The 137,255-nt window shown below is 44.8% G+C and overlaps 2 protein-coding genes across 5 annotated transcripts; one reads left to right on the top strand and one right to left on the bottom strand.

The window, feature by feature from the left end:
* Positions 1–17,428: 17,428 nt before the first annotated feature.
* On the bottom strand, positions 17,429–89,440 carry BRCA1 (BRCA1 DNA repair associated). The gene is made up of 22 exons (XM_054993690.1): positions 89,415–89,440; positions 87,488–87,580; positions 85,377–85,430; positions 84,689–84,772; positions 83,838–83,926; positions 80,156–80,247; positions 77,497–77,596; positions 75,203–75,251; positions 72,469–72,596; positions 68,138–71,272; positions 57,424–57,509; positions 56,633–56,759; positions 43,865–43,996; positions 38,436–38,773; positions 32,471–32,558; positions 31,091–31,168; positions 26,974–27,014; positions 25,876–25,959; positions 22,722–22,776; positions 21,946–22,019; positions 20,584–20,647; positions 17,429–18,706 (listed from the first exon to the last, which is right to left on the bottom strand). Exons 2-22 carry the CDS (start codon positions 87,577–87,579, stop codon positions 18,597–18,599), a joined length of 5,100 nt encoding a protein of 1,699 aa, XP_054849665.1. The 5' UTR covers position 87,580; positions 89,415–89,440; the 3' UTR covers positions 17,429–18,596.
* A 563-nt stretch (positions 89,441–90,003) lies between these two features.
* NBR1 (NBR1 autophagy cargo receptor) lies at positions 90,004–114,810 on the top strand. 4 transcript variants are annotated; one of them, XM_054992600.1, is made up of 21 exons: positions 90,004–90,093; positions 92,178–92,288; positions 93,311–93,373; positions 95,357–95,375; positions 96,404–96,426; positions 97,816–98,019; positions 100,407–100,463; positions 101,690–101,898; positions 102,917–103,078; positions 103,623–103,829; positions 104,210–104,366; positions 105,522–105,806; positions 106,644–106,808; positions 106,970–107,045; positions 109,287–109,448; positions 109,774–109,917; positions 110,134–110,464; positions 110,778–110,878; positions 111,129–111,204; positions 112,077–112,182; positions 113,115–114,810. In XM_054992600.1, the coding sequence occupies exons 2-21, from the start codon at positions 92,187–92,189 to the stop codon at positions 113,292–113,294; spliced, it is 2,829 nt and encodes a 942-aa protein (XP_054848575.1). In that variant the 5' UTR covers positions 90,004–90,093; positions 92,178–92,186; the 3' UTR covers positions 113,295–114,810. The 4 variants fall into 4 exon arrangements, with proteins under 4 accessions (XP_054848575.1, XP_054848576.1, XP_054848574.1 ...); XM_054992601.1 differs by having other exon boundaries at positions 92,175–92,288; positions 106,644–106,796; XM_054992599.1 differs by having other exon boundaries at positions 92,175–92,288.
* Positions 114,811–137,255: the final 22,445 nt, after the last annotated feature.

Here is a 137,255-nt window from a genome sequence, read left to right as displayed (position 1 = left end):
TCTTAAAGGTGCTACTGGACTCTTTTTGATTTTGCTAGTGTGAAGGAACTGACTCGCAAGCCCTCTTCCCTCTGGTTCTGAGAGCTTGGAAAAGCCCACAGTTGGCCCTGATCTCCAGCCAGCAACACCACTCCTGTCCCTTACTCCCAGGGGTCGCTAACTTCTCCTTGGGTAGTAACCACTGCCACCAACAAATCTGAAATCTCCTCTTTGGAAGTCCCTCCCCCCCCACACTCACCTTTAACTCAAAACTCTCCAACATGCAGAACAGCACAGAGGTTTATGTATCTAAACACACAGGTGCTACTAAGAACTGATTCCTCCTTGCTACAACTTTGTGGTGACTCAAGTCCAGCTTTTCCTGATCCTCCCAATGCACCGATTTTGCCAAAAGGAACAAACTGGACATCGCAAAAACAGTTGTCCAGCCTGAGAAATATAACCCTGCAATTACACCAGGATTCCAATAATACCACCAGTATTATTAAATTTAACACATGCACCATTAGCAATTAACTTTTTACATACATAATTTTCCACTCCATTATACAAAGGGATGAGAGCCCTGAAAATCTTACCAAGCTCCAAAGCAAACAGGCTGTCCCTCTGCTACTAACCTCTGTCTAATGAGTCTGCCCTTAGTGGGCTAAACCAGGTAGTTCCTGGGGGTTGTGCTAGCAGGGCTGGGAATGATCTGTCATTGAGACCCTGAACTCCACTGCCAATTTGTGTAGACAACAGTGCTGGATTAGGTGAACTAATGGTCTGACTAAAGCATCTTAATATGTCATCTTCCTGGGTTCTAGGCTGCCATCTTAGCATCCACTATGTGCAACAGCCTAATCTATAACAATCCCTTCCGCAGAAAATCACACCTGAAAGAGTTATGTGGGGTTCCACACCAAGCCTTTCTTTGCCCCAACCCCTTCCCACCCCCTGTAATTCTCTTTGTAAATCTATGCCAAATGATTTCCCTCCAAGACACATCTGAATAAGTGAGGAGGACCCACAAAAGCTCATGGTGGAATAAATTGTGTTGGTCTTTAAGGTGCTGACGAATCTTTGCTTTAATTTGCAATCCTATGCATGGTTATATGGGAGTAAGCTTGTCAAATGAAATAGGGACTGACTTCTGGGAAAATATGTTTAGATTGAGGAAATGTCACTGGAGGTCATGAGTCACTGGGTTTGAAAAGTGTAGCAAATCCACAATTTTCAGTTTTAAGTATAGCTCCCCCCCCATATCTGCCCAGATAGCACAAAACCAAGGGCAGAATGGAGAGCTGTGTCTTCTCTCTTTCATGCCGAGCAGATACCAAGAAGGAAAGAGAAGCAGGAAAAGCAGCCGAAGACAGCCAGGGCAGTTAGAAAGGCTGTTTTTGAGGCACAGAAAAGCTACAGTGGAAAAAGAAAGAATCAGCTACAGGCCTAGTGCTGCACATTTCTTAATGCTGCAGCAAAGCAAACTTCTCTCCTGCTTTGTAGAAGCTCTGTCCCGAGTAGCCCATAGCAAACCACCTCTGTTAGTCTCTTGTCTTGAAAACCCCGGTAGGGGTTGCCATAAGTCAGCTTTGACTTGAAGGCGCTTTCCACAACCATTATGTAAAATAAAACCACATCTAGCAACTGACCAGAAGGTGAAGTAACCAGCCGCGCTAGCAGAATACTGGCCAGTTGGCAGCTGACATAGATCTTGTTTATGGCTCTTTGCTGGCTGAGGGAAATGTACATGAGCAGAGTGCTAATGGTGGCAAGGCTGATGTATTGTACAAGTTCATCAGCCCAGTGTTGCCATACATCACCCCTATGTTGTAGAAAGAGTTGGCTGCAGAATGGGTGCCAGAATGTGACACCGCTCTAAAACCCCAGAAAAATGCTTGCAGAATTAGCTGGGACTGAAAGGCCATTGAGTCCAGTCTCGTACCATGGCTAGCCCACTTGCCTACTATTCATACAATAATCCACCCAGAGAACTTGGACCACTGGGCAGCAGGAACCAAGACCAGGGAATCTGTACATAAACGTGCAAACACCAGCAAGATTGAATCTCAGGGGGGTCTGTGGCTTGGCTAAAATTCCCAGGCAGAATAGAAGTTAATCAGTTTAGCATCTATAATGAATGGCCTGGATTTTTCCTGGTAAGATTTTAATTTTACATAATTGCATTTCACCTGGACTTTCTGTCTTCTGTGGCCCCTTGACCCTGCCATTTGTTTCCACCCCAAACTTCTTACATAAAATGACCGCAAGGCACAGACCCACTCATAGTATTTTCTCTGAATCTCAGCGAGGTAAGTGGAATATAAATAAATAAATGAGATCTAGTCCTCAAAAAAATAGATATAATGTTGCTAATCTTTACGGTGCCAGCAAACTCTTGTTTTGTTTAGCTGCAGCAGACCAACCCAGATGCCCGTCTGGAATTATGTCTCTCCCTCAGCAGGCATGTTTTGCTTTGAGCTACAGATCAGTCCCTGGACCAACTGTGGATGCTTGACTTCGGCTCCTACAGCATCTAAAGAAGAAATGTGTAGAATGCATGGATCTTATGGAGTAACCACAACACAAGCAAAGTGTGGTGTTTTCAGGGGGTGGGGGGAGTCGTCCAGGTCAAAGGCCTCATCATCCGTCTTTTTTAGAATCTTAACTGGAGCCCCTGCTGGTGTACTTGGAAAGAGGAGAGGGCTAAAAGCGGCAAGTGACAGCTGTGGGAGCCATCTGAATGTTTTATAAGCTGCTTCTGGAGCCTGCCCAGACAGTTAATTCTTGGGAAGTGTTTACTATTGGCAAGGAGCAGCAACATTTTTGCTTAGGGGGGAAAGCCTGTACAAGGCTGGCTGGCATAGTTTTGCATGGCCCCTTGCTTTAGTGAGTGAATCCTCAAAACTACCTTCTGCAGATCTTAGGACCTTGGCCTTCAGACTGTGCCCTATTAATCCTGGATCAGCTGAGCAGATAACTGGACCCCCACCCCACCCCACCCCAAGCACACACAATTCTGCCCTTGCTGTTACAAATTCAGATTAAGCAACATGAGAGTGATCTGAGAGGCTACTTTTGTGTAACAAGTAGTGTTCAAAATGCAAAATGTTTGTTTGTGGTTTACTGCAGTGTTGGGTGACTTGGAACAGGGCCAAGAGATGTCTCCGATAGCAAAAAAAATGGAGTGAAGTTGACAGAGGGTGCCATGGAGCCCATGACTGGAAGGCCTATGAGGTAGTGGGGAAGGTGGCAAAGAAACTGTCCTTCTCTGCTATCGTTGTGTCTGATAGTTCATGGCTGGCTCTGTTGTTAAGAGTATTTTGACACCCGCTGACACCTAGTTCTGAATCTTTAAATTATCAGGAATTGTTGATTAGTTATCACACCTTTCTAAAAACTGTTGCTGATTCTCGAATACGTTCCACTTTGGATGCTGATTGTACTATGAGTGCCACCTGTACAGGAGTCTGGTCTGATTTCACGGATCATATCAACATGGTTACCATGATGGATGGATGTGGTCAGGCTCCACTTGCATTCTTGACCTTGTCCATCCTAGTTGGTGAAAGGAGCCCCTAACATTCATTACAAATCCATCACTGGCACAGGGCATCTTTCTTCAGCCACTAAAGGAGGCAGTTATTCACCCAGTACTGAAAAAACATTGCTATAGAAAAATGTGACCAATTATTGTCCAGTCTCTAATCTGCCCTTTCTGGGCTAGGTAATTGAGAGTGTAGCGGTAAAGCAATCCCAGGTCTTCCAGGAGGTCACATCTGCACTCAACCCCTTTCAGCGATGTGCCAGGCCAGATTATAGGCCAGAGAGGGCATGGGTGTCTTTAGATGATGAGTTCACAGGGTAGGCTTTTACCTGGAGCCCTGTGGTCCCCAGCCGTTTTGGTATGGTGAACCAGAAGTTAAAATTTAGTCGGTATGTGGATTCGCTTGAAAAAACAGCATTCACAAATCATTAGAGCTGCAAGAACCACTTTTACACGTTTTTGACCCACTTTTGGGACAGGACTCAGAAACGGGGGCCCGCACTTTACGGTCTGTCTGGTTTTAGGAGGGAAATGCAGAAGCCCCCCCCCCCCCGCATCTGGGTGCGGCTCAACCTCTTGGCCCTAAATGCTCCCCCTGCCTTTAATTGCTGCAGGGCTGAAGAGCGATTCAACAGGTGCTCGGCGTTTCGCGCACTGCAAGGCGTGGCGGAGGCGCAGAGCGAGAAGCTCCGCGCCTCGCCAGCCGAACACGTGTCCAGCTGCGCGCAGAGTTACTGCGCCGTCACACGCGTGTTCGAGGGCCTTCGGGTTCGGCTCAAGGGAGGGAAGCCAGCCCCTCCCAACCGGGCCAGGGTGACGTCATGGCAAGCGGGCGGCCGCGAGCGCTTCTGAGCCTCCCGCATTGCGCAGCTCCCCGCGCGCGCTCGTGCAGTCTGCAGCGCGCGCTCCATCCCCGGGCAGGGGCCTTGTGCGCCCGCCGGAGTTGCGGGCCCGCGAGCTGAGCGCAGCAAGAAGCCTCTTCCGAGCCCCCCGGCCGCGGAGGCAGCGACCGGGCAAGAGGCAGGGCTCCCAGGGCTCGGCAGGGCCGGCGAGAATGCCAAAGGACAGAGTGGACCGGAGTGGTGGCCTTCGAACCGCTCCGGAGCATGCGGCTCCTGCGGTGCTGGCAGCGCCCACTCCACTTGGAGCCGGGCATGGCGACCCCAACCTTGGGTACTGTCCACTTGCTCCTGAGCACCAGCGGCCCTCCGGGTCTGCCCTCGGTAAGCGCCCTGTCAAGAGTGCAGCCGGCCCTTACCTAATGTTTGGGCCGTGTTCCCTCGCTGTGGCATAGAGGATCTGAGGGGCCTAGGTTCGAGCCACCCCTCTACCATGGAAGCTAGCTGGGAGACCTTGGACCAGCCATACTCTCAGCCTAATCTACACAGGATGTGTGTAGGTGTGGGTGTAACATCAGCCCTGCAGGGAGGGGAACGGAAGGACAGACCGCATTGCCTTTAGCCATCATGTTGGGCACAGCCATGCAACTTGGGCATGGAAGATTTCAGGGCATGACTCTGATCAGTGCCATCATCGGCTTCCTCCACCACCCTCTGCTGTTCAGAGGTCTCCATTTGTTCTTGGTCCATTTTAAAAACCAGGATAGCTGCTTTGTCAGATGCTGGGGTCACATCCAATAGTTGGGGTAAATTCCAAGCAAAAGTGGATGGCTCTGCCTATTTTGAAGAAGAGACCCTCCCCTAATGCCTGTGGCTTGAATAAATTATGTAAATCAAAAAGAGGCTGCACAATATTTGGTTTGCACACCAGAGGGAGGAGCTGTCCAGCATGCTGAAAACACACCCTGATTCCTGAAGTCCCGCTTGGTCTCTGCCCCTTAGTTCGCTTTTTGAAAATCATATATATATATATATATGATTTTCAAAAATATATATGATTTATATATATATTAAAAACCCTATTTTCCAAATGTACAAAAAATACTCAAGACTACATCAAAAAAGATTACACCTACAAGAAGAACAAACAAGACCATCACCATACTCCATTAAAAAGTGGGGCCAAAAATACAATTAGTTAATTCCTATCATACCTACAAACCATCTTATGCATAAAGTAGAATCTCTTGCTGGACAGGATAAGATCTGTGTGTTTGGTTCCAATAAATAATGACAGGATACCATTGCTCTGCAAAAAAATTCTTGCCTAAAATATCTCCTCTCTCTTTAATCCTTAGCGGTTATTTATTTTATTAACAGATACCATGATTGCTGAAGCCATTCATTTGTAGGGGAATGTGTTCTTTTCCCAAGACGGAGCATTTAAAATGCTCGCTGCTGCAAGCCTCAGATTTTCAAGCTTGCTTTCACAACCAGATGGGGAAGAAATTTGCTTTGTGTGTTTATTAAAATGAATGCTGAGCTAAGGCTACAGAATTCTCTACAGTTGTTTGGAATACACACGGCTCTGGATGAAGCCCATCCTTCCACTATTGGTGCATTTTCTCTGTGGGCACACATTTGATATGTATGAGATGCACAGTAATGACTCCACCACACTCACACTTGAGGAGGGTGTCTTCAGGTGTTTCTTGCACCCCCGCCTCACCGATTATCTTTCAGTGCATGCTTGTGGCTTGTCTACCACACTAACAGTGAGTACGGAATCAGGAGAGGCTTGTTATTCTAGATTACTTGATGCAGCGTGCTTGTGTTATCTTTTGCATGCAGCATGAGAGAAATGGGCCACTATTGGGAACAGCCTCTCACTGGGCAATTGTCGTTTTTTTTCAACTGTACTGCTATGCATATGAAAAGCACCTTCTCTTTTAGCAATTTCAGAGCTATGCTCCTTGGCCTTATCTCCCCCCTCCACACCTCATTTCCGCATTCAAGAGGGTCTCAGCTGGGATGAGCTGGGCAAGGTTTCCTCAGTCTGCAGGCACAACTTCCAGGATACTTAAAGGTAAAGGTAGTCCCCTGTGCAAGCACCGAGTCATTACTGACCCATGGGGGGACATTGCATCACGACATTTTCTTGGCAGACTTTTTACAGGGTGGTTTGCCATTGCCTTCCCCAGTCATCTACACTTTACCCCCAGGATATTTAGCTGGACTGATAATGTGGCCTTGGGTCTGTAAGTGTAATTTAAGATGCAAACTACCTCACAGGATTGTTGCGAGGCCAAACCCAAAAGAGATTGCAACACCCTTTCCAATTCAAAAGTGAGGAAGACCAAAAGGCCAGCTCAGTGCTGTATCGCAGTGTAGGGGCTCACAGTGTTCAGAACAGCCCTTGCTTGGGGGTGGAGGGGGCAGAACTTGCATTTGAACTCATATTCGTTCCCAATTTTATGTCTCTGCACCGATTTCCAACTATGCTGTAATGGAATCTGCTTGAAGAAATACCAAACAAATCTGCTTGAAGAATTACCAATGAAGCCACTTTACTTTGGGCGCTAAATTTCATCTTAAACTGAATATGGTCATGTCTTCTCATAACTTTAGCATGGAAACATGGTCATCTTGGTGCCTTTTTCTAAGGAGCGGAATTCTCTGCTAGTTCACATTTTCATTATAATCTTTTAAATACTGTAGTTTCTACCAGTTCGCATTGTTGTTTGTTACTTGCTGTTACTTATCTTTTGTTCTCTGCCCAACATGGGGGGACGGGCCAAAATAATATTAGATTTATATACTGCTCTTCAGGATGACTTACAAACTCAGAACAGTTTATAAAGTATGTTTTTATTATGCCCCCAACAACAATTACCCTGTGAGGTGGGTAAGGCTGAGAGAGCTCCTAGAAACTGTGACTGACCCAAGGTCACCCAGCTGGCTTCAAGTGGAGGAGTGGGGAATCACACCTGGTTCTCCAGAGTCCCATGCTCTTAACCACTACACCAAACTGGCTCTCCAGATCCCCAGATTCTTAGAAACAATTTGGATGTTACCAATGCATTTCTAGATAGCCACCATGTCATGCCCAAGGAATGGGGGAAGTTATTTTGGTGGGCATAGAAATACAAGAGTTTGTGAGATGGAAGATGCACTTCAGTAGGTTCAAGAAAATATGTTTGTGCATAAAATTTTCCTTTGGGGGATGGTAGCTTAACTGCCCCCCGCCCCCCTGAAACACTCAGCTAGGGCATATAACTAAATTGAAGCAGCTGCTGATCTACCAAAGTAAGACTTGCTGAAGGGCAATTGTACCCGCCCAAACTGTTAGGACTTCCTACCCTACCTCTGCTGGCTGGAAGCCTGGTACAGCTGCAACCCCCCAGGCACTTACACACTCGCTCCATTTATGGATGCTGGCAGTGGCTGCCCCAATGCCTGTTCACTGCCTCTTTAACTGTTGCCATTTGGCATGCCAGCCCTCAAGGGAGAGCTCGCCTAGCCTCGACATGACAGAATGCACCCAGTTTTCCTGAGTGCTGGAAAACAGGAAGCCTTGGAGAGAAATTACATACTATGCTGCCATCATATACATTAATAGCCAAGTGGCCCTGAGCTGAGGATACTTAAATCTGGAGACTGGCACCATGAATGAACAAAGACAGATCTTCCTGCACACCTGAAAAATATCTTGGGTTTGCAGCAAAATCTGAAATCTAAAAAAACAATGGGGGAGGGGATTTAAATGCCTAAAATGATGAAAGGAACACCTGTAACTAACCAGATGCCTGTGGTGGCTGTTGCCAGGCAACCATTAGCTGCTAATGGTTGCCCTCCTTGGTGGCCCTCATTTGGGACCCCAATAAGCCTGCTGTGAAGTGCGTGCTCCAGGGCCTGCGTGATGTCACTTCCAGGAAGTGATGTCATTGCACAGGTTTGGGAGTGCACAGGCACAAGGATCAAAGAAAAAAAAAGGAGTGCTGGGTCCACTTCCTCTTGCTGAGAGGGTAAGGGGACTTGGCAATCCTACGTTAGCCAATATTCCAGGCTTGGTTTCTATCTGGAAAAGGCAGGGGCAGGGGCATTTCCAGGGTTGTCTGGACCTTTTGAGAGAGGACTCATTGGGACCAGGCCCAGCAGCACCCATTCATCAACTTGACACTACAAGATTTGCACAACTCAAATCAAGTCTGGCTGCTTGCTATTGTTCACCAGCACCCTGCTCCCCCGCCAAAGCCATTGTAGAGGTTAGAGTTTCAGAGTAGGGTCTGGGAGTCCCAGGTTCAAATCACCACTGTGCTGTGGCAGCTTACTGGGTGACTTTGATGCAGTCACACACTCTTAGCCTAACCTCCCTCTTAGGGTTGCTGTGATGATAACATGGACGCACGGAGAATGATGTAAGCTGCAATGAGTCCCCATTGTGGAGAAAGGCAGTATATTAATGAAGTAAATTAATAAATATAGATGACGAGGGGGGACAGATAAAAGGCAAATTTGTTTAGTGGATTTAAAGGAGAAAAGGATGCAAGGAAAGGTGAGGTTATGGAGGCTGCCAGGAAAAGGGAAAGAGGAAACAGTGTGAGGAAGGGGTATAGGGAAAATGATGTAGCCTTGCAAGTTTCCCACAATTCAACTGGACCCAGCACAGCCAGCACCACAACTGGGCCAGAGAGGAGAGGCTGCCTGGGGGAAGGGGGAAAAGTGAATTTGGGGGGGGGCAGACAAAGGTGGGTGAAAAGAAAAGGGGGAGAGGCTATGGGGGTAGGGAAAGAAAAGACATGGTCGGGGGAGGGAAAATGTGAAGCCCTCCGCAAGTCATTGAGGATCCCCCACTTCTCCCCTCTATTTCCTGTGAGGGAGCTTCAGGCGGCACCCATCCTTTGCTGGATGAAAGAGCAGTGGGTACAAGTTTTACCTCACAATATCGGATCTGTTTGCCTAGCTCTTGTCCAAGAGTCTGTCTCCACCAGGAGCTTCTGGAAGATCCTGCACAGGGCATGAAGGTAGTCTGCCCCCTCCCTCATCCCAAGGTGTAGACCTCTGAGCTGACCCATTACTCCAAAGTAGTGGCCAGGTGGTGAGATCTTGGCATACAACTATAACAATGACTTGAATGGATTTCATTTGCACCCTCCAGATATGGAGCTATCAACCATACAATAATGTGGTACGGTGTAGTGGATAGTGTCAGACTAGGATCCAGGGAGACCTGAGTTCAAATACTTCTGCCATGGAAGCTCACTGGGTGACCTTGGGCTCATCCCAAACTCTCAGCCTGGCCCGCCTCACAGGATCATTGTTGTGGGGAAAAGGTGGGGAGAAGCTGCTTTGAATTTCCAACTCTGGAGAAAAATGGTATACAAATGAATGCATTGAAAATGCACCAAACTGGGCCCCCTTTATCTTAGGGTAAATCAAATCTATTTTTGCATAACGAAGGGAAGCTAACTCCCCTTAAAAACTCACGAGTTCTTTTAAACAATCAGGGAACTGTAGCCGCACTACGTGATTAGTGGCAGGAAAAGTGGACACTGCAATGAACAAAAGGGCAACTTTGCTCTAGGAGCTTGATGGCGCACTACACTGTTTGCAGGTCCACCCTTTATCGACAAAATACCTGAGGAAGCCTTGGCTGGTGGAGGATCAGAATTAAAGGGTGGGCCCGATAATGGTAGCTAGGCATGGATGCCCTGATCCATCACCAAAGGTACCCTCAAACCCCTGGCAAGGAATTCCTGACAGCTCCCAGCATTTGATTTTCCGCCCTCTTTTTTTTATATTTATATTGGTTCTTTGAAACCAATTGCTGCCTCACAGTTTCAGCCCAGGATGCTTCCACCACCAGGCTTCGTGTGCCCAAGGAATAATCCAGGCCCAGCATTTGGACAGAGACTGGAATAGATTGTGGGTCTGTTACCCAAATGGGGGTCTCCTCCCAAGTTTGAGGGAATTAGTGTGCAAGGAGGCAGCAAGAGGGGATAACGAGCGAGATCTTTCACCTGTGTATACAGGAATCGTTCGTCTAGAGAACTTTTTAATAAACACGTGGATGTTCAACCAAGAGTTTTTATTTATAAAATAATAAAGACCGATTGCCCACAAAGCATATGGCACGTACACAGAGCTAACTAGAAGGGAGAAAAAGTGGAGAGGATTGCAGGGCTGGGTAATAATTACCAGTCCAGAAGAGAAGGGGCGTCCATGAGAGAGCTTTGAGCGACCAGTGCTTTGCAACAAGGAAAAGGGAGGCTCAGACATGCGTCCGAGTGTGGGTGACAGATCAGAAGAGTGCACACACAACTATGGCAGAGGGTAACCCAGTTATACTGTGGAAAGTACCCTGGGGCAGGATGGTGTCTTCTGTCCAAAAACAGTAACTTGATAGCTTTCTCCAGGGTCAGACAATAAAACGGCAAGAGGGTTAATTAAACCTTCCAGGGTGTTACTAAAAGTAGAAAAGGTGCTTGATGACCCACGATGGCTGGGATAGGTGGGGCGTATCAGGTCCCTGAACAGCCCAGATTAGGAGAGTGGATAAGGGAAGGCTGGCAAGGCATGGAAGTGATTAATTCAGGAACTCCTGGAAGACCCTATTGTCTTAGCTCATCTCTGGGGGTGTGGGGCTGAAAGCTAGTCTCGCCTCATGACTCGCATTACAGTAATTTTCCAACTCCCAGCAAGAGGTTGGCAGTTATTTCCTACCTGGTGATTCAATGGAAGACTTTGCCCGGATACATGCTTGAGGTTCAGAATCCCTGATTTTAGAACTGAATCCTTACAAGCTGGGAGCTTGCAAGGAATTGCAGGGTTGGAATCATTCAGAACTCCCACTCCTCAATCTCTTGCCATGCTCCAGCATTCAATAAACTTGCAGGGGCTTGAGCAAGCTTATATGCTCTTGGAACATAGCTAGTCCTCATTAGGACCCTCTTCAGTTCCACTTTCTTCTGGATAATTTACAATGATGTTTCCTCCACACCTGCAAACAGGCAGAGCCCCCTAACCTGTCTGCAAGTGGCCTGGTTTTGCTACTTTCATCTCTACTATTAGATAGAAGACATTGGGGAAAGGAGTGTATGACACAAGAAGTCTTAAATAGCGTGATGTCTCCCTCATTCTCAGATTGGATTCTCTCACATCTGCTCCTTCCACCCCATAGTCTTTCTATTGCAACTGTGGTGGTGTCCCATTGACAACATCTATCCCTCCAGCCAGAAAATACATCATTTCTTCGTACCCAAAAATTGTGGCCAGAACTGAAGAACCACCTTTGACAGACTTGGCCCTGCCCAGATGAAATGAGAAAAAGGAACATATTGTGCAGTCTCCCTCTGTTCCGATGACAGTGTTGCGGATTAATATAGCCATTATTAATCAAAGAGAAGAATTAAAAATGGGAGCCAGTCAGGGCACCCTGGAATTAAGAGCAGGCAATGCTGAGAGTCGTAGCTATTTGCTAGAGCACAACAGCAGGCATGCATGGGCAGCACTAGTAGAGTCCCTTGCGATAGCGGTATCCCTCATCAGGCATGCTGCTCATCCCTCACCAGACACTGAGACTTTGGTCCTGATTTGTAGTTCTGTTGGTAATCCTTCCCCCACCCTACTTCCTAAAAGTCGTCTTGTTTGAGATGCTGGTGATGTTGGGGCATCTTGGGAAAACGCTAACAGCTGTACTGGTGTGCTGCCTGAAGTTGTTTTAAGATTTCACAGCTGCCACGAGTACCACAGGTCTGCTTCAGTTAACACTGAGACCTATGAGGGTAACAAGATATTCAATTAGGTGTTCAAAACAGCATGTGAGATTGGTGATCTAGAAGTGGAGTTGTTTAACACAACTCTTTCCTTGGACCTGCTGGGATTCAGGCACTGATGGCAGCAAACAAATACTTTCCCAGCATTGCTGTGCCCACAAAGCATTGCCTGGGAATGAAGGGGCCTGTTGGCTCCTGGGAGGACAAAGTGATTGCCTTAGAGGTATGCTCTCACCGATTTGTTAAATACCTTCATTGTATCTGGATCTGACTGAGATGCCTCATTAATTAGACACCTTGAATGTTCCTGCAGCTCCCATGACTCCATTTCCTCTTGGGAATATGAACAGAATTGCTTGCAGATCTGAGGCCTGCTGCTTGGTTATTGGATCTGTAAAGAGCCAGACTAATAAAATGTGCCAGAACTGGGTTATCCCAAAGGATGATGAGGATTAATACAGCCTTAATCAGAGGGCTATGTCTTTGGCATTAAAAGATGAAGTGGTAAAACATTCTTTAAAAAGCTCTCTCTGGTTATAATAGCCACACTATCAAAGTTACTGAGCAGGATTCTGTGAAAGGGTAGAAGCTTCTTGTTTGACAGTGTTAGTCTTCCTCTTCTTTCTCAGGTTTCTCAGGAAGACAAACCAGAAAATCAGAAAGGTAAAAGAGATCAGGGATCTGTTTATCCTTTGCTCATGACTACCCTGGCACTATCCTTTGATGTGTATATTGCTATTAGGATTTCCTCCTTGTGACACCTCATCTTCCTCTCTTTGTCACATTCTTCATCTTTCCTCACAGTCTTACACCATGGATGCACAACTCATCCTGCCATCCACTCACAGACTAGATAGCTAGGCGATCTCTCTCTCCTCTTTCCTACCAAGTATGGAGTTCCTACAATAAAGAACTCTCATTTCTTTTCTAAACCTTCATTAAGGCTCTGAGTGTAAGTTTGTTTTCTGTCTCTCATGCACACCCAGCTACACAGGCACCTACAACCCCACATTTCTCTGCAAATTATATTGCCCTGTTAATACTTCTTAGCTCCATGAATTTCTACACGAGACTGAGAAGCCTTTTCAATCTAGCTTCCATCCTTTCAGATGGTCTATGCTGCTCTTCCAAAGGATTTTGTGTGTACATCCCCAGTTGGTCCTCCTGAACCTTCCAATGGCCTTTGCTCGGTATCCTTCTGGATTCCTTGGAAGGGATAGGCCTTAAAAGTACTGATGGCCATAATCTTTCCTGGGGAGTTTTGCTGTATCCCTGAGCTGAGGTAATGATGGACGCCTCATTATCACTGAATAAAGCTGGGGGCAGAGGTAGCTAGGAGCACTTTTAGCGGCTTAGGCTGGTCTACCAGGTACAGGCATTCCTGAAGAAAGCTAACCTGACCCCTAACTTGGTAACATTCAAATTGGACTACTGCAGCACTCCAGAGATGAGGTCCACAAACTTTCACTACTTCAGAATGCAGCACCCAAAATACTTAACTGTAGTTTTTCGTTATGTGTTCAGGTTCAGTTTCCAGGACAAGATGGTGAAGTGTTGGACAAGGGTAGGGTAACCTCTGGCTGAGTGAAGATTTGGGCCATGAAGACCACTGGGGGACCTTAGGCCAGTCACTTTCTCAGCCTTACCTATCCCCCCCTCCCCTGCCAGGTTACCATTAAGATAAAATGAAAGAGGAAAGCAACATACACCACTCATCTCTGTGGAAAAAGGGCGGGGTAAAAATGTACTAAACGTGTTCATTAAAATACTTACATTCCACCTGTCATGGTATCAACGGCAGTTCACAAACTCTGCCCAGCAATTCACCAGCACTAACAATTAAAGCACACTTAGCAGCTACCAAATATAACTACTTTCTGCTTATGACAAAGTTTACCTGTTCTCCAACACCCTTTTGAATAGGGTAGCCTCATACAATCTCTGGAAAGGGGCCTATGTGAGTGCCCCCCTAACGTCCTGCAGAACAGAAGGCTGAAGCCCACAAGAATGGGCTGTGCGAGGCTTAATAAAAACAAGCAAGATAGGCTGGATTCAAAGCCCCTTTTGTCATTTAAAGCCCTTCTCAGATTGGGTCCAAAGAACTGTGAGAATGCTAGGAGAGTAGCTGAAGAAGCTGTGCTGAAGGAACACACCTTGACAGAAATGTGTCAGGCCAAGACCTGCACAAAGCACGCCAAGCTCAGGCATTCTTCCTCAAGGACTTGGCTTAGTCTCCTCAACTCAGGCCTTGCAGAAACAATTGACATTTATTCCAAAAACTCTCTGAGGAGAATTAAGATTAGCTGTATTTGTTTTACAATCAAGTCTATATTTTCAGTCTTCCTCATGTCAGAATTTCCAGACCTCCAGTTACTGCTGCTCCTTCAGGTTTCTTCATTTGTTGTTGAAGTAAGAAGCCTGTGTGAATGTAGTCGAATTCCTGGGATATTGTGTAGTGACACAATTGCTGCCAAACCTGGGTTTTCCCTGCTCAACGAGATTTTGAAAAACCTGAGCTCTAGGCTTGGGTGTCTCCCCTTGTGAGCAGTGGGAAAGCCCCATCATAATAGAGTTGAAGGTTCTGCCTCAGAGTTGCCTCAAGTGGCGGGCAATCATTTCAAACCTGTGGGGTAAGTAGAATGAGCAGTCCCAAAGCAACAGCCAACACAGTTGTTGCTGAATGACTAACAGATGCCCTCCCGCCCTCATCTGTTTTGGCTGTCATTATTTCTGTCAGGAACTGGGAATCTTGTTGTATGAGGGCACTGGACATTATTTAAATTGATTTAAAACACACACTGTGTGCAAGAAAATCCAAGACAACTCTTTGTTGAAGGTCCCTTGCCCTATCAGAAGGTAGCTCCTAAGTTTTCCTTGGTTAGGAGTCAACAGTTCAAGTGCCTTGAAAGGGGGTTAAATATATAGTATAAATATGTCATAACAATTTTGAACTGACAGCAAATGATATTCAAAAGCCTCCTGCATAAAGCCTTCCTGAATCAAGCTGAAACTGTTACTGACTTGCTTTTTCTTTCACCAGGAAGCAATGTTAAAGCAGAGATCAAACTCTGTTCCCCCAACCTTTTCCCCAAGGTAGCCCAACATCTTTAGACTCCCAAGTGTCTCTTTCTCTTTCATCCTTTTTGAGTTGCTCATGCTTTTTACAAAATGGTGTCAAGCACCAAGGGAGGGAAGGCAGCAAGGTGACTAGCAGGAGGAGAAAATTGTCAAGAGCAAAATACTAAGACTGATAAGAAATTGGCAAGAGAAAAATGCTAAGATCAATGAAATGGCGTGACTGCCCAAGAGATGAAGCAGGAAACCAGAACGGCCAAAGCTTTAGGCAAAGGGGAGAGAGGAGGAGGCACAAAGGAAGACCTACAGTGAAGATCAGCAGGGAAAGTTATGGCGGAAAGGGCCAAACGCACCCAGAATGCTGGAGGAATTTAGCAAAGACAACAGCCACGTCAAGTGCTGCCACCTTTGCCTACTGTGGGCACCCCAATTCTTAATGGCTTGCATAGCTACTAGGAGCTTTTTTAGAGGCATTGACTAGCCTGTAGGATGAGCAGGCAAAACTTTGGCATTCTCAAAAGCATCTCCCAAAGGAATTTTTTTTGTGGGGGCGGGAGGGGGGGAGGACAGGGAAGAGAGACAACAAAAGGCCTGAGAATCATCCTTTCCTCTAAAACGGGAGAAAGTGACTGCGTCCTGCTCAAACACATCATCAACTTGACCATCACAGCCTGAAGTCCAAGTATCTCTCCCTCACTCTACTCTTCACTTCTATTCCCCTTTGCCATCTCTGCTGCAGCCAAGACTGACATCTACGCTCTCCTCCAAGAGGGGAGGACAATTTCCTAGCCATAGCAATGAGGGAGAATTGGCAGTTTCCTCCTATCATCTGGGCAATGTTTTGTCCAATAGCTGTAATACCCGGGAAGGAAAATGACAGAAGCCAAGGTGGGCTCCAAAGATAAGCCAGCTGCCCATCAGAGAACTGCTGAGAGGGGCTGTAGTGGGAGCAACCCCAAAGGGGGCCAAGCCCTGCTGCCGTGAGATCAAAGCTGCCAAAACTTCCAAAGGCAGCCTCTCCCTCTATCAGGCAGGCCTCTCTCACACAATATTCAGGAGTGAGGGAGAGAGAATGAGGCCCTTTGCCTTGGCTGAAAACACCTACTCACACACACACTCCCATGGCCAGGGGGAAAGAAAGCAAGGCTCTTCCCAGTGGCTTGCTTTCCCCCATTTCTATTTCATATGCCTCTGTTACCGAGCCTCAAGCGTAACTACAAAAGCACCATTTTGTATTGATAAAACCTCCATTTTGCTCAGCTCTTTCCATTTCCCTAGGAGGCTTTGGGGAACAATCCCACTCTTCCCTGGGGGTGACGGGGATTACGTGGCCCTGCAGTCCCTTTAAGTTCAACGATTCAAATCAAAGGAGTCTGTTGTGGAAAGGTAAACCCAGAGGGTACGTGCAAGAAGTTTAAATGAGCTGCTGCGCTGCACTTGCTTCCTGGCATTTGGTTTTCAGTCAGGTTTTCACCTGCCCAGAGGCGCTCTAGAGACAGCAGGTCTAGAACTTCCGCTGGTGCTTCAAGCTTGGATTTGGGGGAGGGGGCACTGGGGCCTGCACAATTCAAGTTTCTTTTGCTAGTATATTTCTTAACATAAAGCTGCTGTCTTTAGAGAGCCCCTGGGGAGGTAACAACCTTATAAAAACCAAGAGTGCCAGTAAAAAGCGACTGTAAAACATTTTAAAGTGTTTAAAGAAATAGGCACAGTAAAATATACTACTAAGAAAGCCCCTTCATATCCTTGGAACCAGGAAATTAAAAACAGAGACCAGGATCCTGTGAGGCCCCCTGCTGCTTCCCCTCTGCCTGCTTTTTCATTTTCTGAGAAGGGGGCCGAGCTCCCATCCTGCTGGAAACCCCATCAAATATGACTCTTATTCTGCAGTGGAACTCCAGGCCACTGGAAAGTTATTTTACAGCAGTCTGATTTTTATTGGTTTCAGTATTTATGGGTCCAGGGATCCTTGTATGGTACTCTGTGCAAATAGCAATTTTAGAGTAGTTTTGGTTCTTGAACACTGCACCGATTTAAATGTGAGAAAATAAAGGGAGGGTGAAGCAGCACAGTATCAAATTGGGAAATTCTAGCTGTAGGACAGAATGACTGAGTCGCTTTAACTTTCTCTCTCTCTCTCTCTCTCTCTCTCTCACACACACACACACACACACACACACACACACACAGAGCAATGCAATTCAGAAAAAAAATCTTTGCTAGTCTGGTTTATTGGCTTTTAAAATTACAACCTATTCCAAGACCCTTCCCTTCTTATTATACAAATGCTTCAGATTTGTGATTCAGCCCTCCTAGGAAAGCCTTTGTGTATGCAATATAGAACTCTTTCAGAACTGACTATTGACAAGTTTCCTTTACAATAAGAAAATAAATCTCCAGGAACAGCATGAATTTTTTTTTTGTTTTGGCTTTGAGCGTGCAAAATTATTTATGAAGCTTAGTTGCTTGGCAACACGAAAAAGCAATAAATATTGTGCTGTCTCAAAGGCACTCCCCTGACTTATACAGTAGCAGGGCCAGCAAGGATTTTCAGTGTTTATCCAGTGATACATACTAAGTATGGAGACATCACAAATGTTCATTAAGGTCATTCAAGTAATGATTAAAAGCGGTTCACTAAATTCATTTAAAGAATGCACTTCTGGATGGTTCCTTTGCAGTCTGAAAATTGTGACTTGGTCAACACCTCATTATCATGCAAAGGGCTGGCTGGATCACACGGTTCTGTTCCACTAATATGGAGCCTTCAACTAGGCAAGGAGCTTTCCACAGCTGCCATTGGAACCGTATCCTTGTCCCGGAGGAAGGTGCCACCATGAGTGGAGTAGAACCTATGGATCCAACCTTAGGATTCTTTTCCACGTCATCTAGGGGTCCTTCTTCCACCCTCACCAGTGTGGCACCACTTCTGATGGGAAAAGACTGCACGCCCACGACACAGCACAAGAGCATCTTTCTGTGTGTCAGAATGTGAACATCCCTCCTATGAGACAGTCAGATAATCTGCTGTTATCTTCTAGAGTTAATGGGATCCCCGAATACTCTTGCCAATGGTTATGCCTCTAAGACGCTGTGAAGACAGACGAGAGCCCCTCCTGCTCAACAAGGCTGCAACTGGCTGGTAAATAAAACGTCTGCATCCTACAGAGGAATACGCGAGATTCTTGGCTCATTTTCATGGGATATGCTGGAAAAGGTGCGGGCTTATTTTACCGTGTCAGTTCTTCTGCCTTTGGCAAGAGAGAATCCATTTTGACGCCAACAGGAATGTTTATCCTGCAAGTAAAACCACACTTTCTGTGAAGAAGCCTTTCAAAATTCCACCCTGACGATTCTGCGTCCGCAAGCGTCTCCAGCGCATCACACCTGCTGCACAAGGTATTCGTTAAATGCCAGGCACTGGTAGCATGAAACGCTGTCCAGCACCCACTCACGGGCCACTACAGTAGCACGGCAGGGGGGTGGGATTCCTGCAACACAAGACCCAACATGAGACTCAGAACAGACATGCTCTCCTAACTCTCCACAATGGATAGCTTTAAAATGAGGTGATGAGAGATGATGGAAGGCAGGCTTGAGCGGTTGCCCGGAAATGCCTCTTGATCTCTCATGGTGGCAAGCAGTCTTGCAGGGTGTCAACTCTGGAGTTTTCCCACACAGGGACAGGCTTGTGGGTTTTCCTGTTGCTGATGGAAGGCAGGGCTAGTGGTGTTTCCACATGGCTGGTTTCCCTGCCCTCCATCAGCAACAGACACTCCACCCCAACCCAGCACCACCAGGGGTTTTTTCCAGTTTCTTTTAAAAACCAACAATTGACATATCATGATAAACATATTGTTATAACATTATAACGCTGTCAAGTTCTTTGATTTCTCAACTATCATTTAAAAAAAATAAGGCTCTGTCTCAGGAGTTCCAAATCTTTTGGAGCCTGCAGGTCCCACAGGGTGGTGGGCACAACCACATAATGGCTGCCGCAGGAGGTGGGGCCAAGTGCAAAATGTCAGGAGCGAGGTCATGCATAACTCTCAAAGAAACTATTCAATGTCTCAGGTAGAAGCTCGGTTTAATAGGATGCCTTTTAAAAAGGAACAGATGATTAAAATGTTTTCTTGCATACACAGTTAGGATCTGTGTGCTGTGGTGGCAACTGCTACTGAAGGAATTAGTTAAAAAATCTGCACAGCCAATCATATCTCCAATGGCCAATCACAAACCATGCTAAGAAAAAGCCCTTCCCTGGTCTTGTTTACTTTCTAAAAGCCCTTGGCAATACCCAGAAAAATGTCAGCAGGCACCATCATGCCCATGGGCCCCATACTGGATACCCCTTGAGAAGAGATGTCTTTCCTCTTTTTATCTCCCCAAGGAAACGCGCTAGAGACGTATTTTTTAAAATGAATGCTGAGACTTTACCGAACCATATATACAGATTGTTATAATGCTCTGACACTTTAACAATATGTTCATTGCCAATTAAAAACAAATTTCCTCTGATAACAGGCAGGGGGTGACCACTGTGGGGGACTGGGGCAGGGGAAATGGCGCTTAAGTGGACAGGGGTGGGAACAGCTGCACTTTCCCCTCTACAGGGAGCCACCCCAGGTTTACTGTGATAATTCCCAAAACAGCAGAGCCAAGCAGGATTGGGAAAAATTATAGGAGAGATGAGGAAAACCCAGGAGGCACAGAGAAGTAACTCAAACCTGCGGGGAAGCAGGGAAAAAACCGCAACAGCATCTAAGCCAGGACAAACAAGCTGCATACAAGCGAATTTTGTGCTGAATTCAGGTGGGTAGCCATGTTGTTCTGTAGTAGAAAAAGAAGATTCGGGTCCTGTAGCACCCTAGAGATCAACTAGATTTCCAGGGTATGAGCTTTTGAGAGGGAGCTTTGACTCTTGGAAGCTCATACCCTGGGCCTGGAAATCTAATTGGTCTTTAAGGTACTACAGGACCTGAATCTTGCTCTTATGCTAAATGGTGTGTGCTTGTGCATGACAGCACATTTACATCTTCATGCCAATAAGAGTACCTGATCCCAATTCCCTTTCCATTGGAAGAAGGGTGAGAAAGGAAGAAGCGTGTGTGGACTACACAACAAGAGACAACTGTCCTCCTGCCCCACTTTGCCCAAGTCACTTCAGGAAGTACAAAGCAGAAAGGTAGCAATGTGGGGTAGGGGTGGGGTGCCAAGAGAAGAAGGCTTTTCAACACCCCCCCCCCCAACGCTCAATAGGGCTAATTCTGCTCCCTCTACAGACGATGCCTGGCATTTTTATCCCAAACAAGCAGACAGTTGGGTCTCTGCATTACGAGAGAAAGAACAGGCAGCAGCGCAAGCTCACCTGGGCAGCCAGTGTCTTCCAACCAAGCATCAGGCTGAATGACCACAACAGCATCCACAGAGTTCTAAGGGGTTGGAAGACAAGAGACAAGATAAACTGAGCTGCATAGGATCCATTTCTCTTACCTGCATGAGGACAGAGATAACAGTGGACTTTTCTTCAGTTTGCTGCAGAATCCCAGCCAACAGGGACTTGAGGAGGGATAGAAAACCCGAAGAGAGAGGGACAGCATTGTTACAAAGTGTGGTCTTGACCTCTTCTGCATGATGATGATTTTGAGAGGTTTTTTCCATTGCCACTATGGCTGCTGATTCAGTGCAGAAGCAATGGTGCTTCCGGATGAGATTTCCCACAATTTTTGTTTCCCAATCACCTGCAGTGCCTCACCCCACAGGGACCTCTTCATTTTTAAATCCCTAATTGTCATATCAATATCGTCATATCAATATGACAATTACTGATTAATCCCCCCCAGTCCCTAGTGACATGAGAGGGCAGAATGTCTTCTCTAGGGGACATGGAAAATGGGGCTGTTGTGGATAGGGAAGATCCACTTTCCCATCCATATGGCTGTTACCCCAGCTCTGCTGCAATCTTTTCATAAAGACTGTTGCAAAGCAGATTTCAGAAAGAATGCAACAAACCAAGGAAATCTGGAAGTACATGAAAGCTCCGCGATGCTGTAGGGAAAAGGGGGAAAGTCTACTTCCCAGTAGAATCCAATTTGGGGCAGACAACCTGTTTGAAAATCCACTAGATGACAAAGCAAGAGCAAAGGAAGTAGAGTTCAGAAGCACAGAGACGGGGCGTGTAGCAAACAGGTAGCAAGGGAAGGACTGAAGGGGCCACCCTGGAAGTTGCACCCTCTGCAACGCATGCCACCTTCCACACATTGGCGCCATAACGCATTTTCTGAGGTTCCATAATTCCATGTAGCTTCAGAAGTGGGTGTGACTTTTAAGAAAGCAAATATCACATAAAGGGTATCTGGTAGCAGCAGGGCTTTTTTTCAGGGGGAATGCGGGGGAACGGAGTTCCGGCACCTCTTGAAAATACTCAGCAATAGTGCTTGAAAATAATATGATTTCAAAGAATCCCATGTGTTTCTTCCTCATTTTCCTCTTGAGAGTTTTGCCACCTCTTTTCCCAGAAAAAACCCCCTGGGTAGCAGGGCATGAAAAGACCCTGAAAAGCTGCTGCCAGCCTGGGTAGATGGTACTTAACTCAATGATCCATTGGTCTGACGCAGTACTAAGCAGCTCCTGATAACGTGACAAACACTCAACACCTTTGCCTGGCACAGTCCACAGGACTGCAACTGGCCCCACCCACCAATGCTGCAATATTCAAACACACACTTACTGTTGAGCGTGAGAATAAGTGAGGTTGCTTCACAAGGGAGGCGCCACACAATTCGACCATCCATTCTAGTTGTTCTGCACAGTTCACAGGCAACAGAAAGAGACAGGAGAGAGGCAAGAGGATTAAAATATCAAGGGAAAGAAGTTTGCTTCCACAGCTAAAACTGGGCTCCGTAATCTCCTAGGATACACAGGGATTTGTAAAAAATGGAGCCTTACTTTACATATTCTCTTTCTGGAAGTTCTCCCAAGACAGAACTGCATATTTACACACTGAACCATGCATGCAAGGGATGTGGTTTAAATCAGCATTATGAAGCAAATTTCTAGCCTAAATATTTGCAAGCATATGTGCTTGGAAGGTGCAGAGATAGCAACTTCTGGGAAGTCAAAGCAGGCAAAGCCCAGCATGATCCAGTGTTCAGGAATGGGGCTTCAGTGCACTGCAAAACTCATCTAGCTATTCCCTATGGCTATTAGAAACAGAATAAATTATGCTAAATAAGCAAACAGATGCACATTAATTTGCGCAATATATTCAAACTACAGAATTCAGGTTTCCCTGGGGCAGACTCCGAACTAGAGATAAATATCACCGACTGCTCAAAGAATGTCAGGGTGTTGACAATACTAGTTTACTTCACACCACTGTTGATGTGATTCTCTGTCTTTGAATAATGAAAGAGAAGCCAAGAGCCCCCCCCCCCTCAACAAAGAGATTACTTTCATCTCAAGCCAACTACTTCCAACTCACTTCAAATGCCCCAAATGCCTCACCTTTTTGCATGTCTGTGAAGGGCCCATAGCAGCAAATTTCCAAGCCTTGGAAAAGCTGGAAAGATAATGCAAATGTGTTAAAAGGGGCGCACATTGAGCTGCTGAAAAGAGGAGCCACGGCATTGCTGTGACTGTGGACCAAGGTCGTGATCTGTTCACATCTGAATTTGGGTAGATGATTTGCTACAAGTTAGATTTTTTAAAAGGAAGGACACACCGCTGAAATAGATGTGAAGAGCTAACCAAAGCCTGGCTCTCTGCCTCTTGTACCTCAGTTTCAAGCTTCTAATTGGTCACTTAAAGCTCCTCCCACCTCTGCTCCTTTCCCCTTTCACTTCAGGCAATTCTTTGCTCGGCCTGTTCTGCACAGAATCATTTCTTGTCAGCTGTTTTGTCTGCTCTTCTCCCACTTGATTTCTTACCCACCTGAAAAGGCTCGAAGGGCCCCCTGAAATGTCATTCAGCGCCCTAACAGCACTTCACCCTTTTCCTGGGCCTCTTCCCAGGTTGAGCTGAACAATCTGTGTTACTCAGGGCAAATAGTAACTCCCCAGGACAAGAAAAACAGAACATGGGTGAAAGCTGAAGCACTCCACTCCCCATAGTACTGACTGAATTGGGAAACACTGAACCCAACCTAGGAACAAACTGGGAAAGGCTCATAACAACCACCACCTATGGTTGGTGGTTGTTATGGTTCAGGAGAATGTCCATTCTAAGCGGCAATGAAGGAATATTCTAGAAACTGGTCGCATTGGGGGGGGGTGTCCCCCAAGGCAGCACAGTAGATAAGGGTAGCTAGGTAGCATTTATTGCAAATGGCCAAAGGCCATTACAATGAATCACATAAAGCATGAATAAAGAATAACATTGTTAAAATAACCAGACCTGAAAATGCTTATCAAGAAAAAAAACTTTACACCCTTCAGATGCAACTTTAACCCGTTATTTTCTTGGCTGCCAAGGCAAACAGTGACACTATGCATGAAACAAGCCAGTATCTGAGAAAAGAAAAATCAGCTTCTCTGCTTCTGGGGAAAAGCCTTTCAGGAAAATTGAGACACAGGCTCTCTATAAAGAGGGCAAGACAGAATACAATGAAACAGATCCTCTGGAACCAGAGCTTCATAGATACATAAGTGAGAAGCAATTGGTTTCAGGGAATAGCAACCAGTGGGCAACGCTATTGACATAGTCTGGAATCTGACAGATGAAAAGCCTATTCTCACATTGCAAAGCAGAATGCTAAACAGACAGGAGGCTCTAATATGATCCCTTTAAATCAATTTAAACCAGCAAGAAAATTTGGAACTGGAGTCTGTCTATCTGTAGCAACATCACACTTGAACACCCAGTCCCAGCAAAATGAACATCCTGGATATTGTCAGATATAGAACAGCAGTGGAGAATACTGTTGCAGTAAGCTACCCAGGCAGCATTTTTCTGCATCATCGTGAGACACTGCATGCAGAGTAGACTGGTAGTATCATTCCTTTGCTTTCTCCAAAATCTAAGCATGACAACATGTACATAGGCCATGCTTGAAGACCTACCAAGATCTGCCTGCATCAGAGTTGCAGGAGCATCTTTGGGCAGGGCCAATTTTCTTTTTTAAAGTTTTTGAATGAATTCCACTTTTGTAATGAGGTGATAATTCCAGCCCCAAACTTCTGCTCCGCAAAGAGGCTGTGGGACAGTATAGTTTCAGAGTAGGGTCACTCAAGAAACCTCTCTTTGTGCTGTAAAATTTCAGAACACCTACAGTTTGCTTAGTAGTAAGTTTATTGCAATTAGCCATTGGCTGTAGCAAATTTACAATTAACAAATAAAATATACAGTTGATATCGACTCCATAAACTCCAAGAACTACAAAATATCAATATTTAACCTACAGTTCTTAAAGCTGCTGATCTGGTGATTGCCAAATGAGCCCTCCAGGACAGGGTGCCACAAAAGGTTAGCGCCCCAAGATATTTAAAGGTGCTGTTCCCAGTAGATAAGAGAACAGGAAAGGAATACTTTAATGGTTAAACCGCAGGACTTTGGGAAACGAGAGGCTTCAGTAGGATGGCCATCAAGTTCAGGGCTGCCTATTGATGGGCATCTTCACTAAAGGAATGTAAACAGCACAGCTTTCCCTGCAGGACTGCTGCATGTCAGCGGAAAACACTGAGCACAATGGACTGGGGGGCGACTCAGCCTAAGGTGGCTTCATGTGTTCATGGGGGGAAATCCTCATGCAAGGACTAAGGACAAGAGGAGAGAAGCAGTTGGGGGGGGGGAATAGAAGAGTGCCAGCACAACTTCTACCACCCTATTGCAGAGGAAACTCCCTAAGCCTGTCCAGTCTATGACAGACAGACAGACAGGCAACTAATAGGAAGCATTCAAGATGAGGCAGTTAGCAGAAGGGGGGAAATAACAAGCTGGTCTGCTTCAAACTCCCATTTAGCCGAATGGGAACAACCTGGGAGACAGTTCCGTAGAAATTTGCACTTGTTCGTTTTTCCACCAGACTGACTTAACCCCTCCTCCCTTTATGTGCATAGTCAGTCTTCAAATCGGGTGGGGGACGAATAAGCAAAATAAATAAAATCAGATGAACAGCGCAGGGTCAAAGCTTTTCAGCATCCAGAAACTGTTTATACTGATGCCCATTATAACCCGCCCCCAAGACAAGCAGCCTTGTGTCGTGCGTGACATTTTGAGTTCTGGCAGCCACTTGTGCATCCCAGTGCTCAGAATCTCTCTCTAAAATGGATCAGCATACACCTGTGCACTCAATGAAAAACAGAAACTGGAGGAGATTCAGTCACATATACACACTACACTTGGTACTCCTGTTGGCGTTTCCAGGAGGGTGCGCCTTCCTTGTGGACAGTGCTATTTACGCACACTTTACACACAGTGGCACATTTCCCACACCTCTCTTATGAGCATCATTTTGTTCAGTAAAGTAATTTGAGCATATTCCAGAATTTTTCTCTGCGCTGTTTGAGAAAGTGGAAGAGGGGAGCTGTTTCCTGTGATGGACAGAAGTATGTTGGGAAAAGGAGGGGCCAACTTTGGAGATATTCCTGTGACAAATATTCCAGAAGTGGAGGTATATACTCCTTCATTTTATCTCAATGAGCACCAAAAAAAGCATTCTTACCTTTCCAGCAGAAGATTCCCTTGCTTTTTTGGGCCCTTGATGATTTCTCCCACTGATTATGTCTCCTCTTACTTCAAAGTCCCCCTGAAAGATAATGCAAATGAAATGAAATCAGATGCCAATAAAAATGGGCCATGCAGCTGAAGCAGATTTCGCAAGCTGGATTGGAATCCTCTAAATAAAAATGCAGAGTGATGGAGACAGGCTGCAGGCACAAGAGTCCACACTCCAAAGCTTCTATCAAGAAAGGAATATATAGGGTTATATTTTACTAGAAACAAACATTCCTTGTGTAAAGTACTCTCTCTTCTGCAGTTGGAATGTTTATGGCAATTCAGTCATGAAAGAGAAGCTCGTCCAACGACATGCTGGAAAGGAAGACTGGACACAAGCAAAAAGCTTTTTACTGAAAACTGTTCATTTATTATTTGTCAAATTTATTTCCCACCTTTCCAAAGACCTGCTCAAAAGAAAAACAAAACGATAAAAACGATATAAATTATCAACATAGAAACAATCCATTAAAGAGTAGCTTGCAGCATGAAAACAGCAGAAGAGCAAACATTGAGCAGCCTATCATGATATTCATAAAACAATCCTCAGGCTAGCAGCATCCAGAAAAACGTGTTTTGAAAAGTAGGACCTATTAGTAAAAGCCTAGGAAAAAATAAATACTAAGGTAGGTGCTGGGTGAGCCTCAAGGGGAAAGGCATTGCAAAGGTGAGGTGCCACCACTGAAAAAGCCCCATCTCTAGATGCTTATACAAGATATGTTGATAGATCAAGATGGGTAGCCGCGCTAGTCTGTCTGTAGCAGTAGAAAAAAACAAGAGTCCAGATAGTTGAGCAACTAAATTAAAGATGAAATCAGTCTGTGGAAGTTAAATCAACAGAAGTCAACTCTCCAAGTGTCTAAATCTCTAGAACACCATTAATTTAGCATTTTCAACATCTGTTCTCAACTTCAAGTTAGCATTTAAAGTGAATAGCAAATAAGCAGCCATAGCAGACACGTAGTGTTTCTTCTAAATTACTCCCCTCCCACCTCCACTGGCCCTGTAAACAGAAGAAAAACCTAAATGTAGGCATCAGACTTACTTCATTAAGGACCCTTCCTTCTTTCAGTGACTGTAGAATCCCTAGGAGAGGACCAAAGAAGGACCAGTTATTTTAACAAGAACATAAGATGATTGTAGTTTCTGTCTTAAGATACAAAAGAACCCCATATTTAACCCATACTCACAGGATAGCTTCTTCCCCTATGGATCTACATTGGAGCTTAGGTCAGCACAAATAACAGCACCCTTCATCTGTCAGTTGTGGTCAGCAGTGGCAAACCCCCATACCTCTGTTGTGTTAATAGTGGTCTATGGAGTTTTCTCGCCGGAAGAAATTCCCAGGGGAACGTCATCATTGATATTTTGGAAAACTTGCAAAACTTTTTTTTAAAATTGTGCAGGGCCTTTTTAGACCGATGCAGATATTTCTTGAGGTTTTGTAATTCTACACTTATTAGATGGTTCTGCAAATGGGGCTCTTTCTCTTTTACTTCTTAATTTATACTACAACCTTTATTCCAAAAGGACTCAAAGTGGCTTACAACATTCTTCTCTTTTCGATTTTATCCTCACAAGAACCCTATGAGGTAGGTTAGGCTGAGAGTGACTGGCCCAGGGTCACCAAGCAAGCACCCACGGCGGAGTGTGGATTTGAAGCAAGGTCTCCCAGGTCCCAGTATAACCACTACACCACACTAGCTCCAAAATCTAACCATACTGCACCAAACCGGCTTTAGAAATCAACACTGTTGTATACTATATTCTTTAGATGATGCGCAACTCCACGTTTATACCTGGCAATAAAGGACAGTACAATTCAGTGTCTGGACTTTATTTTGGATAAACAGAGAGACTTTATGGCAGGTCGTGTTAGTCAAGATTAGCAAAAACAGAATCCTGATACATTGTATACTCCTAACAGCTAAACTGCATCCAGAGCTTTCATTGTAAAGCCCACACTTCCTGTGCCTGACTATTCTGATTGAGATGCTAAAAATGGAATGTCAGCCTCACCTAAGATAGTCAGTCCCTTCTGTCTGATGAATGCCTGAATTACTCCTCCTACTCGCTCAGAGGGACAAGGCCAGGACTTTCTAGAATTGCCAGCCTGTCCTCTCCAGTAAGAGGAGCCCCTTTCCCAAGCTTTGGGACACAATGATGATTGGACAGCTAAAAAAAGAAAAAAAGATCTCTTCACCAAGAGAGATTGTAACAGGAAAGATGAACTTTTAGACAGGTAGGAAATAACCAGTAACGGATGAGGCAGGCAGACAGGAGATGATTTGCCCTGAAATTGTTGAACATACAAAGATCCAGACCCTAAGGTTGCATCTGAAGAGAGACAGATACCCAGTTTGTAGGGCCTCATAGATGAGGTTGTGGTGCACTGTGTCACAGCCCTACAGACTACTACGACTACTACTTTTTAAAGTTATTATTTCTTCTAGATGGGAATTAGTACTGAAAGTTGTAGCTCCCCTGGTGGGATGTTCACTGCCTCTAAAAGGGACTGGAAGGTGCCAAGTCTCTTCAGGTAAGATCTCCACTCATCCGTCCTGAGTTGCTTTGCAGACTTTTCTTCCCACAGTTGGAAGGCAGAAGGAGACGAAGAACCCACCAGGTTTCCCCCAAGTGCTGCTGTTTGCTCGATACAGATTCTCAAAGCTCTGCACAGGTCTCATTTTTTGCCACTTTCGCTTTTGAGGCTTGGAGCAAACGGTCGGCAGAAAAATCTTCTACACTCTGTGGAACCTTCATGACAAAGGAGTAATCAGGTCTGAGAGACAGCTCTGTCCATTGGGTCATGAACGCAACAAAGAAAGGTGCAAGAAATAAAAGGAGCCCTACCTGTATGGATCGGAGAGACTTCAGTGTGGGGCCACTTGAACTTGGTGAGAACCATCTGCAAACTCCACGGTAGGAATCAATGGACAGTAGGTGGTCTGAACAATAACCTCTTCACAAAAACAGTGTTAGAAATGAGGGTGAGAAGACGACAGAGGGCTCCCTCTTCTGGCTAGGACCATGAATAAGGCTTCTGCTCAAGGCTTCAGGATATTGAGAGAAAGCCCTCATCCCAAGAAGGCTGGAAAAATCTTCTGGATTCTTGTAGCTGAGGATCTCATCTGCTCTAGTGCCAGAAGGCTTTCCATGTGGTTCTCTCTCTGTGTACGTATCATTTGTCGAGCCTCTTCTAGAAAGCAAGATGTTATTCACAACATGTGTGGTGCCTAAGATTGACCACTCAGCTTCAAAGCAGAGCTAAACTGGGTGACTTAGGACAGGAAGTTGTGATTGACTGGCAAGATCCATGGTGGCTCAGTTGCTAGAGAGGTTAGGTCTAAGAACCACAGCCTCCTTAGCCAACGAAGAGCCACCATGGTCAGCTCAGCTCCTACAGAACTTACTTTCCATAGGTGTCTGGCTAGGAGTTGTCATAGGTAAAAACATGAAGGAAGCCAGGAGACCATTCAGTTGTCAATACATCCATAGCCTCTCCCTTTCTGCAGGAAGTTTTTACGGGACTCTTGCCCATTTGCTGTTTATGGGGGATGTGAAGAAATCAATCACAACTCCAACAAATCCTTGTGGGAGTGCATTAAACATTTCTTGATTGAGACGCCTTTCTGCTGAATCAAGGTCCTGGTGACTTAGCCAATTGGCTCAGGCACTGATGTGATGTACTGTCAAAAAATGAAGATGAGACTCTGCCAAAGGAACAGAAGAATTAACTGCTGGAGCTCCGACTGGGGTCTTGTTTCTCTTTCTACTGACACACACTTTTTCAGTGATAGTATCTGTTCTTTTGAGAACTGGAATCAGAGTACTGAATTCCAGGCTAGGGAAGATGGCCCATAACTACCTTTTGGGAGTTAGAAATAGTACTGGAGCCGGGAGGGGCTGGATGCTTAGATGTCATCTCTCTCTTCCACCTTGGTGGTAGAAAGTGCTGTCAAGTCATAGATGACCTATGGCAGCCCCTTCTGGGGTTTTCCAGGCAAGAGACTAGCAGAAGTGGTTTATTATTGCCTTCCTCTGGAATCCTTGTCTTCTTTGGAGGTCTCCCATCCAATTATTAACCAAGGCCGACCCTGCTTAGCTTTGGAGATCTGATAAGATTGGGCTATCCAGATCAGAGCCTCTTCCCCCTTACAATCTATCAAAAAAAATCTCTTAGGACCTTAAATCCATTTTGAGAAGCTGGGGATGTAGGGATTCCCAATCAATGACTAAAAGGGAAGATAGTCTGCCAGAAGAGGTCTGGGGCTGGCAACAACTAAAAGAGCTGCTGAGCTAGATCTGGTGTGCAGGTTGTATACAGCAACTGCCCTTGATACTAGCACCAAAATTAAGAATGGCTCCCTAAAGAAACCTCAGCTCGTCTCCTTTATGTGTAGTTTCTACATCTCCTTAGCATGATTCAGAGAGTGCCAGTGGCATTTTGCTCTGGGCTTGTGATGGTCTGTCCCCAATGGGCAACAAGCAGCAAAGTACTTCCTTCTGCACTCACTTAGCCACTGAGCCCATTGAGGCCAGCCAAAGGTATCTACTGCAGGACCCACTCCAGCCCATTGTTATCTGGCATCGCCAGACTGGAAGCAGTAGAAGATTAATTCCTGCTGCACCTGACCTATTCTGCTTGTCTTCTCAGGTAATTTGGATGTCCCATATCTTTTGATGGGTACGACCATGTTCCTGTCATCTGCCCAAACTGGAGTAGAATACAAGGGCGCAGGGGCGGGGGAGAGATGTCTGATGGTTATTGGCAAGCAGAAAAAGAAGAAAGCCCCAAAGGAGCAGCAATAACCAAAGTGAACATAAGGATGTTGCTAGAACTGCAGTGTAAAACAAAACCCCTCAAGTTAAAGTAGAAAAAGAAGCATTTGTATAGCCTGACTGCAGCAAGTCAGTACGTGAAAAAGTTTGCCAGTAAGGCTACAAGACAGGAGAAGCTGAAAGTATGTCAGAGCAGACTCTGCTGGCCGCAGAGTGGGCAGTACAGGTACTGAGTGATCCTCCTGCTGGATAGGCAGGCTTTCCTAGACAGATCTGGCCCTGCCCCTTGGCATAAGGGAGAAGAGTAACCCACTTAGTGATGCCCTTCTCCACTAACAGAAGGAAGAAAACTAACACTTTGAGGAAGTGTTCACACTTACACTGGTAGCTCACCACCCATTTCCGTGCCGCAATGCCAAGGAAATACTTCAGGGTCCGCTCACAAACCAGATCTTCATCTAAATATTAAGTAGAAAGATCTCAATTAGCGTTTCATTCCAACGCGAAATGAGCCAAGAGACGAACAGCCAGTGGCCTCAGCATGCCCAATGGAATTTTTCAAAACTGATATTCATTACCCAGTTGACCCTCATGCTATTTCACAAACTCTTCAGTTTCAAAAGCAGATTGCTGGGAGAGCAAGGAAGGTGTTGTTGTTAGAAGATAAACATCTGTATAGACAAGCAAAGCTGCCAAACACTTTTTAATGTCTTTTATAGATTCATGAATTGCCTCAAAAAGACTGGAATTCTTTTTACATCTTCCATTTCAAATATTCTTAACACCTGTCTCCATTCCCTTCAAGGTCTAAAGTGCCTTTCAAAAAACAAAAAAATGGAAACACCTCTTCCCTTGTCTCTCAGGAATTATCTGATTGATCTTTTTCTCTCATCTTGTCATGGGTGTTACAAACCCAATTTCTGTGCCAACACAAGCTCACTTAGCAACACAGGTTGTTTGTTTTATTTTTTTAAATTATAAATCTACTTTCTTCCCAGGAACCCAATCAATACAAACACCTTAAAACCATATCCAGCACTATGGTGAAAACAGACAGCAAGACATACACAATCCATAATGATCATGCCCTCCCTAAAGACAGTTGCCCAGGTAAGACACCAAAATAGCCTGAGCCTTCCTCCTCCTGTGCCCTCGTAAGCAGCCTGGACAACATTGCCTTGACATCTCTCCAGAACAATACGGAGGTGCCTTTCTTGCCTTGTTTAGGAGGCTGTTTCCCAAGCCGAGGGCAGCTACAAAAATGCTAGCAGGTGGGCAGCAGCTGACTGCACCTAGGGATATTTGTGGGAGGGGGGAGTTAAAAAAAGACACTGCTGACAAGCGGTGTTGCCACATAGATTCACTCTGACAGCCGTAAGCAGTCTTTCAAGTATGTGGTTTCCTGGCCATGAAGGGCTTCAAAGGTAAACAACAGCACCTTGAAGTGGACCCAGAAACAAATGGACAAAGACTACCAATGAAGAACTTGCAAAACAACAGTAATATGCTCCTTACCAAATGAAGCTTCCAAGTAGTCTTCAAGGTCAGTACCAATGCAACAGCCCAGCATCAAGGATACTGTGGCATGTATCAGTGTGACCAGTATGCCTGTTTCCAAGCAGAAGAACAGTTTGGGGGCTATTTACCCAGAGAAGATTTGGTGGGATTCTCCAGTTATTAGACAATCCTGCAAGATACATCCACCTCTCCATGCAATCTTACTGCAAAAGGCAAGCTGTCCCCTGGGCTCCCAAACTCACCAGTTTTCATTACAACATGGGTTGTGTCATCAGAAATGGTAGCAGACCAAGTGCTCCTGGTTTTCCTGGCAAACTTCTGAACCAGTCGCTAAGAAGTAAAGTAAATGTTGGATTAGGAAGAGTGGACTTTGGCAGCATGTTAGGCATTGCTGGATTCAGAATGTGCTTTTTTAAAGAAAAAGGTTATCAGTTCTGTATTTGAGGCCCCAAGAGTGTGCACTGCAGAATTGGAAGGCCACATTACAGCACAGTGGAGAGAGGCAGATATGCAATTATGAGCATCTCAAAAATATTAATTTAACAACTCACAGCAGGAATAATTTGCTTGCCTTCAACCACATTCCAAGGGCCTGAAAATATGTTGCATTTTTTAAAAAAAACCTAATGTTTCTTCAAAGTAACCAAAGTATATAACCTGAATAAAATATTTTAAAATCTTTCCTTCTATTTGCTTATTTGTTGTTCCATTTCGGATAGCCAAGGTACAGAGCTGCACAGGCACCAAAGTCTTGCTCTGTCTGAACATCTAGAAGTCCATCTTTACAGCCGTAAGATCTAAAAACTTGCTGTTCTCCAAAATGAATGCTGAGATTCTTAAGATGCTGAATGAATGTTTGCATATGCAGTGACAGAAGGGCACATAAAACTGACATCTGGGAATTCATTATGAATTTCTTTTACTGGGAAGCCTCTTCTCGAGGACCAGGAATTCAGTCTCTTTCTTTTTAGAGCTTGAAGGAGGGATTTTCCCCTCTACCCACAAGGCATTGAAGTTTCAAGAAGCACTTAGAGGAACTTAGATATAACCATCAGAATCAACAGCTGCAACTAGCAGAGAAGGACAAGAACCTGAAAATCTGAGAACTATATTCTCTCCCCTTCCCTCTTGAAGGAGACCCACACAAGAGTTTTCCAGCCGTGGAAAGAGATGGAAAGGGACGCACGTGGCTTAGCAATACCTCTACCCTCATCCCAATTGAGTGGAAAATTGAGAACCATATGATGTGCAGCATCACATAGGGTGGGTCGAGAACTCTTTCTTTGGATAAGAAAACAGACTTTCAGGTAAATTCATAATTTCAACTCCTCCACTCAAGGGGAGGAAGTCTAGCGCTGGGATGATGAAAAGTAGTATATCCCAAGGCAAGCCAACCAACCCTGGAAGTTATCTGCACTTGCAAAACACTTTGGAAGATGTAGTCATCCAAAGGCTAACCTGATAGAGCCAAGCCTGCTTCGTATATAATGTAACTGTGCAAGGAGGCCAGCTGAGAAGGCAGCCCTGAGCCTCTTTTCCCAAACGGCTGCAGAGGCCATGCTGCCCCCAGCAGAATGAGCTAGAGGGCCAGTTTGGTGTAGTAGCTAGAAAGTCCACTAGGATCTAGCAGATAATGGTTTTCAAATCCGTACTCTGCCTTGAATCTTGATAGATGACCATCTAACTTTGAAGCCTAACCTTCCTCATAACCTTGTAGTTATGAGAGAAAAATGGGATGGAAGAAGTAAGCACACCACCTTAAGCTAAGGCTGGGATAAAAATGCCCATAGATTCTCAAAAATCTAAAAATATAGACCAGAACAATGCTTTCCCTTAGCTATTGTGCCTGTGAACTCTCAGCTGCTAAAGAGGCAGGTTTGAAAGAGAGACCAAAGTAACACATGTTGACCAAATCAATATAGAACTCGGTAGCCCTGCAAAAACTGAGTTAGGTTACTCCTGCTCTCCAAAAGTAGCATGTTGGAGGCCAGAAGAATGGCAAAATTATCTCCTGTGTTCTATTGAAGATGAGCAGATCTTGGAAACGATAAAGGGGGCAGACCACCAGGTCTACAATACCAGTTTAGGCTCTATGTGGGAACCTGGTATGCTGAACAGAGAAGATCCTATCAGAATCCTTTGGATGGGTGTTTAGGCGGCTACAGTGATAAAGTGAGAATCTCCCAGAACATCAGACAACACAAAGATCTGCCTACACAAGATTAGATTTGAGCCCTGCACCACACCGTATTCAAGAAACTCGAGAACCTCTGCAATCCCTACCCTCAGTGAAATCAGAACAATTGTCCATCTAGTCCATCATCCATCCTGCTACCTACAGGGGCCAGTCAAATACTCTGGAAGGTTCACAAAGGCCCAAGCTTCCCCCTTTGGCTGCCCTGGGTGTCTGTGGCCCAGACATTGCAGATTTCCTTCTACAAGGTTCTATGGTGCACCAGTATACAGACACGCTGCAGCTCTCCAAATGAAAACCAACATTCCAATGAGGTAATCAACCCCCTTCTCCAAGAGATTTCTCGATCAATCAATTCTACGATATAAAACGGGAGCTCTTTTGTAGGATGGTGCCATAATGATCCTGTGAGAGAGGGAAAAGAGTGTTCCTAGAGGGGGCACCTGTGTGGCTGCTGCTAGTTAGGACACAGCCACATCAGCAAGGGGGAAGACTGCTCTTCAGATTGGGAGGAGGTGCCAGCGCTTGTCCTCTGAAATTGAGATTCTCTCAGTCTCCAAGGGTGGTTTTTAAAAAGGTCACTGAAGATGAGCTCTGCTGGAGCCTGGGGCTCATTTCCAAAGCAGGATTTTTTCTGGGGATTCAGTGGAGAGACTTCGCCTCCTCCTCCTCCTCCGGACTCAAAACATGGAGAAACTACCATCCCTACAGGTAAACTGAAGGTTCCCTTTTGGAGGGGAACATGCAGCCCTAATGACACTTCATTGATAAAGGCAAGAACATGCCCACGTTTCCTGACTGTTTGGAAATGGGCACATACTGCGGCTTGGCAAGGCAGGAGCCCAGGAAGCAAACATCCAACTAAGAGAGAAATGCTAAAAGCAAGGAGGATATAAACAATCAGATTTGCTACCATTCTTAAACAAGATGCTAAATGAAAAGTAGAGTCCATCTGCATGGCTTATAAAAATCTACAAACACAAAGGAAAAGAAATTCAATCACTACAATGCTGTCCCAGTGACACAAGTAGTTAGTGGTGATATACTTGTTTTATGAGCCTGTGTTTTTAATCAGGACCAGCTCTGTACCACTGCAGAGCAGACTAGGGTTAAAGTTGGGGGTTTCTCTTAGGAGCCCACTTCTTTACTCAAGATGGTGTGGTGGTGGGAGGCCACTGCACAGACAGAGTTTATAGGCGCTCAGGTACCTGGGTTTGACCTACTTTGCTGGCCTTCAGATCCAGTCTGTGGCTGGGTACGTTTAAGAAGTTTTATCACACAACTCCAGACAGTGGTACAAGGTGCAGAACTTGGAATCCCAAGAATCTCAGCTACTTCATCCCATTACAAAATGGGGGAAAGTCCAATATCTTGAAAATTAATATTCTAGTAAAGTATAAATAAATTAATTCTTGATGCTGCTCCATATCTCCTGTACAATCAAAATTAAAGAGTCCAATGACATCTCAACGACACCTTAAAGACTAATAAAAAGTATTCCAGTATAAGCTTCTGTTGAATCAATGCCCCCCTTCTTCAGATGCATCAGAGTGTAAACACATCTGGCTACAATTATATACACAATATAAATGGGTGGGAAGGGATGTTACAAAGATCTAATCCAGATCCAAAGCATGGGTGTGAGACACTTCCCAACTGTTAGCCAAAATGTAAAAATAGTGCATGATGAAGTGAGATACACAAATACAATAAAAATAGGTGATAGCTGAAGTAGCGAACATCTGTATGTGTTGAGAAAAGCAAGAAATATGTCTCCAATGAATGTCCAATCTTATTTCAGTCTTTTATCGTGATGGTTCAATTGATAATTTCCAACATAATATTCATTTTTACTGATGTTAACAAAAAAGTCACTGTGTTTGAGATCATCTTTTAGAATCTCTCAATTAACCCAAAGGTATCTTTTGGGATCATAATGCTGTATTTTTGCTTATCCTCAAAATCTACATTCAAAAATTCTCCATGAACATCTGAGAATCTCAGTTTTCCTAATCTTTTTAAAGGCAAGTTTTCAGCTTTAGGACTGAGACTAGGCTTGAAAACATACGGCTAATGCCTAATGGAATCTTCAGAGTGCTGCGGAGCTTTTAAAACTTCTGTATAATTACCAGAAAGAAAAAATTATGAAAAACAAGCAAATAGATGCATATGAATGCCATTTACACCAGTTGCAGAATCCAGCTTTGCACAGCTTTGGATTACTCTGATGGTGCAAAATGTCAGCAGCGCCGCTCTGATCTCCTCCCATCATTATTCAACAACCCTGGGAATTCCCTGATCATCCTCAACAAGAATATTCAGGGCATAAAAACCGACACAATTCTGAAATGCTGTTTTGTTCCATTTCTGTTGATCTGATTTGCAAACAAAAGAAAAACAGAGCAAGTGGGAGCAATTCATTTCCCAAAACCCAGAATGGGAGGAGGCGATCAAAAGCCTTGGTGAATATGGAAGTTTTGTATCAGCACCTGAGATTTTCAGATTACTTTTCAACCCTGGCAGGAGCAGCTCATTAAAAAAAAAACCTGATTCTGACTCCTACAGATTTCAAATATTGTTCTAGACCTGGTCAGATAACCAGGCTGAGAGTCTTGTCAAGACCCATGGGTTGTATCCAACTAACCACCAGAGCAATAGAAACAGATTTCCACATGCTCTCCATCCTCCAGCAGTCTCTTTTGTTCCCCCAAAAGATCATGGAGTGAACCCTGTCCCATCCAGTGAGCCAGTTTGGTGTAGTGGGAGCCAGTTTGGTGTAGTGGTTAAGAGCGCGGGACTTTAATTTGGAGAACCGGGTTTGATTCCCCACTCCTCCACTTGAAGCCAGCTGGGTGACCTTGGGTCAGTCACAGCTTCTCGGAGCTCTCTCAGCCCCACCCACCTCACAGGGTGTTTTGTTGTGGGGATAATAATAACATACTTTGTAAACCACTCTGAGTGGGTGTTAAGTCATCCTGAAGGGTGATATATAAATCGAATGTTGTTGTTGTTGTTATCCTACTACTCCCCTGAGCAAAGTTTATTTATTAAAATATTTATACCCCACATTTCCTTTTGGCTCAAGTTTGAAGCCTTCTTTCAGTCTAAGGAGCTCTCCGCCAACTTCAGTGGCTCTTGCATTGGAGGAACGCTGCTTAGAGGATGGTTGGATCCTCCCTGATACCTAATGTCAGAAGGGCTGCAGCAAGAAGGAGGAAACAAGTGGAAGAGCGAAGTGATTTTGACCATTCTTACGGCAACCCTGCCCCTGATCCTCACAAGTCTTGCAACCTCAGGCATCATTATTCCGAGGGTCAAAAGGGGCCGTGGCAGGAAGAGGAAAATCTCCACCCGCTAGTGCTTTCTAGTGTTGGCTGGTTGGGTACAACCCAAGGTTTCTCAAAACAGGCAGCACGAGTTGCCTTCCAGTTTCCAAATACAAGGTCAGGATCAAATGTGAAAAGACCTGAGTCAAAAATTGCAGAGCAGCCATGGAGTTGCAGCTAACCCAGAAACAGGGAAAGAGCCTGATCTGAACTGTGGTTCAAAAGACCGCACCCCCCCCCCCCACCATCACTAATGCAAGAATGGTCTTCATACAGCATGCACACAAAAATAATACAGTCATAGTCATTGAGGAAGAAAGGGGACAAGTGGGCAGGTGCATATTATAGTCAACCAACCAGGACACTGAAGAGTGAAGGAGAGGGTGAAAGATAGGGCCAGGGCATACACACACAGAAGAAAACATTTTGCACTGGAAAAAGAACATCTTTACTCAGCTGGGGGAAAAATCTGGATATAACCGGATGGAGAAAAGTCAAGGATGGATCAGTTCTGTGGCTGCTGAAGCCTTTTACCATGCAGAATTGATTTGAGAATGCAAATCTTTTTCAGAACAACACTGAAGTAATTTGACCTCTTGGACTCATGCTCTATAATTCAGGATAAGCGAGTTTGCAAATAATTATGGAAGCTGTTAAGGGCTTGCAAGATTGCCGGAGCAGGCTTACCAGCTCATCCGGGAATAGACCCGATGCCACCAGAGACATACTCCTCTTACTTGTCAAAAGCAGACTCTTAGGCTTCCTCTTTCTACCACTACAAACTGTGGCTGCATCGAAGGAAGAGACTGGCCTCCCCTGGGACTCGTGTTCTGGAGGGCTTGATTTGTCCTGAATAGCAATAGGAGATTCCCTTTCTGGCTTGGTTGCCAGACAACGTGCAACATGTTCTTGAGATGTTGAGGAAGATGTGGAGTTATCATCCGGAGTCCTGTGCGTGTTTCCAGCAGGGGAGGAGGCACTGAAGAGGCTTTGCTTGCTTCCACGTCTCAAATTACTTGCACTTCCTAGAAGAGGAAAAAGAAACTTTATCACTAATAAACACGTTTGTATTTACCTGCAACGAAAGCACTTCTATAATCTCTAACCTAATTTTGCCTACTACTTAGGGTGTGAGCAGAATGAGAAGGAAGGTGTAAAACAGAGTCCCTGAAAACCAGATCTGGAACTCATCCCCTAGGGGCTCCACCCCTGTTTATTTACTTATTCTATTTACATTGTTTATAGTCTGCCTCTCTCACTGAGACTCAAGGCAGATTACATATTGGAAGTCAATACAATCGACAGCAAGGACTTTCAATAAACAATGGGATAAGGTGTACAAATGCAAATTTGCAGAGATTTGAAAACAAGCAGACATCCGATACAGAGCTGAAACAGAACACAAGCAGTTTTAAACCTGACGTACTAAACAATGCAGCAACTACTCAGCAGGCTCATACTTAGAGTAACAGGCGTAGTAGTCTAGTTTATAGCGCCTACCTCTTTACCAGGGCTTCTCTTTGAAACCACTTCCTTACAGTACAGCCCTCCTGAGTAAAAAAGCCCTTTTCAGTTTTGCATAGCTTGCAGAAAGCCAGGAGAGCAGGAGACTCCCTGACATCCTCAGGTGCACCATTCCATAAAGCTGGGGCCACTACGGAGAGTGCATGTGTATGGGCAGCTGTCGTTTTTGCCAGTTTCCAAGGTGGCACCTGCAGAAGACCCTGTTCAGATGAGGGAAGCTGCTATGGTGGAGCACAGGGAGAGAGGCAGTCCCATAGATATGAAAAACTAAGGCCATGAAGGGCTTTGTATGGGATAGCCAAAACAACGAATTGACCCTGGCAGCTGATGGGTAGCCAATGGAGAGACTGCAGAATGGGAGTATAATATGCATGCTCTGCCTAGCTCCTGATAACAACTGAGCTGTGGCATTCTGCACCAACTGGAGACTCCAAATTAGCTTTGAGGGGAGACCTACGTAGAGTGTGTTACAGTAGTGTAGCCTCGATGTTACCAGGTGGCCAGATGAGCTATGTCAAGGTAGGGGGTCATCTTCTGGACTAGACTGGGTTTGCAGAAGGCAGCTTTGTAGCTGCATTAACTTGCTTCTCTAGCAGCAATACTTGATCTAGTATAACCCCAAAGCTCTCAACCAAGTCTGCAAGGGTCAACTGAACCCAATCGAAAGTAGAAAGCACAATGTCAAGAACTTCAAGATCTCTGCCTTCTCAACTAGCATCACTTCCTGTTTGTCTGGGTTCAGTTTCAATTTGTTTGCTTTCAGCCATTTGACCTCAGCTGTTAAGCAGCAACTCAAGACTTCTACTGCATCACCAGGGATTTGGATAGAGAGATATAGAACTGAGTGTCACATGCAAGCTCCTGACAATATTCTGGCAGGCCATATCTGGTTTCACTATTCCAAATCTCTTAAATGTAGCCTCCTAAAATGCCGAGTTTGGCCAAAACCCCATTAGACACTGACCCACAGAAGCAGGGAGGTGCTTGACTTTTAGCTATTTAAACTGTGGGGCAAAATACACATTTTTTCCACAATTGCTGCTGTAACTATATGGAAACATTCAAAAGCAACACACCACATTTTTCCAAAGCCTTGTAGGAATATACGAAGCTGAGGTGGGGGAAAAGGTCAAAGTTGGAACCAGAGGCTGTATTGTGCACTTTTTCTTAATCTGTGTAGCAAAAAGGTCTAATGCATATACAGATGGCATGAGGAGACATTTCATTTGTGGGCCAGTACAGGGGAGCAGCTGAAGGGAGTCTGCCAATCCATTCAGGATGCCAGAGATGTGGTGAGATGCACACCAGGCCTTGAGGCAGAGAGATAAGCCCCCAATCGTTTCATGCTACACCTCTGAAGATGCCAGTCACAGCTGCTGGCGAAATGTCAGGAACTACAATGTCAAGACCATGGCTATACACCCTGGAAAATCCATAACAACCATCGCTCTCTGGCCGTGAAAGCCTTCGACAATACATCGTTTCAATAAAACATCACAGCTGTATTGTCTGTAACTAGTGAGAAAATGTTGCACACTTCGGAAAGCCAAAAGGGGATAACAAACCACAGAGTCCAGAAAGATGCCAATAATTACAATGTGTTGGGAAGGTTCTGAATGGTCTTTTTCCCAACTGACATTTAAGTGTAGATCCTGTAGCGGAAAAAAATTCAGCTGTGGTGCATAACAAGACCTTCTCTGGTGCTAGATGCCACCAAACAATAATTTAAATACAGGAATATTTCATATCTGGATTTTCTGAAATGCACCACCACCACTGCCATAACTGTAGAAATTATTTTATATTTATGAAAAATAACTAACCAACAAGTCTACCACGGCAAACCAAATTCCCAAGCAGAAGGATGTTTGAAATAGAAACCATGAGTATCTTTGGTGTAGTGGTTAAGAGCGGCAAGACTCTAATCTGGAAAACTGGGTTTGATTCCCCACTTGAAGCCAGCTGGGTGACCTTGGGTCAGTCACAGCTTCTCAGAACTCTCTCAGCCCCACCTACCTCATAAAGTCATTGTTGTGGGGATAATAATGACATACTTTGTAAATCGCTCTGGGTGGGCATTAAGTTGTTCTGAAAGGCGGTATATAAATCGAATGTTATTGTTATTATTTTTAACAACTGGAAACTTATTCAACACTCTTAAGTCAAGGATAGGTTTCTTATTGATATCTTGCCTAAGTAAATACCTTGAGTAAAACCCTTGACACTGTTTTTTCAACTAGCACCATTTCTACTGCAGATTTCTGAAGGAGGATAACAATCTCCTCCTCTAGTTGTTTCGAAGGAGAGGGTGGATTAGGGATCAGGGAACATTCAGGTGTCTGTATCTCAGGAAATACCTACCCCTAACCCATTTTCCCAAGTGGCAAGATGGGAGTCAGGGAGAGGAGGAAGAATCCTCTGAACCAACTGGGAAATGTCCAAAACCCAGCTTCTGAGCTAGGAGAGAGGTTCTAGGGGACCAGGACCTATCCTTGCCCCTGAAATTTCTTGTGTTGCTGAGACTGAGCAGGAGAATAGGAATGATTATACAAGGGATAACTTTGGGTTTTTAAACCCCCTCAATGTATTTTTTTTTAAATTTCAGATTTTTCTGCAAACTTGGCTGAGAGAGCTCTGAGAGAGCCACAACTGACCCAAGGTCACCGCTTCAAGCGAAGGAGTTGGGAATCAAACCCGATTCTCCGGATTAGAGTCCTGTCGCTCTTTTTTTTTTTTTAATTTTTATTGGATTAGAAATATTTTATGTCCATTACAATCAATTCCTTTTAAATATTCCAATTCTAACCCCCTCCCTTCCCCCCCCCCTTTTGATGACTTCCAACAGTTTTCCAACCCCTTGTCTATTTTCCCCTACTCGTTCCAAACTTATTTTACCTATTAAAGATATACTTTCACTCTCTTCTAAGCTTATCTATTATATCACAGTGCTATCTCTGTTTCCCTTCCCATTTGACTTAACAACTAAATAATACATTTCTGGCATATATTCTTCAATAATCATTTTAGTAGCCTATACTCTATCTTACTCATTCTGGTCTCATATATATGGGACAAACAATTTGTCCTTTGTTATACATAGCGTTAAGTACATTATTAACATTACATACCTTCAATATAAATCAATCAATTTAACCCCTACACCATGTATTACTCTTTGCTTCCTTCTATATATCTTATTTTCATACTGTTTTAATTATCTAATATCTCCATTATGCAACTCTATCATAGATAGTCAGTCACTTTGACCCATATATACACATTCGGCATAAGTCAACCAATTTGACACCTATTCTGTATGCTACTGTATGTTTTCCCCTTCTTTCTTATATTCATTCATTTTAATTATATAGATTCTCTGTTATACCATTATCAGCCAGCAATGAAATTAATTAGTTTCTGTCCTTATAAATCTTATAATAACACCACTATTACTTAATACTATGCATAGTAGTCGAATAAAATAATTGCTTAGAAATTTTCAGTTAACTCTCCCCCCCCCCCCGGTATAGTCACTTCTCTCTTCTTTTGTTGTGTTTCAGTAATTTTCAAACTGCCACAGTTCTCCTCCCACCTCCCATTTTTTCACCAAGTACTGTTTCAGCTTCTCCCAATCCATGTTAAACTGCCCTGGATCAAGGTCTCTCAATTTTCTTGTCATTTTGTCTATCTCCGCCATGTACAGCAATTTGTAAATCCAGTCCTCAATAGTTGGCACTTCTTGTACTTTCCACTTTTGCGCGTACAAAAGTCTAGCCGCTGCTGTCATATAAAATAGCAATGTCCTGTGTTGTGCTGGGATGTCTTCCATTCCCAAGTTCAGTAGCAGGAGTTCTGGGTTCTTATTAACTTGAAATTGTAAAATCTCACTTATTACTCTTATTATTTCCCCCCAGTACTGCCTAGCCACCTCACAAGTCCATCACATGTGATACAAAGATCCCTCATGCTTTTTACATTTCCAGCATTTATTAGACGTATTCAAATTCCCTAGCGCAATTTTCTTTGGTGTCAGATACGCTCTTAACCACTACACCAAACTTGCTTCAAGCTGCCTCACACAGGGAAACCCAGGTATACATGTTGAAGTCGCTCAAGGTCAACAGCAATTGCACATGGGGAGGGGCTGTGGCTCAGTGACAATCATTTGCTTTGCATGATGAAGGTCCCACATTCAATTTTTCAGCATCTTTTAAAAAAACCATCATACAGTGTATGATGTGAAAGACCTCATCTTAATACCCACCACCTGTTGAAAATAATGCTGAAACAAAGTTTAAACAATTAGCATAAAGTTCCCAGGAATTAGTGACCCAAACCTACTTGGTTTTGACATCATGTGCCTTTCATCATACCATAGAGTCCATACGATAGACAACAGTGTCATCAGCCAACTCCTCCTCATCTTAAGCAACAACTGCATTAGCAGGAAGAATTCAGTAACTACTTCTTTCTTCTTAAGAAACTGGAATGCTAATGAACATGCCATGACTTCAGGGCAGGTCAGTCAACAGGACCAGGGGCACTCAGACAGGCATTAGTCAGTCTTAAACTTACACAGCCCACTTAATTACCTGGTTCATGACCTTGTTGAACCGCTGGATCTGGACTTTTGGTGTGGACAGGACTTTCTGGTGTCACTGGCAATCCATCAGATGAGGCACAATCCCAGGGGCTTGTTTTCTGATTTTCAGAACTTGCTAATCCTTCCAAAAACAAACAAAAAACTCTGGCAAGCTCCCAACAAAATTATGAGCACAAAAAACAGATGGACTAGGCTTCTACCCTGAGAAATGTGGTTCCAGTTCATATTTGATCCTGATTATCAAACTGATTTCAAGGAAATGCAGATGCTATGAAGATTTTTAAGAACTTGTTAATAATAAAAAGCTCCTCCACAAAAGTACATTTGCATTAAATACCAGGAAAAGCCCCATATATCTAAGAGCAATTCTATAACAGAACACAACGAAGCACGACTACTGTGGAGTCTCCATTCTTAAAGCCTCAAAAAAAAAAAACATGGCTGAATGACCTGAGCCATCTGGCCGATTAGTTCAATCAATAACTGGAAAGTCTGCTTATCTCCAGCTTTTCCTTTTGGCCTCCAGGCCCCAACACACACCAGCCCCCAGAAGGTCTATTAACTCTCTGACAACAGCATACTACTCCTGGGCTGCAAAATTTTATGTCACTCAAGTGTATATTGGGTTGGATCCAGACTAAATTTTCTGCCCATGCAAGGCACTTCTGCTAGGGGAACAGAATGTTCCTGCCTCCCCTTCCCATATGCAGCCTACTCATCTCCCCAAAATGCTGCTCCTGGGAGGACAAGACTCTCAGGAACAGAGGCAAATCAGAGGTCTGCCACAGGAAGGAGGAATTGGTAGAAATTAGCGTAAAATTCTGTTTATTGGAAAACTGGCTCTGGATCCAATCCAGAGAACGTATGTGCTCTTCATAGATTTGATTTCATTAAGATTGCATCAGTAGGCCTGAAATTGCAGTGGATCATATAAGCTGCTTTTTGCTCCCTGTGAAAATTACAAGGCATTTCTCATTGTTCCAGTACACAGAGATAACACAGTTACTTAGCTAATGGGATGAATAGATGGTTTTCTGCAAAAATAAATCCCAGAACAAAGAACAATGCTAATAGTTACTTGACTTAAATTTAAAGGTATCTTCTGTGTGTTCAGAGAAACATTGTGCTTTAGGTGGTGAAAAACTAGGCAATTAAGGAGATGTGTGATCTTTTACATGTAACCACGCTCTATATAAGATTTGAGTACGCTGAGATGTATGAATTTCTCTGATTTAGAATTCAGTGAAGATGTTTTCTTTTTCTGCAAAAGCTCTGGGTAAGAATTTTAGAATTCCAAGAATTTCAACTCATTATTAAATTCAGTTTAGGTAAAGACGGAATGTCATGTATGGGCATTTGATCCTAATTGTTTTAAGCTATGCCAGTGCTAAAGATGCCTTTTTAATAACCACAAAGCTAATCATTTTAGTTTCTATGGGGCTGGGTTAAGGGGATGCTCCTTTTTACAATTTACCATGACTCTGTCTTGAACCTTGCAGAGGTTGTCCCTAAGATGAAGAGTCTTTTCCCTTTTCTCACAGGAACAGTGGTTGTCAACACTTTATTGCTGACAGCTTTACATATGAAGAGTTAAAATGGTGACTCTTCACAACAGTTCAACGAAAGTTTAGAGAATGGGCTTTCAAGTAACATCAGGCCATGAATAACATTAGTTTGATCTTATATACTAATAGATAAGTGGCCCTGATCTATGGATACTTAAATGGAGACTGGAGCCATGAATGGACAAGAGAGATCTTCCTACACACCAGAAAAATTCCCCAGGTTTGCAGAAAAATCTGAAACCTAAAAAAAAAAAAAAACATGGGTTTTTTAAAAAAAACCCAACGTTATAAAAGGTGCACCTGTAGCTTTAACCAGACACCCTCAGTGGCTGTTACTAGGCAACCATAACAGTATCACCAGTATCACAGGCTTGCTTTGTCAGTAAAAGTCAGGGCCCTTTCCATTGCTGTTTTGGTCTTTGAGAAGGACTCATTGGGGCCAGGCAACCACTAGGTGACTTGATACCACAAGACCTACATGACTCATCCAGGCTTCCCTGCTTGTTACTATTCAATAGCAGCCCCCCTGCCACAAAAGGCAGTGCTTAGAATCAGAGTATGAACTGGGAGACCTAAGTTTGAATCGCTACTCTGCTGTGGAAACTCACTGTGTGACTTTAAATCAGTCACACTCTCTCAGCCTAATCTACCTCTCACGGTTATGATGATAATATGGAGGCAAGGAGAATGATGTAGGCTGCTTTGGGTGCCCACTGAGGAGAAAGGTAGCGTATACATGATGTAAATTAAGAAACAGATGAGGATAGGGGCCAAATAAAAGGTAAGTTGTTTAGTGGGTTTGAAGGAGAGAAATACATAGGGCAGGTGAGCCTATGGAAGATGCCAGGAGGGAAAGAGGTAATAATATGGGTAAGGGAATATAGGGAAAACTGAAGTCCCCCTCCCCTTGCAAGTCCTTGCAGGTTCCCCACCATATACTTGGGCCTGGCTCAGCCAGCACCACAAAACTAGATCATTTGGGAAAGGTGGAGGGGGGGGGGAGAGAAGACAGGAGGCAGACAATGAAAGGTGGGAGGAGAGAAGGAAGCAGGAAAAGGGGGAGTCTATAGTGGAGCAGGGAAAGGAAGAAGGACATGGTGGGGGAGGGAAAATGAGACACCCCCCCACATGTCCTTACGGGTCCCCCACTTGTAACATACTATATACAGAAGAGCTTGTTTTAGATTGGGAGGGGAGGAATCAAGAAGATCTATTCATCTCTGCAAGTCTATTTACAAAACGTGTGTTGAACCAATTTAAATGCCAGGGAAAATTATTTTTGCCGCTAATCTTGACATGACAGTAATCTTTAAAGGTGTTCTAATAGTTTGCTGATTTATGATGAGCCAGTTTGGGAGAATACCTGCATTCTTAAGGATCTGTAAAACACTCGTAGCACAGCAATGTATGTATAATATAATACTTGTATTTATCTCATTACTTAAGTTACACTTTGAATACTCAATCCCCTTTTAAAATGCAATATGTCAAGCAGAGTGCTTGGAGTAACTAATCACAAAATGGAAGATGAAAATAGAAAAAGAAACATGGATCCAGCAGCCTACGCCTGAAGCAACATTCCCTTTTACTTTTTAATGCTTATTTACGATGCCTCAAAAGAACATTAATACATCTTGTCTCCTGAGAAAGCAATTAGAACTGGGCAAAAAGCTTTTTTAACAACAGCTAAGAGGGGGACTACAATTTGTAATCAAGCCATCAATAAGTGCAATCAGGTTGAAGATTTCATGAGTAGCCCTCAAATACTTTACTCTGTCCTGGCAGCCCAAACAAAGGCCAGACTAATTAAAATATTTTAGTCTATTTTTAGGCCCAGTACAAGCTAATTATTAATTGCATCAACTTGAGGCTCAAGCATGCTATTTATCCAAGGAGTTGGCTTTTGACTGGACTTGGAACAGTTTCAGAAAACGTTCACCTGGAAGTTCCATCATAAACAACATCGTTTCTCCCCCACACTGAAAGGCCCTGATTGCAGAGGTCTTCAAAACTCAGACAAACTGGCTCCAGAAACACTATGACATTGACAGAAAAAAATAATGGTTCTACAATATATGCAGAACAGACTGGGAAAAGCCAACCAAACCCATGAAAACTGTTCCAGAAGTCGATTATGAAACTTGCTATGCAATAGCACCCAACCCCAACCATTTCGGTTAGTGTCCATTTGTGGAAGAAACATCCCCAAAGCTGCTCCTTCAAAGAGCTGTGGGATCACAGACCATCACTGGGTTCAAGACACAGGTAGAAGAGCCTTGCAAATGAGTTTGCAAAAATTAATTACTACCGTGCCAAATTTGTCCGTCTGGCCACACATGCCAGCATTGTGGCACATCAATGGCCTGAAAAAAGAACACGAACTATCAAGTCTGCCTGTTCACAGAAACCTAACTGATGACCTTGCCAGAGGCATCACTATTTTCCAGCAATGTGCATCTAGAGAAAAGAAGGACGTTTTCACTCAGATACCTTCTTCAGGGCCTGGAAGGGAAATCAAAAGTCTCTTCCTGCCGCCACCTCATCTTCCCAAAATGAAATCGAGGGTGTCTTCCAGTCCTCTGAAGCACTGAGAACTGTCTCAAGTAGAAATGGGATATTGGACGCTGTGGAGACAAACCCCATCATTTCCTTGGGATGGTTTGGGTTTTGCTTGGCTGCCCATTCCAGATCTCCCTTCATGCATAAGCCCTGGATCTCCAGACTAACTGTGGAGTGAGTCTTTGGAAGGCCTGGAAGACCTCTTGGCTTTGACCAGCCAGACATTATATGGAAGTCAGAGAGGAAGGAGAGATCTAACCAGATTCTTCCATATGGCCCTCCCCTGCAGCCTGCAGAGCCATACGTTTGGTTGTTGAGTGTGCACTTTGTAACCTACTTCTGGAAGGGAGAGAGTATTTTTACCCAATGCCACAACACCTTGAGGAGGAGGAGGAGGAACAAGACCAGTGGAACAGAGACCGGGAGACCTGGAAGATGGGGCAAAGGCACCAACACCTCCCTCCGCCAGTTTCCTGTGTTTGCTGATCTGTCCTGCTTTGGTGGATTTATGTCACCTGCCTTGATGGTGGCATATGCTGAAATGGAGGGGGGAAATCTTTAAAACAGATAAAATCATAAATACAGCACAAGAAGGGGCTGACTGCTCTTCCATCACCAGGTCTTTTTTCATGCAAGTTATTTGCCCTAGGTTTGATGCTGTCGGCAAGTGGGATTTTTTTCCTGCTTCCCCACAGCATTGTGGTGTATTTGGGGAGGGTCCATGTGAGTGCAGAGAACCTGTTATAATGATATTTAATTGCTGCCTTAAAAACCTGAATAAGCCTTGGTGGTGTGCGTGCGTAAACGTATTACTGGGAGACGGGGAGGGAAACAGTGTGGGAGCCTCTTGCTGCTGTGCTATATTGGCGGCAACAACAGCAACCAGAAAGCCACACAAACTTGCCCTTGTGTGGAAAAGATCAAGAATGGAAATTCACAGCAAGCCTTTTTGTTTGTTTCTTCATTCAATCTTGTGCATTTTTACACTGTCCTTTCTCCAAGGTGCTCAAGTAATCCCCCAGCACCCACTTCTAAACCAGTGGATCAGTGTGACCCAAATGTCTATCTCAGTCAGCCAGGTCAAAAGGAAAACACCAAAAGCAGCCATGTGATTTAGGAATACTAAGGATCATATGCCACAGAGGAGCTGCAGCTTCGGTGGCAGGACATATGCTTTGCATGCAGAAGGTCCCAAGTTGAATCCTGGCATCTCTACTTAAAAAGATCAGGCAGCTGGTAGCATTAAAGACTTCTAGTTGAGACCCTAGAGAGCACTGCCAGTCAGAGAAGACAATATGGACAGTGTAAGGCAGATTCTTGCCCTCATCTTTCTTCCTACAGGGCAGCCAAGGCAGTGCCAAAACCTGATTGAAAACAAGACTGAAATTGACCCAGTTTGTCTCATCCAAGAAAGGCTGGACTTGTACAAGACACTGAACACTTAAGAACCTTCTCTTTGCCATCAGATGATAATTGTTTAATTCACGAGGTTCCAAGGAAGGCTTTTTCAGTAGAGGCCCAACAAATGTCGCCTTAAGACAGTCAAAACGATTCCCTCCATTAAGGAAGCACAATGTATTCCTGGATTAAGCCAAGAAGTCCCCTCCAGAAAAACATAATTAGCCCTGATGGGGAAAGGGACAATGATACAACAGGATGCATTTCCCCAACCAGCTCATCAGCTCATCTACGTTCTCAGGCCACGCCAGCTGAAACGCATCCAAGCAACTGACTAGACTGGGAAGAACCTCATGCTGGCATGATCTGCAGGATATTATTTATAGGATCAAAGAAGCCCACCCTAGTTGCCTAGAGTATTAGGGGAAAGACCCAGACAGGAAGCCACAGATGCTAAACAGGTTGAACAAAGCCACCTGTCCCGTGCCTGACTGGGTGGTCTCCTCAGGAGTCAGTAACTTGGCCAACTGGCCTGCAAGGGAGCTGGAGGCCTGGGCCTTGAAGCCAGGAGCTGGGGGTGGGTGGGAGTCTGGAGCTTGGAATTCAAGGCTGAGCTAAGTGAACCAGTTGATCCAGCACTGAAGCTCTCCCAGGCCTCAGACTAAATAGGCTCAAGGGCTCATCTGGCTCAACTGCATCTGGCAGCAATGTTGAGGCTTAAGAGGCTCTGCTCTGCTCTGGCCATGGCCCTGCAAGGAAGTATCCCCATGAGAATCCTGTCCTGAGACTACAGGGAGATGGCATGCTGCTAGCCTCGTACTTCATCTTCTCTGTGCCACTTATGCCTTGGCCCTTTGCCGCCACTGTTCCTTCAACATGGGATAAGATCTAGAGAGGCTATAGGCCCTGGTTCATGACCTGCCTGGCAGGACCCCAGCGATGGTCTCTGGGGCAGGCAGCAGATGCACTTGCAGGCAGAAAGAGCTCGCTTGCAGGTTCTGGTGGGATGGTCTCAGGTGCTGCTGGAGCATGGTTGGCTTGCAGGCACCGGCACAGTGGTCTCTGGCACATGATCAGTTGGAGATTCTGCAGCATCAAGCTCGTCCTGACTGTGCTGATCCTCAGGCTCTTCATCTGAGCCCTCCAGGTCCCAGTCACTGGCCTGCTTAGTGGGAGTCATGACACCACCCTAAATTGGAAACATGGGGATCCTGTAGGTGGTTGAAGCCATCGTGTGGCCAAGAACACTAGAAACAGCTCCAACCAAGCTCAGCTGAGTATGAATGCCAGATCTTCTTCTCACACTTTCAGCAGCAAGGCAAAGATTGACAGCGTGAATGAGTGAGACTGCACTCCATGAAGCAGATGGCCAAGCATCATGGCAGATTCCCTATGTGGACCCCTTTCACAAAACTAGTGATGTGGAAAGATGGCTGGGTTCAATGACTGGATCTTGCAACACATAGTAGACTGGCAATAGTCTGCTCAATGGATGGCAGGCTCTTTTGCCCAGTACAATAACAAAGACATTCTTGATTCTTTAATGGGAAATCCTGCCAAGTCTGTGCAAACTGGGTCACTAAGAGTAAGGTATATATAAGGCCCCTGACCCAATTTCCATCAGCGACCCCACCTGCTGTGTGATTTCACAGCACTAGCCAGTTAGAACACCTCATCCGTTTCTCTGGTTAATTAAGGATAGAAAGAGGTTGCCTAGGGAAATCATGGGATAAAAGTTGTGTAAATTTAAAATTGCATCAGTGTCCCTCACTTCCTTTAAATCAAGGGCTCAGCTACCAGCCTCCTCCCATAAAGGAGTTCACCACAAATGGATGGGAGTCCAATGAAACGAATGCCCACTACCTATGCTAGAGGGACTCTTTCCTCTGTTGATTCCTATACTCCGCTGATAGGCCTCTCTTTCTCCTGCTAGAAGGGAAGACATGGGTCCTACTGCCTTGCTAACCATCTCAGTGGTGCTTTGCTGGCAGGGAGTCCTTCTAGGCAGCTAGCCTGCCAGCCAAGCCACTTCAGTGATCCTCCATGGCTGGATGCATTATAGGGAGGGCTGGCTTGATCAGGACTCCAACTTCTGCAGTGGCTGTTCTAAGGGAAAACTACTTTCTCTCTTCCTATCCCTAGTGGGATGGGAGATAACTGATAGAACATGCCTTCAGAAACATGAAGGGTCAGAAACTTTTATCACGGCCTCAGATTCAAAAACAGAAGAAATTGTACCACTAAAAAAGTGACAAAGGCCCTGCTGTCATACAGTGTCTCTAGATATCAGCTTGTTTTAAGCAACACCTTCTTTACCTGGAGCAGGGAAGTCAACCTGCTCCTTTACCGGATGACAGTAGCTTTGCTCTTCTTGCTCACAGTCTGAAGGAATCTAACGATTCCTATGAGCCACAGCCCTTCACCACCTTCGTTCCTGTGTCAGAACAGAGGTGCACCTGGGATCCTGCCACAGCAAAACAGGATGTGGTCATTCCACAAATAGGAATCAATTATTGTTGAAGCGATTCAGCTTGTCTGTACAAGTGTACAGTGTGTAAAAAATGATAAAGAAAAATCCCAGATGAGGGACACTCTTTTGGGGTAACATTCGTAAGTGCAAAGCCAACAAAGAAGCATTTCCTTGTAGGACCAAGGCACTTCCAGGCTTTTTCTAGCTGAAGAAAACAAGCTAACCCGAGACGCTCTCACAACTATGCAGGGATGGAGATGCATTTTAAACCACTGCCATGGCAACAGAGCCCAAGCTTAACATGTACAAACTCTTCAATAACATTAAAAAAAATTAACTCAGTAACTCATCAGTGGCAGTATGTGCAGAATGGTACTGCAGTGCAGAGGAAATGTTTGTTTTTGGAATGAAATGGTGAGGATAAAAACCAGAAGAGGAAACCTGCCAACTACAGGTTGGCAGCAAAAATTGCAAGAGCAGCAAAGAAGTCTTAAAGCTGGACTATATGAAGAACTCTGAGGAATATCACAAAAATACTGAATAAACACCATATTATCCAAGCATGAGCGGCTGTATTACAGTGTGTGTAATTTTCCAGGGTCCTTATCATTAAAATTCTGTTGATGATAAAAATCAAAATAACTTGTCCTATCAGTCTGAAACTTGGCTTGGAGAATGTTTGGTGAAAGCGAATAATTTGGGCAGACTGGAGAACAATCCAATGAAGAATAGCTGCTAAGGCATTGTAACAGCTGTTCATTCAAGGTGCAAACTTCCTTATTTCTGACCTCAATTGTGCCGTCCCCCCCAAACATAAAATGCAGGTTGGGGAAGGAGGAGTAAAAAAGCATTTTAAACCCTCCAAAATATTCCCAAGGTCTCCCTGGTAGCAGTTGCATGAAAATTTGGCAAATATTTCTAATTTATGCGATTTTGAAACTTTCATTTTAAGACAGCAGTAAACACTAGCAAGATGTGCAGTGGACATTTGGAAGGATTTTGAAAGACAACGAAGGGAGAGGCCATTGCTGGCAAAAGCAGCACACATCTGACTGGCAGATTAACAGTGCCATCCTGAGCAGTTACACACCTCTCCAAGTCCACTGAAGTCAATGGGTTTAGAAGGGTGTAACTCTGCTGAGGATGGCACTGTGAACTTTCTAAGATAGAGCTTCGTCCCAAACGTAAAATAGCTGCTACCAACAACCTTCCCGAAGCTGGGGAAAAGACGCCACCCACCCACATCCAAGCTACTATTAGCCCCAAGAGATGGAAAAAGAGAAGCGCAATATAAATGATGGGCTTTAAAAAAAAAACTGGGGCTAATAGCTCCAAAACAGAGATTTCTGTTAGGAAAAATTCCCATCCCTCTAGCCACTTTTAAAGCTGTACATTATGTGGAAGAACATACTGTAGATCTTCCACATAATGTATAACTCAATTCTGAGAGATGACAGGAAGTAATGTATCACAGTTTATATCAAAGATTTGCCCAAGACCAGGGAGCTAACTCAGTTCAAGGCCAGTGAGATTGCAAAAAGCTTCATGGCAAATGCAGACAATTCAGTTGGGAATTTTCATGCTATCACCTGAAGCTAAGCTTCTCACACAATTCTTCTTCCCACTCCAGATGGCCTAGACATCCACAAAGTTCTACAAAATGAGTATGTGTGGTCAAATTTTCAAAATATTGTGAAGCTAGCAGTTTACTTAATATCCTTAGATATAAACAGATTCAGAAGAGTGTTCATCCTGGCCCTTCCTGTTTGGCCCTTCCTTCTGCAGTATTGGAAGGCAGATACAATAACATTCCTTATCTGGAAAGGCTTTGTTCCTGCCCGTTAAGAGAGGTGGAAACTGTAGAGCATATGTTTTTCAGTTGTCCATATTATAAGGAAGCACGTGATGAGATGATCACCCCACTAGGTAAAATCTCTAGTCACACTGAAGAAGTTAGACTTGATTATCTCTTATCTGATAAGAAAGCCAAGATTACCTATCAAGTAGCCAGATATTGCTTGGTGATATACCGGTCTCGGAAATCACATGGTACTTTAACTAGGTTTTAATTCTAAACTGTTTTATTTGTCTCGTTGTATGTCTTGAATTTTTCTTTTAGTGTAACCGTGTTATATGATTGATCAAATGACTGTAAATGACTGTAAATAAAGAAAGGAAAATGAGATTGAAGGTAGCCACTTTTCCTCATTGGCAATGATTTCTGACAGGTGACAGAGCAGAGATGTTTTATACTGATCACCTCGTTGTGAGGCTTAAGTCCCAGCTCTTGATTTTACTCTTTATAAAACAGCACCCAGCAAACCAGAATCTTACCTGTCATATGGGAGCTGCACAAGGATCTCATTGGATGAATGCCTGAGATCTGTGTGTTGTATGCATATATCCCAAATATACCTATACAAGTTTGTGAACCACCAGAACTTGCAGAGGTCACATAATTTCCCCCTGTATCCCCTTACCCACACTATGTTCTCTTTCTTGCCTCCTGGCAGCCCCTTATCCTCTCCCCTTTCCTTGCTTTCTTCTGTTCTTCCCTTTCACCCATCAACCAGCTTTTCTCCAGTCTTCAGCTTTATTGCTTACTTCATTTCTCCTAAACGAGGACTCAAAGCAGCTCACATCACTCCCCTCTTTTTCCATTTTATCCTCACAACCACCCTATGAGGTAGGGTATGCTGAAAGCGGGTGACTGGCCCAACGTCACCCAGCAAGCTATCATGGTAAGGGGGGGATTTGAACCTGGGTCTCCCAGAACTTAGTCTGACACTAACCATCACATCACACTGGCTCTCAGCTTCTGCTCTTGCCCTCCACCTGGCAGATTCTTCCCAGGAAAAGTCTGGCCCAGTTGCAAAAGCAGTACAGTAGCAAGTCATCCACACAAGTTATACGGTAGCAACTGCCAGGCCTGGCCAAATTGCACAAGCTGTGTAGAGGCTGCTGCTGGGGCCAAGCAAGTTGTACGGTATCAGGTCATAACCACTGCTGCAGAAATTGCATAGTAGCAAGTTGCCTGGCAATTGCTGCTAGGCCTGGCCCCAGTGAGCACTCCCTTCAGGGTACGAAGGAAGGGAGCAAGGGTAGACGGTGAGTCCAAAATAGCCCTGGAAAGTGCTCACAATATACGGAAGGGTGCACAGGAAGACAGCAGGGCAAGTGCAAGGGTGGGGTCAGTGGCACTGGGCCCTGCCAGCTGCTCCAGGATAGTCTGATGCCAGGCCTGATCTAAGTATCCAAAAATGGGGCCATGTTGAGAATTAGATATACGGATAAATAAAGTAACCTCATCTGGTCTGCTGCTTTCACAGCCTGATTTTTTTTACTTGTGATGGTATTCAATGATAATCTTGTACACTTGGTGGGGAGCACTGAGTTAAAGATGAAGAAAAATCAGTGCATTAAACCTACATTCACCACTATCCCACGCTGAAAGCTGGATGCTATGAATGCAAGCTTATGATAACACTCAAGATATATTGCCTCAGCAAAACAAACCCCAATGATCATTTTTCAAGACATTCATGTGCTCCACAATACATCCCGCACAGATAAGTACAGGAAAATTTCCATGCATCAAAACATGAGTGCTGATATCTTCTATAACAGCTCTAACTTAACCATCCTTTCTCCTTCAACATTTGCTAGCTAAGACTTCCAAGTAGTAACTAATGGCTGCAAGGTAAGTATGCACTGTGTAGAGGGGGTGGGGCAGTGTGGCCCATGAAATCCCACATTCAGGTAAGTTTCCACCAGGCCCTTCTGGGTAAGCTCAGGCTTACCTAACGACTCATTGTCACTGCTGGTCAATGGCTTCCAGCCTTGCCAGATCACAGTCTGAATGGTTCCACTGCAACCTGCTTGAGCAGGTGAGTATTATCTGAATGACTACACAGTCTCCCCTTAACAGATGAAGCATGGGCAGGGCTTTTTTTCAGCTGGAACGCGGTAGAACGGAGTTCCGGAACCTCTTGAAAATGGTCACATGGCTGGTGGCCCCACCCACGATCTCCAGACAGAGATCGCTGCAGCGCGGATGGCAATCTAAACTCCCCTCTGTCTGGAGGTCAGGGGGCGGGGCCACCAGCCATGTGACCATTTTCTCCGAGGGCAACTCACTGAGTTCCACCACCTCTTTTCCCAGAAAAAAAGCCCTGAGCATGGGCAACACCAAGGGTGAAGGAGAATGAGGTATGAGATCTGCAAGAACACACAGATGAGAGCACCATTCGCTCCACCACTGACTCACTATGACCTACTGAATGGCCACGCCTAGATACTGCCTCTCTTTGGCAATTGCTGACCATTTCGTATTAATGTCCCAGCATTTCTCTCAACTGTTTCAGGGATGCTCCACACTCCCAGTACAAAGCAGACCACAAGCAAGATCAGAAACAGCAGCAAGATCTGGTCTGCTGTGAGATCGCTAACAACCTCTGCACAAGCTGCTTAACAGCTATCGAACAGGAGATACCAACTGAGTTACGCCATTGTACAAGTTTGGTGAAGCGATGGCTGTCTTTGGCTAGATCAGAGAATTGCCCTCTTTATCAGAAGCCTCTTCATTTGTCTTATGGGGTCATCTGCTAAGAGTTGAGTATCCCTCCGCAGCTCACAAACATACAGAGAAAAACCACAGATGATAGAAACCACCGGTAGCACAACTGCATTTCTAATTCTGTGTTAACAGGTGGAGATGGATTCCAGCCAGCCTTCTTGAAGAAAATTCATGTACTGTCCTACTTACCCCTTTCCTCACTTGGCAATGGCGACCCTTCTGCAGCAGCATCCTGGCCTCCCTCCTTCAGGGCTGCCTCAAGCACAGCCATCTCTTCCTGGAGCTTCTTTAAGTTGTTCTGCATAATGTCTTTTTGCTGCCAATGAAAAAGGAAAGCAGGGAAGTTGCAGCACAGGGAAACTTCTCTGTTCTCAGCTTTCCCCCCCTTATGTGCAGAGGTTTCATGAAGGCAACTGTAGTATGAGCTCGAAGGAAGTTCCTTGCTAGAAGTATCCTACCAGATTCTTTTTTCTGCAGAAGAACTGCTTCTTCTTTCACCAGCAGGAGCATAATGGCAAAGAGATTCAGCTGTAAATCAGGCAGTCCCCAGTTTGAGAACTCGTCTCTGCCATGAATTCACTAAGCCATCTTCTCTCCATCTCAGCTCCCCTCCCCCACATCTGCAATATCGATGCAACAGGCTTGCTGTTATAAGGAACATTGTAAGATAATGGATGTGAAATATTATTACATATCCAGTGATGGGCATCCTTTGATGGAGCACAGAGAACATACCTTCCCCAGGTACTCCCTGGAACTGATACACAGCACTGGATGAGCTAGCTGTATTTAGTCTAACCTGTTCTTGGAGACCTCCAGCGATGAAGACTTACATAGCTCCCCCACTACGGCAATCCTTTCCAGAGCTCTACTAGTTTTTCAGAGTGTCCCCCCCCCCCGACAGTACCCTAGTCTTTAGATCTTTCCCATGCTACTCTTTGCCTGTATCAGCCATACCTGAAAGATGCAGGATGCCATACCTGTGTGGTGAGGATCTCACTCTGTGAGGAGAAGCCTGATGAATCCCCCAGGTGGCTAGCTTCACTGTCATAACCCAAAGCTTCACCTTGAAAAGACAAAAATTCATTTTCAGGTACAGTGCTGACACACAGGAACCCTTGTGTTTATTTATGGCATATCAGCTGTCCCTACACACTACCCCCCCGAGGAAAGTGGCAAAGCTGAAAGAGCAAGAGGAAGGGCTGGAGCAGTTGGGCAAGCTGCAGGACCACAAATTGGCTGAGAGTATGTAGAGGGGGAAAGCTGTGACAGTTAAAAATTGATAAATTCTTGAAACAAGGAACAAGTTTTTCCAGGCATTAATAAGTCTAAATCCTGTTAACATCAACAAAGCTAGTGACCCTCATTATGTCTACTGGCAAGCACTTCCCTAATTTAGTACTTTCTCCGTGTGTGTGTGTGCATGCACATGTGCAAAAACCAGTTGTCTGAATCTACCTGTATGCCTACCTTGAAGATACACACACTTGTTGAGGGAGAATGTATAATTTCTAAGGAAGGCAAATGCTACACTTTTTGGAAAAGGGCATACTCCCTGTTAAATGCTAGGTGATCCATATCAATATAGAAATCATGCCTGTAATTCTTGCTGTGCATCACCAACAAAGTTTGGAATATCGACATGCAGCCCTCAAGATGCATACTTCCCCACTTGTCTAATCCACTAAAGCCCACTAACTCACCCACGCACCCCTGTACACTCTTCCTGCAGGATTAGCAAATGTTCAGGAATGGCACCAGAAGCAAAGCTGAGGTCTGCAGTGGGAAAGGGGAAGTCAGCAACTCAATTAGCACCCCTTAAGTCTTTGGAAGTGAATGGGTGATGGATCCCCACCAGTGATTCTTCCCTCTAACAAAGGCACCAAGGAGTAATGATAGGATTCTTCACTTTTTTACAAAGGAACATCAGTAAAATGGTGTTGTGCTCACCTGTTAACTGTTGTTCAAGTTCCTTCTGTGCAGTCCCACATGGAAACAGTGCATGCGCAGGCCTGCCATGAACAAAGTTTTCCATAGCTTCTTTAAAGTTCTTAACAAGGGCTGCTTCTCCCTGAGTATGAGAGAGCCCATTTTCCCACCTAAACGGTCATGTGCTCTGAGGGAGGAATGACCCTGAGACACCACGAGATCAACACTGGATACTCCTGATCAGAAAGTTCACAGTGGGGCAGGAGGGAGGGAATGTGGACCCACACAGAAGAAACTCGAACAATGGTTACAGATAAGTGCAACAACAGTTTCATCTTTGTTCTTCTGTGCAGTCCCACATTGAGAGATTACCAAGCTACATACAAAGGAGATGGGGTGAATTTCCCCAGACAAATATATAACTGTTTATTAACAAGTCAAAAAGGCGGAAATGCAACAATAACTGTAATGATAAATTTAAGAACAATGTGCTTTAGCAGTACATAGGAAAATATATTCACATATTTTGTCTTGTTCTGTTTTTTAAAAAACAAGGAATGCAGGACAGCTTTGCTGACTGCAGATTCCCACTTAGAGTTAATGTCCACAGCACAGTGTCTTACAAAAGTGTCTGTAGAGGACTATGTAGCTGCCTGACAAATGTTTAGTAGAGAGACACCATGTAGAAAAACTGTGGATGAAGCCTGTGACCTCGTTCAATGTGCCTTTGGGTGAAGGGGGCAGGGTACTGCAGCTTGCTGGTATGCCTACTGGATAGCTGACTGTTACCAGAACTGCTCTTTTTATTATAAGGGGAAATTAGCTTTAGCAGTCTGTAACTTAAAATTAGCGCGGATCTTAACCTATGTCTACGGAGGTCCCGATTCCAGACACTCAAGTGAAAAAGAGGCAGACTACAAATAGGTTCCAAACACGTGTATTTAGTGTGGCGTAAGCCTAAACTTGCACAAGCATACAAAGAACACACAAGATCTAAGAAATACAGAGTAGGAAATACAGAGACGTTCGCATTAGCTGGTTCCCAACGATGGTGGGGAATACTCACTTATCCTGAAGCGAAGCAGAGATACAACAGCGAGGTGGCCCAATGCCAGCACTGGGACCACAGACGGACAGCGAGGGGTTCTGGATAGGATGGCACGAGCACCGAGTGGTCTGGGAGACCAGCTTAAATACCCCAAAACGTACCCTGGGGCTGGTGCTGTACTTGGTGGTTCTCACAGTTTAAAACAAAGGTTCTAATGGGCTACTGAATGGCTTGGATGGGCCACTTTGGTAATCAGATTGTGATAAGTGACACCTCAGGAAGAGGGGACAAAAGAGGGAGGGGGAAATCCGAGTGGGCTGAATGGATGTTCCAGCGGACAGGGCTTGTCCTGATGTCATCAGCTCTGGAATGCGGAGGTTTCTTTGAGATGCATTCTCTAAGTGCTTGGGATGGTCGGCACTTAGTTCCTTCTCCTGGGCGGCTCCTAAGATATGCAGAGCGGGGCGAGGTACTCTCGCTGCGGACGTGGTGTGCCCGCTTCGCTGAAATGGCTTCCCAAAGCAGTCTTCTTCCCTGGGTCTTCTGGCTGCCTGAGAACATGGATGCCGGCTGGGCATGGCTGGGGCTGGTTAGCAGGCTGCCCGGTAGCGAGGGCAAGCTTGGGGACCGGCCCGCGGGAGGCTCCAAGCGGGAACTGACCAGAGAGCGCCTAGCCAGGCTCGCTGGAGGTTTCCCCGGCAGGCGCCCGGCTGCTGGCAGCGGCTTGGGCCCATATGAGGCAGGCTTCCATGGAGACAGGGGAAACAGCACTTAAAACACAGTCCAAAGCAGGGAACAGGCACGGTCCGTGGCAGATGGCAGTGCAGGCACGGGGCACACTTGTAATAAAGTCCAAACACACACTGGGAAGTCCAGATACAGGTCTGGGCAGGGCTGCCCAGGAAGAGAGTACTTTGTGCAGTTAACCAAACATGGAGTCAGGGAACTACACAGTCTATTGTAGCAGTAAGGTAATTAACACGCAGGCAGGAAACTGACACGTGTACCAGAACACACACCTGCAGGGCAGTCTTTGGTGCAGCAGTAAAACAGCAATGCAGGAAACTTTAACACAGTTCATAGCAGGCCTTAAAGCAGGAGAGGGAGCCTACTTGGCAACATGACACAATCCATCTGGACAAGGACTGAGATGTGGCTCACTTACCTTATTCAGGCCACCATAACACAAAAAGAGATGAGGATCTATACAAAACAAGGATGACCTAACCAAATAAAAGGATAATACTAGGGGTGTGCACAAAAATGGTATTTTTTGGATTTGAGTATCTAGAATACCCATATATATTTGGTATTTCCAATATTTGAGCTCAAAAATACCAGTATGGTATTCAGGTTTTATTTAGAATTCTGAATATATTTGGCGCCATTATTCCCTATGAGGGAATCTTTCTGGGGGGTTGGAAGTGTTATTTTTCAAACTACATCAAAATTACAGGGGACCATCCACTAAAGACCCCCCCCCCCCAGTTTCAAGTTGATTGGGTCAAGGAGTCAAATTCTATGGGCCCCTGAAAAGGTGCTCCCAACCACTCTCCATTATTTCCTATGGGGGGATAATTAACCAATGTTTTCTCCACGTCAAAGACAGAAGCCTAAAAAAGAGCCTTACCCAAATACACAAGAGCAACAACACTGGCCAAGTCTGCCAACACAAACATAACCAACAAAACACAACACAAACAATATCAAACCAGAGAATCCCAGCAGAACCAAACTGAAGCAAAGGACAAGTCCAACGGAATCCGTGTTACTCACAGATGCCAGGCAGAACCCAGGGCAAATGCAAGCCCAACATCAAACCAAAGTATCCCAGCACCCAAATCAGCAAGCCACTAGAACCAAGGCAGTCAACCAAATCTAGCAATGGCATACACAATCTAACAACACTGATACACAAAGAGTAACACTGCCTCTCTTTCCCTCTCCTCCTATAGCCTGCAAAGATGGGGGACAAAGTGCTGCACCCCACCTCCAAGGACAAGGTGCTGCACTCCTTAAAATGCAATTCCCAGGTATAATCCAGATGATGTAAATGCCAGTTTATCCGAATATACCCAAATAATACTGAATAGTATTTTGGGGGTATATTTTTAAACTGGAGATACCAAATTGCACACCCCTAGATAATGCCTTTTTACATCTAGTGTGTGTAGTGCCTTTTCAGCTTTCGTTTGAGGTTTTGGGAAGAACACAGGCAGCATGATGTCTTGAGATACGTGAAAGTGAGATGACACTTTGGGCAAAAATTCCAAACTAAATTGAAGAACAGCCTTTTCCTCATGGAACTTGATGTAAGTACTGACAATTCACTGACACGTCTAGCAGAAGTAATTGCTACCAGGAAGCTCACACTAAGAGAAAGCATGTCCAAGGAGCAAGCAGTAAATGGTGCTAACATGAGGCGGGACAGCACCAAGACCACTGAGGGATTATTGGGCTAACAGGTGGGTATAAATTGAACACACTTCTAAGAAATCGGCAGAGAGGAGCAATAAGAAAATACAGATCTACCCTCAACCTTCATATTAAAGGCAGAAATAGCTGCCAAATGAAGGTACATTAAGGGAAGACACAGCTAAGCCACCTGATTTAAATGCATAGAGGTAGTCTAGAAAGAGGAACAGAGGACAGTCGTCTGGAGCACAACCCTTCTCAGTAATACATGCATTAAAGCGTGCCCATTTAGATGCGTATGATTTATGTGTAGAAGGTGTCCTAGAGTTTAGTAACACATTCTGGAGCTGCTGGCAAAAGGTTACATGCATGGAAGAATTGTCTGTGCTGTGAGGTTTAGTTTTGTCGGGTTGTGATGAAGCACCATGACCTTGTGAAGTAGGTTGGGTGCATCTGGGAGAGAAACATAATTCTGTTTGGATCTGTCTGGGTCAAAAGTGTGCTATCGGAATCCAATTTGTATTGCCCCTCTAGATCTTGCATATGACTTTCCCTAACAGTGAAATTGGCAGGAATACATAAAATACGGTGCCATTCCAGATGCATTGGAAGGCATCTCCCACAGACTGTAGATCACTCCCAAACAGGGAGAAAAATACCTGTGCCTTGATGTTCTCAGCTGTTAACAAATCCACATTTGGAAAACCCCACTGGAGAAACACAGATTGTACATATGACTCCTCGAGCGCCCATTTATGATGAGAATACAACACTTTGCTCAGCACATCGGCTCTGCTGTTGTCTGAGCCAGCTATGTGAATAGCATGATGCAAGACATCATTGAGAATTGCCCAACCCCAGACAGCAGTGGCCTCTGCACAAAGGGTCAGGGACACAGTCCTGCCCTGTTTGTTAATGTAATAAATCGCTGTAGTGTTGTCTGTTTGCACTAGCACCTCTCTGCCCTGGAGCATGGCTACAAAAGATGGCATAGCATAATGTGGAGCCCTCCTGAGTTCTAACACATTAACGTGCAGAGATTTTTAAGATGACAGCCATTCATTTTGAATCGCAACATCACAGCAATGTGCACCGCAGCCTTCTAACAATGCAACAGCTGTAAGGGTAACCTCATGTTGTTAGAACCAAAGGGAACCCATTTAAGGAAATTGTCATCAACACCAAGCCAAGGATTTCACCACTTTATGGGGAAATGAAGACTTATGGTTTGGAGAAAGCATAGCTGCTTTAAATGATCTCTCAAACCAATTCAGGAGGGAGTACATGTTGAGACTGATGAAGAGAACCACAACAGTTGTGGAAGCCATTAGACGTAATAATTTTTGAATAGAAAAGAGTCCAGTAGCACCTTTAAGTCTAATCAACTTTACTACAGTATAAGCTTTCGAGAATCACGGTTCTCTTCGTCAGATGCATGGAGGGTAAGAAGAAACTGGTCAGATATATAGGTGGAGAGGGGAGGGGGAGTAGATGCAATCAGTAGCTTCTGATAATGGGATCAGTTTGCTTCTGATAATGAAATAACCATTCATAGTCCCTATTCAATCCAAGCCTGACTGAGTCAAATTTACATATGAATTTCAATTCAGCAGCTTCCCGTTGGATTCTGTTTTTGAAAGGTTTCTGTTGAACTACAGTGACCTTTAAGTCCTTGATGGAATGTCCTGATAAAGGATATTCCATGTAAAGTTGGTTAGTCTTAAAGGTGCTATTGGGACTCTTTTCTATTTCGCTACTACAGACTAACACGGCTAACTCCTCTGGATCTATGACAATAGCTTTTGAATGTGCCATACAGATTGAAAGCGCTTTTTTGAAAGGAAATGCTAATATAAGTTACAGTCTGAGTGGGTACCAGCTTTGATTTTTTACACTAACCAAACTCAGCCCTTTGTACGTCCTAACTACTAAGTTAACATCTTCCTGAAGTTGTTCTGTTGAAGATGTTGTGATAAGCTAATCATTCAGGTATGGAAAAACAGAGCATTCTGGAGACTTAAGATGAGCCACTAAAGGTGTGACTCATTTTGCAAACACCCCAGGAGTAGCAGAAATGCCAAAGGGTAGTATGATATACTGAAACACAGACAACTTGTATTTAAAACGAAGGAACCTTCTGTGCTTTTTATGAATGTCTATATGAAAATATGCATCCTGAAAGTCCAGGACAACAAAATATTAACCTCTAACAAAGCTAATGCGGCAGAAAGAGTGACTATACAGAATTCGGACACTTAGAAGGAAAACTTTAAGTACCTAAGACCTAAAACAGGCCTGAGACCTCCATCATTCTTTGGGACTAGGAAAAACCTAGAGAAAAAGCATATTGTGATTCATCATTACAAACATTTTTAAGTCATCCCCTTTTCTAGGAGCGAACATATTTCATCTACCAATATAGGCAGTGTGTTATCAACAGCTGTACGGGCCAGTTGACAGTAAGGCTGCTTTTTGAACTCCACCATACTTAACTATGATTAAGATCCAAACGTCAGATGATATTGCCTCCCATTTAGAAGCACACGATGACAGTCTCTTCTTGTAACAGATTACCTCTGTGGAGAGTACATGCTCTAGTCAAAACTGTTTTGATGGGCCTTGCTGCTCCTTGTGTTGTCGTAGTGGATTAAATGAAGTGGACCACAGGGGAATCCTTCTCCTAGCTTATAAAGGTGGTAGAGCACTATATGAACACTGATGAGAAGACTGGGTCTGAGACTGGTAGTAACTGTTGCACTATTGCGATTGATATTGATGGTAGGGAAAATAGTGTGGCTTGTAAATGTGTACATCAGATGCAGTAACTCTCAATGACCTTGCCACCTGCCTACTCTTTTTATGTGGTAACATCTAATCATGATGGTTGTTGTGGGTTTTCCAGGCTGTATTGCCGTGGTCTTGGCATTGTAGTTCCTGACGTTTCGCCAGCAGCTGTGGCTAGCATCTTCAGAGGTGTAGCACCAAAAGACAGAGATCTCTCAGTGTCACAGTATGGAAAAGATGTTGGCAGGTCATTTGTATCTACTCAGGAGGGGTGGGGTTGAGCTGAGTCATCCTGTAAGAGTTTCCCAGTGTGTGGAATGCTAATGGCGGGAGGCTTCACTGTATCCTGAGGAGGTTCTTTTGCATATGGATTGGTGCTTGATGTGCTAATCTTCTCTGCAGGGCTATTGTCGAGTATAGAGTGTTTTGTTAGCCTGGTGTTTTTCAGAACTGGAAACCATGCTCTGTTCATTCTTAAGGTTTTTTCTTTCCTGTTGAAGTTTTGCTTATGCTTGTGAATTTCAATGGCTTCCCTGTGCAGTCTGACAAAGTAGTTGGAAGTGTTGTCCAGTATTTTGGTGTCCTGGAATAAGATACTGTGCCCTGTTTGAGTTAGGCTACGTTCAGCCACTGCTGATTTTTCAGGTTGTCCAAGTCTGCAGTGTCTTTCATGTTCTTTTATTCTTGTCTGGATGCTACGCTTTGTGGTCCCGATGTAAACTTGTCCACAGCTGCAGGGTATACGGTATACTCCTGCAGAGGTGAGGGGGTCTCTACTGTCTTTTGCTGATCGTAGCATCTGTTGTATTTTTCGGGTGGGTCAGGAACTACAATGCCAAGACCACGGCAATACAGCCCGGAAAACCCACAACAACCATCGTTCTCCGGCCATGAAAGCCTTCGACAATACATCGAACATCTAATCAGTTTTAGAACAGAGAGAACTGCCTTTGAAAGGAATTTTTTCAACCTTTGCCCTGGTTTCCAGAGGCAGTGCTGTCAAACAAAGCCACGAATGTCCTTGTATAAGCACAGCACCAGCCATGTCTCATGTAGAAGTATCCATGATGTGTCTCCCTGCATTTATCTGCTACTTTAAGAGTCTGATGGCCTCTGACTGCAGCAAGTTAACCATCGCCTTTTTATCATCTTGGAGTGAGTCTGTATAGGAGGATAGCTTTTCCACAGAGAGTGATAAGACCCTACGAGAGCCAGTTTGGAGTAGTGGTTAAGATCACGGGACTCTAATCTGGAGAGCTGGGTTTGATTCCCTGCTCCTCCACTTGAAGCCAGCTGGATGACCTTGGGTCAGTCACAGCTCTCTCGGAGCTCTCTTGGCCCCACCCACCTCACAGGGTGATTGTTGTGGGGATAATAACAACATACTTTGTAAACTGCTCTGAGTGGGTGTTGTCATCCTGAAGAGAGGTATATAAATCGAATGTTGTTGTTGTTATTAATATTTTTTAAAGGGTGCAAGCACTGAGTCATTACTGACCCATGGGGGATGTTGCATCACGACGTTTTCTTGGCAGACTTTTTACAGGGTGGTTTGCCATTGCCTTCCCCAGTCATCTACACTTTACCCCCAGGAAACTGGGTACTCATTTTACCAACCTCGGAAGGATGGAAGGCTGAGTCAACCTTGAGCCGGCTACCTGAACCCGGCTTCCGCCAGGATCGAACTCAGGTCGTGAGCAGAGCTTGGGCTGCAGTACTGCAGCTTACCACTCTGCGCCACAGGGCTTTCAATATTATTTAATATTACTGTCTAGTAATTCACTATTCTAATATTCTACACGGAGACAGAATACTGTCTTCGGCCCAGAGAGTCCAATTTTATGGCCTCATCACTAGGTGCTGAATGCAATCTAGGTCGGTGTTTGGCCTTTACCTCTTCTGTAACCTAGGTGGTGGATGGGTTATCTGAGGTGCCCAGGTATTCTACTTGATTTTATAGAGCAGCTCAATCTTACTCAGAGTTGCAGGCAAAGCAGAAGGCTTCTCCCAGATGTCAGCATTTGATCAAAATAGGAAAGGCAACAAACAGGAGGGGAATCAGAACAAAGACATTTGGGTATTTTTGTCTTTAGTCTTTGGATCTGTTGAAGACATGTCCAGTTAAAGAGCTTGGGCCACTGCAATCATTTGCTCCACAAACATTCAAAAATCTTCACACGGAGAACTGGATCTGGTTCCACCAGCAGCATCATTGTGTGTTGGATCCGACTTATGGTGCATGATCTTCTTCCTCAGATTTGACGTAAGACTAGTAGTCCAGTTGGGAGTGGTGTGGTGGGGTCATTCACTGACACCCAGTCAAGTTGAAAGGCATCAGATCCAAAGAGGATCTATGTTTGCCAGGGCCCTCTGGCCACTGACAATAGCATGGGGGCAGATGATAGCAAGAGTAGTGCTGGTGGACATCATACCACAAAGGCATACACGGCAGAGCTCTTGGATCTGACACAGAGTGGGCAGCCGCTGAGTCGAGGCAGCCTCGGATCCATCCTGAGGAGTTGACTCTCATCTTGGTACCGGTGGCTTAATGGGTGAAATGTCAGGCTCAACCTCTCCATCTGACAAAGATCTTCCAGAATTCAAAAGAGGGGATGGAGATCTGGGAGGAATCAGTAAAATAGCCTCACCTTTGGTCTCCATAATGGGAGACTAACTCCAAGATGTAGTATGCTTGGAACGCAACTTGGTCAGGTGCTTAGATTTCTTGGCCTTCTTAGGGGGTGGTTCCAAAGTGGACTTCAGATCTGGTCTTGGGAAACAGGATCTGAGTCTGTTGGATCTGACCTTAATGTCTTTGATGAAGCCATGGATCCAGCCTTTGAAGAATGCTCCTTCATGGCAGATAATTTGAAAGCACTTTTTCCCCAAAGTGAAGCTTTAAGTCGGAGAGCCCTCTCATTTCTTTACTTTAGGGTAAATCATGGGCAGAACTGACAGGCAGGGACACCCTCACTGAGGCATAATATACAGTATGCTCGTCTGTGTGAATCATGCTTGTCTGCGTGAATCATCACCCCACAGTTGGAACATATTTAAAATAAGGTCTTTTGAGACATTTTACAATTCAGAAGAAGAAAGACTTAAGGAACAATTGAAAACAATGCTGAAGAGATTTTCTCCAGAAGAAACATTAGATAATCGCAGAAATAACGGAGCTATGGAGCTATGTTCTTCTCCTTGCAGCAGCTAAAAGAGAACTAGAGGAAGAAGTCGCTTCTCCCCCAGAACACACAGGTAGGAAAATGGGCTCTCTCACGCTCAGGGAAAAGCAGCCCCTATTGAAGTTTTAAAGAAGCTATGAAAAACTTTCTCTATGGCAAGACCGTTCACGCGCAGTCTGAATGTGGGACTGCACAGAAAAACAGAGATGAACTAAAAGTTGCCCCCCTTGTTTCTTATCCTCCTCTACTAGAACTGAAGGAATTTTGTAACTGAAATCAGTGATGGAAGCAAACGGAAGATTTATTTTTTTTAAAAAAAAACTCACAACATTGTACCTAAATTGGGTGCTGCATTTATGCCGTCTTGATGTCCGTCTCTCAGTTGCCCAGCATCTCTGGAGATTTCGCCCAGGGGTTCAGCGACTGTTCTGGAAGTCACCACCTTTCCTTGGGAAGTGGGAACTGGTGTTAAGGGTCTTGCATCACAAGACTTTCCGGTGGATTCCACAGAGTCACATGACTGAGAGGAAAACAAGTTCACAGAACACTCCGACTCCTGGCTTGGAGAGCCACCCTCACTCCGGGATCTGGGGCCGCTTTGCCTGCTGCTCTTCTGGGCTAGAATGTCTGCTGATGCCTCCTCCTCCTCTTTCACTGCCTGCGATGGTGTGCTTGCCGACCGACCAAATACCAGCGCTTGAAAGCACGGCAACTCCTCATCTTCACTGGAATTTTCTTCTGAGGAGGAAGACAGCTTCTGCACCCGTCTTCGGCGTGCCTGAACCAGGCCTTCAGGCCTTGATCCTGAACTGCTGCTGCTGCATTCTAGATCCCTCTCATGGGGAGAGACCTGGTCAGTTTCAGCAAACATGGCCAAGGTTTCCTGTTGGTCCCTTTCCCCATTAAGCGAGCACCCTTTGCTTTTGGTGGCAGGGCCCAGCAAGCCCTCGGGTGTATCTGATAACAACGGGAAGTCAGGAGTCTCGTCCTTGGGAGATTGGTCCAAATGCCCTCCGGAAACACCTGTGCTGAGCATCTGGACAGTTTGTTCCCCAGTGCCCTTTAGTCGTCTTTGTTCCCCAACTCTGCTTTTCTTTTCTACGCTGCCACTGCTGGATTCAGAAGGGCAGCGCTGACAAGCAACAGGAAGTGACAGTTCTGGACAGGAGATGCAGGTCAAAGCTTTGTTATCGATACTATTTGGTCTCATTTCTAAACAATGGGCTGCCTTGGATCTGGTCTCATCAGTGGGATGTAAACTTGTGCCTAGGAAGTTGCCACTTCTCCAGGGACCTGAGCTTCTGCAGCTACAGCTGTTTGTATTTGTTGTTTTCTCCATTTCTAAGGACTCTTTCTTGTCATTTCTGGGCTTTTGTCTCCACAGTGGATTTCCACTCTTGGCCTCATTAGCAGCTACTGGCATGCATGAGCTATCTGGGAAGAGAGCTTGTGAAGCAACTTGGAGATGGCCAGACCCACTCTTATGCTCAGAAGAAGGGGACGGATGAGATATCAGACTCAGGCCAGGGTGGCCGTTGGCCACCCTGCCAGTGACTGCTTCTCCTGTCTCCTCACTCACTCTGTCTATGCCTGGATTTGATTTCTTCACACGGACGGCCTCGCTGCCTTCCACCTGGTCAACGCTGAGATCCATCTGGGTTCCTGCAACAGATTTCTTTACTGGAGCTGGATACAACAAGAATGACTGGCGCTTGCAGCGGTGGAGTATCTTCCACATGAAACCTGTATCCAGTTCACTGTCCTCAGTTCCTGGATTTAACTCGCAATTCTCTATTGCTCTGGGAGTCGTGCAGCTTTCCTTCACATCCCCCAAGCAAAATTCATTCCCCTCTGGGGCCTGGGCACACAAGGCACTCTGTTCGGCTTGAGGTGCTACTGTGCACTCTTTGCCCCTAAGATCAGTTTGTTCGAACTCTGCAAGATGATACTGCAGCAGCGAGCAACTGGCTTGGGAGCCAGAGTCAGGGACAATGGGACGAGGATTGTAGCTCTCTGTAGGGTGTTCAACACTCGGAGAACCCTTCTCATCAGAAAAGGCACACGCCTTACTTGCATCACCTGCCAGGCCTGCCTGCCTACCCTGCAACACACTGGGGCCATCCGCTGCTAGTGAAGGGGATGCGTTTTCTGCCTGGGACTCCTTTTGCTTCTTTTCTCCCTCCTCCAACTGCTTCCTTCGTTTCTCTGCTGGCTCACTCCTCCTCTGCTCTCCTCCTACCCGCGACATAAGCCTTTTGCTGCGCCTGATGTGCATCTCTTCTGTGCGGGCTTCCCTCGGCCGCTCACTGCTTGGGTTGCTGTGTGCCTGTGCCTGGGTCTTGTCAGGTGACCCAGAGCTTCCACACATTGCTAACTGCAGTGCACAGACTTGCCTGACTGGTCGCCGGCTTATATTGCTCAAAGAGTCCCTTGCCGTCTTCAGATTTTGCAAGCTGCACGAGTGGCAGCTAATAGGAGAGGCATCTGATGCACAACTGGATGCCCTTTCCCTAACAGGGAGTTCTGCTGCCCTTAGCTCAGCCCCAGGAGTTTCACCCACCACAGTAAGATCGTGGCCATCTTCTTCCAAAACAGCATTTACATCATCAACGGGCCCCTCGCTGTCCTCTGGCACAGTTTGCTTTTTCATAATGTCCTCAGATGACTGCTCCAATGTGGCCTTTGGCAGGGCTGAGATTTTCCTTATGGTGGTGTCACAGGATTTAGTGTTCATAGCACTGCAGAGTTCTTCTGCTGGGATATGAATTATATCCCTCGGATTGTAAATGGGGTTGCACTTGCGTGCCCTCTTGTATGTTCTCCCAAATATTTTATCTACTACCATTTTGGAAGCAACAGGTTTGGGCAGAGCCCTGCCAACATCACACTCTGCTGTGACCTCCCACTGGTCTTCCCTCAGTTCAGTCTTTTGGGAGACATGAGAGTCCGCATCTGACAAGCATGGGCTCAGATCTGGATCCCCTTCCTCAGTGTGAGAATCCTGCAAAGTGGTGGGAGAGAGGATCTTGGTTTTTGAAAACCACTCATTGACTTTCTGGATGCTCTGCTTCAGTTTCTTCCCAGAGACCTGACTCAAAGGACTGTTGGGGGAAGCCTGGGGCTGTGTCAGCTCTTGTTGATCTTCACACACGAGGTTGCAGATTTGCGTACTTCCAGCAGGCTGCACGATGCTAACTGTTTCTGCCTTAATACCTGCTTGCTTATTTGCGGCAGAATTTGTGGCTTCACCGGCCAACTGGTATTGCTCCATGCCAAGTAGAGAGGAACAGCCACCCTCCTGAGTGGAACTGGAGACCAGCCGCCTGCTACGTCTCCGCATGCAGGGAACTGGAAAAGACAAATTCTGCCTCTTCTCCAAAGCCGCATTCTCCTCAACATCATCCACATTTCCTGTGCTCGTTTGAAGGCCTTCTGTGCTTCCCGCTCTTGCCTCTGACAAACCACATGTACCTGAAAATAAAAGAGTTTAGCAATGAGACTGCCAGAGATAAGTGGCCCAGCCCAACCTGCCATAGTTCAGCAGCCAGTCCTGTTCCAGTGTTTCCATGCACAACTGCCATGCCCTAAGCCTACTTTCAACTGTCCAGAAGAGAAGCTGTTCCTTTGATAGATGAGCTACAATCAGGTATCAACACTGGGACTCCCTGCGAGCAGGCCCAAGCGCAGGAAGTTCTACAATGGTTCTTCTTAACTAAGCATGTCCATGCTGTTGGCTTCACAGCCCATCAATGGTGACTAAAGAGAACTTTCACATGCAGAGGCAGCCCAATCTGTGAAACCGAGTACTAGGAGGGAAGCCCTTGGCCCCTCTGCTCTCTTTGTTCACTCTCCAGGACAGGTGGTTGGTCACAGCGTGAAACAGGATGCTGGGCTGATCTAATCCAACAGGGATGCGGTTATGTTCACAGTAACCAGTATCCCCTTGCTCCACTGCCCTCTACTCTTTTCCCTTTTCAAAAATAACATATAATTCTCAGCAAATAAATGGTATGTAGGGGTGTAATGCCCTGACCTGGATTTTCCAAGCAGACCAATCTCATCTGAGCTTGGAAGCTAAGAAGGATTGGCTCTGCTTAGGATTTGGATGGGAGATCATCAAGGAAAGGCCAGAGTCACTACTCTAAGGCATCAATGGCAAGCTGCTCAGAACATCTCTTGTCTTGGGTTGCCCTAAGTCAGCTGTGACTTAACAGCAGCAAAAAAAAGCGGTGTAGTGGTTAGAGTGTTGGTCTAGGATCTTGAATCTTCACTGTGCCATGGAAGCCTCACAGGACTGTTGTGAACATAAAATGTAGGATCAGGGAATGAAGGGAGCCATTTAGGATCCCCACTGGGGTTAAAGTGGGGTATAAATGAATAAATTCCTTGATTTATTTTGAACCCTTAGCCATCTCTCTACCGTAACAACAGGTGTTCTAACAAAACAAGAATTCTTAATTGGACATAAATTAAGACACTTTCCCAGGTGTACAAAGTGCTTCAGAACTCTAATCTCTAAATAGCTTCTATGGCAGAATGATAGAAAAGTAAATTTAGATTCTCTCTTTCTTAAACATGGCCAGAGTGATGAATGGAGCCAGATTAATGCCAGGGCCATCAGGCTCTTGTTTAAAGTGTTCTGCCTGCGAACAAAAGCATCTGCCTACCTGGGGTGCCCAACAGCACCACATCTTCCGCACTTGGCTCCTGGAGCTCCATGTGACACGGGCTTCGGCTTCGCTTCTCAGCATGCCTTTCACTATCTTTAGACCGAGAGCTGCTTCTCAGACCCATGCTGAAGAAGAAAGGGGCAAGAAAAGAAATAAGCTTTTTGACATCCTCTCAAACCAGTCTCGAGGCACTATAGCTTTGCAGGTGTCAAACCAGACTCCTACATCCTATTCCGAAGGCTTGTGAGAACCTACAAGGTGTAGGAACATTAGTGTAGCATTTCCATTTTTCATCTGCTGGGAGGGGATGATGGGGAGACAACTGTCCAGCATCCTGGCTGGCAGCTAGTTCTGCCAATTGACTTGGGATGCCTGCCTACCTCCAGCCCCATCAGTTCGGGGAGATGAGGGGGAAGGAGAAATAATGCACTCTTATTTGGCCCCCATACTGCATCTCCCTCCCACCTGTCCCTGCCATTTCAGGACAAGCAAAAATTTAAAAGGGGTGTTGACCACAGGAGGGAAGAAGCAGGTGGCACCTCCTAAGTATCCAATGGAGGCGTAGCTATTGCCAGCAGATACCGCCGAACCTAGGGATTTACATAAGGTTAGGCAATCAAGTTCTAATCGCCTGGAACAAGTGTCAATACACACTTGGCCTGTCTCTTTTAAACCCTACCAAAGTAGCCTTCAGCAGCTGGGAAGTGAGCCAGCAGATCCACCTCCCATGACATGGCAGAACCTGCAGAAATCAACTAAAAGAACAAGCAATTGCTTCCTTGCTTGGGCAGCCTGTAGCATAAACAGAAGATCTAAGCTACTAAAGTAAAGAAAGTACAAGTGATTCACAGCAGCCAAGAACAGTACAGATGCCCTGCATAGACTGGTGCTTTGTATCAAACCATAACATTTTTCTGGTGAAAAGAAAGCAACGGTAACAACAATAACCCTCTAAAATGTTTCAGGAACAAAGGATCTGATCGCTCATGGCAGAGCTAAAGAGGCATCTTCTGACTCTGCTTCAGCAGAACAAGCTACTGCAGAAAAGCATGATGTGTTCTCCGCTCCCACATTACATGAATATTGCAGTTAGAATTTAACCCCTAACAAAAGGAAAGCCGGAAAGAGTGGCAGTATGTGGCCCCACTGTCCTTGCCTTAAAGAAATGCTACTGGGGACCTTATTTGTACAGCCAAAACAATATGTAAAATTTAATTTCACAGTGCCGCTGAGGCTTTCCTGCTTGTCCTCTGCATTCAAGTCTGCCTGTTGCTTAATCCTAGGCAGAGATTTCTCATCTCCTCTTATTTCCTTCAGTTCTGTGCCCTCTCCATATCTCCCATCCTCCCATCAGGTTCCTCCCCTCACCCTTGTTTGTAGGCCTACCATGCAACTTCCCTCCCCTAAGCACTGCGGGGGGGCGGGGGGGGAGGGATGGGTTGCATGCACTTGCTTTCAGCTTATAAATATGAGAATAACCCTGTGATACATATCAGGCAAAGAAATAATCTATTCAAGGCCACCAAGCAAAGTTCCACTTGCTCAGCATAGCAAAACAGATGCTGAAGGAAGAGTTCTCCAGGAAAAGCAGCGGTCTCTGCTCTTAACCAACAGATTTTTTAAAGAGGGTCCAGGGGGCATCCAGAGAATTACAACCCAGTTAGCCTATTCCTGGCAAAACAGCAGAAACTGTTATTAAAGGTAGGATTACTAAAGAGATAAAGGAACAAAGCCTGCAGAGGGAAAATCAGCTTGGCCTGTGCAAAGGGATAAGAGGATGGGGCCTCTTACGGATTAAAGAAATGGTTGAATGGTTGAACCTGCAGTTCGGGTTACTGTATCTCAAAAAGGACATCACAGAACTGGAAAAAGTACCGAAAGAGGCATCCAAGATGATCAATGGGTTGGAACACCTTTCCTATGAGGGGAGGCTGACGAGTGTGGGACTTTCAATTTAGAAAAGAAACAACTAAGCGGGGGACATGATAGAGGTTTATAAAACTATGCCAGTGTGGTGTAGTGGTTAGAATGTCAGACTAGGATCTGAGAGACCTGGGTTCAAATCCCCACTCTGTCATGAAAGCTTGCTGGGTGACCTTGGGCCAGTCACATACTGGCCCAAGAAATAGTGAGGGAAGGGATACAGGGGGGGAAATGAGATGCCCCCACAAGACCATGTGGGTCTCCCATTTGTCATTAACATGTCACCTGCCCTGAACCACTAAGATATGAATGCAAATTAAAAGCATCACATTCATTCATTCACATTCACTTTACAGATTCAAGGACCGTGCTATAGTTCAGACTAAGGAAGGGGTCCCTACTAGTGTCCGTTGAGTTGAACCAACATCCTGAGCAATACCATGCTGCCACACAAACCCACCCACTTTTAATATCTCCCCCTATTCTCTATTACCTTAAAAACCTCCGGGGAGGTGAAGAGGCACTGCACACATTATGCATCATCACCCAGCAGGCCCAAGCCCTAAGGAACAGTAGAGTGAATGCTGAAACGCTTGGGGCAGGCTACTAAGGGGAAGCTCAATCCCTCACTAGGCATGAGGCTGCTTACCTGCACCACACAGCTGCAGTTCAGGGATCCAAAGGGCCACTGGCAATACTAAGTTCTACAGGACCTTTTTCAGAGCACCACGTACCAGGCCTTCTTCAGGGACCCCAGCGTGAGAGAAAAGAAGTATTGCTGTCAACAGGGATCAATAGCTTTACTCACCACCTGATTGTGCCAGTCTTCTGAAAAGGATCTTCAGATGAGTCTGACCCTGAAGCAAACAACACTTACAATCAGACTCCTTTAGAAAAGGAGATTCAGAAGTCACTATCTGCACGGGTAGCTACCGGTCCATCAGTTACCTTAAACAAGCTTTGTTTTCAAGGACTCGCCTATTCTATAACACATTTCGATCAAAACTGACCATTGTTGGGAGGCTTACTGGGAAGTGAGGAAGTCACTAGGACCAGAGCTCAGAAGAGACAAAGAGGAACAGGTTCTGGACACCTAGGCAGAGAAGACCAAGGCAAAGGAATTTCGGGCAGATCACAGGCACAGGGCAGTGACATGAAGGGGCTAGAATGCTGGATTTCAATATGGGAAGGAGCTAGATACAAATCTCTGCTCAGAGACATCCACTGCATGGCCTGCAAAAAGTTGGAACTGTTAAGGTAACGGTTTAAGTCAGGGCAGGCACCAGGTTTAGCAGCACCCTGGGCAGGGAGCTCTCAGATGTTGCAGCCCCATCCCCAGCTTCTTATGTGGCGATGGATGGTCCTTGTTAACTGCCCTCTTTCAACTGCTCTTATGATGCTGGCCAGGACTAAACATGTAAACATTCCTGAAATTTTGAAGCTATTGGAAAACTTCCCCTCAGAAAAAAACAGAAATTGTGAAAAATTAAACTATATCCAACACTTATTTTCCTCTCAAATCTAAACTTTTTTTGCTGTTTTAACAACATAAAATGAATGATTTATAACCTAGGTTGAATATAAAATTGTACTATTTGGCATCGTTATGGAATTTAAAAATATAGATGTCTTCATTTTCTGTAAGAAAACTATACCTAGTTGCCTCCCTGAAGGGGAGGTGAAATTGACAGGGCCTTCGGGGAGGCAAAGATGACATTAACAAACCCTCTGAGGAGCCATCTCTGTTTTTTTACACTACCCTCCTGTAAAGGGGTGAAATTGAGGGACCCTTCCAGGAGGCAAAGAAGAAATTAACTAACCCTCTGAGGAGCAATCTCTGCTGGCTCTGTCTTTTTAAACTACGCCTCCCAGCTAACATTGCCTCTCCCTACACTTGAGCGTCCCCATGTAAGATGTTTTCTGTAGAGACCAGATCCTGAATGTTTCCAGAAATAAACAGAAATATCTGAGCCTGTCTTCTTCCATTTTACTAGTTTCCTGGGCAACTGGAGGGAGGGGAGAAAAGGAGGCAGCTCTCTCAGGCAAATGCAATCACACATTAGGGGGAGCACTAGAACTCTCTGCCCAACCACAATTCTTTCATAGCCCCCAACTTTGACAGAGAATAAAAAACAAGCCTGGATGCAGCTTGACTCCATTGCAGGGGAAGATTTTTTTACAGTGGTCTGCTGCTGTGATGTCTGTGCCCTGGATTCTGCTGCCTCCCTGGAAAGACCTTCTTGTTCAGTGCTGGAATTGGCTTCCCCTGTGTTTCAAGGTATTTCAAGTTTCTGTGTTTTTGTTTTTTCTTGAGCAGGCTGTAGTGGGGTGGAGGCTTTGTTTTCTTCCTGATCTTTTTGAAAATAACTTTCTTTGGGTTTTTTTGAACTTTTATGAAAGAGAGGAGGTTAAAGACTTGTGATCTTTTGTAGAGTTTTCTTGGCCTGTAGAATTTGTAACTGCTTTATATTTTAATTTTAAAGGGTTTAGGCTGGGGGGGGGGATGTTCCAATTTGGATTCTCTGTTTTGACGTTGGTTGTGTTGAGCTTGCCACATTGCCCCATGGTTCTGCTGGGATTCTTTGGTTTGACATTTCTGTTGGGCTTATTGGTTCTAATTGCATTTGGAGGCTTTTGGCGAGTGGTTGGCTCTTGTACATCTGGCTATTGGCTTCTTTGCCTTCGTGAAAGCACAGATTTTTTTCTTGCACAGGAAACAATGGAATCAAGTAGGATGGCTGAGGGCACCTAATTCAGAAAATTGGGGTTTCTTTAGTGGACAGACAGGACTAGACTCCATAGCGTCATTAGGTTAAAAGGTTAAAGAACAGCCACTCCAGTTCCCCAGAAAGAGCCCCTTCCATAGGGAATAATCAACCTGAAAATTTTCAGAATTAAGAAACTCCACAATTCCAAAATTGTATTTCAAATACTCTGGAATACTGTATGGAACCTGTTCCCAACATCCAAATAATACCAATTTAAGTGCATATCCTTAGTTGCTGTCCAAATTTGCCCTTCAGGAAAAGAAGGAAGAAAAAACTCTATGGTATGACTATTGTGCTTTATGGAGTTGCAGAATTCACCAACCCAGATACTTACCAATTTCAAAGCAGACAGTTTTATTGGCGTTGCTTTTCTTTCTCAGGGAGCACCTTGTGACAGTTCTATTGGGAAGTGACAAATTGGAGCTTTTGCCCTGCTAAGGAAAGCACAGGAGAGAGAAAAATAGTGTATCCAGAAGCAGTCCCTTCTCCTAATGATCGTCCATGTATAAAGGTAGTTCTTTAACAAGGAATCTTGCCAGCAGTAGTGCGATCTTTTATTATGACCAATTAGAATGTGAATCAGTAAAAAGCTTGCCCTCAAGTTCTTCAGAACACATCAGGCTGTATGAAGGGGTGGGGGGAATTTAAGCATAGGGTGTTTCAGGCTCTGCAGCCCGTAACCCTTTCAAAATGAAGTACTTGAAGGTACTGCAAGCTTAATTTGATTAATGTTGGGTACAAGTTGCACCATAAGCTATTAAAGACAGAGAAGTTAAAGAAAAGGTCATTCTTCCCTTGAAAATATAAATGCTAGCAGTTAATCAAACACAGAACACACAGTTCCCATGTAAGGCAGAGAGCAGAAAAAAAATGGTAGGCCATATATTAAGGAAATTGGTGATTAATTTTAGGTGATATTATGTAGTCAGAAGGGCACCTTCCTCCAGATGTAGCACCCCTTTCACAGACTGATAATTCTGAGGGACTTGCATGTGTATCATTTAATCTAATTGCAGCAACATCTCCCATGTGCCAAGGCAAGACCACTATAACTGGCAGATTTTGGACAGAACTACCATGCCCTAAAATGCAGCTCTGTCTCTCCAGCAACCTTTCCTTGTACTGAGGATCCAGCTTGATGAAGAGTTCTGTGGTACTCTAAACTCTTGCTCAAAATGCTGACACATTTTAATTGCTCCTATGCAACCATATTTCATTTGTTCTGCATTAGGAATTGTTTTCTGCGGACCTACACAGCTATGTGCAATTTTCATTCATCTTGGTTGTTGCTGAAACTCTACCCTAACACAAACGACACTGACAACTACAGGTTTGTGAAAAGACCTCACATGGGACTTCTCATTTGTATTTTTGGTGGAGGTCTCTTTGGGCCCATAGGAAAGATCATTTCCACAGTCCCTAAAAAAAATGATCCATTGCAGACCTGTGGGGAATTATCAAGCCCAGACCATGTGAGAAGTCTGCCACAGAAGTTGCCTTAGTGCTTCTCAAATTGTGGGTCAGAGGTCTCAAAGATGGTCTGTGAGAGCCACAAGGGAGGAAGAAGAACAGAGTGAGGTGGGAAGAAGTGGCTTTGGGAGCCTCAGTGGCCAACTGGAGTTGGCCTCTGGGTGGTTTGTGAAACGCTGGGCGGTGATCCTATCCATTTAATAAATGAAACTCATTTATTGTTAACTGATTCTTGGATATTATGCTGGGCCATTTTCATACGCCATTACCCTCTGGAAAATCACTCAAAACTCACGGCATGAAGCGTCTTCCTAGTGCAATTTCCTGGCACAATCCCGTTCAATGGCACATTTTCTGACGTCATCGCACCATTAAAGGGGATCATGCTGGGAAATCACACTAGGAAGACACTTCATGCCATGAGGTTGAGCGCGCATGTGAAAATGGCCCTGGTGAAAAGGGAAAGCAGCAAGAAACTACTTTGCAAATGGGTCCCCAAAAGTAAATTCAAAAGTTGGTCCCACTTCAGGAACTTTGAACCAGCAGCCCAGATGCTTCCAAAAGCCTAATGGGTGGTACGGAAAGAGAATCTTACGGCTCTGTAAAAATACCTTGACCTATAAGAGGTATCCTAACATGGGGAGCATTGCTTTTCATTCTGAATGATGTGGACTAATTTGTGGACATTTCTATAGCTATAGTGGGTGGCATCAAACATTTTCCTACCTTTCTGTTACAAGCTGAGCACCCAAAGCACCAAAAACAGAATGAGCACTACTGAGCAATGCTTCCTTAGGAACTGAAACAACCCTGTACACCTTTCACAGCTGTACTGTTTTTCCCTTGTACAGATTATCAGCCTGTACAAGTTCCCCTCTGCTGGATGTTTCAGTGTGACCCACAGCAGAGTCCTCAAGCAGGAACTATCAAGCTGGCTTAATTCTGCTTTCCTTATTGTCCACATCCCTTGCCCTTTGCTCTGTACTTCCCAATGCTCAAGTTGACCAATCATTGCTACTGGCCCAAGGCTAGCAGGATCCAACACTATTCAGAAAGAAAATTTTACTTTGAGGTAAGTCAGCAGCTACAAAGGAGAACACGAAAGGAAAAGGGATCACAGTGACCAGGAAAAAGAAGTTTTTATTTCCCTATTTTCTTGAAGGTTACTGCAATGTCAAGGCCATTGTTCTTTAATAGGCCACTGCTTTATTCTGCAGCATCCCTTTTAAACAGCTATTCATTTAAGCCTCCCTGCTGCACATTTGTAGGGGGAAAGTATCCCTCACAGCAGTAATTTCAATTACAATTAAAATGTGTTATAGCCTTGATATTCCAAAGCAATAACATCTTTCGTTCGGACACTTCTTAGAAAGAAAAAAGTTATTCCAAAAGGAAAGATTATGCATTTGTAGAAGGAATCCAACTCAAGCACAGATTTAAAAATTTAAAAGTCAAAGCGATGCTGTTAATAAAAAAGCCAGACAGCATCATAGAAAGAAGGGGCCGGAGGGAGAAGCTGTTACCAAGGCTCGGTTTCTCTTTTCTCCGTTCTTTGCTCCATTCTGTCTGTCCCTGTAGCCTTTACTTTCAATGATGATCTGCTTTTCCTGCAGTACTGCAGCGGAAGCAGTTTCCATAGCTGTTTTACGAAGACACTGGTCACCTAAAACTAAAAACAGTACAGTGAAACACAGACCATCTCCTCTACTTACAGCATGATGAATTGGGGACACCACTAAAAAATTGTGTATTACAGTGGTGTAAAGCAGGAAACGTTTCTAAGAGCCTGAAGCCAAGCAGATGTTATCAAAGAAGCTCAACTTCGGACAAGCAAAAAGACTAGCATCTAATGCGATCGTTGACACTGTCAGACATGATTATGAGATGTCTGCCATACATCTCAGCTATCTAACTGAGCCCTGTGGGTGTGGGGGAAGGGGGAGTTAATGTGAACCTCCTGCTAGCTTCTACCACCCTATCTGTGTCTTACTGTTGCTTACACATGCCTTCCTGCTATGTCCGAGGAGGGGTGGCCTTGAGGAACTCTTTCCACGGGAGAAACTAACAAATTCCCGCTTAGAAGCTTTGCGCCAGAGCTAACGGTCCAGACTGGGGAAAAGGGGGTAGACAAGGGGGAAGAGGAGGGTATAACCATAGATGCTGTGCTTCATACCAGCATTCCTGTCAATGACCTGTTGGAGTCATAAACTTGTGATCTTTTAATAAAGAGCTTTAACTCATAAAGCCTGGTCCGATGCAGTGAAGTATCTGGGGGTTACCTGTCAGAACCTGACATTTTGACAGGAATGCTGGTGGCAGCCGCGGCTGCATCACCTCTTAGCCTCACGGACCATCTGGGGACGCAGGTTGTTGGTTAGGCAGCGCCCCAGCCACTGGGTCTGTACTGGCCTTGGGGAACTCTTCCCACGGGACAGACTAACAAATTCACGATTAGAAGCTTTGCGCCAGAGCTAACGGTCCAGGCTGGGGAAAAGGCAGGTATAACTGTAGATGCTGTGCTTCGTACCAGCTTTCCCGTCAATGACCTGTTGGAGTCATGAACTTGTGATCCTTTAATAAAGGGCTTTAACTCATACAGCCTGGCCTGATGCAGTGAAGTATCTGGGGGTCACCTGTCAGAACCTGACAGACAGGACCACGGAGGCTGAGAAGTCCATTGAGTCAAACTGATTGTGACTGAACTGCTTGTGTACAGAAATGACTCCAGCTCCCCTACTGTTGTGTGATATTTGCCTTAACACAGTACCCTAAGCCGTTTCCCTCTGAAATAGCTGGTTGTGCTACAGGGGCCATGGCCAAGTTGCGCCGTGTGTTTCAGCACACAGCCGGTTTCACGTCTACGCAGTCAGTCAGAAGGCAGCACTTAACCCTCAGGGTCATGCTCAGGTCATTAAACGGACTTACTTGTTGAGCACAGAAGCACTTGCAGCTCACCCCCTCATTACACCTGCACAGACAGCTGCATCTTTCAAATGACTGACATTGCATACATGGCCACAGATTTACCGCTGATTAGGGCAGTTGGGCTTTCTTTTTAGTTTTCAGTGCAGGCAGAACACTGCATGGCTCTGAGATGCATCTCTTTAAGAGTTGTTAAAGCAAGGATTCTTGTGCTTGTGGGAAGCACTCTACAATTCCCATGAGTCTATGTGTGAATGCACATCCACAAATCGATCAGGATCCAGACAGCTTGCCAGTTATTGATGGACACATGGAATGTTGTCATAAAGGCACCAAAGGATACCAAAGAAGTAAATTTCAACTCATAAATGTGCATTTTTTCCTTTTAACTGTGTGCCTTTAAGATGGAGACAGAGGAAGCTACTGGAGGCGCAGCACCGGGGAGGGAGCTGCAACAAAGCAGTATGTAGATGTATCTAAGCTGTTTTGGTACAAACTACAGTGTATCAAATGTTTAGTTCCCATGATGGCTGCCTAAGAGTAAGACTTAAGCTGAATTGGCAGGCGACTAATGATCCTTGGAAACAGTTCTCAACAAATGCTGCTCATTCAAAACTGAATGCAGCTCTGTGCAGCAAATGGCTCTGGATTAACAACAACTTGAGTTGCAATGACAACTGTGGGATCCTGTCGTCTGTATTTTGTTTCCAAGCTTTCAGTACTTTAGTTATCATATATAAATTTCAGAAATGGCTGTGAATGCTAAAACCTCAAATTAAAAAAACTGCAAAATCTGAAAACTTTAGCTGATATTCAATATCCCAAAATCAAAAAGAGTCCAGTAGCACCTTTAAGACTAACCAATTTTATTATAGCATAAGCTTTCGAGAATCAAGTTCTCTTCGTCAGATGCATGATACAAACTGGGCAAATACAGAAGAGGAGGAGGGAGAGGGGAGAGAAGAGGACATATATCAGAAGGGGACAAGATGCAATTAGCGGGGAGGCAACCAAAACATTCCTTTGCTAGTAAATGTAAACATCTCCTTTTGGTGTGGAGTCAGTTTACCAAAAGGAGATGTTTACATTTACTAGCAAAGGAATGTTTTGGTTGCCTCCCCGCTAATTGCATCTTGTCCCCTTCTGATATATGTCCTCTTCTCTCCCCTCTCCCTCCTCCTCTTCTGTATTTGCCCAGTTTGTATCATGCATCTGACGAAGAGAACTTGATTCTCGAAAGCTTATGCTATAATAAAATTGGTTGGTCTTAAAGGTGCTACTGGACTCTTTTTGATTTTGCTACTACAGACTAACACGGCTAACTCCTCTGGATCAATATCCCAAAGTATTGAAATTTGCTAGAAACTTGCCCGACCGCATGGTCCAGGGGAGTGAAATTTGGCAGTTCTGTAAGCCAAAACATTCCAACTACAGAATCTATCTGAAAACATACAGCCTCAAATGGTAAAATTCGGCATACACATAATCCAAGCCAACTTGATTAATTTGCAAATCTCCATCTAGATATGGGTGAGGGAAGAGATCTATCTCCCAAATTGTTAAGTTACTTTCTTGCCGCCCAGAAAATTTAAATGTGGCACTCTGGTTATTGGAAAAGTACGAAAAGATAAGAGCTTTATATCGGTCAAAACACTAGGCAAGAAAAGGCTAACATTCCACCATAAAACAAATCGTGCAACAGAATGCCAGGCTGCAGGCTTGGAATAGGTGGAAGGGGCATTTCCAGTAGCAGCAAAGAACATCTGTCCATACCTGCTGATTGCAAGCTCTCTTTATAACTATCTTACATAACAACACAAATACCAAGACTCTGATTTCCAAAATACTGAAATCTATTGTACTCCTCTCAAGCTGACCAATGCTTACTGTGACAGGAAAGTCATACATTATTTCTGGAAACTGCCTAGACAGTGTCTGTTGAGCCTCAGGAAGAACAGGTTCCTGGAGCTATTCAACACTCAGGCCTGTCTATACACTTGTGATCTTTGAATCCAACACCTTGAAGTTGCACTTCAAACATCTGTTTCAGTTACCTTAGATTTTGGGACAAGATGCAAGAGGGAAGGAGACTGGTAAGGCCCAAATCTCATAATCAACCCCATGGACTGAGCTAGGAAGGTGGGAACAATTGTGGAACTCTGCATCCTGAAAACAGGATTAAGAATGGAAGTTCAACTCAGCCAGAATGCCTTCACCTGTTCCAAGCAAGCCTTGATGTGAGTAAAGGAAAGGGCAGAGTTCACAGTGAGACACGATGCTTACAATTGAATCCTGTATCACATTCTAAAGCACCAATGGCTTCCCATATCCCTTTGATTACTAGCTTGAATCGGACATCTTCCCGTAAAGTTCTGGAATGAACAAACAACAAATCAGTTGGCAACACATCTGCTGTTCAGAGGATGAAATGGACAATTTCCCTTAATAGTTCCCAAAGAGGCAGAGCTGGGCGAATGCAATAAAGACAATAATAAAAATGGTTTTTCAAGAAGCAATTCTTAATCTGCTGCAGCCTTTTATTGGGCCAATTAAAGAATTACTGGTTTTAGAATAATCCAAAAGGTAGTCGATGTTATACTTGCAATTTCCTACCCAGTTATTTTAAGGCAGTTTGCAGTGCCAAAACAGCATGCAGCATGGAAACTGTTCTGACGGCAATACTTCATGGGATACTCATTTCCCAAACGGGTACCAAGAGGTCACAACCATGATATGGCCAATTCATTAGCCTCTTCCTTTTTGGCTCATTATAAGCCTCCTTGTACTCTAAGCCACAGCCTATTCCCTTTGCTATAGTATTTCTGAGGCTTTATGATCATTCTGGGTATTTTTATCACCTCTGTGAAGTTTCCATCAGATATGTCCCTCTTTTTAACTCTGTTGGTTGATTTAGAAGGCTCCTCTGCTAGCATGATTCTCTCCACCCCCTATGTCTGATGCCATTTTTAATAGATTTGCTCCCTTCGTTATTTGCCTACTTTTTATGTTGCTTGTTTTTATACATTTTCAATTGTGCTGTTTTAATGTACGTATACCTAAATTTGTTGAACAGACAATTATTATTGAGAAGGGGGATATTTTAAATAATTAAAAAACTAAAATAATGATTTCACCTTCGAGTTATGTTGGCATTGCAGAGCGGACACTTTGTTCTGCGGATACCTTTCTTTTGCTCAAGAAGCTTCAATATGCAAAACCTAAGAAACAGTAAGATTTGCTCTGAAATTGCTGGAAAGATGAGCTGTTTGCCCGACTAAACGCACAGCTGACATCCTCTCTCATCTGAGCACATAAATCTCTATCAAGCTCAATTAGTACTGCCATCCTCCACCAAATTTGAAGCAAAGCAGCTGCATCGTGTATGAAAACTGCCTAATCACAAGGCATGGTCTCTTCTTCTGCAGATCTCAAGAAAGAAAAGTACCTTCATAACAACCCTCCCTCCTTACCAGCCCAGCGATAATATGACCCCCAGAAAAGGGTCACTTCTTATCTTTGTTTCTTGAGAGTCTTTCCCTCAAAAACAATAACATGAGCTATTCCCTGTATCTGCCTCTTTATGGATGAGAAAGGTGCATTACAACAAGTTGCACCAGTGTGTCACCCAGCACTGTATACACTGGTTGTGAATGCCCAAGGTCTCAAACAGAGTTTGTTCCCACCTCTTTGTGCAAGAACTTAAGCTGGTAAGAATGGCTGATATGTGGGCCTTATACATACAGGGGTTTACATTCAGGGGCCATTTTAATGCTCACTGCTGGTAACGCATGCAATGCTCAAGAACAGTGAGAGAGGGCTTACCTGCAGAAGACATGAGCGCATTGTGTTGAGACCGGTTCTTTCATCACCTCTAGGCTAGAAGAAATTAATAAAGGAGCATAGGTATTCATTCTGAATATTACATTCTCAGCTTGCACAGCAACTTGTAAGTGCAGCACAATGCTATGGAGGGGGCAGTCATCAACTAGAGGTCTACCAAAATGGCTGCCTTTTTAAGAGAGATCTTGGAAACACCGCCAATGATTCATAACATACCATGCAAAAATGTGTCAGTCAAGAACAGCAGATTCCTGCCAATATGGAAGGAAGACTTCTGCCTTGTTCTTCTAGCACTGCACCTGGGACCCAGCTGCATTCAGGACTCAAAACAAAATTGCACTTCTAAACTCCTAATCTAGTACTAATTTTGTTTTTTTTTTTAAAGTTCACACTGAAATCTCTTTTAGCTCCTCTCTATCTATGATGTACTTCTGAAATTTTATTCAAGGCCCCTGAGCCACATTCGATGCAGTTCCTGAGAGTTCATTGATACCTCAAGTCCTGGCTGGAGAGGAAGGAGGGCAGCAATTAACCATGAGCTGCTGGCAGAAAGGGGAAACAGACACCCCAGGAGCAAAGAGGCTAAACGGGACCAAAAAAGGGTTGAAAAGGTAACAGGAACAAATGAAGATAGATTTGAGAAATAAAGGCCTGGGTGGGTGTGGTAAGGAAGGTTTGGAACCATTGGGTGATGGAACAATAGACAGCCAGAGGACATTTTGCAGTAGGAATAAATCTTAAACTTGTCTGAATATTTATTTATTTATTTAATCACATTTCTAGACCGCCCTCCCCGTCAGACGGGCTCAGGGAGGTTTAACAACAGTTTAAAACAGTAAAAACCAAACAGAATACCAATCAAGAGACAAATATGATGTAGTGAAGCAGGGTTGGGGTTGTAGAAAAAATTCCCACTCAACTGACTGACTTGGAACCAATCAAGCTCTGCCCCACAGTAGTGTTGGGAGGAAAAAAGATAAGACTCGTAGGACACTTTTTGTATCTTCCTTAACAAGCCATTTAGTAAAAAACAGTAAATCTCTTCTTTCCCTAACCACAGTTGATGAAATGTCAGAGATATGTACTTCTTGTGCTTTTATACCTAATGCTTCTGAAACCTCATCTCATATTAATTTCATTAAAATTCCACTGTCACTAGAACAATCTTTCTTTTAAAATTTATTTACCCCAAATGCAACCTCTATTCATATTTTTTATGTTTAGCCTAGTTCTAACACTCAGGGTCTGATGTCATACTGCCATAGAAAGAGCAAAAAATTAACTTTTTTTCTTTGGGGGAAGATACACTAATGAGGTCCAGGTTTCACTAGGGACTTGCTCCATGATCCCCATGGGACATCAAAGCCTACACCCAAAAGCATCCAGGCTGCAGAAAAAGCACAACAGACATGACCTGAGTGTTGGACTGCACTTTTTAATCTCATCCTGATTAATGTCTTTGGCTTTGGTGCCCCCAAGTGCTTGCTCCCATGATAGCAAACATCCAGCAGCAATGCAGAGGTTGATGGCAGCCACAAAGAGCCAAGCAGCATTTTACACATTTAAACAGAGCAAAACCAGGACCTAAATTACTAGGATCATTAGAAACAGCATTAGTGTAGTGAGGACAGAAAGACGGGATGTAAATTTTGTAAAATAAAAATAAATAAACAACAAAATCAAATGCATGAAGAAAGTAAGTTATATGAAAGAAACAGAAAAGTAACATTTCTGAAGCTAGAATAATTATAACTATCATCCTGAACATTTTATTTTTTAAAACCCTCTTTTTCAGGAACATAGCTATATAGCTTGTGAAAAAGGCTCCTCATTGGTACACTATATAGGTTGATCTGCAGGTGGGCAATTCTGTTTTGGCAACAAGACAGGACAGAATGTCATTTCAGTACTTTTCCCTCAACAATTAATAGTGATAGCAGCTTTTAGAAACATATTTATTGTTGCCCGCAACCAAATGCACATCTGCCAACACCCAGATTTCCACGTCCAAGGCCTGCCAACCTCAGGATGGTATTTTTAGCTTGTATAGATTTTTAACCAGCACCTAAAGTCCCAATTCCTCCATTCCATACCATATTGGGCATTCCAAGTTCTTCTGCATGGCCAGCAGTATCCCATGAACCTCAGTAACACCTGGACCAGAGGAATCCATGGCTTCTTCCATCCTTTCCAAACAATAAATGTCAAGTCAATTAATCTGGGCTTTGGGACCCAAAGTAGCTTATTCCCAAATATGTTTACAGACAAATTTGCTGAAGTTCAGAAATCTGCACTTATGAAGAATTACTGGAAATACAAACACCATTTATTTAACAATTCCACAAACCTGAGAACATTTGAGCACTGTCAATCTGGCTGATCACTTCCTTACTGTTGCATTGCTTCCAGCCCCCAATGGAATCAGGGTACCAGACTGGCCTTATGGGCAGGAAAGAGGACTTAGGAGTCTATCACCTAGATCACTGTCCTCATCCCAGAAGATTCCAAGGGATTCAGCAAAACTGCCAGCCATGCTGGTAAGAAAGTCTCCTACAAGAATCAGGAAACTATCAGGATCCATTTGAATTGGTCTTCCCAAAGCCTAAATCTCATCAGGTAGCAGTAAGGGCATGACAATGTAGTTATTTTAGGCTCCTCTGTCTACATAATCCTCATCCTGCCCAGTACCGAATATCAAATGAAGCATATGATCTACTGCATTTTTGGGGACAGTACCACAGTGGGCATGAATAAAAATAACTTTTAATTTATATACCACCCTTCAGGACAACTGAATGCCCATTCAGAGTGGCTTACAAAGTGTGTAGGTCGCTGACGTACCGAGAAAGCCAGCAGATGTAACTAGGCCAACTCAACTTCTGAAGCCTTCTCCAACCTGGTCCCACAATTATGCAGGATTAAACAGTGAGTGGCAGCTACTTTACTATTTCCTAGCTCAACAGGCTATTTGTTTTGCTGTTAAGTCAATCAGGACCCACTAGATTGGGAAGCAAAGTAGAAGAAGACAAACCTGAATGTTTCTATTATTATCATCTTCATTTTTAGCCCAACTTTCTCACTGAGAAGAACTACTCAGCCGACGTCTAGACTCATCTGTCCTATTTTAGAAACTCCACTTCTCACTACCACCCTGGATGTAAGTTTCTTCCAACGGCACCCATCCGAAGTACCCAGCACCTCTCCCAACATGAAAGAAAGCCAGCCTTCTAAAGACAGCACCATCCACAGCACTCAGACCCTGCCAAAGGCTCTGTCTGGGCCAGCTCTCCTTTACACCACTCCCACTTAAATTGCCAACTTCCATATGGCGCCTGGAGTTCTCCTGGAATTGCCACTGATCTTCAGATTACAAAGATCAATTCCCCTAGAGAAAACGGCGGGTTCAGAGAGGAAACTCTATGGTACACCATCGATTCTAAGTAAAATCTGTCCCTGAATTCCACCCAACACAGGAACCACAAGACAATCTCCAAGAATTTCTCCAGCTGGAATTGGTGACCCTAGCTCTCCCTCATAACACGCAAAGGCAAAATGCGTTTTTATGGTTGCCAACCCCAGGTTGAGAAATTCCTGGAGATATTGGGGTGGAAGTTGGGGAGGGCAGGTTCAGGGATGGGAGAGTGCCCAGCAGTGTAGTGAAGCCTTACGCTGCCATTTTTCCAGCCCACAAAGAGGCTTGCAACCATAAAGGTTCGTATTCTCGTATTGCAGGGGGGAAAGAGAACTACTTGCTTAATTGGAGGAGGAGGAGGAGGAGGAGGAGGCGGGCAACCCCCCCCCCCCCAAATATCACGGGTTTTCCCAGAGGAGAGGAACACCCTCGATCAAACCCCCAATCTGTGCCTCACTTGGGCAGGGGGCTTCCTTCTCCGCCTGCCACAAACTCACCCCCCAAACATACTTTACGCAACAGCGACCACGCTTCGAATGGCCTCCCTGCCTGATTTCTTCTTTCCAGCGCCCATCAGCAGCCCTACGCTCAGCTCTACCTCAGCTCACCCACAGAAGCTTTCGCCGCTCTTCTTTTCGCGCCTTTCTCTGTAATCTCCTCGGCAGCTAGCCACTAACCAATCACTCATCGCTTCCGCATCCGTTTTAATCAGCTGGACTAGAACAAACGTCTCCGATTGGTTCTTTGCCATGATGACGAATTACTGATGCTAAAGAGTTAATCAGCCTTCAAGAACACAGGTATACGTCGCTCAGAGGATGTTATCTTAATGTCACAACCCATCTTAAAAACTATGAAGGATTTATACACAAGGACAGCGAAGGCGGCAAAGTACACCAAGAAAGCAGGAGCCGTCGCTGGGGGGGGGGGGGGAGACTTTTGTCGGCACGGGCCATTCTGGGAGTTGTAGTCCTGTTTAACCGGCCGGAAGTGGTTCCTGTGCCGGATATAGCCTCTCTTTCCGCCCCCTTCTGTTATTGTTGTGCACGCCATGGCCCACCCCCATTACGCAGATTGTCCAATAGCATAAAAAGATGAGCGTAATAGTCAGGAGGAAGGTCCAATGGCATGTCGCCATCCACCTACACGGCGGTTGGGAGGAGGAACTCGCTGTGTCCCACGTCACAGCACTGAGGCGACGGCGGCGGACGGAGCCCTTGATCGCGGGACATCAGCTGCGGGCGTCCCCGCTCCGCTGCCTGCGGCTCCGGGGCTAGCCGAGTGACGGTAAATGATAGCCGGTTCAGCCGCGCTCTTTATTGTGTTGTCGGGAATAGCGTCGCAGCCCCGGGATGAGGGGCGGGGCGGACCGGACCGTATTCCCTCGTATGGGTGGCCGCCTCTGTTTCCCCCTTTCTGCTGATTCGGCTCATCTGCCTTCCGCGGCGCCTGGAATGAGCCTTCGGGGAGGGAGGGAGGGGGGCGGCCTTTGCTTGGGGGTCGGGCAGCTTACACCCAGTGCTCTCCCAGCGCCCCACACGACCTTAGTAGCCGCTTCCAAGTTCGGCACCTTTATTAAGCACACACGAAAAGGGCATCCTACACAGGGTGCTGGTAACGGCCTTGCGAACATGGCTTGAAACACTGCCTCCTCCCTTTTAAAAAGCTTGAAGAAAGTGTAAGTCATTGTATGTAAACTTAAAAATGTAGTGCGGCTCAGTATTAAAAGAGAATGGAAATATAGCAAACAGCTTATTTATTTATTTATTCTGTTATGTATAGTCTGCCTTTCTTACTGAGCCTCAAGGTGGATTACACGGTGTGAGTCAGAATAGTCAATTAAAGAGGCATTTCCATAAACAAAGTAATAGGGTATATAAGTGCCAGCTTACAAAGCTTTAAAGCCAGCAGAAATCCAATACTTTTGAAGAAATGCTGAACCAGTATAAGCAATGTTTTAGACTGATACATTAAACAACACTGAAACTATCCAGCAGCATCACACTTACAGCAATATACAGTCTATTGTTGTAAAGTTTATAGCCCCTATTCCTTAAATAATGCACCTCTTTGAGACCACTTCCTTATAGTACAGACCTCCTATCTCTATTCAGAAACAAATGATAAGTCAACATGCAAACATGTTAATTTTAAAAACTAGTTTAACAGTAATTTATGACTTTGATCTTTAAGTGACACAGTTGGGCTCTGTCTGCACCTAATATAGTTCACATAAAGTAGTGCTGCAATGGGGAAAGGAGAGCAGAGGACAGATCTAGGTGACTATCTCTAGTGGGGAGGGGATTATTTATTTAAAACATATCTATGATGCCTTTCCAAGACAATTAAGGGTCCCTAAGGCAACATCATTAAAATAAAACATTAAAATGTTTGACATTAAAAAGCATTTAGAATTCACATAATTATAAAATATTTAAAGCAATTAAATAAGATATAATGTAACCTCATAATGGCAACAGATCTAGCATATGGGAAGGTCTACTGAAGGCTAGCTAAAAGTGGGATACATGTTCAAGGTTGGATTTTTGGTGGGTCCTCTAAGTCTGAAAATACTGAAGCCTGCTCATTTGCATTTTTCCAAAATACTGATTTGCAAATAGTATAGCAGAAAGAGTTCAAATGACCCAGAGATACCCAATTTTAGCTTAATTAATTGCTGTTGTTTTTAAAAATGTTACATTTGAATGACTTTGAAAGCATTGCATGGATTTCTTTATAAGATCAGGATTTGGGTAAGCAGGGTTATATGAGACAGGCAAAGAGAATGAGGTGTGGTTTAGACAAGTGCCCTAGTTAATTTGTAATGACAAGAAAACTGGTGTTCCTGATCACCTGACTCCAAGTCGACATGCTTAGCTGAGTAAAATGATCTGAAATGGAGCAGAGACTCCTGGGAATTTTCTGTGTAAAAAGAGAAGGAAAAAACTGGTAACAATAGCTAAATCTTGAGTTGTTCAACATAGCGCAGAGTAAAACCAGCATTTTCTTGGTAGCCAAATAGATCCTAGTGCTAAAATAGAGTGTTCTTGGTTTAATTTGAAGCAAGGCTTGACCCTGAAACTTATTTTCAGCATCAAAGTTTCTTTGGAATGTTGATATAATAATAAAAGAGAGAGAGCATTTGCAGTTTTTTTCCTCACTGTTAAGTAATTGTAGCTTGTTCCCTGTCATTTCTGGGCTTTAAAGGGAAGGGCTTTCAGACTCGAGGCCCAGCTTCTGTCATTTCAGAAATGATTGCCTTTGGCCAAAAACATTCTTAGTGCTGTTTTTCATAGTTGCATAGTTTGCTTCAAAGGGAAGCAGCCAAATAATTTGATTTTTCATCATCTGCTTTCTTTTTCTTTCAGTAGTTCTGTAATATGGATCCACAGGTGAACCTCAGTGTGACCTTCCAAAGGGACACTCAGAGCTTCCTCGTATCAGATTCATCAAATACCACGTGGGCTGATGTGGAGGCCATGGTGAGTTGGGGTGGGGGCAGTGCAGGAGATAAGTAGATGAAGAAGAATTTCTAAAGCTGATATTCCAGAGAAATCTCAGTAGTACAAAAGTTAAATATGATGATCCATAGAAACAAGGTCTCCCATTTAACTTTCTAGGTAGAGCTTGTGTGTTCCAGGCTCTGTGAGCCTGAATGGTGGATCTTTTTAGGAACTTCAACACATCACTGTTTCCATTTGTCATTCAAATATAGTCCTGCTAAGGACCTTGTAGAATCACTCTTTCCGCCCTTGGAGTGTGTGTGAGTTGTTCTCCAGTTTGCTTCAGATCTGAACCTAGTATGGAAAATAGAAGCCCATAAACCTTATACAGCAAGATTTGACCCTAGGGGCACCAAGGCTACCCACCTGAAATCTTACACAGTTATGATTATAGTCTGGTAATTAACTCCACAATCCTAAGAACTCTTTCTGGTAGTAAGCCTGTTGAAAAGATCTCAAGAGACTTGCTTGGGATTGCTCTCAAAAGTGTAAGGAGAAGCATTGATTGTGTCTGTGCTAAAGGGTAATCTGGCTGAGCTTGACCTTTGAACACAGATGTTTACCTTGCTTACGTACTCACAAGCTCATGCATATGATTGGTGTGTTGACAAATGTTTTTGGATTCTTGCTTGCATTTCTTCAGCTTCCTGGAATTTGGCACTGGGTGCAGAATGTAGAACGCTAGCAATTTTTCTTTCTTCCTGTTTATATGGGTGCACAGATAGGCCTGAAGGTGTGTGGGCAGTGTCTGATGAAATCCTATCTGGCCAGGTCCATCGCACTCCAGTGGGATGAATATGATCAGATAGGATTTTCAGTGACTGCTGTGTGGAATTCTTTGCTCCTGTTCATGATTAGCTGCAGAAAACTAAAGTATGCAAAATTAACAGATGGGTGCAAATCTACTTGATGTGCATGATGTAGATTATATGATGGACAATATATGACTCTCTCTAAGGGAGATTGGCATCCCACTTTACTACGTGTCAATTCTCTTGTAGGTGAAAGTCTCTTTTGACCTGAATGATATCCAAATCAAATACCTGGATGAAGATCATGATGAGGTATTATATTGAAGTAGATCCTGTGTGGAACCTATATTTAAGAACAAACTTTAGGAAGTCTTTACGTATCTGGAAGTGCAAGAACTCTTAGATCTGATAATGGAATCAAAATTTCATATAGTTTTCATTTCCTTACAAAGTAGCTTTCATTCTGAGTCAGCTCGCACCTGACCTGTGTTGTGTAAAATTTAGTTTTGGGATTATGTAAATACATTTTGAGGCCTGTTTATCAGGACTGAAAGGTAGTTATCATGAAAGTACAGCCCTTGTCTACAAGGAATCACAATCTTTGTTTTTGGACTGGATTATTTACAGGTTATTCTATAACATCCTTCTCCAGAGGTAACACATAGGAATGATTGTGACATCTGATAAGATTTCACAAACACTTCAATCCCCTGTGACCTTCATTAGGTTGAATCCCATTCCACAGGACTTCCAGTAAGCCGTCCAGTTAAATCTGGGTTGCAGTTTCTTAGTTCAGAATTACGCTTTTAACAGGCAATTCTGGTACTTGCAGAAGGGTCTCCCAAGTGCCCGGTATCCTAAGGGGAAACTCTGACATTTAAAATTAGTTCTCTAAATCCCATAGGAGCACTTACGCAATCTTCCAATTTCTAGACCTTGTTGGCTATGATCCTGAGACTTCCATAAGATTCAAGGGTGTACATTTCCAGTGTCACTTAACTGCCTGGCTGCTTGTGGATTCCTGTGGAAAGGGGGAATTCTCAGTATTCATGGTCTCTGGAGACACTGGGAGGGGAGTCCCTCTTTGCTCCTGAGGTTCTTCTCCGTCACAGTTTGTGAACCTCAATTGAATCTTCAGATCATATCCTGAGGAGAGGAGAAAAGAGGGCCCAAACCCTAAATAGATGGGCAGATAATCACGCATCCTTAATAATAATTTTTGTCATCCAAGATAAAAGAGAGGGAAGCTACTGATTGTTTTTACAGAAGTTGCTAGCTCTAGTTCAAGTCTTTTGGGGCTCTGAATCTCCACTCTCCCCTCACCCAGACTGTAATTGCTCTCTTACATCCAGTATATGAGAGCATAGCATTTCAAACATTTGTAGCAGGTGACATGGTTTTTCTTTGGATTAGCTAGGTCAGAACACAAGCATTGAGTTACGGGCACTTCCTTCAGTTATTTATGCACCAGGGCATGATATGCTATCCTGAGTCTGCAAACTGGATGAAGGAACATTGGCTGGTCACTTAATTGGGTTACTGTTACATTACAGAACAGTGCTTTACAGCTCTTTTCCCCCTTGGAAATAAACAACATCTGTTTAAATGTTTGTGATAATTCACCACCTTGGTCACCCTAATTTGGGTGGAAAGGTGGCATTAAAATATTTTAAATAAATAACAACCATTTGTAAGACTTCCTGTGTCTATTCAGGCCTGACAGACCAAAAGTCTGCTTGGTACAGAATCAGTCAAAGTCTGTTTTTGTTGACATCTGGAATAAGGGCTCATTCTGTTAAGAATTAGCACACTAGAACTCAAATTCTTGTTGAATGTGACTTCCTGGTTATGGGCCAAGCAAGGTGCCAGGCTTCATGACTGAACTATACTAGTGCCACCTGAGCAGGCCGTCTGTGTTAGTGAGATGCTTGTTTATGTGAAGGATCAGTGGCACTAGTATAGTTGGGTATGGCACTTGGTAAAGCCTGATACAGGATTAGATCTGACGTGAGTATGTTTCTCTGTGTGCAGCTTCCTACAACTCTAGATGGCGTGGGGTTATTGTGCCGGGAAGTGTATGAAGCATGGATGAACTTGGGTGGGGAAGAGAAGCACAGCTGTCTGAAAAGATTGCAAATTGAGTGAATGAGTAACTAGAAATAAACATGTAGAGAGTAGCAGAAGCCAGGGAACACTTCTGAAATCCTGATGCAAAGTCCTGCTTTGGTTTTGGGGTGGAGGGTATGAGCAGCCGCAGCAAAGGGACTCTCACTCATTCTTGGATTCTTTTCACAGGTGTCTGTCAACAGTGCAGGTGAGTTTCCTGATGACTTGTGTGATGCGTTCTCATTAACAAAGGCAGCAGTAGTAGGTATTCCTGTAGGAGAAATTTGGGAGTAAGTGACTTCTGCCCTTCCACAGCCTGCATTTTTTTATGCAGACTCTGGTGCCTCAAACGAGTGTGTGAATCTCTTCTCTTGTTCCCCAACCTGCTCGGCCTATCATTCAGGCCTGTAGACCCTCCACCCACCTCTCTCTCAGATCCTCACCTCCTTCAGGCCTCTGCTTCTCCACCTACTTTGCACATCTGTGGCCCGCCCCGGTGCAAATCCCATGCAAAGTCTTTTGAGGCCAAATTAACATTTCTTTCTCCTCACAGAAATTGGGGATATTCTTTTGCTAACACATAAATAACGTAGTTATGATGTTTATGAATATTTCCTGGCATCATGGCTGCACCAGCCAGTGGGGTGGGGTGTGGCTTCTAGGTTACAGGCAAGTGGCAGCCAGGAATGGTTCTTTTTAATCCTGCTAATATCTTTGCAATGTTTTATTACCTCTGTGCTTGAACTAGTGCAGAATAAGAATTGGATACTCTTAATGCTTGCATGTCTCTGAATCTCTTATAAGGATATAAATGTTGCTAGCATGTTTTCATAACCGATACAAAGCTGTTGTGTGATGATGTGTATTCCCAGAACTCTGTAACTGCTGTAAAATATTTCTGGAAGGGGCTCATTTTTATATTTAACAGTTAAAGCTCAGGACATGACCTGTTTCTCCTGATAGAAGCCAGCTCTCCAGCCCAGGGCAGAACGATCCATGATGGGGGTGGGGGTGAAGATAGAACATAGACACGCAGGAATTTCCTCTTCATGTACTCGAACAACTCTCTGGCTTAGGGAAGGAAGATTTCATGTGCTTGCAGAAGGCAAGCTTGCTTATGCATATGCTTGCTGAGCACAAGGCCAGTTCAGCTGGCTCCAAATACTGGTCATGAAATGCAAAAATGCCTTTCTGTGTGATTTTGGGTGCTCACAGTGTGTGTCTTCTTCTTTTCAGAGGAGTATGAAGAAGCTCTGAAGGTAACTTCTCACGCTGTTTTGGGAGCGCTGCTGCTCCGGAATGTTGGGAGTCTTTAGCGGGGGACAATATGTGGAAGAAGCCTTTTCCTTCCACACTTCTTGGGGTTGCCAGTTTTTATGGCTGTTGTTCTGAAGACCCTCTCTACTGTGAGGGGCGGTGGGGCCAGCAGCATCTGTTTGCCACTTGAGGTGTGTGCAGGGGGAGCTGGAATGCTGGCGTTCCCTGTAACGCACCCTTGTGGCATGATGTAAGTATGACCTGTCCCAAGAGTCCACAGATTCTTGTAGTGTCCCTTGCATGCAATCTGTTATGGGGGTAGACAAGAGAAGCTGCTGTTGTGTATTCCAAATCCACACTTTTTCAACTGAGGGATCCCTTCTGTTTCGAACTCTGCTAAGTCTTGCCTGGGCAGTTCTTATAATATTACATATACTTGAGAAAATGACCCTTTTGACACCACATTAATGGTGTTTCAGGACAGGTAAAACAAGTTATATGAATATGTACTAGTGCATTCCAAGGGGGTGTAAAATTCTTGTGTATCAGCACCATGCTTTTAGGGATGCTTGTCCATTCCCTGCTCACATTTTACCTGGGAAGGAGGCCCCTTATCCAATTCCACCTGGTTCCAAACACACATCAGGTAGACTTCTCTTTCTCACCTGTAGCTGTGATTTTTGTCACCTTTTTCTCGGTCCCTACACAGGCTCCTTGTCATGCTTTGTATCAACTTCAGGGTTTTCTGAAGTACGTCACTACTAATTTGCAGAGTACAATTTAGTTTTCATTGTGTTTGCCCTCCCAAATATTCTGTAAGGGCCATATAATTCTTCCCAACTCCTGGGGTGTGGAACTAAAGCTAAGAAACCGTGTCAGGCCTAAGGGAGAGTCGCTAACTTGACGGGTCTTCTGCCAAGAGATTTGCTGCCCTTTGGTGGCAGAAGGACAGCTACCTCTGCACTTGGCCTGCCTTTTTCTTCTAGAAGTCACCTAAACTTGTTTTTTCTTCTATTCTTATTTTAATTCCTATTTTAATTATTGTTCATTTCCTGCTGAAGCAGGTGGGGTTCAGTTCTCTGTGGCTACCTTGCTGCCTCCTTACTGATACAAGACAGGTGCAGTGCCCTGGTCTCAGATTCAGGATTGTCTTCTTCAAAATGTCTGCTCTGCTTTGCTTCCTGGGGGATTTTTGTGGAGGTGGTTCAGACATATTTTAGCATCCCACTTGCAGCAACTGTGTTATGTTGAATTCACTGATTTCGGGGTTAGGGTGCGTTTTTGTACTTTTGGTTTTGCCTGCTTATGAAAGTTTTGCATGTGGCTCTTGAGAGAGGGGAGAGAGCAGGTAAGTATGAAAAAGATATCTTTATACCGAGCTCTTCCTGTAGATTGCAGCAAAACAAGGCCACTGGCTACAGATGAACGTCTATGAATTAAGTGGTCCTCGAGGCACATCTTCATGGCAAGTCCCTGAGAAATCTGAGATATGCCCTGTTCCTGAGGATGGAAGGAAACCTCTCTCCCAGTACTCCATGCTTGCTCAGACCGAGGGACCAGATAGCGACGTAGAAGAAGAGGCTGAGAAGACACAGGTAGGATCAGCATATGTTTCCTTCAGATAATTCAAGTGGGGTAGCCATGTTAGTCTATTGTAGCAAAACAAAAGAGCAGTGGGACACCTTAAAGACTGACAACATTTACTCCAGTATGAACTTTTGTGAGACAGTTCAGTGTTGCGTCTGAAGAAGGGAGCTGTGTCTCATGAAAGTTCACACTGGAATAAATGTTAGTTTTTAAGGTGTTGCTCTGGACTTAATGTTCTGTCTTCAAGATGTCTTTCACTTATCCCAAGTTTTGCTTTCCAGAATATGCCCTTCTGATAGTTAATATCTGCCCCATTTATCTGAGTGTCTAAAAAGGCTCACAAAACCAGAGTATTAGAAAAATGGGGATTACTGCTTAGGTGGGGCTGGAGCTGAAATTCACTGAAAACTCTTTTCAACGGGAATCTTGAAACTCAAGTCTCAGAATCTGTGTTGAGTCCATAAGAATGTAAGACTAGACCTAGTGGATCAGGCCAGTGGTCCACCGAGCCCAGCATCCTGCTTCACACAGAGGTCACCCAATTGCCCCGGAAGATCAACAAATGGCCCAGAGAGGGCAGTTCTAGTAGCCGTTGAGGGGCCTGTCCTCTGTGAACGTCTGTGCTCCTTTTAAAGCCACTTGTGCTCATGACCATCACTACCTCCGCTGGCAGTGAATTCCACAATGTAATTACTTTTGAGTAAAGAAGTATTTCATTGTGTCTGTGTGTATCAGTAAGATGTGACCACTAAAGAATGACTGTTGTGAACAAACTAAATGCAACTAAACATTTGAAGGTAACGTCCTTTACTATATGAAGTCTATAGGAGAGATCTTCTGGTGGAGGTAGAATGCAATGTTAGGACAAGATTCCTGAGTTTTTCGCTTGTTTAAATCTGAATAAATTTGCTTTGTTCTTAGACAATTGCTAGAGGTTGCTGTTATTAAAAACTAAGATCTTGTGGAGTGGTCTTAAAGCTGCAGTGTTGAGTGACATCTTGCCGAACTCGGTACTTTTGCAGCTTTATTTTCCCTAAAAGCTTTAAATCCAACATCATCTAAACTTCCTGTATTGGGAGGAAATCTGGGTGATTTTTTTTCTTTTTGCAAACAAATGCAGATTAGAACTTTCTAAAGAATTTCTGCCACCCCAAAACTAGTGACAAGTTAACAACTGGATTATAATCCCCTACTCCCTAATTTCTTGGTTTTATTTTTGAGGTTATTCCTGAATGTCTGTGCTCACACAGCAATCTCCGGAGATTCCCGTTTCCTGTGCTGCCCGTTCCCTATAAATTCCATCCTGTTTTCCCCAACCTTGCCCTAATTCCTCCAGCAGAATGAGTTTAGATTAAAAACAGGTGATCAAAAGGCTCGGTTCAGCCATAAACTGTTACAGAATGTCTTGCAAACCTAATAAAACACACAGAAGTAAAATTAAAACATCACCTTTTCAGCTATGCACAGTGTCAGCACATTTATCCAGATATCGCTCTGTCATGTGACCAATTTGTATTTCTGTACAGTTGAGCCTGTTTAGCTAATGCCGCAAGAAGCACAAGCTGCTTGTCGTGTAACCCTCTTACCAGCGTAACTGAGTTTTTTGCACATCCGACCAAATTCATATTCCCTGAGGAGTAGGAAATAGTTGCTTCTGTTTTTGCACAAACTGGGCAGCTGAATCAACAGTGAGACCAATCTTCAGGCATTCCGTCTCTGCAGATGCAAAGACGCAGACTGTGCAGGGCTTCAAGGCTCATCCCAACTCAAATAGCAGGAGGTATTTGCAATTGTTTAACAGGCTAGAAATGAGGCACTGTCATCCAGCTATTTCACATAAATGTGCTAGGATTTTGCCACTGCATACCAAAGTACAGGTGTTGAGTTAATATTTTAAACACATGTTGTAGGTACTACATCACCAAAGTTACCTAGCTATTTGTGTTCATAAATAATGACAACATTGCACTTACTTAGTTTGACATTCTTTTACTGGGCGGGTTAGTCTGAATTAAGTATAGCTTTAAGAAAAGCAGTTTTACACCTCAGATGTTGCAATCCAGAGGTGATACATAAAACTGAAAGAATATCCCTTCAATCCAGTGGAGGTGTCCTGGGCTCAGAGAAAATAATCTAGCTCGTTCCTTTCTCCTCCCGCTATTCTACAAAAAAGAATCCTCATGGTTGTTGGTGGCATCTTGGGATACACAGTCTCTGCTCTAACTCTTCCCTAGCCAAAAGTCCTTTCATATTTTTATGGGGAAACCAGTGTGGCCAAGTTTGAAGAGTGTCTAAGTGTGTTTGCTTGGCTGTTTAGCTGATTATGAATAGTTCCAAAGAAGTTGTCTGCTTGTGTGTGAAGCTGTGCAGCTGCATTTTTATTTAATCTTCCCAGAGTGAGCACCATCTCAGCCAGGGGCCTCCTGAGTGGTTTACAAGCTACCTAGAAAAGGTGAGAGAACTTGTTCTTCTAGATTTTTTTGTTTGCACTTTCAGTTCTTTATACAGGAGGGGCCTTGGAGGCCAGCTGAGCAGCCCCTTATAGGCTGTTTTCTTAATATAAATAAATCTTCAGATACAAGCTGAAATTTGATACTAAAGCACCCCAGAGTGCAATGAGGATAAATGTGCGATGATGCACAGCTGGGATGGTTAAGTGAGTCTAGGGCAGTAGGAGAAAGAGGAAAGGGGGATTTTATAGGAATGCTGGTAGAATCCATCCCCTTTGTTTTTAGCTATTTATAACATACTTCAAAGTGGATTACAATATTTTCCCAGCAAAGATGCACAGATGTGGTTCTCATCACATTGCCCATTCTGGAAAGATTTTTAAAAATGTTATTTATAGTCTGCCTTTCTCACTGAGACTCAAGGCGGATTACACAGTGTAAGTCAATACAGTCAATGGCTGGGATAAACAATATATTCAGTAAATAATACAATAGAAATTTGAAAACAAGATGAAATCCAATAAAGGGCTGAAACAATACTGAAATAAAAATGAGCAAATTGACGTGATGTATTAAATGATGTGGAGAAACTATCCAGTAGGACTACACTTACAGCAACAGACAGTACGCAGTAGTATAGTCTACAGCCACTGTCACAGTACTAGTGCATTTCTCTGAACCTTTTCCTTACAACATAGTCCTATTGCCTGTGTAACAAGCCCTTCTGAATAATTCAGATTTGCATAGTTTGCAGTAGGCCCGGAGAGTGGGAGCTTTCTGGACCTCTTCAGGCAAACCATTCCATAAGGGGGGGGGGGCGCCACAGAGAGAGAAGGTATGCAGACAGCTGTTGATTTTGTCCATTTCCAGGATGGCACCTGCAGAAGGCCCTGTTCAGATGAGCAAAGGTGTTGTGGTAGAGCATAGCGGGAGAGGCATTCTCATGGATAAGAGGGACCAAGGCCATGAAGGGCCTTGTATGTAATAGCCAGTACCTCAGATTGAGCCTGGTAACTAATGGGTGGCCAAGAGAGTGACTGCAGAATGGGAGTAATTTTCTTACATGGTATGCAAGACTAACTTCTGTTGTTATGAGCCAGTATCCTTTCTGCTACATATATCAGTTTGGGAACTGGGGAATAGAGTAAGAAAGAGGTACCTATAGTGAAAAGCCAAGTGATCATCTTCTGAGTGTATCCCCTGCACCCCCCACCCTGTTACTTCCCAGTTCCGGGAACAAGTGGTCCAAGAGACGGTGGAGACGCTTGAGCAGAAGCTGAGTGAGAAGCTCCTCCTTTCCAGCCAGATCCCGAGTTCGCTGAGCAGCTCCGCCCAGCAGAGTCCTGTCAGCCCCTTGGTGCAAGGCAACCCCTTTGACTGGCTCCTCTCCTGCAGCAACTGCCAGGCCTCCATTGTGGGCATTCGCTACCAGTGCAGGTCTGTATTCACTATACTTCAAGTCCACTTTCTCACTCATACAGTGAAAGTCAGTGCATCCAATAGGAGGAGATATCTACTAACCCATACAATTGAAATAAGGATGTGGGTGGAGGGAGTTAAAAGGCAAACATTCTGCTTTTTTCTTTTGCTCTGGATGTCAGAATTTGGCATCCTTACATTTTCATTTTGGGGGGATGTTCATGTTTAAAGGAGGGGCTGTTCTAGTTCTTGTGCCCAGGGGAAGACATGGAATGAATCATGGAAGCCAAAGGCAAACTGGGCAGCAGGACCTCTGGGTGGCTTGAAAGGCCAGGTGGGTGGTGCTTTTCAGACCCTCCTCTCATCAGCTCTGCTCTGCCTCTTTAATTTTCTTTCTGCTTAAACTTTCTGCTTTCTTGGCAACAAAAAAAAGGAGGGGAAGAAGGAAAACTAACAAGGCAGATTTCACCAGCAAGAGAAGGGATTCTCTTGTCACGTGTGTGCTTATCTCCCAGTTCCTGCTCCTCTTTCCTTTCCAGATGCATGAAAAAGAAACCTGGTTTGGGCTTCTAGGAAATGAGATCTTGGCTTGGCCTCTCTCCATGCCTGGCTGGAATGTGGGGGAGTGGGGCTCATAGACAGGCAACAGCTGTAACAGCAGTAAACTATTTTAGTCAAGTGCGATAAGAACACTAATAAGAACATTCTTCTGTCCTGTTTTACCTATTCTTGATCTCTGTCTGCATCTTGGTGTGATGAATTCATTTCAGATGGTGCTGTTCTTTGTGATTTATGGGTTTTAATGTTTGCATTGGTACTATATTGTATTGGTTTTAATTTTTGTATTTATGCTATTTTAGTATTGTATTGTTCATTGTATCTTAGACTATTTTTTAAGCATTGGTTATTTTACATCTTATGTTGTAAACCACCTTGAGCACTAAACATGACGGGGAGGCAGCACAGAGGTCAAACAGATAAAACTTTCAGCAAGAAAATGCTATCCTGTAATGATGGGCCCTCTTTCTCTTCTTAGTGTGTGTCCATCCTATAGCATCTGTGAGCTGTGTGAGGCCGGAATATATGCTCATGATCCCAACCACCTGCTTCTGAAACTGCGGAGGCCTGTCCTGTGCCTCTCGGAGACTTACAACCTCTGGCAGTCTTCGCCTCGCCTTGCCACCTTGGAACAGCTCAGGTAAGTAGCCATCTTCTTTAGCCTATCCTCAGCTTAAAACTGTGTGGGGCTTTTTTTGGTTTTTATCTTAGAGGCCAGCAGACAGAGGCCTGACTGGAACTCAAGCTCTGTCCATCCTCCTGTGGCCAAAGCTCCCTTACCTGCCCAAGTCTTTCCTTCAAGGCCCACTTTTCCCTTGGGCTTGGGTGTGTGGTGTCTTCCTCTCAAGCTCCGGCTCTTTTCCTAACCTGCCAGGACTCCGTTTCTGTGTTGCTGATGAGAGAAGGTAGGAGCTTTCACAGCCATCGCTACTTGCGGTCTCCGTTGGGAATCTACCAGTTCATTGTTAGGCTCTCCAGACGACTTTGGGCGTGCTATTAAGCCCCGTCAGCAGGAAGGGTCCTAGTCCCCACCTCCTCTTCCTTCTGGTTCAGAACCCTTTAGGCCTCCTGCAACCCTCCTGGTTCCTACCGTGGAATCTTGTTGCTGGTAGTGACCCCAAGGCCAGCTTTGCGGTGCCTCCTTTATGTAGAGATGTAATCACTTTTTTAAAAAATGTGTGAAGGCTCCAGAAACAGGTGGACAAGCGTTTCCTGAAGGCAGAGAAGCAGCGCTTGCGAGCAGAGAAGAAGCAGCGCAAAGCAGAGGTGCGGGAACTCAAGAAGCAGCTGAAATTACACCGGAAGATCCATCTGTGGAACTCTGTCCATGCTCTGGACAGCATAGGTTTGACAGCTGCCAGATCTGAGAGCCTACAACCCAACACACTTCGGTAAGCAACCTTGAGACTGGGCCGCAAGAGACAGGCAGTAGCACCCCTTATTTTGAGTACCTCTGGAGGACTCTCTACCCTAGCCAGGAGGTGGGGGACACATGACTGGGTGTCCTGTGTCTGTTATTCCTAGCATCTTTTACTCCTGTCATTACCACCCAAGAACTCTGGGAACTGTAGCTTTGCCAAGCTCCCAAGGATTCTTTGTTCAAGGTTCAAGGTCTTTCATCCATCTACTTCCCTGAGTTCTTTGGTTAGGGGAGCTGTGACAGCTAAGCAGTGCTGAGGTACTCTTTAAACTAAGATTTCTAGTGGTTGGTTGGCCTGAAAAAAGCTTTCCTGCTCTGAGCTTGAGTTAAGTGGCATCCTGTCCTTTGCAGTCCCCTCCAGGCCTGCCCAGTCATTGTTCCCACACTAAGTGCTGCCTTTGTGGATGAGAATCTGCCAGATGGAACCCACCTGCGGCCAAGAACAGCCTTCATCAAACATTGGCGCATGAGGAATATTGGCAACATGGAATGGAATTCTGACACCAAGGTACCTCTCAATGCTTAATTCGTTGGCAGGGGGGAGAGGGAGAAAGGACAGGTGCTGAGACTCAGGCCTGTCTCCACTCCCTTCAGTCCAGATATGCAGAGCCTTCTTGGGATTATTCAGTGGTGAAGGAAAAAGCACAAGCTGAGCGGTCGTCTTTTATTACTACAATCTGTGTTTTGAAGATATGCCCTGATACTTTCCCTTTCATACCATTTTTTATATGCAGGAACAACCCCCCCCCCTCCCCCAGCCAACCTATGTGGCTTTTTAGAGGTAGGAACTCAGCTCTGATTCTCAGCCAGGCAACCAAAAATTGTTCTGAGACGTTGGACAGGCTGTTCAATATAAGGGAATTGTCCAGGAGGAGGGGCTGTGACTCAGTGGCAGAGCATCTGTGTGGCATGGAGAAGGTCCCAGGTTCAATCTCCAGTTATAGTGATCAGGTAGCAGGTAATGGGAAAGACCTCTGTCTAAGAACCTGGAGAGCTGCTACCAGTCTGAGTAAGCAATACTGATCTGGATACTGATTCAGCATATGACGGCTTCGTGTGTACTGTTCCCATCTGCCCCATAACAAGAGGAGCAGAAGGATTAATTTCAGGGAATAATATCAAACAGCTACCCGATCACTATAGAATGATAGCTCCTTCTTGTGAAAGGAGGAGACAGGAAGGACGGGTCTCTCAGATAAAATTATTCCTTTTTCCGTCTGCCCTGCCCTACAAGATAAGAGTTTTTGAAAGTGTTTTGCCCTGGAATGAACTATTTACCAGATGCAGCCAAATGTTTAGCTGGCTAGTTCAAAGTAGTGTGTGAACTTCATCTTTGGCCCCTTTGTTTTGAGATCTACCGGCAGGTCCAGGGGACTTTGTACGGGTGTGTGATGATCAGCACAGATTTCCTTTTAATTCCTGCCATAAATCGAATAAATGAAAATGAATAAAATGCAAGAGTCTGTTTCTGGACATAGCAGAAGACCAGCAGTCAAGGCACAGGTCTGAGTCAGGATTTTCCTGTGGGTCTCACAGAACATGGTGGCTTTGTGGCAGAAGTAAACAAGGACATGTCCTCATCCCAGTGGCAAATTGCTGCAGCACCTGAGCTGTTTCCTCCCCTTGAGGAAAAAGTAATAGATACTTCTTCTCTGCTCTTCAGCTGAAATTCATGTGGGGGAACTTGACACTGGTGTCCTCAGAGAAGAAGGATGTGACGGTGCCTTCCCTGCAACCAGGGCAAGTGGGAATTGTGTCTGTGGCGTTTGTTGCCCCCTCGGTGGAAGGAACTTACACATCTCACTGGCGGCTATCGCACAGAGGGGAACAGTTCGGGCCTCGGATCTGGTGCAGCATTGTGGTGGATTCCTCCTGCATGGACTGTCTAGAGAGTGGCAAACAGATGTGCAATTTTGGCCCAAAGGGCAGAGCCCCTTATAAAAAAGAGGTGAGGCCTTCCTATCGCTGAGTGTGTAAGAGGTTTGCCCTCCCCCAGCCCTACTGTCTTCAGACTCCTTCCTTCCACTCTGTGTCTTTCCCAGACTTCCCTCAGCTCCCTGGCCCTCCATTTATGCTTTGTTCTTACGCCTCCTTCAGCCCCCCTGCCTCTTGGCACCCCTGCCCCTGGACCCTTCCCCAGTTGCTTCTCAGCTGTTATTCTTCCCATCAGCACAATCTTGATTTTTCCCCTCTTCCTATATTGTTGGTCAGTACTCTGCCCTGACATCCCCCCCCCTTCTTTCCCCTGCCCCAGCAGTTAGAATATCCATGAGCATTTCCTGATGTTGATGACTAGCCAAGCAACCCCATGTAGCAGCCTGGTTCATGTCTGCGCCTGTCCCAGTTGGCTTCTTTCAGCTTCCCATTGTCTTCCTAATTTTTTTTTACCCCGAGATGGAGATAACTTAATGGTTAATAGAAAGATTATGAAGAAGCATTATCAGGATAGGGAAGCTCCAAGTTCGGTGAAGGGCTGAGATGAAATGGACAGCCTGTCTTGAAAATGTACGCCCGAAACCTGCTTTGACCCTGTCTTTCTTCCTGTAAATGGCTGCTCATGGTGGCTTTCCAAGGCTAGCAGCAGCAGGCTCTTCACAGTCAGAGGGAGTGTCCTGTTGAAAAGCCAGCTTCAACAAGGCTGTTCAGCATGCACTTGAGCCCAGGCGGAAGTCGCCTCAGCTCCAGGGCTACACATGGGAAACTCATCTTAGCATACACTTAGCGTGGGGCTGGTGACTGGCAGGGTGTTTCTCCAGCTCCCCTCAGTGTCCCCTGCTTTCTGCAGGAAAGATCTACAGAGACCAAGGCAGAAGCTCTCGAGGCTGCAGATACTGCCATCCAGGGAGGTTTGACTGGCCCATCAGCTACACCACAGGTGAAGAGCATCCCCTGTGATAGAGAGTTCTACATTCCATCAGTTGACCTTCTCACAGCACAGGTGAAACTTCAGGTGCATGCTAGGCTTGGAAATAGGGGGGCTAGCATAAAATAGACAACGCCATGTGGTGTCCTTCACCTACACAGCAGATATCTAGCTTCCTGGCAAGAAGGAGGTGGACTTCTATCTTCCTCCCTCCCTGAACTTGCATTCTTTGGGTTTCCTTCTGTTAGGACTTGCTCTCCTTTGAGCTGTTGGACATCAACATAGTGCAAGAGCTGGAGCAGGTCTCTCGCAATAATCCTGTGGGTAAGTGTCATCTCCACTCAGTGAAGTGTGTGGCATTGGTTTGGGTTTGAATGTCCTTGCCCCACACCTGTGCCAGTTACATGCTGAGCATAGGGGCAGATTGCTGTGGTAGTACCCCTTGGCCATATACAGACACCCCCATCCAGGCCTCTCACATCATATTAATGTGATGGGGCTGCTAATTGGGAAGGATATCCACATCCTTCTCTCTTGTCAGTAAATCAGAGCAAGCCCAGAAAGTTTGGGCCAGTGTCTGCTTGCCTTGGGCACCCTGACCACTCTGTCTGAGCTACTGCTTCCTGAGTTCCCTAGATCTGCCCCAAAGAGAGCGCCAGCCACTCAAGTGATAGTGGGATGTTTGCCTACAAATGCTATGTTTGTAATACTTCCAGGCTTAAAGTGAGCTGAGATACTACACTGAGCATATGCAAAATGCATTTCCCTCATTCATAAATAACCACAGGGAATCTCATTTGGGCCCTGGATTGTGTCTTTGTAAAAATGAAGCCTAGGAGGGAATCCATAAAAAGATGCTTGAGAATCTCCAGAGCAGGCTGCTGTTTTCCCTGTTCATATAATCCCTGGCCCTGGTTTTCCAGACAGGATTCTCTAGCTGTCACTCCCTTCTGCGCCATGACAGCCTCATGCTGGAGAAGTATTGCTTGGACCACTGCCAGGCAGAGAGCAAGGGAACCCCACATAGGATGCTGTGTGATGATTGCCCCCGGCCAGCTCTTTCCTGTTTCTCAAGCCAGTCCCATCAGCTAAATCATCTTTTTGCTTACTAGAAACTGGCTTTGTTCTAAAGCCATTGCCTATAAAAGTGGAGATTTTACCTGATGGTTTGTTTCAGTGATGCTGACATAGGGTTGTAGAGTTGTGTGTACTCTGTCAAAGTAAATTGCCTTCTGCACCCAGAAAAAACTAATTGAGCAGCCTCAAAAATGTATGTGTCATGATAACCCACATCTTGTGAGTCCATCTTTCTACCTTCTACTGAACTACGAGGTAGGGAGGAATACCAGTTGAAGTTGAAAGGAAAAGTTAAATGTAATTGGAGAAGGTGCAGCCATTAACCTAGGAGAGAGAGCCTTCCAAGAGGTCTTTCATGCTAAGAACCAATCAGGAGAGTTGCCCTATTCTCCCTGGTTTCAGGGACGTACCAGTGCCTCTGTGATGGCAACAACTAATCCTCACCCTTTTCTCATATTTGAAATCAATCATTGTACTTCAAACTGAAGAAAGGGCAAAAGCTAGCGTGCATATCATGTGAGAATAATTGAGAGCGTATGGAAGATCATAACATCTCCTGCTTGGACCGGCAATTGAGATGATCTTTGAGGAAGGCAGAGTCAAGTTTGGGGGCAAATAGGAACAAAAAACTTTGCCCCATTCACTTTAAGAAACCCCACTGTAGCTTATCTTCAATATATATTTCCGTCATTTTGTGGATATCTTACTAGTTTTGGACTTTTCTGTCAAGAAAGGACTCTCCTGACCATCAGAAGAACCTGTCTAATTCTTTCTTTCTTTCTTTCTTTCTTTCTTTCTTTCTTTCTACATACATACATACATACATACATACATACATACATACATACATACATACCCAATTGGGATGGAAAACAATTTACAACATCATTCATCCTTCTTACATTTTATCCTAACCACCAAAGTGAGCTGCGGCTCACAAAAGCTCATACCCTCCCCAAATTTTGTTAGTCTTATAGGTGCTACTGGACTCTTGCTGTTTTCTACCACCACTAGGCTGCGAGGTAGTTTAGGCTGAGAGAGTGTGGCTGGCCCAAGGTCACTTAGTGAGCTTCCATGGCAGAGTGGCGGTTCAAACCCAGGTCTCCCAAATCCTAGTCTGAGGCTCTGTGTTCTGAAGTTCTAACCAGATCATTACCTAAATGCTTTCAAGCCTATTTCTGCTGTTTCGCAAGGTTTAGCAACTAGGGTGTTAAAACCTTTTTAAAAAAGAAACCTGAGACTTTTAGATTGCTGAAACTTGCCGCAAGTACCAAAGTCTTCTTTTGCTTGGTACAACTTTTGAAACATGCACAGTTCTGTTGATCATGTGGCCAGAGCTGCCTCACAAGTAATTCTGTTATTTATAATCCCTGTCTGATACCTTGGTTGAAAGTCGTTGCAAAGAGTGAGAATCAAGTCCCCAGGAATGTAGACAGGTTTCCTACCCATTTGACCAGTGAATGTAGACAGAAACTTCTCGCCCTATAGATTCTCAGGAAGGGAAAGGGAAGTCCGAATACCCAGCCAACCAAGAAGAGGGAGATGAAGACATGAGTGGAACCCAGTTTGTGTGTGAGACAGTCATTCGCTCTCTGACCTTAGATGCTGCACCTGACCATAAGCCCCCACAAAAGAAGAAATCTTTGCAGAGTAAGTGTAAAACTACTCCACTTACGCTGAAAATATAGCAGGGTGGATCCCTAGCTTGTTTTCCACTAGAGGAAGGGCACTTCAAGTGGAGGGGGGAAAGCAGTTTTCACCAGTCCTCCCCACATCCCAGATTGCACCAGCACTGTTCCAGGGGACAGCATTTTGGGGTGCATAGTGGGCTGCAGTGGGATGACAGGCAAGGAAATGCTTTTCTGCAAGCTGAGCTGCGCTCCCAGTACTTGGGCCCCAAGCCAGCGTATGCAGAAATTGACCCTTGGTATTTCACCTCTTGGGTGGGGGGTATTTGCTTTTATTTTTGTCTTAGCTTCCCAGCAAGCACTACATGGTACCACCCACTACAACCCAAAGACTGAGGATCCCAGTAGGATTAAAAGTAGTTCTACTTCTGCACTACAAGATTTGGAGTCTGCGGATCAGGGTGCCGAGATGACTAAAGAGCCTGAGTTTGGTAAGGGGAAGTGTCCTGTCGATATGCACTGTCATTGTTCTTTGATAAATTGTAAAAGATGCTGGGGTTTATGTTTGGTTGTTATACAAATTTGAAAATAAAGTTTGTTTGTTTTTTAAAAGGATGGCTATGAATTGGACTTTCCCATGAAATGAGTGCTGATAGAAGGGTCTGCAGTCCTTTTTTGGCAATGTAACTATCTCACTGTTCTTTTAGAGAAACTTGTGGTACCAGATGGTGAGGAAGCAAGTGACAGAGAGGCTGACGAAGATGCTCAGGATGAAGTCCGTAGCCAGGCGTCTTCAGCATCCTCCGAGGATTATGTGGTCATCCTCCCAGAGTGCTTTGATACCAGCCGCCCTCTGGGCGAGTCCATGTACAGCTCTGCTCTCTCTCAGCCAAGCTCAGAGAAAGGGGCTGAGGGCCCAGCAAGTCCTGGAGAAGAGAGCCAGCCCTCGACTCACAGCATCAACGATATCCTGACCACATCGCAGGTCCTGGATGCAGTGCCACTCACCCCTCAGGTCGTGGAGCCCCAGCCAGTAAGGTACCAAGTAGGCCCAAGCACAGAACTGAAATCTTGAGTTCTCTTTGTCCCTATAGTTACAAGTAGACTCCAGAAGAGGGGGTCGTGGATGTGGAACTTGCACTTGGCAAACTAGGTGGTCCGAAACTGAAAATGCACATTTTGTTTGACATAAATATAGGCTCCTGAGTTGCAGCACAGTAGCCAACTGTGTGATGCAAACTTGTCTTCAGATTTGTGACCCCAGTTCTGCTTCCAAAGATGCATGGATGGGGAAACTGACATTCTTTTCTGCCATTTTTTTTTTATAAAGCTCTGTTTTTTTAAAAAATAGGTCTTTGGACCTTTCCCAAGATGATGGCCCCCGAGAAACAAGATCTCAAGAAGCTGTGGACCAAGTGAGAGAAGCCACATCTCTGGACCAAGTGAGAGAAGGTACTGCATTAGATGCTTATAGTGGATGATTAGCTAGCAGCTTGTTGACCGCTGGCTTGTCTGTTAGTGTTCTAGAGTTGATCCAGAGGCTCGAGGCAGCTGGTTTACCAAATGCAGTGTGGCTTTGGTCAGGTGAAGAGGAATGAACTGTACAGATTCAGGCCAATGCTAATGCCCACGAAATCTTTCCAGTACCCGCCGCTTGGCTGCTTCTGTTCCTGTTCCAACAGTCCCATTTTCTCTCCTCTAGAACATCTAGGAGATGTTTCTGGTGCTCCACCTGCAGGGATTGTAACCAGCACATCGACATCCCCAGAATTCTCCAGGTAATAGAAACCAGGTCAGGTCCTGGTGCTCTCTGGCATGCCCGACGAAGGGTGCCGTGGGTCTCACTGGGAAGCAGTGTCACTTTCCATCACCATGATTCCTTCCCATTTCCATCCCTTCCTCAGGCACTTCCACTTCGTCCCGCAGATGTGAAATAAAAACTGTGTGTGTGTTCTGTGTATCAGAAATCACGCTATGCAAGTGTACAGAATTTGGTACATAGCATAGAATTCAGCATCATGAGAATATATGCATATATATTCACATGAACTTTTGAGGGAAAGTTTCTAGTCCTTCCGATTGCAAAGATAAAATTGAAAATGTCTGGTGAAATCTCAGGGCTGAGTAGGATCCTCATTAGTTAAGAGTGGGCCTTCCATTTGACTCCTTTCTCTCCCCTGGGCAAACAAATGCAGAATGCATTGTGACGAGAATGCTAATACACGCAAACGTCCTAGATTGGCAGAACACATCTAGAGGGGGGCCATAGCCCATTAGTCGAGAATATGCTTTACTTATACAAGATCCCAGGAGCAATTAATGAAACTCCGGGAACTGGGCTGAGAGAGCTGCTGCCAAGAGCCTAGAGCTGCTGTATCAAATGCAGTAGATGCTCCTGGCCTCGTTGTTCAAGTCACAGGGTCCGGCTTTTCTTGGTGTATTTTGTTTGTTTTTTAGCCTAGAAAATACAAGAGTCTGGGAGACAGTTTGTTTTATCAGATTCTTTTCTGAAGGGATTCACCCAGACATCTGTCCTATTTTCTCCTGCAAGCATTAGCAAACCCCCCCCCCCCCCCGCCGCACACACGCTTTGTTAAGGAGGCTCTTTTCCCCTGTGACATTTACTTTTTCATTTCAACCCACTTTTCAGACACACCCAGGGAAACAGCCTTGCTGGGGGCTTGATGAAAGGAGCCTTATCAGTGGCTGCTTCGGCCTACAAGGCCCTGTTTGCTGGACCACCTTCCATAGAACAGGTATGCAATTCCTGTGTTGACAGGGAACTTGGAGAAGGGATGCATCTATTCTGTGTTCCTAGGAGCACGCTCTGAAAGGGCAAGGGTAGTTCTGGATGCACTGTCATGCAAGTAATTGACTCTTGGCCTCAAAGGTAAACTTGACAATGAAAATGAACAGTGTCAGAAATTGCCATGAGCTGGAACAGGATGTCAAGCATTACAAAAAATGTTCCTATTTAAAATTCCATTTGGGGTGGACTGTGGAACTTGCTCAGGGTTGGACTGGCAGCCATGCTTGGAGTTAAGGAGCTTGTCTGCCTAGTCAGACTGGTCTTCCTCTGCAGTCTGCAGTTTGACTTGCTTGCTTGAGTCACCTGGAGACACTTCCTCTATGGGCAGCTGCTCTCAACTGTATGGCACACCAGGGGCTGGATGGTATAAGCTTGATCTGTAATGTTACGGAAGGGGGGCAGTGGTTGGTAGATGGGTCTTGCCTGGACGTACATTGTTTGCCTTGATGGCCATTTGGTCCTTATAAATGCTGATGCTCTAAAACTCCAGTGTGCTGGATTTGCAGTATGTATGCCAGCTTCAGAGAGAGGGATTTTGTGGGTGCAGAATTCCAGAATGTCTTGCAAAGAATTCCAGGCATGCAGTTAAACTTGTGTATACTCTTGCAAGTGCACATGTGCAGAGATGGCTTCCTTTGATGGGGGTGATCTCTTTAAAGCCAGTGTGGTGTAGTGGCTAGAGTGTTGTACTGGGATCTGGGAGAACCTGGTTCAAATCCCCACTCTGTCATCTAAGCTTGCTGGGGTACCTTGGGCCAGTCATACATTCTCAGCCTGGCTTACCTCCCAGGGTGGTTGCGAGGAAAAAATGGAGGAGAGGAGAGTGATGTAAGCCACTTTGGGTCAGTAAAATTTTATAAATTGAATTCTTCCTTCCAGGCTCTTCCTGTGATCACCGAAGAACAGACGACAGCCTTCCTAGCCAACTTGAGTGAGATGGGCTTCTGCGACCGGCAGCTCAACCTTCGACTGCTGCGGAAACATAATTGTGACATGGCCGAAGTGGTCACAGAGCTGCTGCAACAAAGTCACAGTGACTGGTATGGAAACCAGTACTGAGCTGCCTCCAGGAATAGAGCAGCAAAGAGCACCAGCAGCTTCTGGCTCCCTTCTGTTCCAGCAGGGCAGAGACGGCTTGGCTTCCACCTTTCCTTATACCTCTAGTTTCTTTTTTCTTCTGCTAAGATCTTATGTTAATTCTCACCTCCCAGTTTCATGGCTCAGGCATCCCGTTTTTCAAAGTGGAAATAATACCAATAGTAGGGGAAAAGTTGGTTGTGCACAAGGTTAGTGAACTGTGTCCTAAGTGTCATCATGCACTCCGTGTTTGAATGGAGCTGGACTCGAGCCAAGTTGAGCAGGGCATCGTGCAGCTTCTTGGCTCATTGAGGGGTCAAATCTTGTAGGAGGTGCTCTTTCAGGCCCTGACCTCCTATCACCGGAGCTGTTCTGAACTTTGTCCTCTGGTTTGCTTTGAGAGCCTCCTGCATCTTGTTGAAGCAATAACGGCCCACATATTCCTGTTGCTGTGTGTCTTGGGCACTTACCCAGACCTAAAAGTGTTGATCGCATTCTAGGTCCTGCTTCCTCCCAAACTCAAAAGCTGCTGTTTGCTGCCGTTGAGGTGGTAAAGTACTATGAGAGGAGCTTGCCATAAAAAATAGCAACAATAAGAACAGCTGCTGCTAGTATGTAAAACTTGAGAAGTATTATTAGTGATTGTTATTGCATTAAAGTATTTGAAGGACAAATGGTTGAGACACACTTTGCAGTGGCAGGAGGGATAGGTATTTTTGTAGATTTATCCTTAAGACTCCAGAGTTGGTTCATTGCAAAGGTGTTGGGATTTCCATGCAGTGTTCCTGACCCCTGGGCCCATATTGGGGCAAATCTGAGACAAAAATCAAATGGTTTGTTTAAAAAAATGGGAACAGCACCTGGTAGATGCTCTTGTGGGGAGTGGGAGGGGGTAATGCATGATAAGAGACAGCATTAAGGAGGCAGTCCCAAACCCACGCACACGCCCTGAGTGAAAAGAGGTGTGGCTCAAGGACCCCTGAGGACTTTTTCTCTCCTAAACATTATAGACATGAACAGTACCAGTGCTGCTGGGTAGTGTCCTTTTTATTTAACTCAGGTGTCCTTTTGACTTTATACATAAGAGAGAAGAACTATAATTGAGGGGAAACAAACTTTTCTTCACTTTCTAAAATCAGTGCATGGAAAGTTGGAGATCACTGACCTGATTGCGACTTTTTTGCTCTTCTGGATTGATGAGGGAAGACCTTGGTATTTCCAAGTAGTTCTGCCTCTATTTTCTCTTTGAACTAGTTTTATTGCTCCCAATTCAATCAGCCAACTTCTTGTTAGCTCTGGCTTGCTTTTTAGGACCCATAGAATCTGAAATATTAACATTTTACTTACGTTGGCTTTGTATATTTTTTTGTGAGAGGATGCATGGATAATTTATATAGTGCAAATATTAAGATCTTTGTATATTGTTTAGAATAAGCACTTTAAAAAGTCTTTGGGTGTGATGGAAACATAAAATAAAGTATACATTAAATAAAAAAAAGCTTCCTCTCTTATTCTTCACCAAACTTTCCTTTGTTTGCTGGGGTAGGAAAGGGGATGGGAACGTAGCCAGACGTTCAGAGCCACTGGTGAGGGGGGCGCCTTGAAACAGCCACCTGGAAATTAATTTATTTCTTTGGCTGAATTAAAGCAGTGCATTTACCATTCAGTCACAGTGGGGCTTAGTGACTGAATGCTCCTTTAAAACATGCAGTCCTTGCAGTGCACAGCCCTTAAATTCTAATAGGAGACATTCTGTTTATGTATGTACATCATTTACAGTCCACTTTTCTCACTGAGACTCAAAGCAGATTACACAGTGGAAGCCAAGACTGTCCACAGAAGGGGACATTCAGTAAACAATGCAGTCCGGTATGCCATTTTGCACAGATTTGAAAACAAGCAGAATTCTGATACAGAACTGAATGCTGAAATAGAACATTAGCAGTACTAAACCTGATATATTAAACAACGCAGAAACTAATTACAGAGGATCATACTTCCAGCAACAGTGTACATAGGTAGTATAGTCTACAGTCCCTATTCCCTTTACCATGCATCTCTTTGAAACCGCTTCCTTATGGTGCAGGCCCCCTATTTGTGTAAAAAAGCCCTCCAGAATAATTGAGTTTTGTATAGCTTGCAAAAGGCCAAGAGAGGGATCTTTCCTAACCACTTCATGCAGTCATTGATTTTTTTCCCATTTGCAGGGTTTGATTGAAGCCAGCTGGGTGGCCCTGCATCAGCCACAGCTTTTCAGAGCTCTCTCAGCCCCAGCCACCTTACATGGTGATTGTTGTGAGGATAATAACAGTTTGTAAAATGCTCTGAGTGTGGCATTAAGTTGTCCTAAATCGGATGTTGTTACATGTGCAGAAGGCCTTGTTCAGAAGAGCAAAGTTGCTGTGGCATAGCATAGGGAGACAGTCCTGTAGATATGAGGGACCAAGACCCTGAAGGGCTTTGTATATGATAGCCAATATCTTGAATTGAGCCTGGTAACTGACAGGTAGCCAATGGAGAGATTGCAGAATGTGAGTAATATGCATGCTTTGCCTAGTTCCAAGCTACATTCTGCACCCACTGGAATCTCTGAGTTGACTTTGAGAAGAGACCCAAGCAGAGGGCCATACAGTAGTCTAGTCTCCGTTACTGTGGCATGGATCCTGGTGGCCCGATCAACTGTGTCAAGGCACAGGGCTATCTTCCAGGATAGTCTGAATTGGCACAAGGCATTTTTTGCTGCTGCATTAGCTTGCTTCTCTAGTAGCAGTGCTGGATCAAGCCTAATCCTTAAGCTATTAACTGAGGCTTCAAGGATCAACTGAACCCCATCAAAAGTGGAGAGTACAGATTTCTGGCTTCCCAACCAGCGTAACTCCTGTATTTTCTGGGTTCAGTTTCAATTTCAATTTGTTTCAGCCATTTGACCACAGCTGTCAGGCAGTGTCTCTACTGCATCTCCAGGGAATCCAGCTAGCAAGATACAGAGCTGGATGTTATCCACATACTGATGACGTCCAATTCCATAGCTACAAATGATTTATCCTGAAGACTTTACATAGAGGTTGAATAACATGGGGGTAAGATTTTACCCTGCGGAATCCCACAAGATAATTCCCACACTGAAGGTAGCGCGACTCTACTGGCAACCCTTTGAGTTTGTTCCATGAGCTTTACATAGTTGTTGAAAAGCATGGGGGACAAAACAACTTCGTGGAACCCTATAGGCAAGAGGCCATGGGGGAGGCAGCAGTCCCCCAGCAACACACACGGAAACCTCGACAAAAGGCCATGCTTGTTCGTTGCTCCTTCTGGATCTATCTGCATTTGAGAAAAGAGAGCTGTGGCTCTCGAAAACTTATGCTACAATAAAGTTGGTTAGTCTTAAAGGTGCTACTACTTGACTACTTACTATTTTGCTACTATAGACTAACACGGCCAGCTCCTCAGGGTCTATGTTTCATGAGAAACAATCCAGTCCAAGTCATATCCTCTGATACCTACTTCTGCTGCCAAACAAGACACCTCCACAGGATGACATGATCTATATCAAAGGCTGCAGATAGATCCAGAAGGAGCAACAAACAAGCATGGCCTTCTGAGATAACAATGGAGGCGTGGGAATACCTGTGGAAAACGACTTTGAAGATAACGACTTGCACAAATATTAAAGAGAACGTTTATAAAATGATATATCGCTGGTATTTGACACCAAAGAAAATCGCGTTAGGGAATACTAACATGTCAAATAAATGCTGGAAATGTAAAAAACATGAAGGATCTTTGTACCACATGTAGTGGACCTGTGAGGTAGCTAAGCAATACTGGGGAGAAATAATAGAAGTGATTAATGAGATTTTACAATTTCAAGTTAATAGAAACCCAGAATTGCTGCTACTGAATTTGGGAATGGAAGATATTCCAGCACAACATAGAACATTGTTATTTTACATGACAACAGCGGCTAGACTTTTATATGCGCAGAAATGGAAATTGCAAGAAGTACCAACTATTGAAGATTGGATTAATAAATTGCTGTACATGGCTGAGATGGACAAAATGACAAGGAAGCTCAGAGACCTTGATCCAGGACAGTTTAATATGGATTGGGAGAAATTGAAGCAATATTTGGAGAAAAAATGGGATGTGGAAGGGAAATTGTGGCAGTTTGAAAATTACTGAGACTTTATAAAAGAAGAGAGAAGTGGCTTTACCGGGAAAAGGGGATTTAAATATTAAATTCTAAGCTATTATTAGGGTTAAGATGAAAATTTTGTTTTATTACACACAGTACCAAATAGCAGACGTATTATTATGAATAGATATTATGAATATATATGAGCATGCTAGCTAGGTATTTTTTATTGTAGTTAAGTTCTTAGTATAACAGATATTTTATATAATTAAAATAGATTGAGAATAAGAATAAGAAATGTTTAAAGAAATATATAGACTATAAGTTAAATTGATTAACTTATATGAGGGAGAGTAAAGAGATTAAGTAAGGGAATAGAAAATGGATAAAATGTTATACTAATAATATAAAGGTTATCAAAATGCTAGCAATGTGTTATTTAGAATATAAGATTTAGTAAAGGGGGGGTTAATGGTAGTTCTGTGTTTTAAAAAAAAAGGATAACAAGCTTAGAAGAGAGTTTAAGTGTATGTTTAATAGATTACATGAGGTATTATGTAAGTAAGCAATAAGATAGATAAAGGGTTGGAAAACTGTTGGAAGTCAAATAAAAGGGGGGAGGAAAGGGAGGGGGTTAGAAGCAGATATTAATAAAGGGGGAATGTTTGTATTTTATGATTATATAATCTAATCCAATAAAAATTTTATAAAAAAAAAAAAAGAAAAAGAAAAGAGCTGTGGCTCTCGAAAACTTATGCTACAATAAAGTTGGTTAGTCTTAAAGGTGCTACTACTTGACTACTTACTATTTTACTACTATAGACTAACACGGCCAGCTCCTCAGGATCTATGTTTCATGAGAAACAATCCAGTCCAAGTCATATCCTCTGATACCTACTTCTGCTGCCAAACAAGACACCTCCACAGGATGACATGATCTGTATCAAAGACTGCAGATAGATCCAGAAGGAGCAACAAACAAGCATGGCCTTCTGTCTAGGCTTCAGAGTGTGTTGCTGGGGGACTGCTGCCCCCCCCCCCATGGCCTCTTGCCTATAGGGTTCCACGAAGTTCTATTTTGTTCCCCATGCTTTTCAACAACTATGTAAAGCTGCTGGGAGAGGTCATCCTGATATTTGGGCTGAGTTGCCACCAATATGTGGCTGACACTTAGCTCTATCTTGTGCTTCCACCAGATCCAAGAGAGGCTGTGGATTCATAAAGAGGTGCCTGGAGACAGTTTTGAGAATGGAACAAGCTGCAACTTAGGGCCAAGCTACACATGACGAATGACACTTGAACAGCAAGTGGATTGAGTGGAGGGCAAGTGAACAGGGAGAAATACACTTGCTGTTCAAGTGTCATTCGTCACTTGTAGCTTGGCCCTCTGTCCTGATAAAACAGGTGCTTCTGGTGAGAGAAACATTTGGCCCAGGAATGGGAAGATCTCCTATTCTGGATGGGGTTGCACTCCCCCTCCCAAAAGGAGCAGTTTCATAGCATGGGGTGTTGCTGGACCTAGGCCTCCTGTTGGATAAATAGGTGGTCAGGGGTGCCTATCTCCAGCTGTTGATGGTGAACTAGCTGCAGCCCTTCCTGGGCAGGAAAGATCTTTCCATTGTGGTGCATACCCTGGTAACATCCAGATTGGATACTGCAGTGCTCTATGTGGGGCTGCTGCTGCTGATTGTCTAGAAGCTGCAATGGCTATAGAATGTGGTAGCCAGAGTGTCAACTGGAGTGGGTCGCAGGGACCATATTACTCCTGTCTTGTTCCATCTATACTGACTCCCAATTTGCTTCTAGGCCGAATTCGAGTTGCTCATATTAACCTTTAAAGCCCTGTACAGCTTGGGGCCAACATGCCTTAAGGACCACCTTCTCCCTACCCGTCAACTCTATCCATCTTTGGAGGCCTTGCTTAGGGTGCCCCTACCATCTGATGCCAGATGGGTGGCAATCCTAGAAATGAACCTCTCAGAGGTGGCACTGAAACTTTGGGACTCTCCTAAGGGAGATTCATTTGTCTCCTTCTGCCAGGAGGTCAAGACTTTTTTGTTTCATATGGCGTGCCCCCAGTAAACTCTTATTGGCCCTCCTCCCTGGTTGTGTGTGCATTTATATGTCAATATGTTTTTTGTATTTATACATGTATTGAAAATGTAATTTTAATGTTTTAATTATCTGTTGTTCACTGCCTTTGGGACTCTATTTTGGATGGAGATGTGGCATATAAATATTTCAAATAAATAAATACATTCAGACCTAAGTCACCAATTAAGCCAGCAGAGCTGTCTCTATCCCATAGACCTACCTACACCAGACTGAGAAGGGTCCAGAGCACGAGTTATCCAAGTGTCATGTTCCACCATGGCAGCGGCAAGTCCTCAGGCACGGGTATCCACGGGCAGGGCCTTGGGCACGAGCAAGCTTGGGATTGGCCCCTAGATAGTGGAAGGAGGGGGGAATACATCACCCTCGCTCCCTCTCAGCCACCTATAGACCTGTCCTGCAGAAGCCTCTGCTCTTCCCTCCTGCACCATCCTTTGCCAAGAGAACTCCTTTACCCTCCCTCTCCCTCTCCCTCTCTCTGGACCAGCTGGGGAGGCCTCCAGGTGACTCTCCCCAGCTCCAGCCTCTCCTTTTTTCCTTGTTTCTTACTTGGAGGCTGGGGCTGGCAGGGCCTCTCCAGGCAAGACTGCCTGGTAGCCGTTTCTCCCTGAGCATGCTTGCGGCTAGACAGGTCCCTGGGGCAGGTGGCACTTATGAGGACTCAACACCTGACTGGCTAGCCCCACCCAATGTGTATGCAGGGGAGTCTCCTGCCTGCGTGCTTTGCTCCTTAGGGCCTAGCACCTGGGGAGGGGTCTGGGGCTCACCTGGAGCTGCTCCCAGGTCTCCCAGGGTACGCTGGCTGCCTTCTTGCACCTCCGGGGCGCCACTGGCGTTCCGCCGCTCTCCAACTGCTGTGATGGCAGTATGCTCCCTGCAGGCCCCAGGTGTTGTGGCTGTGGTAAGTCCAGGGAGTGCAGGCAGCTCATCCCCAGACATCAAGAAGACCTGGAGTTGGTCTGCTACTATTCTCTCAACAACAACCGAGAAAGGGTGATAATTGGCCATTTTTGTCTAAGGATGTTTTTTAAAGTAGCAGAATAACAACTGCCTATTTGGCTGAAGGAAGCTGCCTTGAGTTAGTAACTGATTTATGATAGACATCAAGGGCTCATTTATGCTATCCTTACATGATTTTAGCCGCCAAGATGGGCAAGGATTCAGTACACATGCGTCTGACGAAGAGAACTGTGATTCTCGAAATCTTATGCTACAATAAAGTTGGTTAGTCTTAAAGGTGCTACTGGACTCTTTCTGAGTACACATGTAGTGACTTTAAAAGATGCCAAGATCCTGTCAGTGTCCATCACTCTAACTGGGACAAAATGGCCCTTAAGTGTACTGGACAGTGTATTAAGCAATTCTTCCACCTTGCCTATATGACATCCAACATTCAGATCAAAGTATATTCGTGCTATTTTGGTCAGCAAAGATCTTTGCAAAGGTATCACAGCTAATATCTGTTCCTGAAACAGTAAAGGTTTAGATTTAGGAGTCAGGAGATGTCGAGAGACCTTAAAAAATTGGAACGGTCAATTCATGGTGTACATCATATGCCAGCTGATGTAATGGTTGCACAGAAATAACATTTATTTTCTGCTGCTGCTGCCACTTCATAGATGTTCCAATGGGCTCTGTCGCATGCTGTATCAGAGTCAGCATGAATTCTCGGTCAGTGTCTTTCTAGATACCTTCCAGCCCTCTTTAGATATCCCGGCTCCACGGGAAACCAGAGGGCAGGCTTCCAGCCCAAGGGCAGGAGAGATAAACAAGGAGCAATCTTGTCAATAACTTAAGGGAACTTCATGTTCCAGGCTCCCACTGCCACCTCCGCAAGCATGTATTTGAAATCCTAAAATGCCCCAAAGCATTTTGGAATCTAAAACTCTAGATATAATTAAATAAAACATTATTAGATACACAGAACGCTAGCACACCCCATAGAAATTAATTCTATATAAATATATGTAGGAATGACACGACACAGGGTTGCGATTCTGAGCATCAGTCTGCGAAGGCTAGTCTCCCTTAGCCAGGCAGTGGCTCCTTTATTTAAGCACAGCATGCATACACAAGGACTGATGACCAAGGAAATAATGTTTATCTTTGCTGGCATCCAGTTAACCAGTTACTGACCTGGACGGCTGGAACTGCATGTTGCATTGTTAAGCATTTACGAGGAGAGGGGAGCAGAGTGCCCTTTCGATCAGGGTAGGCTTTCCTATCCGCTGACCTAAGGACCCACACTCCACTCTTTTTCTTTTTATTTATTAGGAGCAGGAATCAAGTTACAATAAGCAGTCCTGTTAAGTATCTGACTCTAGATTGGATCCAACATCAGATGCATGCAGTTGGTAATAATGCAGTTGTTTGGCTAAAGTTTTGGCCTGTGAGGCCATTAGCGGATACACGTGAGGTCGTTTTGCAAGCACCCTCGACCCCATAGATACAAGAGCAGGGAGACACTGTAACAGGCAACAAAGTAGAATTAAACATACTATAAATCCAATTCCATATTGGACAAGGAGACCGAACCACCGAGTAGGCAGCCAGGACCAGACTGAGGCCCACCAAGAGGGTAACAGATCTTGCTTAATACCAGAAGCTAGGTTATGTAAATTGTTCAATTGCACAGATATTTTTTGTGAATTATCAGACACATTAAAACAACACATATTCAGATTCACAACCTAAAGCAGCACGTCTGAGCTCAATCAGCTCAGCATTCAGGGCAGCAATTGCGATAGAAGTTGCATTCATTGTCTTTGTCAGGCTGCAAGCTATTTTGCTAAGAGTTCGATGATTCACAATGGTGAGCGCTGGAACGCCAACTAGAGAGGCTGCGAGAGCCACAGCCTCAGCATCGCTTAGGCGATTCACTGTAGAGTCACAGCTGGAATCTAGCGGGGCTGCCCGGCGTCTTCGAGTGGGGATTAACAAATCTTCTTTGGCAGGGAGTACAACAGTAAGACGACTTAAGCAACAAACAGTATCAGACAAATTGGCAGGAAGATAGTTAAAGGTGCGGGAGCCACAAGAAAAAAACCACCCAGGGGGCAAACGAGTGTAAGCAAAGGCAAAAGTTACATTTTCAACAGTGGAACAATTAATAACATTCGGGCCAACTGACAGACAGTGAGGCTTTTTGGGGTTGGTTGAGCAATTCACAATGCGTGCACACGTAGTCTGGTTGGCAGTGCTATTAGAAGCTATAAAAGGAGTATACAATGACACAGTGTCAGAGGGTAATTGATAGGAAGTAGTTCCCCAATCATACATGTGCTGGTACCCAATTTGTGTTTGGTCTATAAACATCTTAAGGTTAGTATCATTCAACAGATAGGACAAAGGGGTACATACTGGGATTAAACAAGAAGCTAAAAGCATGTGCATATCAGTGGATTCTTTCAGACAAAAGGAGGAAACATTAACCTGCTTTGCGAGACGTTCCCAAAGATTATATTGCAGCCGGTCAAGCAACGGATCTGCCTGGACGGGTCAGAAAACAAAACAGCACACACAGAATGAGAAGTGAATTGGCAGTTATAACCACAAAGATGGCAGCACACAGATTCTCGGGCGTCTCCGGTTGATTGTTGGCCTGTAGGACCTGTAGGATAAGAAAAGAAGCAAAACCTCGACCCCAGGTTATTATAGGCATGGTTCCTGGGGTTTGAGAGGCAGTTAATTGATTCAAAGTAAAAAAGAACCTTATGGACTTGCTGTGTAATGTTTGCCAAATTGGGGGTTCTATATTTCCCCTGTTTTAATTGTTTTTGCAGCAGGGTTTTGAAGGAACGATTAGCCCGTTCAACAATAGCTTGACCCGTGGAGTTATATGGGATGCCATGAGAAAGACAAATATTCCATTGATCACAGAACTGCTGAAGGGTAGAAGAACAGTAAGCAGGGGCATTATCCGTTTTTAACTGCTGTGGACGGCCTAAAACAGTGATGGCAGCGAGGAGATGGGAAAAAACATGAGAAGCAGTTTCTCCCCGCTGAGGAGTAGCCCACAGTGCTCCAGAAAAGGTATCGATAGATACATGAACAAACTTCCATGGGGAGAGGTCAGGAACATGAGTCACATCCATTTGCCAAAGCGCATTGGGCCCTAGGCCACGAGGGTTGACCCCCCCTTCAGGGACGTGAGAAAAGCCAGCACAGTGCAGGCACGCTGATACAATGGCTTGGGCTTCTGATAGAGGAATATTAAATAACTGAGCGAGGCCTTTGGCACTCTGGTGAAAAAATTGATGACTGGAGATGGGATCAGAAAACAGAGAATGAACAGCAGTATCAGCACGAGCATTGCCTTCCGATAAAGGTCCAGGCAAGGAGGTATGACTTCGAATATGGGCAACATGAAAGGGACAAGAACGCTGTTCAAGGAGAGATTTTAGAGTGAGGAACAGAGCCATAAGATTAGAATCGATGCGGGGAGCCAGATAAGCACCAGGAAGACAGCTGATTAGCTTACAAACATAGTGGGAGTCAGAGATGAGATTAAATGGCTGCTGGGCAAAGGTGTGAAATGAAAGGATAGCAGCAGCAAGCTCCGCTCGCTGGGGAGAGGCCTGGTGATTAACCACTGGCACTGTAAAGGCAAATTTCTCCCGATCTGCCTTACAGAGCGGGATGGTAAAAAAACAATCTTTAAGATCTACAATAAGTAATTGGAAATAATGAGGAATAAGATTAGGATTTGGAGTCCCACACCGCAGGGGACCCATAGGCGGAATGCAGGCGTTGACAGCACGGAGGTCATGCAACATACACCATTTGCCACTTTTCTTTTTGATGACAAAAACAGGGTTGTTCCATGGGCTAGTCGTTGGTTCAATGTGACCAGCGGCTAGCTGTTCAGAAACTAAAGAGTGTAGAGCAGTGTTGTGGAAATTGTTGCTCTGCAACCAGGGACTAGTCCACCAGCTGCTTGGGTTTGCCTCTTACCATAGGCATGTAAAGAGTGCAACCTCACTTGATCTTTCCCTAGTACTAAACTGATGTCTCTGCTGAGAATAATGTGTCAGCAGTGAGAAGGTCTTATGCGGGACTGGAAGTTCTTTATTTGTAAAGACATAATAATAATAATAAAAAAAAGAACAGTTGGGCAAGGCACCAGACTTGGGCCCAGCCTACTGACTACTACAGCACTATGAAGATAGATACAGAATACAGGTTAGCATGCACAATACAACAACATTATAAGATAACTACAGAAAAGAAAACTTACCCTCCCCCCATTCCAGAGCTCTGGGACCCCCCCATTGCACAGCCGCAAAGGCTAGCACTAGCCTTTGCGTGTTGGCAAGTGAAGGGTACCGAGTTCTTGTTCCATCCCTCTTTTATAGGGAAATATCAAAGACTTGCCTCATTAACATGTTAATCAATCGCATTGTCTTTGTTCTTGAAAGACAGTTCCGTCGAAAGTCCTTCATGTAAACACAAGTCTACACATCCTTTACCTCTGTGATAGACTGCATCTTTGATATGTATTTGACTACATTGTAAATTACACAGGAATGTTCACACTTCACTGGCTGAAGATTTTAGACACCTTGTTTTCCTAAAGATAAGCTGTTTGTTGTTTACCCTTTTGGTGATTTATATGTAGAAGGCCAGAGGACCCTTAAAGAGGTCTCAAACAATTAACTTTTATGGTCTTAACTGTTTCCTGTGCAGGGGTGAGATCTTCCCAGGAACTGCGACTTTATTCTGCAGGGACAGAGCTTTTGGAAGATTTCTTTTTTCCCAAACTCTAGCTGGTTCTTTATTTCTAACATGGGCCAAAAAGGCCTGGTTCCGACCCACTAACAAAATTCTGACAACAAGCAGAAAGCTTGTCCAAAGGGAGAGGCCACTGATCAATCCACACAGGCTCATTCGTGAGCCACTTGAGGTGGAGAGCAGTGAGAGACATTTCATTCACCCACCGTGACAACAGTGCCAAATTGGCTTAGCAAGTCTCGCCCCCACAGATTCACATGAATATCTAAAACATAAGGGCGAAACTGCACCCTTCTATCAGAATCAGGAAGAGAAGCAGAAAGAAAATGTGCACTTTGCTGAGCTCCCTGCTTACCCCCCACACCCCAAACACTGGGACAGGCCTCTAAAGGCCACTCAGGGGGCCACTGCAAGCGGCTGAGAACAGTAACATCAGCTCCAGTATCAATAATACCTTTAAACTTACGACCCTGAATAAACATATGCTGCTGAGGGCATGCAGAAGAGATAGTGGTAGTCAGTCCTACCAGTGAATCAGTGGAGGTAGACCCAAAACCTCCCGTGCCACGCTCACGGTCGGCTCCCCCTGCTGGCAAGACATAGGGGACAAGAATTAACTGAGCAGGCGCAGAATTCTGAGGCAAAGTTTGAGGCAAATTAGTCCACAGTTGCATTTGTATGACTCCTTCATAATCAGAGTCAACAACCCCAGGGACTACAAAGATTCCCTTTTTCCCACTAGAGGAGCGAGGTAAGATCAGGCCCAGATGGCCAGGAAGCAAAGGACCGGAGAGCTGAGAAGGTGCGATTTGCACTTCTCCGGGGAACTGGAAAGTAAGATCAGCTTGTAGAAAAAGATCAATCCCTGCACTGCCTTTAGTGGCACTTGGGGAATTGAAAATAGTAGAAGCAGGCAAGGAGTCTAGCCCAGACTTGCCTCTGTTTGGACCGGGGCCAGAGACGGGCCCGTCCGGTAGTTTCCCGAGCGGCACTCACTAGCCCAATGAAATCCCTTGCCGCATTTGGGACATTTAGTTCGAGGCTTCCCTTTCCCAGTTGGGCTGGTAGGCTTTCGTTTTACGCCTCCACCCCCCGGAGCCCGGCATTCTGCTTTGAAATGGCCAGACCTGCCGCAATTAAAACACCTTCCCCCAGGTTTCCCCCCCTGACGGAGAGTGGCAGCCAGCAAAAAGGCTTGATGAGAGGAACTTCCTATATCTTGGCAAGCTCTAATCATGTCTGCCAACTCCGGGTTGTTCCCCAGACCGGTGATAACCCTTCGGCACTCAGAGGTAGCATTTTCTTTAGCTAATTTAAGTAACAGCTCCTCTTGAACCTCAGCGTTATCAACTTGACGCCTGAGGGCTTCCTGCAGGCAATTAACAAAGTCTGTGTAAGGCTCTGTGGCTTTTTGGCGAATGCTGGAAAAGGTTTGAGAGGGTTTGCCAGAGGAGAGGACACACTGAAAAGCGTGAAAGGCACAATTAGAAGAAACCTCCAGAGTGGCAGCAGGCAAGACTATCTGATGATTCGTGTCACTAAAATTTCCTGCCCCATAGAGTTGCTCGACAGTGTAAGCGCCACCAGAATTGGCGCCTCTTAGTAAACACTGCTGGCGGAACTCGCTTTCCCAAACCACATATTGTGCAGGAGTTAAAAGCATGCGAATCGTGGTTTTCCAATCCTCTGGGACTAGAGTATGATTACGCACGACAGCCTCAAGCATACCCTGTACATAACTGCTCTGCAATCCCATATCTCGAATCGCTTTCCTTAACTCAGTAAGAACAGGATAAGAGAGAGGCTTATACTCCACAATCTGGCGACCCTGAGCATCAACCTGGTCAGTAACGTGAACTGGGCAGATTGCAAGCATTTCAGTTAATTCTGCCACATCCTCAGATTTCGCCTGCCTGAGTTCTCGTTCCAGTACCTCCCTCACCAGCCGCCCTGGGACCCCTCCCGCGGAAGGTGGAGGATTAAAATCCTTACCGGGAGGTGCAGAGGGTTTTGGAGGGGAGGGAGAGCTGAGAGGTGCTGGAGGAAGCAATTGCACCTCAGCATACTCTGGAGGACATTCCTTAGACAATTGAGCAATTGGAACGGGTGTAAACTTCTCCTGCATTGATACCAGGTATGCAACAATTCTACATGAGCTCGTGGCGGGGCATGGAGAACCCGGCCGATTTTCTCCCAGTCCTTGAGGCGGAGAGACCCCTCCTCAGGATACCAGGGGCAGAGCTTAGTAAGCTCCTGAACCAAGGAGCGAAGTTGACTAGAAGTCACGGACCCGCCGGACTTCTGAACCAGGAACTGGAGTTCCTCAATATGCCTGCGCTGGGCATGTGAAAATTGTCCTCCCATACTCACCAATGAAGGGGTCACTGAGACAGCGACGAAGGAGTGCACTCAAAGGGGCCTATGCCAGGCGTTGGTGAGCGGGTGTCCCTGTTCGGCTGCGCCACTTGTAGGAATGACACGACACAGGGTTGCGATTCTGAGCATCAGTCTGCGAAGGCTAGTCTCCCTTAACCAGGCAGTGGCTCCTTTATTTAAGCACAGCATGCATACACAAGGACTGATGACCAAGGAAATAATGTTTATCTTTGCTGGCATCCAGTTAACCAGTTACTGACCTGGACGGCTGGAACTGCATGTTGCATTGTTAAGCATTTACGAGGAGAGGGGAGCAGAGTGCCCTTTCGATCAGGGTAGGCTTTCCTATCCGCTGACCTAAGGACCCACAAATATACATGTCATTCCTATTTTACCTAAATTTCTTAGCTGCTTACATAGAGCTTTGCAAAAAAATGGGGAGAGTAGACTTCACTGAGTTCCAGAACTGAAGAAGCAAGGTTTGTAGGGTGGCCATCTTACAAAGTAAATATTACATATGCCAACACCTGACTTTACTGAACCTACTAATTTCTACCCTTGAAATACGATGCTCCTCTGAGCATGCTCAGATAGACACTATTTTCCACAATGGGATTTTTCCCCCCAGGCATCAAGCCAGCCATGGGGTATTGTTCTTTATGTTAAGAGATAGTATGGCAGAAGACCAACCTTTCACAACTCATTCTAACAAACTATTTTCAATTTATTTATTTTATTAACATTATTTATAGCCTACCTTTCTCACTGGGACTCAAGGTGGATTACACTGTGGAAGTTAATTCAATCAACAAGACGGGACATCCAATAAACAGTGCCATAGGACTTGAATTATAGAAATCTGGAACCAACCTGAAACAGAGCTGAAGCAAAGTATTAACATGATACCTTGACAGTGCAATCCTAAGCAGAGTTACTCCAGTCTAAGCCAATTTAAATCAATGGGTTTAGAGTGGAGTAACTCTGTTTAGGATTGCACTGAGAATGTTGCTAAAGATTCCATAGTAAAATCTCTCTCAAAGTGCAAACCTTACACAGTAGCACAGTCCACAGTCTTTATCCAATCATCTTTCAGAAGAACCATTTTGTTACAGCACAGCCATATTACCTGTGTAAAAAAAAACCTCTCGTTCAGTTTTGCTTCATTTGTGGAAAGCCAGGAAGGTGAAAGCGAGCCTTCTTGACCTCATCAGGCAGGCCATTCCATAAGGTGGGGGCAGTAACAGGGAATGCCTGTGTACAATGAACAATATAGCTCTTCATTTGGGTTTGCGTCTTCAGGACTGAAGAAAGGAAGAGTAACTTTTATAAGAAACCTTGAAGGGCCATGATTCTGAAGTAGAGCATCTGCTTGGCATAGGTTCAATCTCCAGCATCTCCAGTTCAAAAGACCAGGCAGTTTGTGATGGGAAAGACCTTTGCCTGTCTAAGTAGACAAGACTGACCTGGATGGACCGATGGCCCAATTCACTATTAAGGCAGCTTCATATGTGCTGAATTCTATAAGCATGATACAGTCAAGCCTTTCGTGGCAAACATGCCTGTAAACTCCATATACAAACTGCACAACATAGGTGATTAATGTCAGACTATGGCATTCCAGACACGAGAGTCTGTCTTACTCCCTTCTGCAAGAAGACAAGGTCTTTTGATTTCAAAAGGTTTTATTTTGAAAGACAGCATTCAGGCCCAGATGTGCATATTCCAGGATTAGAGATCCTGGCTGAACAAAGCATTGTTAGGAATGAGACACAGAACGAAAGTTGTTACATTTCACACTCTCAGAGCCCAGCCTCCCCCCAGAGTTCACATAGCAGGAGAATTCTCTGTGGGAACACCAGCCAAGGTTGAATCGGCTCAAAGAATAGATAAGACAGTATCCTCTCCCATGGAATCGGCTCCTCGCAGGTGGTGGGGCCTAGAGGGAAAAGAAGACTAAACAACTACAGAATTAAATATGGCGTTACTCAGGTTGCTTCCTTTCAGGCACTATACAAACAGACCTTGACATTCTGCCCCCCTTAAGACCCCACTATACAAACAGACCCTGACATTCTGCCCCCCTTAAGACCCCATCATTAATATCCCCTGTTGGGATATTGATGATGGAATCGTTTGAGTAGACGGGGGGCTCTGACGTGAACTGACTTCACCCATTCTCTATACCCCTCCTCAAATTCTTTCCAACGGACTAAGTAGTAAAGTTTATGGCATCTGATTTTAGAGTCCAGAATTTCCTCAACTTCATAACGTATTTGGTTATCAATCATGGTGGGAATAGGGGTTGCTGGTGATGGATGCCATTTGTCTGGTGCAGGAGCTTTTTTCAACAAACTGATATGAAATGTAGGGTGGACATGGCATAGATTCTTTGGAAGAGTAATTTCTGCAGTCACTCGGTTTATTATTTTCTTGACAGAGAACGGACCTAAATATTTTAAAGCCAGCTTTTTGCTGGTTTGCTCCACTTTGAGGGTTTTTGTAGAGATATATACTTTATCTCCCGGCTGCAATTCCCATTGCGCCGCACGGTGGCGATCGGCATACTTTTTGTAGTCTGCTTTGGCTTTGGTTAAAGCTGTTTGGATAGCCGCCCACTGTTCTGTGATGGTAGTCCACCATTGGTGAAGATCTCCAGCGGGTTGTTTTCCCATTTGCATTTCAAAGGGGAATGCTTTGCCATCGTAGCCATGTACAATTTTAAAGGGGGTTTCACCTGTTGAACTGTGGACTGCGTTGTTATAAGAGTATTCGGCGAAATGAAGAAGCTCCACCCAGTTGTCTTGCTGCAAATTAATGTAGCAACGTAGGAACTGTTCTAAGACTTGATTTGTTTTTTCGGATTGCCCATTGGATTGCGGATGGAAAGTGGAGCTGATTCCTTGTTCTATTCCCATTAATTGGAGGAGCTCCCGCCAAAAGTTGGCAACGAATTGTCCCCCGCGATCCGATATCACCTTAGAGGGAAAAGAGTGCAGCTTCACAATATGTTTCATAAATAATTCAGCTAGTTTTTTGGCCGTGGGTATAGTTGTACATGGAATAAAATGTGCTTGTTTAAAAAACAAATCCACAACTACCAAAATACAGGAGCAGCCTCTGGAGGGAGGTAAATCGGTAATAAAATCCATGGATATTACTTCCCAGGGTCTATTGGGGGTTTCTAATGGTTGTAAAAGTCCCGGTGGTTTTCCTTTCCTTGTTTTGGCGCTTATACAGGTTGACACAAAACTGACAAGGGCAACCCTAGTGCAAATTAGCAGAGACAACAAACCAGGGCTACGGTAAAGTCAATAATTTGAGTATAATCTATTACTCATAGTACAAAGTGCAAAAGTGCTATAAATACATACATGAATTATAAGCCAATTTATACAAAAACAATCACAAGTGCATAGATACAGGTAAGTAGCAAGTATATAATTGTGCAAAATGTCACTGTCTGGAACAAATCTTATCAATTAAAGTGCAAATGCCAAAAATGTCAAGGAAGAATCGGTAGGTGGGAGCTTGTGCCAAAGGGATATTAACAGTCCATAGAATCAAAGTATATATAGAAGAAAACGCCGACGGGGACTTGCAGGCAAATAACATTAACCCGTTTCGTGAGGATCACCCCTCACTTCCTCCTGGGCGTGTAGCAATTCGGACTGTACACACTGTGAAGGAAAATTAACAATAAACAAACATACATTCAATTTTAATAAATATTTAAAACAGCAAACCACAGACTCACAGTATGAAAGTAGCACCACAGATTCTCCCGCCGTTCCTCCGACACACAATTCACGGACGTGTACCCATAAAGGTAACTATTGCTACTAATATATCCACCATAGGAGGAGTCAAATATGGCGATGGAGAAGCTTTGCAAGAGTCGAAAAACTTACAGGATTTTATTTAGACGTTCATAAAAAACAGGAAAAGTTAATATCCAAATTCAAACCATGCAGGGACAGAGAATGTGCCTGAAAGATCCATTTAGATTCTAAGCGTGATAGTAATTTAGCCCGATCAGAAGCAAAAGAACAATCCAGCATGTCGATTACTGAAACTTTAAAATCATGAGAAAGGTGTTTCAACTCATGAAAGTGGCTAACAAGGGGTGCCTCCCAAACTAGGTTCCTAATTCTAGATAGGTGCTCTTGTATCCTGATTCTTAAAGGGCGGGTGGTGCTCCCCACGTACAATAAGGGGCATTTGCACTGGATGACATAAATTACATTCGACTCTTGCAAAGCCTCTCCATCGCCATATTTGACTCCTCCTATGGTGGATATATTAGTAGCAATAGTTACCTTTATGGGTACACGTCCGTGAATTGTGTGTCGGAGGAACGGCGGGAGAATCTGTGGTGCTACTTTCATACTGTGAGTCTGTGGTTTGCTGTTTTAAATATTTATTAAAATTGAATGTATGTTTGTTTATTGTTAATTTTCCTTCACAGTGTGTACAGTCCGAATTGCTACACGCCCAGGAGGAAGTGAGGGGTGATCCTCACGAAACGGGTTAATGTTATTTGCCTGCAAGTCCCCGTCGGCGTTTTCTTCTATATATACTTTGATTCTATGGACTGTTAATATCCCTTTGGCACAAGCTCCCACCTACCGATTCTTCCTTGACATTTTTGGCATTTGCACTTTAATTGATAAGATTTGTTCCGGACAGTGACATTTTGCACAATTATATACTTGCTACTTACCTGTATCTATGCACTTGTGATTGTTTTTGTATAAATTGGCTTATAATTCATGTATGTATTTATAGCACTTTTGCACTTTGTACTATGAGTAATAGATTATACTCAAATTATTGACTTTACCGTAGCCCTGGTTTGTTGTCTCTGCTTATACAGGTTGGGCAGGAGGATACATATTGAGATACATCTTTTCGGATCCCAGGCCACCAAAATTGTCTTTGTATTAGGTGGAGGGTTTTCAGATAGCCAAAATGACCAGCGGTACGGGCATCATGACAGCGGTGTAGAATTTCCTTTCTAAGGCTGGCTGGTACATACAAACGATCGTCTTTAACCCAGTCTCCATCCGCCGTTTGAGACATTTTGGCTTTGGGCGCTCCCTCCCCTTCTTTTTCCACCTCGCTTTTCACTTTTGCTCTCCACCCCTTTTCCTCTGCTTGGGTTTGTGCAGTTTGGCTACGAGTGGTAACCACACCTCCTACTTGACGGGGGGTGAATACTGTGTCAATGGTCTCCTCCCTCTTGCTCTGATGTTGGAGCATGCACGAAAGAGCGTCGGCCAAGAAGTTAGTTTTCCCCGGTAAAAAGTTGAGGGTGAAGTTAAATTTAGAAAAGAATTCTGCCCACCTGAGTTGTTTGGCGTTAAGACGTCTAGGGCTTTTTAGGGCTTCTAAGTTTTTGTGATCTGTCCAAACTTCAAACGGGTGCCGTGCCCCTTCAAGCCAATGACACCACACTGTGAGAGCTACTTTAACGGCAAAGGCTTCCTTCTCCCAGACGTTCCAATGTCGTTCTGCTTCAGAAAATTTTCTAGACAGATATGCACATGGTTTGGCTTTCCCATCTCCCCCCTTCTGCAGGAGCACTCCCCCTATGGCCGTATCGCTGGCATCGACCTGTACTATGAAAGGGCGATTTTCATCGGGGTGTTGTAAAACAGGTTCAGACGCAAATTTAGTTTTGAGTTCATTGAAAGCCAGTTGGCATTCTCGGTTCCACTCCAATTTGGATGTGGGTCTCTTTGCCTGCTCCCATCTCCCTTTCGTTTTTAGAAGTTCAGTCAGAGGTAGGGAGATTTGGGCAAATCCCTCTATGAAATCTCTGTAGAAGTTGGCAAATCCTAGGAAGGATTGCAATTGTTTACAAGTGGAGGGAGTTTGCCAGTCCTGTACCGCTTTGACTTTGGCAGGATCCATTTTTAGCCCTTGTCCAGATATGCGATAGCCTAAGTAATCCAGTTCCTTTTTATGGAATTCACATTTGGAGAGTTTAATAGGGAGTTTGTGGCACATTAAAGTGGTTAGTACTTCCCGTACTAGCTTTATGTGTTCCTCTTTTGTTTTTGAATACATTAACACATCATCTAGGTAAACCACCACTCCCTTATATAAGTACTTCATTGATCATAGACATATATACTGATGGGGCTCCAGATAAGCCAAAAGGCATAACAAGGTATTCATATTGGCCTAATGGCGTATTGAACGCTGTTTTCCATTCATCTCCTTCCCTGATTCTGACATGGAAGTAGGCATCTTTTAAATCCAATTTGGAAAAGATCTTACCTTGAGCCATGACGTTGAGTAGATCTTGGATGAGTGGGATGGGGTAGGCATTGGTTGTTGACACTGCATTGATTCCTCTGAAATCTGTGCATAATCTCAAGCCACCATCCTTTTTTTTTACTAAAAGTACTGGAGCTGCTTGAGGACTATTAGCAGGGCGTATGAATCCTCTTTCCAAATTTTTATCAATGAACTTTCGCAGTTCTTCCCTTTCCAAGGGGCTCATGGAATATAATTTGCCCTTGGGTAGACTTTCCCCCGGCGTTATTTCGATGGCACAATCTGTGGCACGATGGGGGGGAAAACTGTCAGCTTCCTCTTCACTGAAAGCTTGTTTCAGGCTTCTATATTCTTTAGGAATGCGATTAATTTCTTCTTGAGTTAGAAGAGCTACATCCAACTGGGGTGGTTTGGCTCTCCCCCATTCTGTCAGCCAGCAATGATGATTACAATAGTCTTTGTTGAACATAACTATTCCCTTAGCCCAGTCTATGTAAGGGTTATGATCCCATAACCAACGGCTGCCTAGGATAAGGGGGTGTTTTGCTGCTTGGCTGACGACGAAGCATCTTCTTTTCCAGTGCTTCCCCATACCTGTGGGTATCAGTTCGGTTTCCAAAGTCACTGGGTTCATGTTGGAGCCATCCATTTGCTCAAAGATGATAGGATTTTCTAATTCTTTCGTTTCCAATCCCAAGCCGTTTACTAAGGCTGGGGCTATAATGTCTCTGGAACATCCAGAATCAATCAAGGCTTCTACACATATATGAGTTCCTCTTTTCGGATTTAGTAGTATCACAGGAAGAAACAATACAGACCCTTTTCCTCTCACCTCCTTTGGGGTGATTCTTTTTTTGATCTGCCGTTCGGGTCCCTTTACGAGAGATCCATCTCGTTTCCTGATTGGGGGCTGGGGGCTTCTTCTTCACTCTCTGCGGGTTGTATGTCCAACTCCATTAAAACTTCTTCCGCTTCTAAGCCTTTTTCTGGTTGGCTGCATTTTGGAATTCCCCGTCCCCGGCTGGCCCTTGGGGCTGGGATGGGATGAGCAGGAGTAGGGGCGGCGGTCGCTGGTATGTGTGATGGGCATTGAGCCGCAAAGTGTCCGCTCCTGCCACATTGGAGGCACAGTCCTTGTCGCCAACAAGTGTCTCTTGCTCCGCAGCTTGGGGGACCTGCTCGCCCCCCTTTGGGTATTACAGGTGTTCTTCTCACCCCTAAGGCTTGTTGTTGTTCTACTAATTTTACTTGTTGTATGCGGTTTTCGACTTCGCAGACTAGTTGTATCCAACCCAACAGCGTTGGTGGGTCATCTTGCATTAGGGCTCGATCTAGCAGCCTGGGGTTCATGCCTCCTTTAAACATTACAATCTTGGTCTCTTCTTCGCAATGGGGACATTTGGCCACTAGTTGCCAAAATTTGGCCACATAATCTCTGATTGGTTGCATACCTTGCCGTAAAGTTTGTAATTCTGTGCGGGAATGATCTTCCTCAAGTGGATCCTCATATTGGGCTCGCAATGCTGACACAAAACTTTGTAGTGTGTCTAATTCAGGAGCGCCAGAATCATATAAAGTCACATACCATTTGGCTGCCTTGCCTTCCAGTCTAGACACCAGGTGATCAATTCTACTTTCCTCATCCGGGAAAAGGTGTCCCCAACGGTTGAAGAACTGGAGTGCTTGTACTACGAAGAATCCCAACTTTTGCGTATCACCATCAAATGTAGCTTCTAGTTTAATCCATCCCCACGGTAGCTCAGGCTCCCTTCGTCTGTCCGGCTGCATCGGCCATGGGGCTGGTGGGGGTCCGGGTGGCACCAGCCCCTGCATTAGTCCTCTGGGCCGGTCTTGCAGACCTCAGGGAAGTGGTATGTGCCCTCCAATCCCTTGTGGCCGGGGTCTGGGTGCGCTTCCGGGTGGTGGGGCTCGTGGTACTTGCCCCGGGGGGCCCGGTGGGAGAGTTCCTGGACGTGGCTGAGGCGCTGGTGGGAATTGCATAGGAGGAAGAGGCCTCGGCGGTGTTGGTTGCTGGGGTACCACCTGTCTAGGAGGTACTTGAGGAGGAGGTGGCGGAAGCACCTGTCTGGGAGGTGGCAGCAGCGGCCGCAGTACTGGCTGTAGAAGAGGTAATGGTTGCGGTATGATCTGAAGAGGAGGTGGTGGTGGTGGGATCTGCTGCGGGGCCGTTCGATCTGGTGTCGGTTGAGCTGGGAGCTGTGGCGGTTGTGAAGGGGTTGGTATTATTTGCGGGACCAGTGGTGGTGGAGCAGGCACCGCTGGCATAGTTTGAATCAGTGGCGGCAGCGGTTGAACCGGTGACAGACCTGCACCCGAGGTCGGGGTGGATTGGGTACCCACCGATATTGGGCCCCTCCGCGGTACTTGTCCCTGTGCCATGGGTGGCACAAGCGGGGCTATGGTTTGGCCAGCCACCGCTCTCGCCTCCCTCTGCTCTCTCACCAACACGCCAATGAAGTAGATGGCTTGGGCTAGGTCCTCCTCCATCGCTCCCATTCTGTCTTCCATCCAGCGGTAATGTTCTTGAATTTCGCAGTTCGCTCCATCCTATCCTCATTTACTGAATTCGGAGGGTTCCCTGGACCTCGGAGGAACATAGTCCGTGGGCCAAGGCCTTATCGGTCCTTCTGCACCCCCGACCGACCCCCAATCATGGGCAGTATCAAAAAGCCGTATCGGACCTTCTTCTCTGCCACCTTGTAACAGTTGCTCCTCCTCCATAGTCATGCTGGCCAAAATCCCTTTTGTTAAGCCAGTAACGGCCGAAATTCCGGTACCCACTACCTGGGCTCGATATTCCAATTGATGTGTGCGCCCTCGCTCCCATGCTCTGGCCGAGTTCACGTCCATATAATCCCAGCTCATGAGCTCATGTTGGGTAGTTTCCCAATCCTGGATATCCTCGGTCCCACCTCGGGGATCCCACTCTTCCAGGCGGCCCGCATCTGCGTCCCACTTATACCAGGGTTGGGTGCTGGCCTGTGTTTCATCTGGAGTGCGGGCTGCCCTCGTTAGATCCCACACGATGCTGGGGCCCTCCTGTTCCGCCGACCTGACGGTGCGCCTCACATCAATCATCGACCGAGAAAACATGGTGCCCACTCGCCTCTCCCTCGCCTCTCGAGGCTGGGAGCCCCACTGCCATGGTGTCGGCAGCGAAATTAAATGGTTCACCCTGGTAGCTCCATGTACCTTTGGCCGTGCGCCGGCTATAGCCGGGTCGGCCTGTTCCACCCCTCTGCCGGGCATGGGTTCCGTCTGGACGTCAGGAACAGGCACCATTCCTC

This window comes from Eublepharis macularius, chromosome 12 (assembly GCF_028583425.1).
Source record: "Eublepharis macularius isolate TG4126 chromosome 12, MPM_Emac_v1.0, whole genome shotgun sequence".
In the NCBI taxonomy this organism is placed as follows: domain Eukaryota; kingdom Metazoa; phylum Chordata; class Lepidosauria; order Squamata; family Eublepharidae; genus Eublepharis; species Eublepharis macularius.
This window is presented reverse-complemented; position numbering and strand designations above follow the sequence as displayed.

Bases quoted from the DNA above. Each gene is read 5' to 3' on its own strand.
- BRCA1 (XM_054993690.1), bottom strand. From the start codon at position 87,579: ATGGAAGAAGCCATGGATTCCTCTGGTCCAGGTGTTACTGAGGTTCAT. The intron at 31,169-32,470 runs GTGAGTTTGGGA...CTTAATATTTAG, and splicing joins CCATGTTGTAATGAAAACTG to ATGAAGATCTGGTTTGTGAG. The intron at 25,960-26,973 runs GTAAGTCTGATG...ATTATCTTTCAG, and splicing joins AAGGAAGGGTCCTTAATGAA to GGGGACTTTGAAGTAAGAGG.
- NBR1 (XM_054992600.1), top strand. From the start codon at position 92,187: ATGGATCCACAGGTGAACCTCAGTGTGACCTTCCAAAGGGACACTCAG. The intron at 109,449-109,773 runs GTAAGTGTAAAA...TTTTTGTCTTAG, and splicing joins AAAGAAGAAATCTTTGCAGA to CTTCCCAGCAAGCACTACAT. The intron at 110,465-110,777 runs GTACCAAGTAGG...TTTAAAAAATAG, and splicing joins GTGGAGCCCCAGCCAGTAAG to GTCTTTGGACCTTTCCCAAG.